Here is a 140,956-nt window from a genome sequence, read left to right on the forward strand (position 1 = left end):
TTAAGTATAAAGGTTTAAACAATCCATTACGGTAATGACTCGCGAGGGGACAAAAAATATAGGTTGTATGGCTTAACAAAATTGTATAAATCCTAAATCTTCTACCATCCTAAAAAGAAAATAATCACAAATAATCATCTTACCAAGTGTCTTTCTACAAACTTCTTAACTAAAACTAACAACTTTAGGAGTACCCCTAGTTCTATCTTTAACCCCCTCAAAGGTTTGAGCCAATTTCTTTTGTTTTTTTGTCATCGGAATTAAACCTACCAGGAAACTGTTTACACAAGTTGTTTAAGTGTGTCCACAAATTACTAGTGTCATGGATCTATGAAACCCATACATAATCTTATTAACAATACTTACATATAGCTCTCCTCAATGATGGATGAAAATCCTTTATTATATTAAAATGGTGCCAAGATTAAGATATAGTTTTAGAGGTCACATTTTTTTTCTTGTTATCTTTGTTGCAAGTAACATTTGCAAAAGTAAAATAGGTTTGGTCTCTCCTAGAACAACAACATCATTCACTAAAGGAGTAACATCATCATTCACTAGTGGAGAACTTGATAAATCAACATTAATTTCTTAAATAGAATGTCTTCTATTCTTCATCTTAAACAATCAAATTTAATTAATTTTTAGTTTAATACTTATAAAAATCTCTTTCTCCATGAAATAATAATAATAGTAGTAATAAAAAAAATCAACAAAGACATTATGTATATAATATAGATACAAAGAAAGTTATATATCATTCACACCATTCTCAAATTTACAAAGTCTAAATTAAGGTAAAAAAATATTTATTTCAAAGAAGGTTTGTCGAAATCAAGTTGGGGTTTTTGGTTATAAAGATGAGATGAAAGTATTAGTGGTTTTAGTTTGTTAAAACATTGGTCGAAGGAGGTTATCGTTATTAACAAGATATGAAGATAAGAGAATGATAGACTGGATAGTGAGGGAGGAAAAAAATTAAACAAAGAGAAAGAAAATATTTATACCAAGAACTTTTTAAAATATAGAGTTATATTATTAAGAATATAGATAAGATATACATGTTGGATTGAGTTTCTAGAATATTATAAATAAACTAATTTTTTTAGCTCATGATATTGACACTTAAGTCTCAGCATGGATTGAGTAAAGATAAAATTTGATATCTCAATTGATGTATAAAATGGTATAAAGATACTTCTTCCATGTGGGAAGGAGAAAAAAAAACAAATACTAGATTAGACATTATTATTAAGATAAAAAGAAGGTCGTGTGTATGCTTGACAGGTCGTCTGTTGTACTTAGAGTTGAGCGACATTGAGTTGGGACTTGGGATTAAACGATCATCGATAATCAATTCAGAGGGCGTTTGGGAGAGTGGTGGCTTCTGTGGCTCCCCCGAACGCAGTGATTATATTGTTTGGTAAAAGATTTATATTTAGCTACAGTTGTGGACCCCACATGAAAATAGTGGTGTGACCACAGGTTAAGAAAAAGTAAAAATTATCAGCTTTTCACGTGAAAAGCTGATAATTTTACATATCCAAACATTACAAATTAATAGCTTAATACCGTTGCATTTATTAGACAAAACTGTCCTCCTAAACAAATCAATTTTGATTTGTACCAGTTTCTCAAAGCTTCTGTTGGTTTCTTCACCATTAACCCCCTCATCTGCGAGCCTTCACCCTTCGTTATTTCAATTTCCTTCTTTACAATTGAGAAACCCAATTAATATCCGGTGTATAAAAGCTACCCCATGGCACACGAATGCGATTACCAGCCACACCCACCCCGAGCTTCGCCAGAAACGTGGTAAGTTCATTCCTTCAGTTCTTGTTTGCTTTTTCATGTAGTAAAAGTGTTGGTCTTCTCTACTGTTTAACGGTGAACTTGGATATGTCACCACCATGTGTTTAGCCTTCGCGATCTGTTTTCCTTCTTGGCTGATCTACTAACCCAACAGCTTTTTGTTGCAAAACCGTGCTCAATCTTGTTCGTCATTGCTTAATCTGAAGTTCCCCTATTATTAGCATGTACTAATTTGTTTGTTATGCTGCAGATATGCTTCAGTCCATTTGATAAAGTCGCAGCCCTGATGTCTTGGATTAGCCTGTTCTAAACTGCATAATAGACAAGTAAGTTTGCAATGTTTGAGTTACAGGCAAGCTAGTAAAATTGTGTGTCGTTTGAGGATTATCAGAACATTGTTTAAGGCTATTGCATGATTGTGTTGTCACTTTGATCTAGAGGTGAATGATGGTGTATACACGCACTGATTAATGGGATGGGGTCTGATATTCAATAATTATAAGTGAAACTGCTATATAGATGGCAACACTTTGGATTTGTGTTTGTGACATGTCAAATTGGTTTAATGAATAGTGTTTTCTAGTCTAGAAAATACATGTGCTTCTGTCCACAAACCAAACGGGGTATCCATTAGGTCTCTCTAAGACCATGACTGCAGTAAAAATTTGTTGTGTTTAATGATATGAAATATCTGCAACTATCGTTTCCTTGAATTGCCTTCAGTTTCTTATAATATGTTCTGCCTTATGTTATGAAATATATGGATCTGGTGATGTTGGGGAGTCTGAAAATGATAGGAGTTTGGTTATCATAAATGGACCTTGTTCTGCTCTATGGTCTGAAATATATGGATCTATACTGATTACTTTGTTGCCTTTGAACCGAAGATGGCATGTCCTCTTTGCATAAACAGGATATTTTATTCATTCATGTTTAAAGACTGGTCATTCAATTCATTATTATCATTAGTGTGTATGTGTGTGAGTGTTAGTGTCTATATAGCATAAATAAACACAATAGGGATATATTTTTAAATCAACTGCATTGATGACAACATTATCACATTTCTTAATATCAATTCGTAAAAGTTTGTTTACATATAATATCTTTAATATCCACTACAAAGTTTAAAGGCTCATGTATCCTTGTGTTGGTTGATGAATTATGTTAGAAACAAAAGTATCAATGGAAGGTACTGAAAGCTCGGATAAAGCATCTTGGACTAAAGAGATGGTGCATACATTCTGTGATATTTGTATTGTTGCTATTGATAGAGGAATGAGGCCAAACACTCATTTTGATAAGGTCGGATGGAAATTTGTTATGGCTGCCTTTAAAGAGAAAACTGGTTATGCTTTTAGTAAGACTCAACTTAAAAACAAATGGGATGGTGCTAAAAAAGACTGGAGGCTTTGGAAAAAATTGATTTCTGAAACAGGTGTAGGATGAAATAGTGATCTTGGAACTATTAGTGCTAGTGATGAGTGGTGGGCAAAAAAAGCTCAGGTGAGTTATTGATACCTTTTTTTATCTATATTTTTTGCTTTGTCTTGTCCTAATTCTTAAACAATGTACCATGTGTTATTTAGTTTATGCATTTGATGTTTCATACACTTGTTTTTAGGAAATCAGAGGTTCCAAAAAGTTTAGACATTCTGGGATTGAACCGTCACTTTGTAGTAAGTTTGATTTAATGTTCAGCAATGTTGTGGCGACTGGACATTACGCTTGGACGCCATCTTCTGGATATTTATTTGATGATTATGTTGCTGGTCAAAGCACTACGGAGGGTAATGTTAATGAAGAAGAAAATTTGGAAGAAGGAAGTGGAGATTCGGAGGAGGATGTTATTCCTAATTTCACAGACGATGTTCGCAATTTAGTTGCTGGCGTGAATATAGGAAATAGCAGTACCACAAATAGCAGTGGAAAGAGAAAAGCAAGAGAACAATGTGGTGTGCAAAGTACAAAGAAAAGCAAAAAACCTTCCGGAGTAGGTGATCAATTGTTGTCACGTTTTGATGAACTATTTGATCGTGTTTCCAAGAAGAATGATAGTCGGGATAATATAGGGTGTAGTGTACGTGAGGTGATGGCAGAGGTCCATTCCATACCCGGAATTGAATTCGGTGATGACTTCTACTGTTTTGCAACTGAGTATTTGTCTAACAGGACGAAAAGAGAGATGTGGGCCTCAATCGGAGATATTGATAGGAAGTATCAATGGCTTAAAAAAATGTACCAGAGACGTCAAAACCACTAAATTACGGTCAGTATTGCTTTACTGATGTATCGTAGTTTATGTATTCAATTGCTTTAACAACTAGATGAATATGGGATTTTTTTTTCTGCCAAATCATGTACAGGTGTCCAATATTGGGACAATGACGCTTAAGGCTGCTGGATTGAAGCATGAAGAGTGGTGCTGATTTTATAGAGAACAAGCAGTTTAAATTATGTTTGCGGATTGCTAACCTAACCTTTTTTTACATTGTATGGATTATTGTAAAATTGTTGTGTTGTCTTATGTTATATTGAGGGGTAATATGCTATTATGTTGAGGGATACCTATAATGACTGTTAAGACTTATGCTGGAACAATATGTGATTGTATGTCATGTGTGAATGCTTATGGCTATGCTGCTACTGTTGTGTGATGGTAAATTGTTTGTGCTTGCTTATACTGGTAGTGCTGTTATGAGGTATGCTGTTAGTGAATGTTGTTCCTGTTTTATGTTGGTACTGGTGTGTTGGTATGCTAGAAACATCAGAGCATGCTGGAAGAGTGAAGGAAACGAAACGTGTACAGATAGAGGGACCTATGGCAAATGGGGCTTTGGCAACAGGAGGTTATGGAATCAAGTTTCACATCAATTAGAAAATAGAAAAGAGTTGTTGTTATATTCCATCCATTGTTTTCTTTACAGTAATGATGTACTTATGCAGGTTTTTTACAGCTACTTTTTTTGCTTTACAGTTGTGAAATGTGAGCTGCAGGTTATTGGCTGTATATGTATGTAAGGCTGCTATATTGAAACAGTGCGTGAGTACAGGCACCTAAAAAGAGAAAGCAAAAAGATTCTCAATTTGTAAACGCTTTTCAGCACTGCAGTCAGGCATATTCTTCACTGTTGTTGAGCATGTGTATTGTTTGAAATTGTAAAAGTTTTGACAGTGAGATACATTGCTTCCTATATATAATGCATGTTGTTACTTCACATGTACTCTTAATATTCTGCCCCGTTTAATACACTACAAAAATTATACTTTTGGTCTTGGGAGTTCTTGCAACAGAAGCTTTAGTTGTAAGTTGTTTGTCTTTAATCTTATTTTTTGCATTCAAGACTGATTTGTTGTTAATTTAACGTCAACAAAGTTCATTGGTCTTTCAATACAACATGTTAACATGATGTGGTTTGTATGCAATTCTTTATTATAGTTTATCCTCGCACTATTGTTTTCATGCTTGTTTGTTCCATGCATGAATTTGAATGCTATGCAACATAACATTCTAGTACTTATGTTTTCTTTGTTTATACAAGTTATGGCTAAAAGACATGTTATTCATCTATAACATGATATTATTTATGTACATGATATTATTATTTTTTCCATATTTTCCAAAGTGATAAATAGTGTTGTCAATTTAAATATAAAAGTGATGGAATTTTTGTTTTTAATATGACTTGAAACGAACATAAATGTTTGCAATTCAATTTGTGTAGGAAGATATGGTAGATGAATGGGTGAATGCTATGCTTGGTGTTAACTATGATGACAATTATGATACCGTGATGAATCATGTAATTGATCATATTAATTGTAGTAATACCGGTGGTAGTGGAGCCGCTAGTAATGAAAATGGTTGTGGTAATGAAGGGGTGAATGATGGTGGTGGTGATGGGGATGATTCAAGTGGAACTGATGATGATAGTGATGAAAACGAGGATTCAACACCTACTGACGATGAGGATGAATCATTTTGGCAACGAGAGTTTGATGATGAAAAACTCTTGTTATGTACCGCTGGTGCTTTACACATGTACTATGTTACTTATGTGCATAAGGAACCTTGTATGGTTTCATATAACACAGGGATGCAATGGTTGACTGAAGTCGTTCGAGGACACTGGAAACGGTGTTTTAACATGTTTCGAATGGATGCAACAACGTTACAAAACCTTTGTTATGACTTAGAAACACAGTATGGCTTGAAACCATCGAGAAGGACAAGTGTTATTGAGAAGGTGGCAATGTTTTTGTACACCATTGCATTAGGTGCAACAAATAGGCAAGTCCAAGAAAGATTTCAACACTCGGGTGAAACCGTGAGTCGCTATTTTAATGAAGTGTTGAAGACAATTTGTTTGCTTGCGGTAGATATAATCAAGTCCGAGGACTCTGAATTTTTAAACACTCCACGAGAAATTGAGATGAATCCTAGATTTATGCCTCATTTTAAGGTCAGACAGTCTTTATAGCAATTATAGAGATCAACATTAATATTATATTATTAATCTTTAATTACTTATGAAATGCTGGTTATTGTTTTGTTTTGTTTTGTTTCGTAGAATTGTATTGGAGCGATCGACGGGACACATGTGCGTGCTTCTGTTTCTCATGAAGATCAAGTACCATTTATCGGGAGAAAAGGTGTGCCGACACAGAATGTAATGGCAGCATGCAATTTTGATATGCAATTCACGTTTGTTTGGGCAGGATGGGAAGGGAGCGCTCATGATACTCGTATTTTTTTGGAGGCTATTGACAATCCACGAATAAAATTTCCAAAACCTCCTGAAGGTACATATAGGACAATAATTACATTCAAACATATTTATATTTTTAATATGTTTATTTTGTATTTTTTATTACATTTGATATAATTTTCTTTATCGTTATTTCAGGTAAATATTATTTGGTTGATGCTGGGTACCCAAATGAGTATGGATATCTCGGTCCATATAAAGGTGAGAGGTATCACTTCCAAGAGTTTCGACGTCGAGGGCAACCAACAAGTCGGGAGGAGCGATTCAATCGTGCACATTCATCACTCCGCAATGTCATTGAACGTGCATTTGGGGTGTGGAAACAACGATGGAGAATTTTACAGAATATGCCGGCATATCCGTACAAATCACAGGTGCAGATTGTAGTGGCATCAATGGCACTACATAACTACATAAGAAGGAAGTCACAAGAAGATGTTGCATTTACAGAATATGATCGCAATCCTCATTTTATTCCTGATGATTTTTTAGCCGATGTTGTATCACGTTCTCAAAGTCAAGGGAACCATAGGCCTTCTCAGATGAATTATGTGCGTGATGGCATCGCGGATAGTTTAATGGGATGATTGGAGGACAACAATAATGTAACATTTGTTTTTTTTTTTTATGTATTCAAAGAATTTCCTAACAAATTTTACTCACAACTTCACAAAATTCACACATGTCCTTCTAGGTAATTTTACCAATAGAAGCACTTACAAAAACAACTTAACCAAACACATATCAAGTGCTTTTTAGACAACTTTACTTGTAACCACAATAATAACCAAACATATATTTACTTAACAAAACCACACAGAAAAATGATTTTCAAAAAAGTACTTTTTACCAACCGCGGTTACAAAAGCTACCACTCTTCCAAACAGACTCTCAATGATAACCTAGAAGCCCGGTTTTCTTGTTACTAAAAAGTAAAAATAAATAAAAGTTCCCGGTTCACTAAACCTACATTCCCCGTCACCAGTGCAGTACTCCACCCATCGAGGTCTATTTTCATCTCTCTCTATTTTTCTCCGGTGACTATTTTAGGGTTTAAGAAAGGGCTTTTCCTCATTTTTCTTCTTGAACTTCAACTCTTACATGCATAAATCATTGTGTTTCTTTCTGTAGATCCAAAATGCGAAGATCGTTATTCACATCATTGGCTCTATCTCTGGTAACAAAGCGAGGATTTTGTACCGAACCAGAGAAAATCGTAGCTTCTGTACTGTTCGAGAGATTGCCAGTTGTTATTCCCAAAATCGACCCTGTGGTCTATGCATTTACCGAGTTCTCGTGAGTTTCTCTCTTTTCATTTTTTTTCTTTTGTTTGTTGCTGCTGTTAAAATTTTAAGCTAGTTTTTGTTTTGTTTTTATTTATTTTTTATAAATTCAGTGCTTTTATTTTCTCAGTTTAGGATAGGATTTAAATCTGCCGTTTATTTTTCAATATGTTACCAGTTCATCAATATTTGTTTTGCGAATTTGCGCTGTTTAAGCAAATTATTTTTGGGGCTGGGTGTAGATTTCGTTGGAGGCAGCAGTTTCGACGCAGATATCCAGATGAGTTTTTAGACAAGTCTAATTCTAGGTTAGTGAAATTTAACCTTCTGACATTTTATGAATCCTCGGAAGCCAACAAAATCACCTTGACAAGATGCCAAATGAATTTATTAGCTGTTTCTAACTAATTGCCTTTTTGTACTGTTGTAACTAGTGGAAAAGGTGACTATCAAATTGAGTATGAACCAGCTCCCCGCATCACGGAAGCTGACAAGACAAATGATAAAAAGTATGAAATAGATAAGTTGCCGTTGTTTCTTCCAATTCTTACATGAATTTGCTCGAGTGTTTATATTGTTAGATAGGCTTCTCTTGCTATTAATTCTCAAACATTGTGTTTTATAGAGATTGCATCATGGAGTTCTTGTGTGTGTGTGTGTGTGTGTAATTGTTAGAAGTATTGGCAATCTTTTGTGGGGGTGGGTCAAAAGGAGACAATTCTTTTAGGTTATGAAGGAAATTATTTAGGAATTGGATCAGAAAAAGCTTTGGAATTGGCGGAGGAACTTTTTCCTGAAATATAGATATAAGTGGAAAACTCATGTTTTTCAATCAGGAGTTATTCCTCCAAATTTTCATTGGTATGCTATTTTTATGTTAACAAAACGTATAATCCGATGATAATTTTGTTTCTAAAATGTTTTCTTGTTCATGAGGCATGCTAGTCTTACAACAAGTACTTGTTATGTGGTAGGTGTACAAAAACGTGCATGTCCGACTCAAAGTATTGGCAATGGATTATTTTTGTCTCCAATTATATATCCTTTGCTTGAGTTGTGCCAATGTTTCTTCTGAAAGATTTTTATGTTCTTATACTCTTAACATGACCTATCAAATTTCAGCATTTAACTAGCCTTGCTACATCAGGCTTGCTCGTTTGTTCTTATACTTAAGTTGATTTAAATATCGTAAGTTGCAAAGATGGGGCATGAGTGAAGCCGCAGTAGCTTCTTATTGCTGATTGTTTGCTGAATGCCATAGTTGCATGTCCTTGCTGTAGTGTATTAGCTTGTATATTTCACATTTGTTCCAATTGTGTAAGTAGATTTCTTTTCTTTGTTGGCTAAAAGGGTTAACCCAATTGAATTTTGCCTTTCTGGGCTCTACACTGATACTCATTTCTAAGGAACAATCAGGATTCTAATGATAATGACCTCTAAATTTGTTTCACATAGGTCATTACAGAGGGCACTTGACAGAAAACTTTATCTTCTTCTTTATGGTAAAGCATATGGGTCTCCTAGTGACAGGCCTGTCTGGCATTTTCCTGAAAAAGTTTATGAATCTGAGGAAACATTGCGTAAGGTGAATATTGTTATGTGACTATCCATTTCCTCCTCTCCCTGTTTTATCCTTTTCTCAATAAATTCCAAATCTTTGCAGTGTGCAGAATCTGCATTACAGTCTGTCTTAGGTGAACTTTCTCACACATATTTTGCTGGCAATGCTCCTATGGGTCATATGGTCATACAGCCAACAGATGATGCACAAGAGTCTGGCTACAAGGTATGTTTCTGGAATTAAACCTCAGTAAGTATGGATGGAAGATATGTTGTGCCCAACATGTAGTATGCCATTATTTAATTCTTCTTTTCTTTAAGATGGTGGAAGTTCGTCTGGAAAACAGAATGGAAAAAAAAAGGCCATGGAAGATTTTTTTCACTTAACTTTTATCTTGTACTATCACTAGTTAATTGAATATAGAGCACATAAAATTAATTTTGACACTACTTATTGTTAAAAAAGGATCGACTTTCTTAATGTAGCTGAATTAAGATCCAATCATCTTAGTTACATCAAAATACACGGTTATTTGCAAATATAGAAGGAACTTTGGTTTTTAAAATATCAAACTAGGAGATATAATGCCTGATATCATCGTTAAAGATAAATTCTAAGATGTTTTGCTGTTATTTTTTTAATTATCTATATGTGCATCAATGGAATGTATTCTTGCCCTGGATAAGAGATTTCAAGAAACAAGTCAAGGTAGGATTGTTGCGATGCGAATGCAGTTGAGAGTATGTTTTTCATGTTTAATATATAATTTATACTTTTTTGAAATAAAGAATCAACATTTCTCACTATGTATATATATCAAATAGTGCGAATTTTGTGCATCAAACTGTAGCTTTTCCTTTTAATAATGAAACAAAACACACACCTAAGGATATCTCATGCCACTATGTGTGTTCTTTTGCCACTTTTAGCCAACATGTAAATATTTCTACGTGTGCCGACGGTAGGCGGAGATAATTTATATAGTGGTATGATATTTTGCCTTCATTTAAAATGCTGATTAATAATTGCCCATATTATTTGCTCGCAACTTTTTTTTTTCCAGCGATTCTTTTTCAAGTCCCAGGTGACTGCAATGGACAAATTTAAAATTGGAAAGTGTGAAGACTTTGTTTGGGTGACAAAGGATGAACTACTGGGCTATTTTCCTGAGCAAACTGAATATCTCAACAAGATGATCATCAGCTGATTTGGAAGATAGTGAGGTCCAAATGCACTTTGTTTCAGAACCCGGATGGATTGCTTATGATTCTGTTTTGCATTCAACACTTGCCATTCACTTAGCAGAAGGAATTTTGATATCCCTCAGGAATGGTCAATTGACTTGATTTTTAGCATAGGCTGCTCAATTCCGGTGAATTCCCGTCCAGTGTTCCAAATTTTGGTGTTTTTCTGGGATTTTAAATGCCATCTGTTCTAAATAAATTATCAATATCCATGTGCCCATTACTTTTATATGATGATGATGCCCTGCTCTTCTGCAATAAGAGTTCTCCACGTCATCTATATATGGTAGTTCACTTTCAACGAGTAATTATCTCTGTGGAGAACACCTTCATAAACGGTTATTATTTGCATGACTATTAGTTTTATCAGTCATTAAGTGGAATTATGCTGTTTTTCAGCTGAACTGATTAATTCTCGAAGTACCAGTAAGAAAATTGGCGAGTCCTTGCAGGTGAGCTAATCAGGCCGGACTCGTTGCAGGGGTGTGTGTGGGTGTGCTTTCTTCTTCTTCTTCTTGGATTCGGACTGATTAAGAGTGTTCCGCGTGTAAAATTGGGGCCCCCGAAGCTCCGGAATCAAATATATCTCTTTGTTTAATGGGCTGAGGCTGCAGAGCCATTATCTGTTGTCTTTTTTTCTTTTCTTTTCTTATTTAGGTCTTAGAATTTTTTATTGTTTTATACCTCTGTTTTTCAATTTAGCCCTTTAAAATTATATTAATATGATTTTATGTGTTGACATCTTTTTTGGGTTGGTTTCTTTCACTCGATGCGCTGTCACATTAAATCAACAATCAAGTTTGTAAAATATAGTTTTAGCTTATTGTTAAAAAACAAATTGAAATGTAAGGGATCAAATTTAACATAAATGAAGAAACATAGCATTTTTCATAAAAGGTGCCCAAAACTTTCATTTGGTTTCTCAAGTTTTAATTTTTTTATTTAGTCCTTGTTCTTTTATATAATTATAATTTGGCCTGAAATTTTATATCTGTCATGTTTTAGTCCTTCAATGCTAACAGAGGTGAGAAAAATCTGAGGTGATCAAATTTTAATAAATAACTCCCATTTTGGTGTCCATGAATTTTTTTTTAGAAAGAAACTCAATTAAAGTGGTTTAAAACTTTAATTATGCTGAAGAATAGAATACATCCATTATTTTCATTATCATCACTTTTTATATTATTTTCTCCGGTTAATTATTCTTTTATTTTTTATATAGTCCCATAAAAATAACTAAAAATTTATTAATTTTCTTTTTTGCTTTATAGATTATGGTAAATTTTTATTTGAATCATGCTTTTGATTAAAAAAAAAACTCCCTCTAAAATTAAAAAGAAATTAACGAGTATCAAAAATGAAGTTTTGGCTAAAGAAATACATTATGTTTCTTACTTAATTTAAATCATTTGATTTTTAATAGATATTTATTTAAATAATCACGCTGTTAATGAAAAATCATTGTTATGTCGAAATAAAAAAAACTAATAAAAAAGAATTTTTACAAGAAAAATACATTTTTTCTCTTCGAATTTAAATCATTAGAGTTCTTAAGAATATTTATTTTTAATAAACATAAAAAATAATTTGTTAATTTGAAATTTTAAATGGATAAGTTATAATTACATGATACACTTATCATATGTACTTAAAGATTACAATTCACCTCCAAGATAAATAAGTAAAAGCGAGTAAAATAAAAAAGATAATTGAGGTAAAATATTTACATATATATCTATATTTTAATGACAAGAAAAATCAACCTTTTATTTTAATTTTTAATTAGAGTGACAAATATTTTTTTTTACAATTTATTAATTCATCTAATATTAAATTTATTTTAATAATTAAATTTAAACTGTTTCTCAATTAAAATATTTCATGATACTGAAACATACATCTATAACATCAATGTCTTCTTCTTCTTTTGTGTGGAAGAAACCAGAAAACTAGAAACATAAATCTATAATATTTTATTTAACATCCCTTGCTGATTTGGTTATAGGCAACAAAACTAGTTTTGTGGATATATTCTAGTTTTGTTGCCTATAACCATATCAGCAAGGGATTCCTCTCAAAGTGGCACGTGGTGATTATGGAGTTCTGGTGTGGCTCTGATAATCACTTCTTCTTCTATTTCGATCCGTTCCTCTATCTTTTCTCTTTTCTTCTCTTATACTTCACGTTGGGATGTTTTTTTCCTCTCCTTCATGGACGAAAAGGGCTACATTCTTTCATAATTTTCAATTGTAGTCCCTTTAGTTTTAATCTTTTAAAAATCAAAAAATCCAAATAATTTTTTGTTTTTTAATAATTTTAATATTAATTAAAAAATATTATCGAGCGTGCAAGTTATGTGTCAGGGAGTGGGCGACGCTTGCACATGCTTTTTAGACAACACGTGCAATGTTGCCCAATGTCCAAACACTTCCTTTTAAGACGACATTGGAAGCAGCTCATCGTGTTCTTTCTTCCGGTGCCATGCATGTGCCTGAAGGAAAAGTGATTGAGTTTCAGCAGGTTTTTTGTCCTCTTCCTTCTTTTTTCTTATCTCTTCATCTTGCCAAAAATTAAACATGTTCTTATGGTAGTTTTTTTTATCCAATTTAATTTTTATTTTTTATTATCATTTATTTTATTTTTAATATTTTTTATTGATTTTTTCTTCAATTGCATCATGTTATTTTGTTTGATTTAATTGGTGGTAAACAGTACCATATCCATTACCCTAGAGGAAAATTTCCACGTGTTTCAATTGAGGTCTTCTTTAAAGCCTAAGAATGATGCATATATAGTAGCATGCCATGCATGCTATAGTGCATTGGAGATAACGATATGCATAAGTCGGGCACGTCTCCCTCTTCACTTAAGGGCAGGTAAACAGAAGTAGGTGAGATGTAGTTGGCTTTACCCTTGGCTGCAAGAGAGGGAAATTGAGACTGAAACAGACTCTCCTTTCAAAAAATCTAGCAAACCATCTTCATCTCTCTATTTGTAGGTCTGTCCAACCTCTCTCACCTTCCCAGTTTCCATTACCTTTTTCTTGACCTCTTCTATGTTTTCATCGATCTTAAACATTCTCAGTTCCCCTCTGATCATTCTCTTTGTGCGTAGCCCCACAATTAATTAATGGAAGGCCATGAAGCCCCACCACCACAACTGCCACAAATGGCGCCATCCCCAAACCCTTCCTATCTCCTTACACCCTTACTACTGCCATCCTCCTCGTTGCAGTACCCTTCTATAATTGAACCTCAAGTCCTTCCGGATATTGATTGGGCTGGCCTTCTCTCTGGCCAATCCCAGCTCGGTGAGAAGAGGCCTGTAATGGAAAGTGCTTCTATGTTGGCTGAAAATGGAGCAGAGGAAGAAAAGGGAAATAGAGATGAGAAGAAAGGGGGAAGAGTGAAAAAGGCGACCCGGCCAAGATTTGCTTTCCAAACTAGAAGTGCAGACGATATTCTTGATGATGGATATAGGTGGAGGAAATATGGGCAAAAAGCGGTGAAGAACAGCAAATATCCCAGGTTTGCAAGAAATTAACTTAATATTAAGCTATTCTAAACAAAAAGAAAAGAATCCTTGCATCATATAACATATATTGCATGCTATGCATTTTAGATTTTACATGTAACCCAATTACTAATTAGTCCGATTGATATTTTATGTGAGCGAACTAAAGTTTCTCATTGTTTAAGATCAAATATGTATATAACGAACCTCGCCCGAGAACAGATCAAAGATTTTTCCATAAAAATCTAGCTAGCTAGGCCTAACACATTAAAGGCTAGGGTTAGGGTTCGGAAAGAACAACAACCATGCATGACAGCAGCAGCAGCAGGAATTGTACGAAAGAATATTGTATGTATTGAGCTGTCTGAATTGTGTGGATCACAGCCCAAGATCATCCTATTAATTTCTCGCGGTCTCCATATTAAGTGTGTTTATTATACAATTTCACCCACTTTTCTAATAACCCTTAATAACTGTTTTTCATATTTACACAAAACAATATTAATTAATGAATTGCTTTTATCTATTCAAGTATATATGAATTATTTAATAATTTTGTGAAATGTTTTGCGTTGATTTTATTTTATTTTGCCAAAGGAGTTACTACCGGTGCACGCATCATACATGCAACGTGAAGAAACAAGTGCAAAGGCTATCTAAGGACACAAGCATAGTCGTCACGACTTATGAAGGAGTTCATGATCATCCATGTGAGAAACTGATGGAAACCCTAACTCCTCTTCTCAAACAGATGCAATTCCTAGCTAGGTTCTAATTAAGCTCGCTTCTGCACAAGCAGACCCTGTTGTTCTTGGCCATCTTATATCAGTCTTTGTATATAGTGAAAACTTGTAAACTTTTCCACATCTTCTTTTTCTTATTTTTTTTCTTTTAATTTTACAACTAGAAAGATCGATAGAGTTTTTATATGAATTGGAACTAAGTATATTTTTCAAATCCATCCAGAACAAGCTATCCACATCAAAACAAAACATTAACGAGAATTTAGCCTCGTCTAATTAAAATTTAAATTTAGATGATCAGAATAGAATACGAGCATCTTTTCTTGACATAAAACAGAGCTGTCCTGTGCAAGCTTCTTAGTTTTTCAAGTGCTGGCCTTGTGAAAATGGTCCGTATTTTATGGAGAAAGAGAGGCGTCGAGATTAGAGACCCGAATGTTGTATTGTGCGGCCCATTCTCTCAATTTGGGGCTTGAGGTGCCGATTAGGCCATTCATTTCGGTTTAGAGAGCAAATTCATTTATTAATTAAGGAATCCCCTCATCACATCCTGAACTGATACTCTAGGTGTGAACTAGCCGGCAAGGTCGAGGGATGCCGCAGGACTCTTTTTTTTTTTTTTCTTAAATCTATTTTTACATAAAAAAATCACAATTAAAATAAATATTTATAAGAAATCAATCAATTAAATTCTAGAACAGAATTTTTATATATATTTATTCAAAATTCGTTTTTATTATTCAAGGCCTTTTTTTATTTATAAAAGTATGTCTTTTTATCATCATATTGTTTTCAATAAAACTTAAAAAAATTAAAATAAGTATTTGTAATCATTTCAATTATTTAGATTTAAAAAAACACATTTTTTTAATCAAGGCTTTTTTCTTATTGATTGTTTTTTATATGAAAACTGGTCCTTTTTATTAGATGAATGGTTCTTAAAATAAAACCTCATAATGATCTGAAAATAAATTTTTAATAAAAAAATCATGCCTTTATAATTTTCAATTGACTGTTGAGAAAATAAATTGATAAAATTATATAAAAATAACAAAAATAGGCATTTTATTTTTATTGGATACTCATGAGAATTGTTTTTTAAAAAAAAACTATACATATTAGTTTGGTATAAATATAATTATTCATAAAGTAATGGTTAAAATTACCATAAAAGCACTAATCTTATTTGAATATATAGCATAATCAAGTGGTTTATATATATTATTTTTATAATTTTATTTAAAGAGAATTTTATATAAAATAAAATAGTTAAATAAAAAAATAAAAAAAATGTGAAGTCTACAGAATAAAGCCCAGGCGTGCCTAGGCTTGCAAAGGCAGCCCCAGGCATGCCAGGCCTTTTAAAAAAAGCCTAACGCTTCTAGGTTTGTAAGAACCAAGCCCGCTCACATGTTTTAAAAAAAGAGTCAAACACTTCATGTCCTCTGCCTGAGTTATTTAAAAAACAAAAAATAGATAGATAGATTTGTCGACATAAGTAGAACGCGACATCCACTCCAATAAATTTTGACTATCTCTGATACTTGGAAATTAAGTTATGGGCAATTCAGACCAAAACAAATCCTTAAACTGTTTATACCCAAAAATATTTTAATAACCTCAATTATTTTATTTTCAACTCCAAAATACTATTTATAAATCTAAATATTAAAATCAAATAAAATAAAAAAGCTTAACAGACCCTAATTTATTTTTTTCAGCATGGTTAAAATATAAAACATCCTTCAATTATTCTATCCAGGATAAATCCATTTAAGTCAGGGTCGATCTTTAACTTCTCACATGAAATATATCTCTTCAAATCAAGAGCTCCTCGTTATGTTTATTATTTTACCTGTTTTGATTTTTTAAAAAATATTTTTATTTTAAAATATATTAAAATAATATTTACTTTTAATTTTTTAAAATTATTTTCAATATTAACATATCAAAACCATTTAAAAATATATATAAAAAATTAATATCTTATCCCCAACTCAAACCGAAAACAAACTTATTATAAATGGTTTTCTTCCCCTTGATATTGCTGTATATTTTAATGAGATATGATTTTAATCTAATGGTAAATTCAATTTCCATTAATTTATTCTCTTAGATTTAAGATTTAGATCTCTTATTAATAAGAAAAGAAATAATCCTCAATTAAAATTTGAACTTGGAATAGAAAGTTCTCCGACAGAATAGTCATTGGTGTAGTTTTAAAATGTGGTTCGGTCTGGTGGGTCAACCCGAGATCCGATCAATTCAGGGTTAAAACTGGGTCGGGTTGAAGAAAAAATAGAGAAATAAAAAATCCAGTGTGACCCGGCAACCCGGTTGACCTGATAAGACCTGGTTAAAAACTCTATTGCAACCTGTTAATTTTTTTTACTAAAATAATATTATTTTAATTTTAAAAAAATTAATTTAGATAATTCGATGACTCGGTCCAAACTTAAAATCCACACCTTGATCCAGCCGAATCCACACCTTGCTTAAAATCCACACCTTGATCCAGCCGAATCCAGAAACTATCGTCTCGGACATAGCTTTCAATTTAACTTTTCGCGGCACCGAGTTTTACTGCGTCATCTTTGATGACATTATTAGCTGGTGTCTTTTTTATTTTTCTGAGTCGCCCGAGTACTATTACTTTATTACATTTTATTATTATTATTATTATGATTAAACCTTGAATCATCATGCACATATTAAAGATCAGTCTCCAATTTTCTCACCGCCTACCGTTCTTGAGTTATCTAGACGGTTTCCATTAAATATCTAGCTCAAGCCAGAAAATATCTTAGCTCCAGAAGTATCTAGTAGGCTGCAAGATAGAAAATAAAGTGCGTGTATATATATACACACACGTGTGTGAGTGTGTGGTGCCTGCGTTGTGTGTGCTGTGCAGTAAGGGAGAAGAAAAATAATTTGTAGCCAAGAGTTTTGTGTGCTGGCGCGCTCTGTGAAAAGTAAAGATTGGTGTGGTGGTTAGTTTTAAAGTTTTTTTTATTTTAAAATATATAAAAATTATTTTTTATAGTTACGTATTAAAATAATTTAAAAATATAAAAAATTTTATTTTAAGTAAAGAAAATATAAAATAAAATTTAAAAATTTTCAAATAGATTTTAAAAAAGCAAAAACAAACAGTGTTTAAGTGTAAGTTTTGTTTGGTATTGTGTTTCAAATAGAGGTTTAGTAAAATTTAAAACTTTTCTTGTTTAAAATTTATTTTATATTTATTTTATGTTTTGATATATTGATATTAAAAATTAAAAAAATATATTATTTTAAGTGCGAGTGTGTGTCGTGACAAATCTAAGATGTGTTTAGTATTGTGGTTGTAGTTTGAAAAAAAATTATTTTATAAAAAAGACTTTTAGTTGAGGTTAGTTTGGTAAAATATATGTTTGGTTAAAATTATAGTTGAAATTAAAGTTGAACAAAAGGTAGTTGAATGTGTTTGGTTAAAAATACTTTTCAAATTGAGGTTATAAAATAATTTAAAAAGACATGTATTAATATTGATGGTTTTTAATTGAAATATTGTAGATTTAATTACTGTTATTACATCATGAAATAAACAATACTTTATATAAGGTATTTTTTACTGTTTCATTAAACTATCTGTAATTCTATCACGAACGAAATCCATCCGACAAAGACTATAGTTTCCATGGCTTCCTGTGCGTGCAACAACATCAGGTAAAATATCATAAGAAACAAAATTGGAATTGCGATTAAATTCTGCAAATGTTACGTCATCATACGATCTCTTTCTAATATAATTATGTAGTGCCATCGAATAATGTTAAATACTAGTTTTTCAAATAAAACACAATATCTGAGAAATTTTTTTGGATTTTTTTTATTTTATTGAGTCGAACCCGGTCCAATGCATTTAGTTTTGGGCCAGACCTGATTCGGGGCATGAATAGCGGAGATGCTCTCCACTGTTCACTTTACAAAACAGTGGAGACGAGGAAATGCAGCAGCAAAAGAAGAAGAAGAAGGGGAAGGGGAAGAGCAAGCTACCATGTGCAGCGACGATATCTGGCTGGTGGTCGAAACGGCAGAGGCTGATGGTGAACTGAGGGAGCTGCTTGGCCGATGGATGGCAGGTTCTAGGAAGTTTGATATTCCTCTAACAAGTTTTTTTTTTCTCTTCAAAAATATATGTTTTGTGGGCAAACTGGTTTGTCGGTTGATAATTGAAAAATTGAGGCGAGGTGCTATTTACAAAACTCAACTTTTTTGCTTTTGTTAAACCTAGATGCAACCTCAATTTATGGTGGGGCCCACCAAAACAAAACCAAGTTTTAACTTAACCAAACACATATTTATGTGGCTCCCTTTCAATCTCACACGCAGCCATATTACCAAACATCCACTAAAACATACATGGATCATCAACTTAAAACATGTTTGTTTGTTAAATAAATAATTTTTTAATATATTTTCAATCAAAGAATATTTTAAAAAATAATCTTATAATATTAAATAAACACTTAGGCCTGTTCGGGATTGTGGTAGCAGTTGTGGTTCAAAGTGCTTTTCGCTTAGAAATGTATTAAGATGATTTAAAAAAAAAATTATTTTTGAAATTAGCGCACCAAAACAATCCAAAAACACTAAAAAAATATTAATTTAAAAAAAAAAAATTATTTTTTTTGAAAATACGGGTTGGACCGCGTTTCGAAACGTATTCTTTAATAAAAATTCAATGTGTGCTCCCTAGAGGTCACCAATTCAAATCTCACAAACCTCGAGACCACTAGAGGCTTACATAGTCGTTAACTTCAGTGCCCGTGAAATTAATTAAAGTACATATAAGCTGGCCTGGATACCTACATTACTAAAAAAAAAAAAGAAGAAGAAGAACTCTAGTGTGATTTGTTTTCTCACTGTTAAAGTTCTAAAAATTGGTATCAGAACTATTGCTCAAAATTCGTACTCCAAATAAAAAAGTTTACAACTGTGTCCCATACCGAGTCGAGGGTGTTCAGCCCATAATGAGTGCGCGTCCATACATAAGCCCATGCCGCAAACTGTCTGCTTTGAAATGGCGGTAAGAGACGTGTCAAAACATTGAAGGAAAGGTGACGATGCTGGAAAATATATCCAGTAGAAAGATTGTCATTAAATTAGATTCGAAGCACTTAATGGCACAGCGATACCTATAAAAAAAAACACGAACACTTAAATTCGTTCAGTCGTGTATAGGTGACGATAAGAATGAGTATTTTTTAAAATTAAATGTTTTTAAAATTTTGTATTAAATTTGTGTGGTGTTAGAATTAAAATTCAGAGAGGAGTTGCATTTTAGCTGATTGCTAATTTATCTTTAGATTTTGTTTTTATTTCATCAATTGAGATTTGTTCTTCTTAATTTTCTCATTGTTTCTAATCCTGATTTGAGAGTAGATAAATATCATATTTAACTTGAGTTAATTTAAATTAAATAAATTTTATATTTTATAAAAAAATAAAAATAATATCATTTAAAAAAAATTAAAAAAATAGTCATTGAAAAATAAATCCTTCTCGCGGCGAAGCTCTGTAAACCTATCTAGTATGTATCTATTATTGATTTGAGTCCCGAAACAATGCATTAAATGAATAGGTAATTTTGTCGAGGTTTAGTGACATTTATCGTCATTATAAAGCGTCATTATAAATAAATTTTGACATAAAATTAGAAAAGAAGGCACAGACGTATCGAATTAAAAACTTTTAAAAACATCTCTGGATGTAATTAATAAATCATTTTGTTTAAGTACTCAACTGACAATTAATTATACAATATGCTAGTAGCTAAGAGGAGACTTCCCTCGATCGTACCTCTGTGGTGAAAATATCTTGAGACACGGGGAGACCCACGACTTACACACGTATCTTCAGCGATGTCGACGACAAGACACGCTACCATTTCCTACAATATAAACAGGAGAGAAGCTAGAGAAGGGATAACCATCATTTCTGTGGGAAATAAAGGAACTAGCAAAGCCCCTGACTAATTAAGTTTATCTTGCAATTACAAAAATGTCGCAGTTGCTAGGCAAGGCCAAACATTTTGTGGCAGAGAAGGTGGTTAATGTCAAGACCCCAGAGGCTACCATCACCGACATGAATCTGGAAAGCGTGCACCCTGACAGCATAGACTATGGTGCCAAGGTGTCTGTCAAGAACCCATATGGAACTTCGATCCCTATTTGCGAGATCTCCTACTCTTTCAAGAGCGGTGGCAGGTAACTCAATACACTCACCGTCCCGTTTCACTTCTTTGTTATTGTTTCTTTTTATCTAAAACGTGTGCAATATTGTTCAAAGAACTCGCGAGATTTGTCGGAAACTATTGGATTGCCTGCTCTGTATGGTTTCGAATTAAGATTAATTATTGCCAAATGTTTTTTTGTCGTTGATTAACTCAAGATGGTAATGCGGAATCTGAAGGGGGCTCTTAATCCAATTTTCAAGTATTTAGGAAAGCCGAAAGCTTAAGAACTTGTGATGGATAATTTTTTTAGATTTTTATATGGGTAGTTTCCTAAGGCGTGGATTTTTCTTGACATGATTTGCATATTGGGAGCAGGATGATTGCATCAGGGACAGTGCCAGACCCTGGCTCGTTGAAAGGGGACGACACAACGATCTTAGATGTGCCGATGAAGGTGCCACACAGTGTGCTTGTGAGCTTAGTGAAGGACGTTGTTGGGGACGGTGATATAGACTATGAGTTGGTGTTGGGTCTCACAATTGACCTTCCTATCTTTGGCAAATTCACCATTCCTCTGTCCAGGAAGGGTGAACTCAAGCTGCCTACCCTCTCTGATATGTTTTAAGTCTCTCTTAGGTTGGATCTGGATCTGTTTTCTAGTATGCTAAGGGATAAATAAAATGGAAGTGTGTTTTTTGTATTTATAGTGATTTTAGCTTGAGTTTTCGCTGGTCAGTGGCACCCGCAGAAAGCGTTCTCTGTTTATCACAATCTTGTTTAAAATCGAAAGAAAAATCTAATTACAGTTTTAAGTGGGTAAATATTTTATTCTGGCTATTATATATATATATATATATTATGATGTTAAATATTAATTATGGTTGTTACTTGCAAAATAGAAATGTTAAACTAAACAATTTAAAAAAGAAGAAGATATTAATTAGAATTAAAAAAAAAACAATTAACAGCGTCCAGGCAAGAACAAAAAAAGAAGATGCCGGTTGAGTTTAAAAAAAATATATATTTTTTTTGAATTTTAGGAGTCTACAAGTTATCCATCTTCGATGTACGGTATGTCATCTCATCTACTAGATAGAATATTTTTGGTCCCATGATTCAAAAATCGAGATTTGAGTTTGTAGATAAAAAAATAATTATTTTTCAACTTATTTTTATTTAAAAACACAAAAAAACCTTCAATCCTAAAACACACTAATCAATTCAAAAATCTTAAATCAAAACAAGATTCATGGTGTCGGTCTACTTTTTCAACATGTTGAAAAAGTAAAATCATGTTTATTAAATTGTTTTTGCAGCCCAAGGAACACCTTTTGAAGCCCTTCTCGTTTCCCTTCCAGACATTGGGAGTTGCCTTCCTTCCAAAAGCTAATTTTTCTAGTTTAATGATTTATTATCCTTCTAGAGCATATGTGTTCTCTCTCCTGAGAAGTCAGTTCCGGCCTAGCTTAGCAATTTAAAGTAAAATTCCTAGTTACTTAACAAATCTAATATTTTACCAATTACAATACCAAAATATTTCAGTTGGAGACTGTCTAAGCCAGAGCTCGATGGATCACGTAGTTGAATGTTGTTGTGTGGATATCATGCCGAACCCAAATTTAAATGCGGACTTGAGATCGGGCTATTACCCATTAACAAAACTCTAAATATTAGAGGGTGTTTTCCCTGCAACAAATTGCTATTATGTTGTATTGTGAAGCTCACATTTAGTATAGTAAATCGCGGACTCATTATACACTAGTGTCCTTTTATTTTTTATTTTAATTTCATCCTTTTAGAAAAAAATTGAATGCCAATTTAGGTTAAATTGTTATTAACTAATGATAAAATTGAAAGATAGAGGATCAATGTAAAAAAGGTAAAGAAAATAGATGACAACATCTATAGTTTGCCAAAAAAGTTCAATTTAATCCTTATACTTTTTAATTTCTTTTCTCGGTCCTTTTGATTTTTAAAATTTTAATTTTGGTTAAAAAATTCATTTTTCTTATTTTGTTTGAGAGAGGAGAAAAAGTCAGAAAATCTCAGTTGATATCAATTAGACCACAAAAAAAATCGATCTTGATGTCAATAAATTTCATTCGATGAGAGAAGTCTCACTTAAGGTTATTTGGTCTTTCCATTGTCTAAAATGATAGATTTAAGCTCATAATTACTTTTTGGTTTTGAGTTAATTAACTTTTGATTTATGAACGGGTTGTTGGATTATTTGAATAGGTATATACAAGTTTATCATGATGTATATTGTGTTTTATAGTTGTTTTAGGTCAAGAATAGGTTTGTGAGTAATAAAAACTAATTTTCTAACCACCACTAAGACTAGAATCTGGGAAGAAGCAAGCAATGTATCACAAAAAAACACAGCTATTTTCAAATAAAAAATATAAGGACCCAAGCATGTTGGCCCTTCTCAAAATGTGTTCGGCATGCAGGCATGACTTGTCAAGCCTAACAACACCCAACCTCTTTATTTATTTATTTTTGTTTTTCTTCTAATTTGTTTTTTAATTTATAGCTTTTTATATGCATTTTTTTTTAATTTATATCTAAATTAATACCCTTCTCTTTAATTTTTTAGATCATTTACTTAATCTTTTATAAATAACCGTTATTTGTTAATAATTTTGTATGTATTTAATATTTTGAAAATATTATTGTAATTCATCTATAATTATTTTTATGTTTTATATAAAAAATTTATTTTCATGATGTATTTATAAAAATAATTATTATTTATTCTTTTTAAGAAAAAATAATCTTTTAAGATATAAAAACATGTTCAGTAAAGGAAAAGTTAGGCTTAAGTATTATACTTATTTATCTTTTACTTTAAAAAAATGATTATCCTTTTATTTTAAAATTTAACTGCATTAGACCTCATTCTTCATACATTCTAAGATTTAATTCCTTTGACATAAACAACATCTTTACATTTATCAATTAAAAGAATCATGATACGCTTGTAATATTATTTCATTTTTATACTATGTTAAAAATTAACTTGAGATCCTTATATGCGACATTATGTTAATAATTTTTTTTGTATTTATTAATGTATATGATCATTACTTTATTTTATTATATGTAAGTATTAACTTTTTATTTATAGTTATATTTTTTTTATTTCAAAAAACATGTTGACAACACTTATAAATTCATTCTTTTGCGTTAGAAAAATAACTTATCCAATTGCGGCGAAGTGAGTCGAATAGACGTGTGAATATTTGTTTTTGCATTTATTGACATAGATTTTTCTTGGTTTATTTAATTAAATGCATGCGTAATTCTTTTAATTTATGATTAATTATTTTTTCAAAAAAATATGCTGGAAAAGCTTTTGTATTCATTTTTTTTGTTGAAAAAACAATTATCTGAATATCTAGTAACCATCTAAAAATAAAACATAGTGCCTTAAGATTGTCTTGGTTTTATAAATATGCTTGTAAATTGGTGCATGCATGATGAATTGTTCATGATACACATTTGCACGTGAGTGTTATATTTGTATCTGATTGTTTAAAAAATCACTCATATTGCCATAATTAAAGTTTTCATTTAAATAAGGGTTTGTATATATATTTTAAGAGATTATACTCTTTACTGAAAGTGGTTTTATTTAAAAAAATATTTTTTTATGAAATATAATTTTTGATATTTGATAATATCATGAAAAATAAGTTGGAAAACACTTTCTAATATTTAGCTATATCATGAAAAATAAGTTAAAAAATAACTCATTAATGTTTTATTTTTTTTTCAAGTTTATTAAAAGAATAAGACTAAATCTAATAGATAAAAAAGTTGAAAAAGAATGAAATTGAAAAAAATAATTTAATTTCATAAATAATTTTAAATAAAATAAATAGCAATTAAAAGAACTGAGACTAAATTTGATAGATAAAAAAATACAATTAAAAAAAACAAGTAACAATCAAAATAACGAACACCAAAGTTGGTATAAAAATCTAATTAAATCAAATTCTAAGAGATGAAATTAAAAAAAAATTCAAAACAAAAAATATAAAAATCAAAAGATTAAATACCAAATTTGATATACTTAACAACATAAAATAAAGATAAATTTTTCTGACTAAAAAGTATTTTTTGTTGATATTTTTTAATAGTATATAAAATAAATACACAGTAAATTTTGAAAAATAATTTTCAGTAAATTATTTAATCAATTCCTTACATCATTAAGCAGACTCTACTCAATTTCAAATCATTATAAAAACGACCTCAAAAGGATCTTCATTTGAACAGATTATATAAATTCTGGTGAGATGGCGGGCGAAAGAAGGCTCCTCGATCTATTGATAATCTCTTCGAGGAAGGAGTTGGTTAGCAGTTAGCGTCACACTTGGCCTAATTACCACTGCCGATTTTTAGCCAAATTGACCCTCAGCAACTGTCAATGCCGCGAACTAATAATCTTTGAATTTAGTTTCAATTTTACACAGTCTAAGTTGTTTCCATTTTTTTTTTTAAAAATGAATAACTGATAACAATTTTTTCTTCTCTTCGCCTCGTGAGTTGAAGATTTAGGCTCCGTTTGAAATTGGAACTGTTTTATATAAAAAATATTTTTTATATATATTTTTAAATTATTTTCTTCTCCTGCAATTATGATGGACGTGTGCTTGATGAAACTGGCCAAGAAAAAAATGTTAAAATAAGTGTTTTTAGTGTAAGATCATATACATTTGAGGCAAGAGTCAACACCTTGAAGCTTTGATCGGGACAGAAACCAAATTTCTAATCAAATAATGTCATCGATCTGAACAAAATTCAAAGTTCAATTACTTCACCACTGACTCCTATTACAATATAAAACCACAACACAATACTTCCAAAATCCACCAGAGTTCAGACCACCTAATATCCTCCTGTAAGCATCCTTGATCTCCTATACCCTTCCAACCTCTAGCCATATGGCGAAACGCGAGCAGGTAAGACCACTGGCCCCGGCTGCGGAGCGCCGATGCAGCGACGAAGAAGGGGCTTCTAAACACCATAAGAAACGAAGCAGAAAATGCGTCAAATGCTGTGTATTCGTCACAGCCATATTTGTCATTCTAGTCACAGCGATCATAGTTTTACGTTTCACTGTCTTTCGTGTCAAAGACCCTGTCATCACAATGAACAGTGTCACGATCTCAAAGTTGGAGCTAAGCAATGGCACAACTCCCAAGCCAGGGGTGAACATAACCCTAATTGCAGATGTATCTGTTAAAAATCCCAACGTAGCATCATTCAAGTATAGCAACACCACCACAACCCTCTACTACGACAGGCAGATAGTTGGGGAGGCCAGAAACGGACCGGGCCATGCTAGGGCCAGACGGACCATGAGGATGAATGTTACAGTGGATATCATCCCAGACAGGATCATGTCAAACCCAAATCTGAATGCTGATATGAGCTCTGGGATATTGTCCATGACCTCCTACACAAGAGTTCCAGGGAGGATGAAAATAGTGATTGTCAAGAGGAATATTGTTGTGAAAATGACCTGCAGCATGACACTTAATATTACGAGTCAGCAAATTCAGACACAGAAGTGCAAGCGGAAAGTTGATTTTTAGAGCATGGCATACTATTGTTGCTTCTTGTATTTTAATACCTAGTGCAGATGTTTGGTTGTAGGAGACTGAGTGGACTGTGATCCATACATCTTTACTTTCCTAAGTGAAATATGAGCTCTATTTTTTTCCCTTTCTCCAAAAAACGATTCAGTCAAATGGATTTGAAGTGATTTTTGAGGTCTTCAATATTAAACCATAATCTACTCACGGGAAGAAACTTACAAACATAAAACTGCCGGTGTTCGTAGGCCAGGTTAGTATTGATAATTATATCTAATTTAATTTTTAATATTTTATAAATTATAGATTTGATTTAAAAAAATAGAATTGAAGAGTATAAGAAAAATAAAAAGAGAAGGAAAAAAAAACATATTAAATGAGTTATGCGGATTTAATTGGATTAGGTAATTTTTAAAAATCTCAACTCGCATTGGACACTTAATATTTATTTATTTCGTTTTTTAATATATTATTATTTGTAATATCTACATAACCAACTTTAATGGATTAAATTGGATCAAATATTACATATTAATCGGTTATTTTAAACATTGAAACTTTAAAAATTGCCGCCGTTTTACGGGGGCAATTCCATCATGATGCTAATATGTAAGAAATGCGAAAAGGCAAAGTGTTTTTCTTTCTTTCCTTTTTATTCCCCTTCGTATACACTACACAGCATGTTAATATTCTCTTGTTTGTGTTTGTTTCTCGCCTGTTTCGGGATGAGCTCTTTATTGGAAATCTGTCTTCGTCCCCGGCCCGAGCGTGGGAAGAACAAGCCAGCCCTGTGACAGCGTGACCTGTGGCAGACAACTTTTGTAGAGGTAAAAGGCACTACAAACACAGCGTTTCAATCGCTGAACTTAAGTTGGTTATGTGTTGACTCCATTGAATATGACCATGTTCGGCATATTTTGGACCACAGAGCTGCAAGAGTAGAGGTGAGACCTCTTACCCGTAACCTATATTAATTAATTACGCATTTGTTTTTGAAAGAGGGCAAAAGGCACTAAAATTGCTAATTGAACACGTTACTCGTTATATTTTTGTTTATGCATATTGGACACTGATCCAACTCGAGGGCCATAATGAAAAAGAAAAAAAGTAAGATGACCAAAAAAAATCGCTTTGGTTAGTAGAGGGAGGTTAGCATTAAGCATGCGAAGTTTGGAAATTAACGGTAAGGGCTTCAAGGAGAGTGGAAGCAAGGAATTTGCAATAGAGGACACGTGTCCATTTTCCAGTGACCAATAGAATTTGTTGCTTTGTCCAACTAATGCCCGCCACCAAATCCCAAAATTGAATGAGTGCAAATAATCCATTTCATGCCAGTTAAAGAAGGGGACCATTTTTTGGATTTTGACGATGGAAATATTTGTGCTCTTAAATAAAATCGCTTTATCTTTCTACCGCTTAACCTTTTTGGAGGGCCTTCTTCCTTTGTTACGCCAGTGCAGTTACGGCCGATTGGGGGTATTAATAGGGTTTTTATAACAACGTTTTAATTAGAGTTTTAAAAAATTAATTTGTATTTTTTATTTTTAGATTATTTTAATATTTTGATATCAGAATAAATTTTTTTTAAAAAATATATATATTATTTTAATATATTTTTAAATAAAAAAATATTATTTTAACTATATCGTATACAATTTTTCTTTGTAGGCCTCAGGCATATCAATGACGGAAAAAAAGTAAAAAAAAAAGTCGTCCATTAAATCAGATTTTTTTGTTTTAACAATTCGCAAGTAGCACTCTTATTAATAAGTTCCATGAAGATGGGTTTGGTGGTCAAAAATACTTTTTTTTTTATATATATATAATCTTGAATGCTGAGAGTTTTTTTTATATAATGCACCAGATAATACTTTCTCAACAATATTGCTAGTTAATTTTGATTGAAATATAAATTGATATTGATTTATCATTTATGAAAAAAAAAATCCTTATAAAATGCAGTAGAAGCTAGCAAATTACATGGTCAAGTGTATCTAGCTAGCGGTTGTGTATCCAGTACCTTTCTTTGGTGAAGCAGATTCCGGTGTTGAGGCCTAATGCCCTCAGTAATGGAACAATTAATGGACTGCTCAGTGCATTAAGTAGGCAAAATTCTCTAACATTATATATTTTAATATTTTTTTCCAAAGTTATTTCATATCTTAATCGGTTTAATTTAATGAGCACGTCTCGAATATATCTTAAACTTGAGATCTACAATATCCTTTTATGTCCATATATTGAAAAAGGCAGGTATTAATTTCAGCCATACAATAAATTATTCCTAAGATGTCAATATATTTTTATTTTCAGCCATAAAATCTTTCCTACCAATTTTTATTTTCACTCTGTTATACGTACTTTTCTATATCGCACGTATATTTTCTTTGTTCCATACATTCCCTCTCCCCCTCACATAATTAAAACACACACCTAAATATATTTTTAATTATTCCTAAGATGTCAATACCAAAGCTCAAGAACAGAAATTAAATCGATCTATCTAAAGCAAGCACCACACTTCTCCACAAATAGTATTCTATATATCCACACTTCTTTACCAATAACACAACAATCACCGCGCGCAACCTATATATATATGGTGATAAACCTCTCGATCCACCAAATGATACCACTTCCATGCTTACGAGATATCCACAACTCCACACATTAAGTACTATATTGTAGCACTTGAGGGTCTAGCCGCTGTGGTCAATCGTGTGACTTGTTCCGTCCCCGTTCCGGGTTCGACCCTCTATGTGCACGTCTGTCACCCCCGCGGTGCCTTACCTGCTCCTGGGCTTGCAGGATGTCCAGTGAGCCGTGGAGAATAGTCGTGATGCGCGCAAGCTGGCCCGGACACCCCACGCAAATAAAAAAAAAAAGTTCTATATATTGTACCCTGATCATCAAGTAATAAAAGAAGGTCATTTTTAGATGCTAATGCAAGCCAGTTCAAACCATTCAAGACCATATCAAATTCAAGCCACACAAGCTTATTTATTTATAGATAGAACTCATGGTTTCTCTTACACTCTCTTGTTGTTTTCTTATTTTATGTGCGTTATTTCTCCAACTTAAACATTAAAAGATCTCATGTTTCAATAGAAAACCTTTTTGTAGGAAAGTCTAGCCAGTAGCGACTCTATCAATTTCATTTTTTTTAATCTAACTATACTAGCGAGTGGGTATTGAGGAGTTTTGGTTCTTGATTGGATCCATATATATAGTTACTCCCTTCTTATATGAAAAATCCTAATTTTTTTTTTAATTATATATACGTGAGCATTTTTAAACAAAAGACAAAATCGGGAACTCATTGGCATGGTTTGTGCATGCTCTGCTTGTTGTACCACGCGCTTTACTTAGAAACCCGTGAGGATATGGCCATGGATAATTAGCTCCATTTGGGCTGAAACGCTCTTGTTGCTATTCACATGGAGAACGTGACAAAGTGCCACCATTATACTAACAACTATAAAACAATAAAAGGTCAGGTAGTAGCTCGAGTGGCTGAAGCACGTGGGGGTAACTGAGATGGCAAGTTTGATTCCTGCTAGTGACGTGGATATTTGTTGCATTGTGATCATAGTTTTTAAATTCGCTCAGGTTTTAAGTTAATTTTTTTTTAAAATCAAAATAATATTAATTTAATAAAAAATAAAAATTATCATGTTGCAATTGATTTTTTAATCGGTCACCCTCAAGTTTTGTTTTCCCCTAATTTTTTTTAAACTTGGCTTAGTTAGCTTTGGATCGACTGAGTTCTGGATTGACCCGCCGGTCAAAACTATAGTTGTGATAGACATATACCTTTCTTTTTATTGGCCCCTTGGGTTATTTGACTCTTTTTCTATATTTTTTTATTTTATTTTTTAACACAAAGTTTTTATTGAATTTTATCACTTAGTATTGAATTAAAAATAAATGAGTTTTGTGTTTTTTTATATAACAAAACAAAAAAATTTAATTCAATCCAATAAACTTCATAACCTGAATTATAAATTAGCTGATGAACTTGATATGTTTTTTATTTTCTCCTTTAAACTTGTCTAATAAATAAGGGTGACAACATCTACTTTAATTTTAAACCATGAATAAATAAGAAGTTAAAGTTCAAAGATTTCAAGGATAACATGTAAAGTTTACTAATAATACGAAATGATTTTTTATAACTTATATATATATATATATATATAATTCAAGCCCCAGTATAGTGCGACAATGCAGACTAGTTTATAAATAAATAAGATGGCATGCTGGCCGGGTCAAAGGCTGAACAATTAAATCCCTTCTTTCTCGTTTAGATAGATAGCGAGCCCAAAAGGTGGGGAGAGGAAAATTCCGAGACCATTCTAATTTTTCAAATTGCTAAAAGTTAGTCGGAGGATCCTCCTAAATTCTTCGGTAACTTCCAATATCACCTATCACAATTGGTTGGAAGTGGGAGGCTTTCGTCACCTTGAAGTTTGGTAATGGATGGCATAAGAATATAAAACAAAGGAAAAAGTTCTTTCCTAGAGAGAGAGAGAGAGCCTAGTGCTCGCTTTAAATTCAATTGTAACTGATAGTTCGATGCTAAAAAATATTGATCATTTAATTAAAAACAAAACTGATAATTATTGAAACAACATTAAATGTCCAGCTTCATGTCAGAAGAAAAAAAAAACTCTTTAATCATCTAGAGGTCAACTAGTAATAAAAATTTAGAACTAAAATATTTATTTTATTTGTGATCTCAAGTTTAAATCTAGTAACAATTATGTTTATATGATGATCACTGGAGGCTTATATAATCATTAATTTTAAAGCTCGTAGAATTAGTCGAGATGCATGTAAATTAGTCCGAACATTCATATTACTGTTTTTTTTAAAAAAAAACACCATGGCGGTGTTAGTTCGACAAGTAGAGCTGCTTGACGTCATCTCACACGAATTGAGTTAAAAGATGACTCCCACTTACAGGAGGAATCGTAAAAGAGGAAACAACTGTCCATATTTAGTCCCTTTTGGTTGCTGTGAAGTGACTTATCTGGAAAGTAAATTTTTGAAATTGAATTATTTTTATATGGTTAATAGTATTATAAAAAATAAATTGTAATACCACTAAAACCCTCAAAATTCCAAAGCACAAAGAAGGCCCAAAGCCCATGATATGATTTTCCTACTTACAAGCAAATTAAATGCCCCGCTCTGTTTCCAAACCCTGTATTAAATGCAGCAGCTGGAAAATCCACCCACCTTCCCCCCAAAAAAATCTACCCTAATCCCCAGACCCTTCTATTCTCTCACCCCCCAAATGGACTCCCAATTCCTCTTTAAACCCAAATGTCCCCCGCCACCGTCACCACCTCCACTTCCCCTCCCTCCTCTAATTATCTCACAAACCTTGGCCTTGGCTATTCTATAGCCATAGCCCTTGGCTTTCTCGTCCTTGTCTCCACTATTCTCCTTGCTTCCTACATATGTTGTCGCGCCACCCGAAATCGCTCTCGTAACTCCAACAACAACAACAATTATTCAAACTCTACAGCTGATGGAATAATACTTCCTCGCATTATTTTCGTCGCTGAAGACGATGAAGAACAAGAACGTGATTTGGAAGGTGCTGCTGTTGGACTCGACCAGGCTGTTATAAACTCGTACCCGAAATTCCAGTTTAGTAGAGATGGTGGGTTCAGTGAAAGAACCGATAATCTTAACAATACTTGCTCGATCTGTTTGTGCGAGTATAAAGATTTGGAGATGTTAAGAATGATGCCTGAGTGCAGACATTACTTTCACTCGCTCTGTCTTGATGCCTGGCTTAAGCTTAACGGGTCGTGTCCAGTCTGTCGGAACTCACCGTTGCCTACTCCGCTCTCTACACCATTGTCGGAGGTTGTGCCCTTATCGCAGTATGCAGAAGATCGGAGGAGGAGGTGATTTTGGCTTCATCTGATTTGGATGTGGAGTGGTGGGAAATGGAAATTGTAAATTCTTGGTGTGGGTATTGAGTAGGTATAGGGGGTTTTGTTGGATTTACTAATTTTGGATTGTTATAAAAAATGTCAGAATTGGTGTGATATTATTTTCTTTCTCCGTAGTGTTATGTATTCGTGTTAAATCCAACTGCTGTTTGGTTGTTCTGCTCGCATTCCACCTCCCAAGATAATCTCATCAACAAACCATTGCCTGGGCAGTTTCAGACACCATCAACCTCAATTTCTCGTTTTTGCTAATCACAGATTTGCCTTGGAGCTTTTACTTCAATTTTCTTTTTCTTGAAGATTCATGAGTCATGGACGTGCAAGAATTTGGTAACCATAAAGCATAGATAAGTCTCGAAATAATATACATACATACATACATATATGTATGTATATGTATGTATGTATATGTATGTATGTATGTATATAAAGAGGTTAACTTGTAGCATTTAGAGATGTATTAATTCCTATGTATGATCGTGTGGCCATATGAAGAAAATGTCATTCTCAAGATACACAGATAAGAAAGTGAAGTCCATCCAACGCAATTACTGACTTAAATAACGTATAATGACTCAGGCGGTTTGGGCTAAACTATTTAAAATTATTATTTTTAGATTGTTTCGACGGTTGATGCTAAATTGATTTTAAAAATAAAAAATATTTTTTTAATGTATTTTTAAATAGAAAGAATTTTAAAAAATAACTGCTTTTATAATATTAAACGGTTGCCGCTGCCACTACTATCCCGCATCCATTTTAGTTTTAGTTTTCCAAGTACAAATCGAACCTTTTCTTGCCTTACACTTCTACCTGCTTGACTTGCTGCTTCGGTTTTTTTTTTTTTTTAAATAAAAAATAAAAAATTGAGGCTAGCCAATTGTAACTAATTGTACTATTGGGCAGTGGCCCATTTCTCCTCAGAAGCTTGTTTTATCCTGCAGGCGTTACAGTGAAGACGTTATTGCAAGAAAACTGGAAGCTTTAAGGGAACGAGATTGACCAAGTAATGTGCAATTTCCATGATCAAATCCTAGGATGCAAGCTATCTCTGAATAGGATGGATATATTAAAATACACTGAGAACATATAAAGTAGACTACCTCAGGAAATATTACCAAGAGGCCCAGAACTCAATAAGATTAGAAAATACAACTTCGATCTGCCTCAGATCTCAAAATCTTCCAATCTTAATATTTTAGCAGATTTTTAACCAATTAAATTATATGGCGTCTAGTCAAACTCATCTCCCCCCCACCCTCCCCCTTGCCTCTCCAAGCCAATAGTTTTCATTCGGCTTCAAAGTTTCAGGTATCCTTGATATATCCCTCGTTCTTTTCTTTTTCTTTCCTAGTTCATAACTGCTTGGAAGTCTTTGTTTGATGAATTATTGATACTAATATCATTGCTTGAGAGCAATTTTGGTATCCTCGCATCTGATTTCTATTAGCATGTTGTTCATGATCAGACACATGTTTTGTTAGAGTAGCTTCTGCTGTTTTTCTTGGCAGTGACTAGTTTCCGATTTTGAGGTTTCCTTTAGACAGATGACCAAACCTAACATTTCAGTGAAGCTAGGAAGATGGGGTGGGGTTCGCAGGCCAATCTTTATTCTTGGTATTTTAGCTCTATTGGTCTCTATTGCTACTTTGTCCAAATTCTACTCTATTAGATCTCTTTTTATTTCTGATACGTTCTGCAGTCATGTTAATATTGAGTATCAAGGCGGATTTCAGAGTGAACCGGGCATAGCTGTCGAAACTGTAGTTAGCAAGATCCAGAAAGAAATGAATGAGATGAGAGATATGCCAATAGACTCTTCGTCAGCAGAAACAATAGTGTCAAGATACAGTGCTTTTCTTGCTGATATTTTGGGACTTATTGAGTCATTACAGACAACTGGAAATCCCCAGGAAAACAGTGAAATCAGAGCTGTCCATCCTCTAGCAGGACGAAAACAACAGTCGGATGAACCTGCAAAATTCTTTCTGATTGAAGAGATCCGCAAGTATGTAAGGATCAAACCCAACCGTTTAGGCAAACAGAACTTCATGGGAGCTAATGGAACGTTCACGAGCATTGGCCATGCTTGTTTTGCAATGAAGAAAGATATTGAAGAATATATGGATTATGATGTAGGTGAAATCTGCAAAGATGATTGGAAGCTAGCTCAAAAGCTGATGGTTCATGGATGCGATCCGTTACCGAGGAGGAGGTGCTTTGCAAGGGCCCCGCAGCTATACAGCAAGCCATTCCCCATCAACGAGTCCATGTGGAAGCTTCCTGACAATCGAAATGTCCGGTGGAGCCAGTACAGATGCAAAAACTTCACTTGCCTAGCTAGCAATACAACTCGCAAGGGATTCTTTAAGTGTGCAGATTGCTTCAATCTGTCGGACCATGAATTGCCAAGGTGGATCAAACAAGTGATTTCTGACCCCGAGATGAATCTTACAGCAGATTTTCTGATACCTGAAGTGCTAAACATCAAACTAGGAGAGATCAGAATCGGATTGGATTTCAGTGTAGGAACTGGGACTTTTGCAGCAAGAATGAGAGAGTTTAATGTCACAATAGTCTCAGCAACCATTAATCTTGGTGCCCCTTTTAACGAAATGATTGCACTTCGGGGACTTGTACCTCTATACTTGACTATAAATCAACGGCTTCCATTCTTTGATAATACCCTGGATTTGTTACACACCACAAGGTTTCTTGATGGATGGATTGATTTTGTGCTCCTGGATTTTATACTGTACGATTGGGATAGGGTCTTGAGGCCAGGAGGTTTGCTTTGGATCGACAGCTTTTTCTGTTTGAAAGAGGACTTGGATGATTATTTGGAAGCCTTTAAGATGCTGAGGTACAGGAGGCATAAATGGATTGTTGTTCCAAAGCTGGACAAGGATGATCGAGAAGTTTTCTTCTCTGCTGTGCTAGAGAAGCCGCCAAGACCATTTCGTTAATAACACGCGCAGGCGCGTGTGCATACACGACAAAGCCGAGATTTCTTTGTTTTTGGGGCTCGGTTGCTCCACTCTCCCTGGCTTCTATCTTGAATTCTTGATTCCTTGCTCAAAAATCAGTGCCTCGTCGTCGGCTTTAAATAATTGATGATATATTAGGATATTACATTTATGCTTTTCCTGTTAATTTAGTTATCTTCACATTTTATGATTGGTTATAGACAGTTGAAAACCCTGTAAACGATTTTACCATTTGAGACCTGTTTGTTTCATGAGTAAACAAATAAAAATTTAAAAATAAATAATACTTTCCAATTAAATTAAAATTTAGTTTGATTTACACTCAAGTTTTTTTTTTTTTTTTGTAAAAAATACCTTTTAAAATTATAAAAAAATAAAAATATCTTCTTATTTGCTGACTGTATCAAATTTAATATTAAATTTTTTTTATTAATATGTATTTTATTTTGTATTTTTTTCAATTTTATTCATTAGAATTTGATTTTTATATCAATTTTAGCCCTTATATTTTTTATTGTTATTTGTTTTTCTCTTATTTTTTTTTCAATTGAATTTTTTTTATCTAACGTATTTGGTTTCCATTATTTTACTTCTATTTATTTTATATGAAATAATTTATGAAATAATAATTTTTTTTATTTTCATCATCTTTCAAATTAGATTAATTTTTTTCAATCTCATCCCCCTTCAACTTTTTTATTTGTTAGATTTGATCGTTATTCTTTTAATAAAATTTAAAAAAATTAAAAAATTATTTTTGAGCTCATTTCCATAACAGTAAAATACTAAAAATATATTTTTTAATTTATTTTTGATGATACTATTAAACTTTAAAAAATAACTCATTTTTATTAATCTATTTTCTATTAAAAAAAAGTCATTAAAAATGAAAATTATTTTATAGTAAAGAGGCCACGTGACCTTGTTATTTGTGGACTTTATTTTAGCTATCTGATGTGATCCAAACATCTCAATCTAAAATACTTGCATTTCTTTTTTATATATCCAATGGGCGAAGACTACTCTGACTGCTTAACCAATAAAATCTTGAGCAAAGAAGAAGAAGAAGGGGACTGTCCACAATTCTGTTTGCACAATACTGAAAAGAAATCTCAAAAAGATACGTGGGTCTGTTGAGTTATGGTTTTTTTTTTACATGAATATTTAAATTAATTTATATATTTTTTAATTAATTTCATGAATTTTAAAATTAATAACCATATAAACTTCTAAAAACCTTAAAATTATGGTATGCTCTTGATGGCTCAGGATGCAGTGATTTTCTTTCCTTACATAATTTTTTTTTTATTTTATTTTAAACAATATTATAATATTTTTTTATCAGTTGAATATATTTAAAGATTTTCTTTGAATCTTATTTTTATAGATTAAGTAATTATTGATGAGTGTAATTGAAGTTGTTTTTAAAGTGTATTTTTATTTAAAAATATATTAAAATAATATATATATATATATTAATATATAACATTAAAACGATTTAAAAATATTAAAAAAATTAATTCAAAGAATTTTTAATTTTTTTAAATGAAATAACAGTTTAACCGCACCAGCTGACCGTAAAAATTATGAATAATTCTCCTCAGTCCTCACCACGGGATTGATTTGTTTCTCGCTTTTTCACTTTAAACAAATTTGCAAGGCTTGTTTATTGAGAAAATATCCCCACTTGTCTCCCGGACTTTCCAGTGAGGTGAGGTGAGGTGAGGTGATTGATAAGCCTCAATATTCTCTGATTTGGACCTGAGAAGTTGCTTAGCTACCGGCAGTACAAGTGCGGGGGCCGAGATCCTCGTCTTTACAATTACAATGACCCATCTTTATGCTCCTTTTTTTTCCTTTCCTTTTTTCCTCAGTACTACTTCTCCAGCCTGTGCCCTCCCCGGGGACCCTTTTTTTGCCCTAACTCTCCTTTTTTACTTTGGGCCTTCAGCTACTGTACCGAAAGAACAAGTGCGGACTAGCAGCGCTCATATATAGCTAACCTCTCTCTCTCTCTCTCTCTCTCTCTCTCTCTCTATATATATATATATATATATATATATATATATATATATATATATATAATCAATTCCCTTCCCATGCACCGGTAAACAACAATAAATGTCATCAGTTTCATGTTCACAGAAAAAGAATTTGCAGCTGTCGGCAAAAGCTAAAGCTTCACCATTTTTTTTCAAGAAAAATACTAAAATGAAGAAGAAGAAAAGCAATTTATTTTCCTTTGAAAGAGATGCTGCCCAAGTGGCATCCTCAAATCCTTTTTTTTTTACTCATTGAAAAAAAAAATCAAATCTTAAATATAATCTCTCTTTTTTTTCCTGAAATTTGTCTGACCAGCAAAACAGTAGCAGCCGTCCATTCCACCAATGCCACGTCTCGATGCCTTTACAACCATCCAATCCACCACCGTCCTTCATTGTCTCAACGTATGAAAGCAAATCTATCAGTTAACGCCGTCAACTCATCGATCTCCTCAATCTCACATCTAATAAAAGTTATGAGATCGTCAGCCCAACCTTTTCCTTTTCAAATTCAACCAAACCACAGCTTCGTAAACTCCAAACTTGAGGCTCGGACCCACACCTACGATTTAAATACACCTCACGTACTTTTTTACTCTTGCACTTTTTCATCACTCCGCTCTGTGTTCTCGCACCCACATTCACATTATTATTATTATTAAAAAAAAGAAACTTAATTTGGGAAGATCCAGATTAGAATGGCGGAGCAATCAGAGAGTCCGACTAAGTCAGTCATGGAGAAGATTATCGAGAAGGTTCACCATCACGAATCTTCGTCGTCGGATTCGGAGTTGGATTCAGATAAACCGGATCCTTTGGAGTCGGTGAAGGCCAAAATTTGGCGCTTGTTTGGTAGAGAAAAGCCTGTCCATCATGTACTCGGCGGTGGAAAACGTACGGTCATTTAAGACGTGCTTCATTCAGTAAACTTTCATTTTTGTTGTATATATATTTTTAAATCATGCTGCGATCTATTATATATATAGATAGATAGATTGTTACTTGCATATGATTTAGATTTAGTAGTCGCTGTCCTTTTCCTTTGCTGTGTGAAAATTAAAGGGGAAGAAAATGACTGTGGATTTTGTGTTAAATTTGTTGTGCAGCTGCTGATGTGTTTCTGTGGAGGAACAAGAAGGTTTCAGCAGGTGTACTTGGATTTGTCACCGCAATGTGGGTCCTTTTCGAGTTGATCGAATACCACCTGCTTACTCTAGTGTGTCACATTTTGATACTCGCTGCTGCACTCTTATTCCTCTGGTCTAATGCTTGTACTCTCATCAACAAGTAATAATATTCTCTTTCATGTGTTTTGGTGGATTGGGAGGTGTATCAACAAATTAGAGGCTGGGTGGTTGTAATTTTCTTTCCGATGTTTTGTAGGAGTCCGCCTCGCATCCCAGAAGTTCATCTTCCGGAAAAACTGGTCCTGCAGGTTGCTTCAGCACTATGTGTCGAGATCAATAGTGCATTTGCGGGCTTACGCAGTGTTGCGGCAGGAAAAGACTTTAAGAAGTTTCTCATGGTATGTTTCTTGAATATCTCTCACATACTCATTAGTTACGTTTCTAGAGGTTCAACTTGTAATTGAAGATGATCATTTAATATTTCTTATTTATTTATTTTTGCAACCTTATTCCTGCTACATATGGATCTGGAATTTACGCTGTCAAGTTCTACATTATTTGTTCATGAATGTGTTTTTGCTAGTTTTCATGTTCTACTCTACTCCGCTGATCATTTGCCATTTGTATATTCCTGAACTTGACAAATTATAAATTGAGCTGGACAATTGCTTTTGGTTCTCATTGTGGTTTACTAAAATTGCTCGTCTGTTTTAATGCCAGATTATTGCCGGATTGTGGGTCCTGTCAATTGTGGGGAGTTCGTGCCATTTCCTGACCTTGTTTTATATATGTAATGACCTTGGAAACTGATTTATGCTGTTTTTTCAATCGTGTGCTAGATATTTATGCACTGAATATTTCCTATGATTTTAACAGGCTTTGTTTTGCTGCACACTGTACCTGTTCTCTATGAGAAGTACGAGGACAAAGTTGATCCCTTGGCAGAGAAGGCAATGGTTGAGATAAAAAAGCAATATGCAGTGTTCGATGCTAAGGTTCTGAGCAAGATCCCAGTGGCTTCTTTGAAAGCCAAGAGAGTTTAGATTTGGCTCCTTGTTGTGTCTCCAGCAAACACTGGGTAAACCTGGGTTTGCAGCTTGTGATTGCTTTACCCATAATTTGCTAGGGCTTCTTTTGTTCTTCGCCCCTATTAATTGTTTTAAAGTGTTTGGGTTGCATTTTGAATGAATTGTCTTTCAGGGGTGTTACTTTTGGAGTTTTAGGTTTAATTTGTATTCCTATGACCTATGGTCAGTTTGCCAGATAGCACACCTTATAATGGTGGTTTTTGATGACTAAATGTTCATTGGTTTATAATATAAATTTTGAACCTTTGTGCTCCTGGTTTGTGTCGATGTTTTTGGCTCATGATTGCGGCAATGATCTACCTGAACTGACCAAACATAAAACAAAGAAACACATCCTCATTGGCTAACGGGGTAAGGTCGGCATGTTTATGTGCAAGGCTGTAACACTATTTCAATGTGGGAGTGTGAATGTGAAGGGATGCAATCAAACTTGGCTTTGTGTTATGGTTGCTGTTTGTGTGTGAGGATAATCCGACGTCTACGTTTTCTAGCCATCAAGTTTTTCTTGTGATGTAACGTGTAAACCTCTGTATGGGCGTACCAGCTCAAGTTGGGGAGCACCAGGTAAAGAGCAGGATATAGGTGAGCGGCCAGAGTCTGCACATTCACTCTCGTAGGCGTATTCGTAAAATTAGTTTAATCTGAATCTAACCTAAGATGCCTGGCCCCTGACTGCTCTAATCAAACCTAAGGCAACTCTGAGGTTGGATGAGGTATGCTTTTGGCAGCCATTGATCGAGCATCCGGTTCCTTTCATGGGTGGTTTTACAGGTGCTGCTCAAGTTAAACTATGACAGAGCAGACATTTTTCTCTTTTTGGTTTTGATACTGATTCGACGGCAATAATGTTTACAAATTGGTTATATAAAATGAATAATATTTCAAATTCTACGGAGAAGAAAAAACAAGAAAGTGATAGAAAAGAAGGCGGCAAAACGACAAATGAGAGGATGGAATAATAATAAATCAGAATCATTTTAAGTTCCCTGTGTAATGAGATGTGGCACGAAGAAAGTCTCGGGAATTGTGAAGGAAGGAAACTTTGAGCTCATATTAGCCGCGGGTTGAAAACAGGAATCGTCTATGAGATTTTAATTGGCGCTGACCTTCATCTCGGCCAGTGCTACCAGTTCCTCAGTGGCACAGCCGAAACTTTAAAGTTCAATTAACATGGCAATGCTTAAGATCAGCACCGCCGCACCTCCAAGATCAGAGATAGATCGGGTGGATTTTGAACATTTCAACTGGAGTTGTTTAGACGACAACGTACATTTACACTAGATGAAAACAGGGGCGGGGGTATATTGCATTCTGCCACTAAGATGGAGTGAATGAATCGTGAGTTTATTATGTAAACTGGCAGAAAGCTAACATAGTTAATTGGTAAATGAACACAAGATAGCCATCGGAGTAAAAATGAAAACTCTTCGTTACTGTGAAAGAATTGGCTGAACCGGATGGCATGTTACAACATCAATGAACAATCTATACATTTGATTTAATTACATGATTCCACGTATTTCTCAGTGTTTAGTGAATAGTCTTGAAATCCGAGAACTGTTGTCGAAGGATGTTAAAGGAACTGTTGAGAACTCGGAATCAGACTGCGCAAATGGTGGTAAATTTCCTCGAGGGGCTATAGGACCATAATTTTGTGCTGGAGAAAATTTTGGTCCAGCAATACCAGATATGCTAGTTCCATGGTCGGGCACCGGAGAACCAACCCCAGCAGCATTTGGACTCCTTCCTTGCAAATCTTCATAGGATTTGCCTGTATCTTCTTGCCCAGATCCCCTCTTTTCCCTTTCTTCAGTTTCCTTGAGTAGAAAATCAACCCACATATCTGCAAAGGACTGTAAAGACATATACTTGAGATGAAAATTTGCACTTTCATTGCACTTCTCACCAAGCAAAATATACACGTGAAAAAATGATAGTGAGAAAGCTGGTTATCTTTTAAGGACGGGAAGTACACATCCTTTCCTACCAGCTAAATTCATGCATGCACTGTCCATGCCTGACTAGAGGCTATTCTATTCAGATGCTAACAGACTCTATTCTATTCAAGTTTCACTAACATAAGCTCAATGATGAGCTCAAAAATCAATCAATAACTGCGCAGACCTCGAGTAACCCGCCACTTGTCTCAATGGTACCCCAGATTATTATGGTCTGAAGGACACACTGTGTATGAGACCCTAGAAAGAGGAGTGAAAATAAAGCTACTTGTACAAGAAGATCAAAAAGCTTATAAAATTATCACACACTTAATCACAGGTCAGTAATTAAACATCAGGAACGAGGTACAACAACCAACCTGGTTATCAGATGCCAAATTTGTCTGACCATCAGCTGCACTTCCTCCCAAGATTCCACCAACTAGGCGACCAGGTAGCCCCAAAACTCCACGAACAACACCTTTGCCACCTTGTTGAGCTGCACCTATTCTTTGCTTGTCTTCATCAGAGAACCCAAGCATTCGAACCATAAGATCCAAAACCTGGAACCCACCACAAGCATAAACCATGTCAAATTGGATATGGGTGTCTAAAGTGATGAGAATCCAAAGCAATAAGCCTTCAAGCAATTACAATAGCAATGCTATGTGAGATCAGCAATAAAATATCGATTCTTTCCAAATAAAGATTTGTTGAACTTGAGATGTCTTTTAACCAAAAGGTTCTACAGCAAACCACGAAAAAAACACACATTTACTTAGGGTAACAATTTCCTTCTTGAAGAGATGGATAGGAATGCCTAGATGTATCAGTGGTTAAGCTACTAAATGAAAATATAACAACAAACTACCTGCATGGTATAGCAGGGACTAAATATTGCTGACAAACATAACATTGAAAATTGAGTATCTTTTTTGTTTAATCTTCTATCCTGTTCAGCTGTACTCAGAAATCCATACCTCTTTGCTGTGGTTTCTCTGGAAGAAGGTCACTAGTAATTTAATCACAATGCGCCTGCAACAAAAGCCAGTCTTCCGTTATGGTTTGATATTCCCAATCCCAAAGATGGATACATGTATAAGCTATCTCAATAACTTGCAGCTGTGATGTAACCCATTTATAACTAAGTAGCAGACTGGGATACAAAAAAATAATCAAAAATCCGAATCACAAAAGAAACAGGCTAACCTGTCCACCAGAAAATCAGAATCCATGGACATCCTATTAAGTCTGGTCATGCTCTGTTCAACAGCACGACGGAGTTTTTCATTGTCTTCCTCGAGCTTATTCACTCTGCTCTTCCCTTCTGCAAACTTTCTTTCGGTATCTGAAAGCTTAGCCAAAACTACTTCTTTCTCCCTCTTTGCTTCCTCTGTCCCTCTCTCTGCTTCCTGAACGGATCAAGGCTTATTACTCTCCAGAAAATGGGTGTGTCATTGAATTAATCTGATTAATTTTGAAAAGAGAATCTAATTTAAAGTGTGTGCTTTCCCCCCTTTTGTTTTCAAGTGCTTGTAGTGTATTTTTGTTTTTGTATGCATTTTACAGCAACATTACAGGTTCCTGAGTTTTGTTAAGAATGAAGTTGCTGTTGCATTTGGCCTTTGAATATTGCTTGAAGCCAGTGCATGTTCCATTTCGTTTTGCCAACCTGGAAACTAATGTTTTACTTTATTCTGTAAATATTATTGTTTAATTTGAATGCACAGCCTATAGACATACTACAAGCTTGAAAACAAAAGGGTACCAAAGTACCTCCTTTCAAAATTAATCAGATAAATTAAATGACAATTTGAGTCCAAAAATAGTCAAAGTAAATTCCAACGGAACAAATTCAATGACAAAATTTGAATGCACAGCCTATAGATAATGCTGTGCACATGAGAGTATCTCATCCAAGACTTCAAAACCTTATCAGAACAGAAACTTAATTCATGAAGAAAAATTAGGAACTCGTAATGATACTTCGAAATGGATATGATAACAAAAATACCTTGATAAGGATTTGAACATTCAACGGGTAAAATGCTTTGACCTTTCAACAGCATAAGAAGATTTTCTTCTCAAAATAAAAGAAAAATCTTATCAAGGAAACTCAAAGACAAAATTCAATTGCACCATCAGCAGATAAGGTTGTGCATGTGGCTTATAACATTAGTCCAATGCTACAAAACCTTGCAGAAGCCAATAAACTTTGTACATTCATGTAAGAACATCCCTCTAAAAGGATAATCTGACGTTGCTCATAATACAGACATCAAATTCCAGTTACGCAAGTATGAAGACATCTAATTCATATCATAAGACATTTAGAAAACTAAAAATATCATACATAAAAAAATTAAGGATTTTCAGTAACCTTTATGAACCATACAGTCTGAAGTAACATGAGCAGTTTGACAACTTTAAAATTTAAAGCTTTAAACAACCAAATAATACTCGGAAGAAGAAGGAAGGTAAGGGCATACTTTCAAAAGTTGAAAATGCTTAGCTGATTCTTCTCTTGTGAAAGCCAACTGTCGCTCCAAATATTCCTGAGAAAGTAATAATAACAGCAATAAGAAGAATAGTTAAAAACAAAACAATTTAGAGACTACAAGACCAACAGAACATGAAGGAAATGGAAGCGAAGATTACCTTTGCTTCAACTTCAGCAAAATACTGCCCAAGAGCAGTTTGAAGATTTAGAAGTTCAACATTTTTTGATTCTATTGTGCTCATACAGTTTGCAAGTCTTTTATTCAAATCTTCAATCATTTCTTTGGACTTCTGGATTTCATTGTTGCTCATCATTCTGACTTCCTCCTGGCCTGCAATTGCCTGCTTTAGAGCTTTCTCCAAATGTAATATTTGAGCCTTCTGATATTCATTACTCTGACGAAGTTCTTCAACAATCTTTATGTCTTCATCCATTTTTTCCGATTCTTCAGACTCCTAGACAGCAGAAGAAGTTTTAAGGACAGAAAACTTGATAGCCTGAATTTAGTTTTATAATATGCAAAGGATCACAAGATCCAAAAAAAAAAAACACAAATAATACCAAGACAAATATCATACATTTCATTATCTTTATATGGAGCCGCTAATTCAACACGTTCAAGAACACAAATATGTCAACATAAGAGAATTGACACAGCAGACATGAGTACATGGTATAAGCTTCGGCGTGAATATTTGGAGAGACAATTTTGGCATAGGAAACTGAATTTACTAAAATATCAATGCATCTCCAAAAGATTCCAGATGAGAAACCATTGAATCATGTTTGCCACATATAATAGTTCAAAACTTTGACACATGGGTTTGAAATGTTCCCAGATTATGGAAATGAAGTTGAATTTATTATTGAACTAACATATCAAAATAGCTCTAGAACTCTTGAAGTGCAACAATCAATCATAACGAATGTATGCGCTAGTTAAATTCTGTGTCCAGAGATTTCCTGTAATATTAACCATAATTGTATAAGTATACCAGTGATTGCAATTATATCATCTGGCCATCATTTCTCATCATTTTTAAATAATGTAGCACAGTTGGTCATTTACATCTCTAAGGTCATGTCAGTTTTATAGAAGAGAGAGCACTTTATGATGCAGCATATCAGAACTGTAAAATGAAACTTGAAAAATAAGCAAAGGTAAATGACTGATTGGAACAATAAACTAAAGTAATGGAGACATGATATTAAAATAGGAAATGGAAATTTTAGGATAGCAACCTTTTCCAACAAATGCTGCTTGAGACGGGCCAATTCTCGCAATGCTTTGTCCTTTTCATGGCATGTTTCCTTCAAATCTCTTTCCAATTTTTGCAACAATAGCTCCACTTCCTCCTTTCTAGGAGAAGTTGTGGTTGAATCCGCTTTCTGGGAAAAAAATTAATGACAGACAGGATGAGGATGATTATGATACCAATAGTAAAGATTTGTGTAATCGAATAAACAAAAGAAGTGTGGAAGCATGGGCAGCGAGAATTGCTGATATTATAGCTTTCTCTCTCAACTAACCACCACATGTGTGCATGAGAAATAGGTAGATGCCCCCGTGTGTGGGCACTTGAGGGCGTGCACCCATACAAGTGCGTGTAGAGAGAGAGAGAGAGAGAGAGAGAGAGAGAGATAGTCCAGTAAAATCACCTCATCTGGAAAAGTTTTGTCAGGAGAAGAGTTCCTGCTCCTTTGCAAAGCAGCCTCAAGTTCATTCTTCGCCATCTACAATAGGAGATGAGAAGTTAAGGAACCCAACATGGCAAAAGCATTGTGAATTCTGTGACATACATGGCACACTGCTTGCATGGATAACATTTTGAAATGAAACTAGCCTTGAGATTAGCATTCTCCTTCTCTAGGGTCGCAATGACTCTTTTCAAATTCTTAACACTGTCATTGGGATCTGCATCTTCCCACCTACTCAACTCCATCTGCAATCGTCTTATCTCTGATGTTTTTTCATTCAATTCATCATGAATTTTGTTCACATCCATTGAGGTCTGTAAATGGAGAAAACATGCCAAATAAAGAACACACAAGTCAGAGCTCAAATCAAAAGGAAAATATAAAAAGTAATGAATATTAATGCATAGTAAGAAAAAGAAGATGTAACATAAGAAGGATTTCCAGAAGCATACAATAGTATAAAGAAAAGAAACATAAGGTCATCCTAAACTGACAGGAAGTAATGGGATATTCAAGAAACATGTACATGACTATATTCTATAAAAGTACAGAGATTTTAAATATGCAATACAGAACATCCATATTTCCAGAAACTCCTAAATTCCATGAGTGCTTAATAAAAAGGACAAAGAAAGAAGAAAGAAACCAAAGTAGAATAAGAATAAACGTGAATGTAGGCATGGCATCATATTCTGTTGAAATTATGAGCATCTAATATTGTAAGGCATTCCAACTATCCATGTCTGTTTTCCCATAAAAAAAATAGCAATAAATAGGCCGTTCCTGTAAACTAATGCACTCAGCCTTCTCAAGAGCCATAAAAAATCCCTGTACCTCCCAGTCAGGAAAATTGGAGCAATTAAACTACCTATATAAAGTACAAACACCAAGTTCAATCTCATTACCCTCAAGATGGGCAAGAAAAGATCTAAGTATCAACAATATCTCACTAACAGTGACTGGTGCAATAAGCTTGAACCTTAAGACATGGTCCATAAGCAACAGTTGAGAAAAATGTTCACTAGAGCCACAGAATCATGAAATAAAATTGCACTCACTTTGTGCCTGTCTATTTTTAGAACCCTGAGCTCCTCCTGAAAAGATTTGTTCAAACTTTGTTCCTCTGAATAAGTGTTGGAGACAGCAAACAAAAAGGCAGAAAAGAGCGTAAAATTTTAGTTAGTAATTCATGCAAAATCAAGAAGAATTCAAAAATGAAAAAGGAGAACATCACACTAGTTATTTAAAGTGATGAGTCACACCTTGCAATTTTAGCTCTATATTTGCTAATTTGTCGCGTTCCTTTTCAAGTTCAGTTCTAAGCTCTTTTATTTGCAACTCATGAGTAGCTTGCATTGCTGCCAGGGACCTATTTTTCTCCTCCAGTAAATCTACAAGCTCCTAGAAGGCATTCATATATCTGTTGTCAAGTTCATTCATTTAAAACCCAAATACAGAATGAAAAACATGATCTGGCAGTAGACAAGTACAAAATGGGTGATCTACTGCTGAGTTCGTTCATCAATCAGAACACGACAAAACAATCAGGAAAAAACATATTTGTATTGCAATACATGTAGCAAATAGAAAAAAAAATGGAAAAGAAAGGGGGAGAGGGATACGCCCACAAATTTGAAATTGGGAATAAACTTTATAAACAAAATCAGCATGTAGAGCAGGCAAGGCTATACAACTGACAATAACAATCCTCTTACAAACCTCCCAAGTGGCATATTCTTAAAGAACAGAGCAGGGTGCAATGTGTCATTACCTTGTCCTTCTTGGCTTCCATCTTACTCTGAATCACATCAGGTTGAACATCATGTAATATTCCATTGCCTGTTCCATCATATTTTGGAAAGAGCCCATTTTGTATTTGATTACAACCACGGTTCTTTGCTTGATTTGCAGATTTATGTGGTCGTTTGGGTGACTGGTCACCACTGCCCTGTAAAACAATATCAGCCTATGCTTCGTAGCTTGTTGGAAGGAAAAACAATACAGAACATATACCATGGTATTTCAATCCCATAGCAGGAGAATCATGCTCAGAAACATATATTTTTCACAAAACAATAAAGCCAAAAACTGAATAGAGAGAGAGAGAGAGGCAGGTCAAGTTCCAGATTAAAAAGATGTCATCCAAGACAGCTTATTGCATGATAGACAAAGGAAATACATGAGGTTGGCATAATTCTGAAATAGGTATTTAGTAAGATAAAATAATCAATTGCAAGCTTAACCTATGCTTCACATCTATGATTCACTTGTATCTAGATAAAAACAGTAAAGAAATCAAGTAATATGATTTTAGATATTTTATGTCAAGAGTGGTGTTGCAAGTGATGTGATTATATGTTCGCTCCTAACTAGTACTTAACAATGAAGAATGAAAAATCAGCATCATACATTGTTTCTATTCAAATGTTAAGGTGGTCAAAACTGTATTGTGTTAAATCCCACAGAAGTACTAAATTGGTTGGTCCCCGGTTTCTACAATTATTAATTGAGCAAACTTAGTGGCCAACTGGAGAACAACTCAATAAAGAGGGGTGTATTACGCTGGTCAGATAACCATGTACCAAGACTTAGTACATAAGCTATACAAACTAGCTTTTACTCAGGTCATAAGCTATGCACAATACCTGCAGCAAAAATAACATCAAACAGTATCACGCCGTCAAGTTTACTTATATATAATGGAAGCAAATTATGAGACATAATCAGCACAGACCAAATAGATCAAACTTTCAATTCAAATAATGAGTTTTAATTGAGATTTGAATAACCACCTTAATAGCATTGATGCTACTTGTTGATATTCTTACATGCTCAGTTCTCGACACATTAAGAGCCTCCTTTGTTGCATCCAAATTTTGCTTCAGTGAACCATTTTCTTGGTTCAATCTAGAAATCTGGTCCTGTGAAATTGGGATAGAAGAGAAGCAGATTTAGTTTTCAAAGGCCCTTCGAGATAGAACTAACAGAACTAGGGGATGTTAAATGAGAGCTAGTGAGCCAAAACTATATACTAGAATCCTAGAGAATGATCGTGATAAGCATTTGTTTATAATGAATGCCCAAAGAGTAAACAGAAACAGGGTCAATAACTATGAAATGAAAAGTATTGGATATTAATTCTGGACATGTCATGTCTTGCCAGAAAATAATTTTCCTTCAATAAAATGTGAAGGTACAGCATAAATAAAAAAGGACATAGCATTTCAATGTGCAGAACAGACTTGGATCTTCTCATCGTTCCTCAGTAAATAATTTTCATTTTTGGTATTTCATTAGTAATGAGAAAAGGCAACAACTAGCCAAGAAATCAATTTATTTTCTGCACCAAAAAAAAAATGAAAATCAAACAAAGGGCCATTGACCATGTACCTCCTTCTCTTTTAATATAGCTGCATAATTAATAGATAGTGCTTTAATCTCCCCCTCAGATTCCTGAAGCCTTTTGATTTGTGCTTTGTATTGTTCAATCTACAAGAAGCAAAAAACAATAGCAAACACCAAATCAACTAACCACGTATTCCTCATTACATAAAACCCCGCCCTAAGTCAAAACTAGATCGCTACTAACATCAACTTGTCAAGAAAATCAACTCATTTAACCTTTCTTCGCAAATAAACATTTTCAACCTAAATTACTTCCATTTACAGCTATCACTGATCCAAATACTTCTAAGCTAATCAACCACAAGCCTTGAGCAAAACCTAAGCTTGCCTGCTTTCTAGCAGGTTATTAACGTTGCCAATGATTTGGAGAATACGACAAGATTAATATCTCATGGTGATTCAATTAAAAGATAAACTATATTGCAGTGCACTTTTTATACCTAACTGAAGTGGGGATCGCATAATCCCTAATGAATTCGGAAACACGATAATTCTTAGATTTCCTTGTTTCTTAATCAAAATTCAAAACAATGAAAATTAATATCAAGTTCGTGTTCTTTTGGAGCCAAGCATAAACAGCTATCAAAAACCCAATCACGGAAACACATTAAACAACAAATACCTCAAAATTGTACGGTGAGCCATTCCCATTCGCACCTAGAGACCGTGAAACCGACTTCGAATGCGCGAAACGGTGCGAGTTCCTCCGTTCAGAGACCGGAGAATCGTATCCATTGCTGGAGGCATGGATCTCGAGTTCGTCGTCGTCGTCGTCATGCACATCAAGTGCAATCTTATTTAGGTTTTGCTTCAAATTCTCAATCGAGCTCCACATCATTGAGGAATTGAGGAATTGAAAAATAAAATTACAGTAGTAATGATACAAATAGAGGAGTTGTGAATTTAGAGAGAGAGAAGAATGGGGGATTTTGCAGGTAGATCTGAAATGGAAAGGTGCATGCAAAAAAGAAGAAGAAGAAGAAGATTTTTAATGAAAAAGACCAATTTATGAAAAACTGCGTTGCGTGAGAAAGGCAGTGAATCTCTTGTTAGTTAACGTGATTGTGATTTTGAGGCGCTGGTATGGTCCCTTGTCTCTTGTAATTCTTACCGGCCAGTGGAAAGGCGACGGGGTGAAGGTCTTCAAGTTAAATACAGTGTACCTGTCATCTGTTTAATTTTTTACCTCTCCAGTAATTAAAGACTTAAATTTGTTTATTTGCAAAGGAAAAACAAAATGGTTGCATTTTCTTCTTCTTTTGAGAAACACAGTTTCTTTGTATCCTCTGTAGTCTGTATTGAATTTAATTGAGATTTTATATTTGAAAATATCTTAAGTATAAAGAACTAAATTTTAATTTTTTTAAAAAAATTATTATAAAAATAAATTTCTATACTAAAAATAAAGAATTAATGTTAAAACTGCCTTCTCCAAAATATTATTTATCTTTCTCTTAAGTTCTTTAAATAAATAAGATGAAGGTGGCAAGAATAATATAAAAAAAAATTGAATTCAATTTTATTTTTAAAAAAATATAAATTTATTTATTTTATCAATTGAATTTCAATTATAAATTATAATTAAATCCAAGTATAGTAAAGATTCCAAATAAGGTATAAAATTGGTTGATTTTTTTACCATATAATGGGTGAAAGATTTCAACAACCTATAGGTTATAAAATAAAATAACATATATGTCATAGCATCTAATATTTTTTTCAGCTGCAGTTTTGATTTTGAAATTTAAATGCGTAGATTAACTACGAAAGGTCGGAAAAATTATTAATGTAATTGATTTTATTCTTAAAACTAGTTCTTAACCGATGGATCTTCTAAAAAAAAATATCGTGTATTAAAATAATCTTCAACTATATCGGCAGCACTACCCTTCGAGTCTATATATTTTTCGTAAAAAATGATATCTAAGCTATCACAAGCATAATTTTAAAATTCAGCCGTTCTGGCAGTTTAATCCAGAGCTGAAACTGGGTTAAATTTAAAAAAAAATTAAAATTTAGAGTGATTTGATTGACCCGATAAAATTTAGTTGTAAATTATTAATTTTTATTTTTTTTACTAAAATAATATCATTTTAATTTTCAAAAAACCAAAATTGATATAGATGATCCGGTCAAATCTTGAATAAGGCCAGCTATCAGGCTAGATATAAAAATTCTGATCATTCCAAATAAATTTTAAAAAACAATGCGATGTATGGAAAATGAATTATGCCTTCAGAGAAAAAATGATAGCAAATGAATTATGTTTTTGGAGCAGAAATGATAACAAATGAATTATGCTTTGGAGGTGGGAATGAATTATGTCGAAGAAACGGAGAAATACTATGAATAGAGATATACTTTTGTGATAGTAAGTTTTAATTGAAATTGAAGTTAAAAGAGTGTCAAAACACACGAGTTGCATGTAATAAGAATAATTAATTGATGAATATGAATGCTTTAAAACATGAACTAAAATTATCATAATGTAAATACATATTATAAAATTAATAATAATATTGAAAACAGATGTACTTCCTCTATTTTTTACATTCTTAATGTACAAGTATATTTTCTTCTTCACCGTAACTTTGACGTTACAATTCAGACTTTCATGTAATAAGATATACTATAGTTGTACTAAAAATAATAACGATATCACTTGTATTTTTTTTTTTCATTATACATGATTTTGATCATTCAAAGTATTTTAATTTCATAAAAAAATTCTGAGTCGTTACATCTATAGTCCATAAGACCATCATAATAGTTCAAGTTTGTTTTTGCAGCTACATAATCTTTTGGAATACGGGTGTTCAGCATATCATGGCAGATCAATGAATCTCCTGCACGGTTTGCTTCTCGTCGGGATCCTTTATGTTCAGGATCACTTGAATAAGATAATAAAGGGGGAGTCAAGGCGGTAACGAGTGCTATGGCCATGGCTAGTTGTGGCCTTATCCCTCGACTTGCATCATATCGTCATGAGAAAAATGCCTTTCTAGAAGATTTACTCCTTTGGCATGGTAGTGTCATGACAGCATTCTTGCTTGCTTTCCTATACATCGTTTTGTCCCGTTCTTTTTAGGAAGTGAAGCTGCTTGTGCACAGGTTGCACAAGTGGAACAGGTCGTACCACTGATGGTGTTGTGTGTAGTGGGATGGATCTGAGTTGCTCTTGAGTGGCCATGATAACCTCAGTAAGTGTTCTTATTTGTCGAGTAAATTGATGAAGATCAACATAAACGGATAAGAACGGTAGGAGATTAGTCACTCTTCCTTGTGAGGTTTCATGTTATCATTCATGAAGATAATCTTTTTAAGAGGTGTAGTTGGTTTTTTTAAAAGGTACAACATAGACTTTGAGTAAATTTATTGAGTAAATTGATGAAGATCAGCATAGCCACCTTGAAGAAAGTCCGTCGCTGCTCTCGGAATTGGCCAGGCTAGGTTAGAGCATATCTGTCATTCTTGTGAAAGCTAAGAGGACTCTGGATCATGGACAGAAAAAGGTTGGAGAGGAATTTTTCTCCAAAAAGAAGCTTAGATTGGAGGAAACTGTTAACATGTAATAGGATTAAAAGAAAAATTGACGCATCACGACATCCAGATGCTGATATCTTCATACGGGTTATTTTCTCATCTTACATTCTATAAGAAACGATGTATCCTGCAAAGTGTAAGAAATCAGTTGAAGAAGTAGCTGAAAATCACCTCGATAAGTGTGCACATATCATTATTCCTGCCATGATAATAGTGGTAGAATCCAATTGGTAAATTTGCTACAGAATCATATGCTTCGCCATAGATTTGACCTTTAAGTCCTCATTCTTCAGATGGAGCACGCACTGCAGCAGAGCCTAAATTCTCCTTGCTCTCATCTTCGTTACTTTCACTCGTTCCATCTTTATCATCACTTGTACTTTTGAGTGCAACCCACTACTCTGGATTGCTTTCCTAGATTCCCCAGCGGTTGCAATGGCACCCTTGGCAGCATCTATTTCAGCTGCAGCCATTGCTTGGTGCTCTTCTTCCTCAACCACAGCTCGAACTCTCCCAAGAAACTTGTCATCCTCCTCTGGGAGAAAATGTCCTGCATACAACCAACCATAATAAAAGGTACAAATAGATACTATGACATTACAAGAGTATAGAGAGAGATGGATTCAATGCCGTATAACTGTATAAGGAATTGTCTATATCTAATATATATATATATAGAGAGAGAGAGAGAGAGAGAGATGGCTAGAGTTATCAAGCAAGAAACTAATTGCGGAAAAAATTGTTTTAACCCAACTACCATTGCTACTTGCTTCCAATTTCACAACTTGATACAAAGAGAGGATTGACGAGTTAAAGATTTCATGGAAAAAGAAATTGCTATCATATTCTTTACTCCTTCAATTCAACAAGCACTGTGATCACGAGTGCCACAGAGGTATTGTATCAAGCAAGCGATTCAGAATCAATTGTTTGGCCACTGGGTCACATACAAACATAACAGTTATCTTTAATGTTTTAGCAAGAACAAGAACATTATGAATTATGTATTTTTGATAGGCAAATAAAATTGAAAGAGAACAAGTAATCTGTACGTGCCTCTTTTTCAAATTCCACAAATCTGAGGTCACTCCCAAGTCCCAAATTGTGAAATGAATTCCACATTTCTGGTTAAATACGAAAACAAAATCATGCAATTGAATTACAATCCTTTGGAGAAGAAGAGGAAAAGGTAATAATAACATCTATATAATACAAAAGTGTACATGGACACAATAAGGTCAGGATGGCCGAGTGGTCTAAGGCGCCAGACTCAAGCTCTGGTCCTCGTGAGAGGGCGTGGGTTCAAATCCCACTTCTGACAATCTTTTCGAACATTTTGATATTTCTTCAGTTTTGTTGGGCTGCGCTTTCATAGCTGGGACAATGATTTTCCCATAGCCCAAGTTTCGATATTAACAAGGTTTCTAGCATTGTTTCTAATTTACTGGGGTCAGAATGGAAACGACGGCACCTTAGCGCATACTTACATCACCTGAAAGTACTAGTGATTATTATTTTTGATTTGATTCTGTTTTTATTAAAAAAATAATTAAATTAAAATTTTTTTTAAAAAAATAAAATTGTTCAAATTAGCCGGTTTCAATTTAGTTTGGTTTTTTAGAACAAAAACAGGTTCAAATCGATTTAACTCGGTTTTTGGTTTTTGCTCGGTTTTTTCGGTTTGACTGAGTTTTTTTCTAGTTTTTTTAGTTTGGATTCGGTTCGGTTTTCGGTTTTAGGCTTATAAAACTAAATTTTTTAAAAAAATTTTAATTGGTTTAATTAGTTTTTTTTACTGTTTAATTTTTCTAATTACTTTTTTCTAATTTTTTTAATTTTTTTGCTCAAATCTACCAAAAACCAGGAGCACTTAATCCTAGCATTCCCGACTACTTTTGGAAATGGTCAGACTCCCATGATTAACCTCTTGGTGCAAACATAAACATGTCTATAAACATATTAGGATTTCAACATCATCATTTTAATTAGGTATACACTACTTATCTATATCCACGAACTGAAGGAAAAAAACTCCAAAACTCTACGAAAATTGAACCTGAACTCTAGAATGAGTGAACAAAACAAAGCAGAAAAAACTGGAAAGAAGTTAGATTAGGAACTATTTAGTGTGTATAACATCTCCTCTTTAATCTCTGTTTATATTGATTTTTAGAACAAAAAAAATTAATTTTTATTTTTTGTCTTAATTACTCGCCATAGAAAAAATAAAAAATTGATGATTTCTTACCTTAAAAACTAGAGATTGTTTTTTGAAAACAAATTGTCCAAGAAATAGAAGGTTAGTATTTATACTGTTCATTTATAGAAACTAGTAAAAAATCATTCTTTATAAATTAAATAATTAATTTTTAATAAATTCAAGTTCAAGTTCAAAATAAACTGAAAAAAAGAAGAAGAAGAAGTAAACTCAAACATGAGGCTTGGGCCCGTGCCAGAACTAAGTCAAATGCTCCCATGTGGCTTAATCTCAAACCCATTTTAATTAGACTTCTTTATGACTTTTTAATTTTTCGTACAATTATTAGATTTTATAAAAACACGTTAATCAAGAATTTTTTAAATTAATTTTTTTATTCACCATTTATTTTAATTATATTAATATTTTATTTTAAAGAATTTTTATTGAAAAATAATTTCCCATAAGTTTTAACGTGTATATCATGATTTTTAAAATAAATTTCTAACAATCTATGCCAGCAGTTCTGCAAAGATTGGTCAGTTTGGCAGAGTCAGCCTTGCGCGCGCGCGTGTGTGAGGGGAGGGGTGGGGGGGGGGGGGTGTGGGGGAGTCACTCTCCTTCATTTGAGGTCTTCCTCTTAACATGTTCTACTCTTTTTGTTTCGGAAAGTTTATAGGTGACGTTGTACTTGGAGAATTTCAACTTTCAATGAACATATCAATTATAAATGATGATTGTGGAGTGAGTTTGTCAAGAGATCTGATACGAACAGGAGCACAGAACCACTCATGATGAACAAGATGTGATATGTTGTTCACTACAGTTTAAAAATTCATTCCAGAAGAGATTAACAATGTAAGACAAATTAGAGGCAGTGGGCTAAAGGTTAACACACATGCCAACTTTTGGAATGGATGATTTCTATTTAACTTCAAAAATTTAGTCTGCGTGATATTAAGAGGTAAGGGATTGGGAAGAAGTAACTGTTAAGGCAAGGCATCATTAGAATACAACCTGTTGTTGTTAGAGTAATCACATCCCTATACTATAAAAGCCATGCTCCTCAAATACAATGCAGTGCAGTTTGTTTATCCCTCATTACTACTTGAAAGTGACTAGTGAATCTAGCTTAAGATGGCATTACATTCAGCAATCAAGTTTTCAGTTTTTGCCTTGGTATTGCTAATACTGGCAACAGATTCTGATGCTGGAGGAATAGCAATTTACTGGGGTCAGAATGGAAATGAGGGCACCCTAGCAGAGACTTGTGCAACCGGAAATTATGAATATGTAAATCTAGCTTTCCTGTCAACTTTCGGAAATGGTCAGACTCCCATGATTAATCTTGCTGGCCATTGTGATCCATACAGCAATGGTTGTACCGGCTTAAGTTCTGAAATAAAATCATGTCAAGCAAAAGGTGTCAAGGTCATGCTTTCTATTGGAGGAGCTGCTGGTAGCTACTACCTTGCCTCCTCAGAGGATGCGAGGCAAGTCGCAGTTTATCTGTGGAACAATTTCTTGGGGGGCAACACTTCATCCCGCCCCCTGGGGCCTGCTGTTCTAGATGGAGTTGACTTTGACATTGAAGGAGGAACAAACCTCTACTGGGATGATCTTGCAAGGTACCTGTCGGCATATAGCAAGAAAGGTAAAAGGGTGCACCTAACAGCAGCTCCGCAGTGCCCATTCCCTGATGCTTGGGTGGGAAATGCCCTCAAAACCGGTCTTTTCGATTATGTTTGGGTCCAATTCTACAACAACCCTCCCTGTCAATATGCTTCTGGTGAGGTCACCAATCTTGAGGACGCATGGAAACAATGGACTTCAGCCATTCCAGCCAGCAAGATTTTCTTGGGCTTGCCTGCATCTCCCGAGGCAGCAGGCAGTGGCTTCATTCCTGTCCCTGATCTCACATCAAACGTGCTTCCATCCATTAAGGACTCTTCCAGGTATGGAGGCGTGATGCTGTGGTCCAAGTACTACGATGATCAAAGTGGATACAGTTCTTCGATTAAAAATGATGTCTGATCTCAAATTTCTGTCAATTCTGCGTGGCCGTTTTGTGTGATGGGTGTAAGTTGTATTTCCATATATGCTGATCTATCTTCTACATATGTATCTAGTTTCTTTGAAGCGTCTCTCTTCATGGTTTCATAATTCTTAACAATTCCTTTGATAACGTTCAAACTGAAGCAGAATATAGGTCCAAGGCCAATCTAATCAAAATCAACATTTCATCTGATATACAAGAAGGCATTATGCTCTGGATCCAAATATTGATACCATTGCAGAAAAAACTGAAATTGTAAACGAAGATCAAGATCACAAAAAAGGACGACCCTTGTCGCTCAAATTAGATATCTGACAGTACTATTTCTCTATGTTACTGATTTTTCTTTTAACTTCTCGAGTTTTCCTTATTTGTTCACTTAACCTTCCGGTTATTAACTGATTTATCACAAGATGCTCAAATTAAATATTGATACCGATGTGGGAGGAACAAGCTTCAATCCCAATTTCTTAAGGAGCTGACAAACATCTTTTGAAAAATAAGAACCCACTAGTTATTTTTACTTGTCGGCAGATGTGAAAATAAGTCTCTGAAGTTTGCTGGTTTATCCATCACATATTCTGTCAAAGACCATAGTATTGGTAGCCACTGAAATTCATTAAAGTTGATTCAGCTACCAAACTCATTCGTACAAATGGGGCCTGGCTAGTCATTATTTTATGGCCACAATGTGCAAAAAGAGAAGAAGATAAATATATACGACCACAAAACAGCAGACAACGCATAAGGATAGTTCATCGGCCATTACGATTGATATTTGAACATGAGAAAACCTGTCGTCTTCAAATAAGCTACATGCCTCCATCCAGCTCCGTTCAACAGCGTACCGGAAGCAACAAAGTGACTGCTAAGCCACGCGCTCTTCCACAATAGAACAAGTTTGTGGCCATCGTGTTGGATTCGGTTACCACTATAAACGATAAGCTTTTGAGAACAGTTTAAGCACCAACACGCAAATCTTGAAAAGGTACTGTAGTGAATAGTGATCAGTGACTCGTCAAACACTTGCATATCTTGAGTAGATGGCATCAAGGTCAGCAATCTCATTAACATTCCTCTTATCGTTTAATTATGACAATACTGGTTGGCTCAGAAGCTGGTGGATAGCAATCTAATGGGGTCAGAAAGGAAACGAGGTCACCTTGGCGGAGACTGTGCCACAGGAATCAACGACTATGTGAACCTATCTTTCCTGTTGACTTTTAGAACTGGTCAGACTCCCATGATCAACCTTGCTAGCCATTGCGATCCATACAACAATGAATGCACAAAATTAAGCTCCAACATAAAATCATGTCAAGCAAAAGGCATCAAGGTAGTGCTTTTCGTAGGAGGAGGATGTTAAATAGTAATATAAAATTTTTATTGGGTATAATTTAAAAATTTAAATATTTAAATTGAAATAATTTTTTAATATGATATCAGAACATTATTGATAAGTGGCCACGAGTAATATAAAATTATGAGGTGCATTCAAGTTTCAAATTAAAACTATCTTACCTCAAAAGAGGAAGCAAAGCAAGTAGCAACTTACCTTTAGAACAACTTCTTAGGGGGACATTCTTCAAAAATGTTTGGCATTGCGGCTGCCGATGAGGTTATGTTAAAACATGAATTTTTAGTATTTGGTTAGATATAAACCATATTTTTTATATATATGGGTTCCACCAGAAACTGAGGTTGAACCTCAGTTTCTGAAAAGCAATTTTTATTTGTTTTTGAAAGCATTCTCTCTCACCTTCACCAATAAAAATCAAGAAGAAAAAAACTACTGGAAAAAAAAAAACCAAAACAACCCGCTGATCTAAAAATCTTGCCTGCCATTACTAACCATTTATGAGTTCTATCATTATCATCTCATTCCTAAATTTTTTCAGCCTTGTTATTCCTTTTCGTTCTTTTCTATCATCTTGATATTCTTCTAACTTGCCTCCTTCTATTTCTTTGAGTTTAGGTTATCAGATTCATTTAACAAAAGGTAATTTTCAGTGATTATATAAGCTCATTCATCAAAGAATAAGCTCTGCATTGTTTTTTTTTCTATAAATTGAAATCTTATATCTTTGCACCCTCTTCTTCATTCGTTTTTAAGTTAGATCAAATTCAACGTAGATTTTCATATGATGTTTCTAACAATGCTTTAATTTTTTGGTTCGCAAAAATAAACAGAAGATTCGTGTTTGGAAAACTCAAACGAGAGAAGAGTAAAGATGTCGGGAAACCTATTCTTGTAAAAAACATCAACCGTGAGTTTCTTTCTTATCTCCATATGAAAATTTATTTTAATTAACTATAAATTTTAATTTGTGTGATGCTTCATTTATTTATTTTGATTGTGATTAATTGTCAGTGTTGTTAACTAACTACAAACTATTACACTCGTATGCATCATGTTCTTGAAAGTAGGTGATTTTTCTTAATAAATATTTTTATCTATTGCAATTATTCATGTTTTATAGAGTTTTGTATGTTTGATTAATTTATTAACATGGTTTTTTTCTGCTTTAAAATGGGTTTCCTTTTATTTCGGCTAATAATTACATTTAACTGCTGCTTTTTTATTTTCTTTTTGCATATAGCTGCAAGGAAGTGTAATATTTTTTTTGTAAGGATTGAATTAGGATGTTCTATGATTGATGAAGTTTTGAGGTTTTTTTTTCACATGGAGAAGTAAATAATCATTTTTTTATAACAAACAAAGTCTTGAATTGCATATTGAGTTTGATTTGTAGAAAACAGTATTTCCTATAACTGGGTAAAGTAGTTGTGGTTGAAACAAAGGAGGGAAAGTTGCATTAATCATTTTAAGCATTTCTGTTCAATAAAGAAAGCCTAATACCCCCATTCTCTTTGAACAAAATCATTTGATCTGTACTATATGACTTTGATGCTAGATCTGTTATATGTCCCTCATGCTTTTAGTTTGATATTAAGGGAAACAAGGCACTGTGAAAGGCATCTAATGCTTAAATAGAACTAAAATTCACTTTTAAAAAATTAACAGGAACAATTACTCCTCCAATAATAAACCCAACAAATAGATAAGGTAGTTAGTTTCAAAACTTAAAATTCAATTACTAGAAAGCCGAGGAAAGAACAGAGAAAGGACACTATTGATTTGAGTGTCCTTGCATTTCAAGAATGAGTAGTTGTGGTGAAGTGTCTTGTTATGCAAAAGCCAATTGTCCTAATATATATTTTTATAGTAAACAAGCATGTGTCAAGCCTATAGTCATCTTTATAATTACTCCTCATAGCCTATTGTTTTTTTGTTTTGTTTTGTCTTATAAATTATTAAAACTATATTGTATCAACACCTCATGCTTTCAGTTTTCCTCAAAGAAGGGTTATTAAAGTGTGCTTTGTCAAATACTCAATAAACTAAAGTGTTCTATAACATGCATTTTATACTTTTTATTTTTTCTTATTATTTATAATAAGTATTTTGTGTTTATGTTAATGCTGATTTTTGCATATATAAACATGATATCATTACTTGTTTTCTTTGTTAAATGTTTTAAAAGATACAATAAAAGGTCTTGAATCTATGGATAAGACTGATTGGACAAAGAAAATGTTGCATATATTTTATGACTTGTGCATTAAGGCCATTGACGTGGGAATAAGACCTAATACTTATTTCGATAAAACAGGATGAAAATTTCTTATAACATCATTCAAAGAATAAATTGGTCATGCATTCATTAAAACACAACTAAAAATTAAATGGGATGGATGCAAAAAGGATTGGAGGATAAGGAAAAAGCTAATTTCTAAAATTGGTATGAGCTAGAGTAGTGAATTAGAAACAATTTCAGCTAGCGATGAGTGGTGAAAAGCAAAAATTCAGGTTAGTTCCTCGTGATCCCAACAATTTCATTTGTTGTTGTCATATTTCATAATTCTTTTTAATACATGATGTTGCATTAATTATTTTTATTTCTTTTATGTAGAAAATTAGAGGAGCCAAAAAAATTTAAACATATTGGTATTGACGTCTGGAATTGGCGTTCAACTGTTGTCAAGGTAGGATCAACTACTTAAAAGTGTGTCGACTAGGAATGATTCCAGTTCTTTGCATGTGAATCAATAAGGTTGTAGTATTCTCGAGGTGATTACTGAGCTCCACGTAATTCCTGGAGTTTTAATTGATGATGATTCTTATGACTTCGTTACAAAGTATATGAGTTTAAGAAGGAAAAGAAAAATGTAGTTTAGCATGGGTGGTCTTGAAAAGAAGTTGAAATGGTTGAAGTGCACGAAGTAAACATGCTTAGTTGACATGGTATGATTTTCTTTTCTAAAGCTTTAATTTATTAACTATGTTAAAGTGCTAACTAAATTTAATGTGTTATGTTATTTGACATGCTTGATAATTTATTTATACACATTTATATTTTCAGAATAATTAGGTGACAGTTGTGAAAATAATATTTTCTATTTACAAAAGTTGGTTTCATTCATTGTATAATTCAACATTTAAAGTCATGAGATGTGAGCATATTCATTTTGGTTATTTTTAATTGTTTTGTATCTTTATTTAAATGTTATTGTAGTTATGAACTTTTTAAATGAGTTATTGGACTGTTGGGTTACCTGTATTTGTTTTTATTTGGATTGTAATTTAAGAGATTAGTTATTGTTCCAAAATAAATTTTTCTTTTACGGATGTTGTGTTATTGCATTGTTTACCTGGATTTTGTTTAATTTTACGTAAACATGTAATATTTTAATGAGTATAACTATTTATCATAAATATGTAATATTTTTATTTTTATGAATGTTTGTTTCAATAACTCAATATGTATTTCTGTTGTGAATATTAGTGGAAATAAATATTTTAAAGTGCAAAGTTTTAGATGGGAAATTTTTAAAGTATTCATGTTATGGTGTGTGACGTTAATATAATATCATACTTTAAAAAATAGAGAAGGTAGCCTTGTATAATAGTAGCTTTATTACCCCCACTAAATTGTATGAAAGAAAAAAATGTACAAAAGTGAAGCATGACCAAAGGCTGCAAATGAATGTCTATTTAACAAAAGTTGCCACTGAAAATGATGTATGTGATAGTTTTAGAGTTCAAATTTTGGCAAGTAACCAGCCATATAAGCAAAAATTCCAAAAATATAGGAACAAAGAATCTTGAATAATAGAGATAGGATAATAATTTGCTAAAAATCACGTGAAAGTAACAACATATTTGATATAAAAGTACATCCATATTTAAATTTTCCAACTCATACATGTTAGAATTTGTGCAGACAATTATATTAAAAACAAAATATGTACAAATGATATGTAGATAAGCTTATTTTAGCAATGTCGACAAACAAATTCAAATTCTTTATGCAAGGCATCATTTACTTTTTATATATATAATGGGGGATGCTTCTATCATGTATTCCAATAAAATAACTATCTCCAGAACAAACATCTCAATTGTATTTGTTATAAGCAAGTAAAATACCTTTGTGGTCTTAATAGGTTTGTGATAAAGTTATTCTTCCCAAGTTTTTTATTGTTTTTTTATTGAATGATATTTAATTGGATTTATGGTATTTTATTAACAATCTATCAATTTTTTTATTTACATGTAATTAAAGATATGGATGATCCATGGTTTAATGTCATATTTAACAAAGATTTTGATGATGATTATGATAATGTAATGAACTGCATTGTAGACCACATTAATTATCCTAGTTGTGAAGGTAATGGTGTCTCAGTTACTATTGCTGGAGATGATGATGATGTAAACGACAACGACGACGACGATGTTGATAGTAATGATGATGGTGACGATGAAAGTGATGATGATGGTGAATTTTTTTAAAAGAGACAATTTGATATGAATAAATTAATTATATGCATGACATGTATTATATTAATTATATGCATAAAGAACCATGTATGGTTTCATACAATACAAGGATGCGTTAGTTGAATGAAGTTTTAAGAGGTCATTGAAAACAATGTGTTAACATGTTTAGGATGGACACAACCATTCTGTTCAGTTTGTGTAATGATTTAGAAACACATTATGACTTAAAACCTTCAAGAAGAATGAGCGTTATTGAAAATGTGATCATGTTTCTATATATAATAGTACTAGGGGCATCAAATAGGGAAATGCAGGAGAGATTTCAACATTTAGATGAAACTGTTAGTAGATGTATAAAAAAAGTCATTAAATCATTATTTTGTTTGTTGTAAAAGTCATAAAACAAGTAGATCGATAATTTACCAACACCCCAAGAGAAATTGCAATGAATCCAAGATATATGTCATATTTCAAGGTAAGACCTAATTTTTTTTATGTTGTTTAAATGAATATCAATTATTTTATTAATTTTTCTAATTACTTCAATTCTTTTTTCCTATAAAATTATGTTGGTGCAATTGATGACACACATATTCATGCATGTATATCATTTGATAATCAAATTTTATTTATTGGAAGAAAAGGTGTACCGACACAAAACATCATGAATGCTTATAGTTTTGACATACAGTTCATGCTTGTGTGGCCAGGATGGGAAGGCAGCGCACACGATACACGTATTTTTCTTAAAGCTATTGACAATAGTAGTATAAATTTTCAAAACCACTAGAAAGTTGTGATTTGATATAAATTAAAGAGCTGGTAATTGAAGTTAGATAATATTCTTTTATAGTTATTGAAAAAAATTAACATGTTGTTCTTTTTTGCAGGCAAATATTATTTGGTTGATGATGGATATCCCAATGAGTATGAGTATTTAGATTCCTATAAAGACGAGAGGTATCACTTAGAAGATTTTAGGCTTTGTAGACAACTAAGTGGTCAGGAAAAAGTGTTTAATCGTGCACACTCATCACTACGTGATATGATAGGGTGTTTTTTTGGAGTATGGAAGCAGAGATGGAGAATTTTGCAAAATATATATGTTTATCCATATAAAACGCAAGTTGAGATTATAGTTGCATCAATGGCTTTACATAACTATATTAGAAGGAGATCGCAAGATAATGTGGTTTTTTTTAATATGATCGCAATCTCAATTTTATTCCGAAGAATTTTTTACCAGATATTGTAATTTGCTCAGATAGTCAAAGATCGTAGAGGCATTCACGTATGGATTTTATACACGATGAAATTACAAATAGTTTAATGGGATAATAAAAAAAACATAATGCACAAAAATTATTCATTTCGTTATGTAATTATAATTATAAATCTACAATATTTTGCAATTATATATATATATATATATATATATATATATATATATATATATCCTTCTAAGTAATTTCACAATCAAACCTCAATATAAAAGTATATTAATAAAATATATAAAATTATGTTTTATTCAATCACAATTTTAATTAAATATTTAAATTTATTAAACAAACTTCAACTAAAAATAATTTTTATTAAACTATCTTTTTAAATTACAACCATAAAAATAACAAGAATACCAAATACACTCAAAGATCTCGCCCACTTGGCCCTACCGTTCTGGATGGGATTGACTCTGACATCGAAGGAGGAACAAACCTGCCATGGGATGATCTTGTAAGGTTCCTTTCAGTATACAGCATGCAAGGTAAGAAGGTGTACTCAAGTGCAGCTCCTCGATGTCCATACCCTGCTTCGTCCCATGTTCCGCACTCCGCTTTTGCTTTCTTTTCACTGTGACACGGTGATAATGTGATAAGCCTCAACCAAACATCGGAACATCGTAAATGCCAAAGAAGGAACGCTATGGTGTTTGTGTAACGTGATGATTTGACAAAGATTTGGATGTGAATTTGGTGGGAAAAAAAAATTCTTTGTGCGGAAACTTCTTGGAGCAAACCTCATCTTCTGTGTGGTCATTAGTAATCTAGCATTGAAATGAAGTCATCTCAAGTTTGAAACCATTGTCAAAGCTCACCAATCATTCTGTACTGTAAAGCCAGATTCAAAACAGTATAATTTATTGAGACAAGACACTGTCATATGCCTGTTGAGTTTTCTTCAGGCGGAATATGTAAAAACAAAGAAATCAAATCAAATTAAATATACAGGAGATGAGAATTTGTGACCACCATATTTTGGTTTTGACAGAATCTGGAGAAGCATTGCACAAGATGCAAGTAAATAATATCAGATTGAAAGGAAATTATGTTTCTTCTATATCCCTCTCTTGTTCTGCTATGTTAAATTATGAACCTAGCCGATCTGCCTCTCAAAATTAATCTGGATGAATGATTTGCACGTTCCTCTGGAAAAAATTTGGAACAGTTACTTGTAAATTCTTTTGAAGCAGAAGCTCTCATTTTTATTTCAGAGAAATTCTATGAGCAATTTAACAGTCATTTTTTTTCGGAGACAAGATTGCAGTAGTATAAATAGACCTAAGGGCACGTTTAATTTAATTTAATTTTTGCATTAAGCAGTTGAATTTAGAGGAAAAAAATATTGAATCTCAACAATATATATATCGTTTGCATCAGTTTGAACGAGTTAAGCTTGTAAAATATTCATCATATTGAGAATTTCAATTTTGTTATATTCTTTCACTTCATCATAGAATCATGGCAAAGAAAGAAGAGAAGAGAAAGCATTTCCCTCCAATTAAAGAATATGTAAAATTTATACAGCAGCTAAACAAGAAAAATAATTCCCATTGCAATGACTTTTATAATAAGCGTGATCAAATACGCCGATACCAAATACAACCTCTGTTAATGGAGGTCAAAATTCAGGAGAAAAAAAAGAAAAGAAAATTCCAAATTAAACGACGAAGCAAAATAAGTAAGACCAGAGAAATCAAAATTAAATAAGAAAATAAAATGATTACTGATGATAAGCCTTCAAGAAAGGTAGACTTTCATCATTATTGAATCTTGACAAGCCTTCAAGAAATGTAGACTTTCATCCATGAGTATTAACAGCTTCCCACAACAAATTTTTAGGGACGGGGTTGGACAGATCCCTAGCCTGCTGGGCAACGTTCCTGAGTCTCCTGATTGTCCACACATTGGCTTCCCAGAAGGACAAACTCCTGTAAGACAAATTGTGCTTCTTGCATAGATCCTGTACCAACGGTGAAACCCTTCTCAATTGGCATCTTGGCATCCTTGGAAACAAGTGATGCTCAAGCTGAAACTGCAAACCACCGTAAAACCAATCCATCCAAGATGAGCACGAAATATCCAAAGTCCCACCTGTCTGTTTCTCAAACCAATCATTCCCTTTTGGAGGTCCAGTGTAAACATCGGCCGCAAAATGATTCAAACAAAATTGAACGTGTTGAATTGCGGTAACAGCAAAGCTTGCAAGCACAAACATCACCCTCTCAGGCCAATTAGGGAGACAAGACACAAGTAGAGGGAACCAAGTCCAAAAGATGAGAATTCCCAAGATGTTCAAAGCTCTATCTGGGAATTTTCTCTTTGAAAACAATAGCAAGAATGTTTGTAAATACAAATTGACCCTGGCAACACACATTACTGGATAAAAAGTCCAATGCTGGTAACTCACAAAAAACCTTGCCACAGGATCAAAATCCAAGTACCTTCCATAAAAGCAAGACTTTATCGAATTAAAAAAAGTCGAATTTACCGCAAAGACTGGTATGTGTTGAAGATCAGGATCATAATCAAGACTGTTGCAGGCAAGATGGTGTGCATTGTGGGTCCATTTCCACCAAGCAATGCTAATGCCTGTGAGGGAATTCCCAGCAACAAATTGAGCAAATTTGTTATAACCACGACTCTTCATTACTTGGTAATGCCCCGAATCATGACCAATATAGGCACTTTGAATCCAAAGAAAACCCAACACCAAAGCAGATCCTAAATGAGCCCAAACACTCTGGCAACACAAAACACCATAAAGAACAACGCAAAACATCAATGCAATAGATGCGAGGGCATACATGGTAATATGTCCTTTCTTTTCAAACAAACCCAGTTTCGCAAACTCTGAAGCAAGCCTCCTGTAATCCTTGGACGTCTCTGACACCTTGAAATCTTTGAGATAATACCCTGTAAAGAACTTGTCAAGATATTGCCATGCTGTTCCAGGATGGTAGGCAATAAATGCATCAGTAACATCTTGGCCTGCCAGATTCAGGAGAGCAACATCTCCGCCTGGATGCTCATAAGCCCAATCAGAGACATTATAAACCTTTCCCTGGATAGAGATCCACAAGTCTCCTTCCTTGTTGTGTTGCTTAAGCTCTTCGCCTGTAATGTACTTTTTGTCGCCCTCCATTGAACTCAGGAAACAAGAAGCTTAAAGGGAGTTTGATATGGATGCCTAAAAAGAAACCAAAACAAATCAAAGAATGCCTGTTTCCGTTTTAGGGAAACAATCCCATTAACAGGGATTTCGATCTGTATTTGGTCTCTCTCTCTCACTCTCTCTCAGTTTTAGCTCTTTTTTGGGCTGCCTCTCTCTTCTTTACTTCTTAGCTTTCTGGCCTCCAGGGGTGGTTTTATTTTTAGTTTCTGCGCAAAAAGAGGAGAGGTTTAGATTTTCTTTTCTTTTCTTTTCTTACAACGAAACTAGCGGTGAAACGGTAACTTTAATTAGCTCAGCAGGTAAAAATCTGTTAAACACGAATAATCAATTATCTAGGAACCGTTAGTTTTGAAGAATTCGGGTTTGGCAATCGCAATCGACGGCTGAGAGAATGTTACGTGGACGCCCTTACAGGGTAGATTTAATTGTTTTCTTTTTTATTATTATCTCCACGATATTTTGGGGAGCGGTGACTGCGTCAAATCGTCAATCGTGGGTTATGGGAATTGAGAGGGGCAGAGACAGTGAGTGATACAAGCGCTGTTAGGTGAAGGCCAGTCAGAAGGATGATCTTTTTCTTGTAACCAAAAAATAATAATAATAAATGCGCTATAATAATCTAATATAATCAAATTGGTAAACCGAGCCTGGACAATTAAATAGTATTACTCATTTTCAAATCTATTTTTATAATTTCCGAGATTTTGAAGGGTCTAATGACAAAGAATCTTAAATTTGCTAGTTGTATAAATAATTGGATTTTGTGATAGTATTTAGCTATGACCGGTAGAACTTGTGAAATTTAAGTTATTATATTTAGAGTATGTTTAACAGTGTGGTAGCGGTTATTATTTTTTAAATAATTTTTAAAAAATTATCAATGATGTTTTTTCAATGATATTTTTTTTATTTTAAAAAATTATTTTTAACATTAACACATCAAAATGATCCAAAACATATAAACCATATTAAATTTTAACAAAAAACAATTTTAAATTTTTTTAGAATACGATTTGCATCGCGTTCCCAACCGATTTTGAATGGTTAAAGAAGGCTTTAAGAAATCCCAAAGTAGTTCTTTGTGAAAAAATAATAATAATTTTATCCCATGATTTTAACCCTTTGTTTGTTGTAGGGGTGTTTGGTTTAAAAATTATATAAAAAAATTACTTTAAATTATTTTTATGTATTTTTAAATTATTTTGATATAATCATGTTAAAAATAAATTTTAAAAAATAAAAAATATATATTATTTTAAAATATTTTTATATAAAAAATATTTTTAAAAACAGGAACCCAAATTTTGAGGTTCTGTAAATGAGAGGCAGTTTCACTTGCACAGTGAATAGTGGTTTTCCAGCTCATCATAACATAATATTAAATATTTATTTAATTTTATCCGTATTATTGATATATATTGACTAAATCTTTAAAGATTTAATATCCAATTTGGTGTATAAATCAAATAAAAGAGGATAATCATTGATGACATTCGTGTCATCATGATGTTTATAAGGTTGATCGTGATTAAATGGCTAATGTAAGAGAATTTAAAATATAAATCGAAAAGGCTAAAAAATGTGTAATATCCTTTTACTTGTTTCTTCCAAAAAAAATCCAAGGAGGGATGTCCTTTGAAAAGCGATATGAGCTAGTCTCGCCAGATACAAGCCACCAGTATTATTTTCCCATTGAAGCCGAGTCAAATACTAAATTAAGATATTTATTTGACTATTTCACCTAGTTGAGTCCTCAAACTAAGATCTTTTTATATGTTTCTTCCAAAAATATCTAAGGAGGGTTGCCCTTTGAAATCGATATAGGCCAGATATGAACCACCCTCGTGTTCCAGTTCAAACCTGTTTAGGGCTGTGTGGTTTCGGTTTAAATTTGAATATTTTTGATATATTGTTGTTAAAATAAAAGGTATTATTTTAATAAAAAAATTTAAAAAAAAAACAACTTGAAATATAATTACAAACAGGCCCACGTCAATTTCACCTAGCTGTCTAGTTGAGTCCTCCAATATAGGGGTGAGTAGGCTTCGGGAATGTCGGGAGAGGGCTCCCTCCTTACTGATTACCCCCGAACCTACTGCGCAGGGGGGGAAACCATGATGGTTTGGAATCATCACAAGGGCTGGCCTTGATTTCTAGTAATTCCTGAGTTGTTAACATCCGAACATCACAGGTAAATCTTAACACCACAATTATTATTTTATTATTATTATTATTTTAGAAAACACTGATTCGTGTGGTGTTTTCCCCGTAGCACCTCCATTATAAACACACTCACTGCTTTATGAACTCATTATGTTTTTTTATTTTCATCCCTTTTTTTTTAATTTCTTCATTTAAATAAAAAATTTAAAGCTAATTTAAATTAAATTATTCAGGAATAACATTAAAAAATAAAAAATCAAAGGGAAAAATACAAGTAAAATAGATATTGATTTCAAGGTTTAAGTAAAAATATTCATTTTCATCCTTCTACTTTGACAATTTATCTTTTCAGTCTTTTAAATTTTTAAAATCTAATTTTGGAACAAAACTTCATTTTCCTAGTTTTTCAATTCCCAACTAAAAAGAGGTAAAATAAAGGTTGGTTGAATTTCGGTAATAAAAAGATAAAATTTTCACTGATATTAATTTTAGTCATGGAAAAAAATTAACTTTTATATCAGTGGATTCCATTTAAAGAAAAGAGTTTAATGTTAATGTTTTTTCACCTTGAGATTTTCTGGAAAAAGAAATTTGACCTTGGAAGTAATTTTTTTTTGTTTTTAGATTGATATTTTAGTTGTTTTGAGGCATCAAGAGCATCCCATTAGAAGGGAAAAAAAACTATTTAGAAGAGCTAAATTATTGACATGACTTTTAAAATAATGTAAATGTAGTTTTTTTTTCTTTTTATATGCACTAACAACTAATTTGTATTTTAATATATTTAATATTAATAATTTTGGTTTTTTTTAGAAAAGTTTAATTGATAGATATGTATGTACGAATATTTTCTTTGACAAAAAATTCATTTTGGCTCTTTATCTGGCTCTCTCATTTAAGTTGCAACATCAAAAAAGAAAAGCAAAAAAAATAAGTGTTTTTTTTCCTTAGCTCTTCTTTTGGCACTCCCATTTAAGATGTCATCGGAGGTTTATGTGGATTTTTATATAATTTTGTATGTGTTTTTTAGTGTAAAAAAAAAAACAGTTAAGAAATATATTTTTGGGGCTGAAAACCCCTAACCTTGATTAGGTTGTCGAAAATAAAAATATAGAGGATGCATCATTTATGTCTTTTATATTAAAAAAAAACAATTAATAGACATCCCTGTCATAGCAGGTCAAAGCATGTGTTGCCATTGCTTTAGGCCCAAACTCCGAGCTCTTTTTTAAAAGTCTTTTAATTTTTGTTTAACTTTATTTAAATAAACTTAAAATTAAAAAAAAATAAAAAATTTTAAATTATGGAAGGGTAAATATTTTCTTCTCGATTCTTTTTTTATAAGAAGTTATTCCAGTTTCATAATTTATATTATAAATTTAACAACTTAACTCAAATTAGCTCGAGTTTTTTCATTATTTTTTTAAAATTGAATTTTTTAATTTCATATTATGACAATGAGTTATTTAATAACTAAACTTTGAAATTTTTTTTTATAATGGTCTAGTTTTCATGATTTAAGTTACGAGTTTGATTTTTTTGTTAGGTATATTGAAATTATCTTTTTTATTTTTTTTAAATTGAATATTTAATTATTTTTATTATTTAATATTTGATTGATTGAAATCGAGCTTTCTAGTTTTTTTAGTTATATTTTATAGGGTTACTACAATTTCTTAACTCAAGTTATAAATTGATTCAGGTCAATTTAATATGTCACACTCTTAGTTTATTTTTAAATAAGTTATATATTACGTCATAATTTTAATATTTTAAAAATGGGATAGAAGTTGTTTTTTACAGTATTTTTTGTTTAAAATATATTAAAATAATATTTTTTAAAATTTATTTTTTATATTACAACATCAAAATAATAATAAAAAGTCATTTAAATCTTAAAAAAATAAAAGTTTTTAAAATTAGACCGAAAAATCACACGGTGCCTTAAAAAAAGTGAAAACAGCTCAGCTAGCCGGCAATGTCAGCGAATATAATCATAACAAAAATGCTTTGACTGTACGTAAAGTTGTTCCTTACAGGCACTGTTTTCCATTTCCTTTTTTTTCTGCCTTTTTAATCAACTTCCAATTAAATAAACGGGTAACTAATTTCAATAAATTTTGCTTCGCATGCTTTTTCTATATTTATTCTAACATCCTATTTCTTTAGCTTCCAAACCTTCCACCCTCTGATGTTCATGTGAGAAATCATGCACGTAGTCACGGCTCATGACCCCTCGACTATAGGCAAGAGGGGCACAGCATCATAGCATCGAATACGAACCCTTGACAGGATGACCGTTAAAGCCAAACATACACTCACACAACATGTTAAATATTTATTATTGTTATTACTGTATTGCGGCTCTTGACTGACTTAAAACTTTTTTAATATAAAAAAAATATTAAGGTAATGCAAGTATTTTTTTTTTGTAAGAAAATAAGATTTCGGTTATTGACCTGAATAAGTTTAATAAAATCAACTAATTTAAATAATGTAAACAAAAAAAATACAATGATAATAAATATAGTAACAAAAAAAATTGACAATATAAAAAAAACCACGAAGTTTTTCAAAAACAAACTGAATAAAATCAAAAAGTTAAATTATTAAACATGTTGAATAATAAAATTATATATATATATATATATATATATATATATATATATATATATATATTTGAGTCCACTCGAGTTAACCTGTTAACCCCGTGACACTGGGCTCAGGATTGGGATAACTCCGTAAAAAAAACACGAAGATCAATCTCCGATAAATCAAATGTTAAAGAGAAAAATTAAAAAAAATAAAAAGAAACTAAAAAATATTAAAATCATCTCGTGTTAACTTTCGAAGCCAATGGCCTTAGTCATGAGCCTGAAACCATCCTCATAAAAGACTAACTCTAAAAAATAGCATAGCAAAATTCCAAGTCAATAAAATGTTGAGTAATGGAATTAAAAAAATACAAAAAAAGATATATTTATATATATATATATATAATGACAATAAAAAAAGAGACTAAATTTGATATAAAAATAATTTGAAATAAAATATTGAGAAATAAAATAAAAAGTAAAATTCAATTAGGAAAAAAAAAACCTAACAACAATGAAAAAAATAAAGATCAAATTTGATGTAAAAAATTAAATGAAACCAAATGATGAGTGATGAAATTAAAGAAAAAAACAAAACAAATAAAAGTAAAAAAAATGAGAACCAAATTGAATAAAACAAAGACTAAATTTGATATAAAAATAATTTGAAATAAAATATTCAGAAATAAAATAAAAATAAAATTCAATTAGGAAAAGGAAAAAACCAAACAACAATAAAAAAAATTAAGGTCCAAGTTTGATATAAAAAAAATTAAATGAAATCAAATGATGAGTGATAAAATTAAAGAAAAAAAAACAAATAATAGTCAAAAGAATAAGAACCAAATTGAATACAACAAATAAATGAAAGGACACCTTTATATTTTGGTAAATATATAAAAGAGAGAAAAAAAAGAGAAAAACAAAACTCATTGGAAATCAACCATACTCCACTATATACATGAGCAGAACTGACAAAAAAATCACGACGACATGTATCCAATATTGCCTTGAAAAGCAACATTTGGACGTGGAACGACATCGCATGCATCATTTAAAGGGACATGACATCACCAACTCGCCCCTCAGTTAATTTACTAATATCTAAAAAACCAGTTTTTAAAATATTATAAAAGCCCTTGAATGCAAGCTTTATAGATTTTTTTAAGGATAATATAGTTTTTACACTATGCTTTTAAAATGTAAGAAAATTGAATGGTCCCATGTCAACCTTTTAACAATTTTTGTTTTAAAAAATAATATAATCCTTACATTGTGCATGTAAAAGATAAAAATATTGAATTGTCCCTAATCAACCTTTTAAAAATTTTCGCTTTTCATAACTTTTTTAAAAAAACATTTTCCTTGAAAATGTTCTATTTAATCCTTTTGTTGTATAATTCTATGAGATAAAGTTTTAAATTATACAAGGGAGACAAAATTAAAGACAAAGGTTTGCAATTTAAAACATAGAAAATATATGGTTAGCTTCAAAGTTTTGGCTCAAAAGTTTATTTCGTTCATTTCTTATTCCATGAATTTAAGAAAGAATAGAGAAATTCATTGAAAAATAATGAATAAGAGAGAAAATACTTAGTTGGCCAAATTCCAGCCATCAAATGAAGGATCTTTGTATCAATGAATTTCTTGTCTTGAAAGGAGTTCAATGGAGATGGTTTCATCTCTAAACATTGTGGAAAAAATAGATCGGTCTTGTTTGAGTTATTTTGATTAAGTTGATTTCTATTTTTTTTAGAGTGGTTTTAGGGTGTTTTGAGATTGTCAAGTGATTTTTGAGGTTTATAAGATATTTTGGGATAAAAATGAGCTAAATTTTGGATTTTTAGGTCTAGAAAACAAACTTCAATTTTGGTGACCAAGATGCGAGCCTCGGTTTCTAGGCTTGGGTGTACCTAGGTTTTTCATTAAGGTTGGGTACGTGGGCTTGATCCATTAGCACCTGATCTTTTTATTATTATTTTGAGTCTTTTTCGTTAATTATTTCTATTTAAATATTGATCTTTTTACATTTTGTTAGTTGCGAGATACTTTAAAAGTATAGTATGATTTGTATTGAATATTTTTCTTTTTATATTTTATATGAATTAATTGTATTTGTATGAAGTTCTTTTTTATAAAAATAGAAATTACTTGTTATTAGCAATAACATTTAGCCGCTAAGATAAAATAAATAAAAATATTGAAAATAAAAAAGGATAAGCAATATATGTGCATCTATTTTTTATTTCTAATATGAAAATTAAATTTTTTATTTAGTATTTAACTAATGTTAACAACTTTTCATTATTATTATTTATGAGATCATATATTTCTTAGTGATTATGCTTGCAATGTAAATATTTTTGTTTATAAATTAGAAAAAAATCATGATATTTTAAAATACATCTATAATATTAACATATTTATTTTTATATTAAAAATTAACTTAAAACTATATATTCAGCATTAAGTGGGTGATAAAAGTAGGTAGGGGATATTTTTAATGACCCTTCTAGAGGCCTTAGGGGCTACAATTGTTTTCTCTTGAATGAGATAGCTGGGTGACGGTGCCATCATTGATACATGTTCTGACTGGTTTGTTTGTCGAGTTTCCATTTTCTTATATAGTGAAAAGATAGCCCAGTAATGAACAGTTACAATCTTATTATATTAAGTTATTAACGATTTCGTGGCTGATGGTTCACTTCATTAGGCCTCCTACTCCTTGTCATTTTATCTGAATTATTATATATTCCCTTAATTTAAACGTACACGGGATGCTATTAATTAGACAACTATCTTGTTCTGTTCTGGCATCGGCTTATGTTGCCTCCTCTCTTATCGTAATCTCGGTAATGTTTTCCTACTAACTTGAATGAATTTCACAACTTTCTACTCTAATGAAAAACTATAGGTTTGACACCAGCCCGGCGGTTCGACCTAAAACTCAGCTTATTCAGGACTGGAACCAGGCTATATTTAAAAAAAAAATAAGGAAAGGAAAAACTCGGGGTGACCCAGTTGACCCAACAAGATTCGATCAAAACCCGATTGCAACCCATTAACTTTTATTTTTTTTACTAAAATGGCGTCGTTTTCATTAAAAAAATTAACTCAATGACCCGGTAAAAACCCCGAACCCGGGTTTTGGGCCGGGCTAAGTTTAAAAACTATGGGGAAAATAAGGAGAGACAAAATGAAGTTGATTTTCCTCTGCAGTTTTTTCTCTTAAAGATGATATAAATGCATTCAATTAGTTTATTTATTAATATTATAAGTATAGTTTTGAAACCCGGCCCGGTCTGGCGGGTCGACCCAGGACTCGACCGACTTGGGGCTGGAACCGGGCCGGGTTGAAGAAAAAAACAGGGTAATAAAAAACATGGTGTGACCCGATTGACCTGGTAAGACTCGATCAAAAACCCGGTTGTAACCTGTTGATTTTTTTTTACTAAAACGATGTCGTTTTAATTTAAAAAAAAAAAGAATTGACCCGGCCGACCCGGTCAAAAACCGGTAACTCGGTTAAAACCCGGAACCCGGGACTTAGACCGGGTTGGATATGAAAACTATGATTCTAAGTTCTATCTCCAACATAAATGCATGAAAATTCTTCAAATATATTTGGATGTGAAAGTCCTATTTACTAAAACATCTTAAATTTTGATTCTAACATGGTAAGATTTCTTCAAATAAGCGAGTGTAAAAGATATAATATTTATTATTACTATGTAATTATGTCAAATTTTTATACTTTTATTATTATAAAAATTCAATTAAAATATTTTTAGAGTAATTTATGTATTAATTAAGATTAAGTGCATATCATTTAATTCAATTAAAAATAAAAAGCCTACTCTTAAAAAAAAATTACCATGGGGCCGTCGTTTTATTAGTCGAGGTGTCTGGTTTTTAGTCTCACTTGTAGTAAAACCGTAGCTGAGAAATTACTCAGGATGATTGGAGCAAATTATAAAGCTCGGCCTCGGAGGAAGAAGCAATAAATCTCTCTTCCAATCACATGCATAAGTGAATAAACAATCTACTGGGTAGAAAATAAACATGATTAACCAATGAGTACCGAACTCCCTGTGGAACTCGACCTTGACCTTTTCCCTGATTCTCATCTCACCTCCAATTCCAACGCCGCTACGAAGAGGTAATTATTTTTTATTTGATTTGATTTTTATTAAAAAAATAATAAAATTAGTTTTTTTTCTAAAAACAATAAAATTTAACTGAAATCAGTTTTAGAACAAAAACCGATTTTTTTTATTTTGGCTCGGTTTTTTTCTGGTTTGGGTTCAGTTTGTTTTCTTTCGGTTTTAGGTTTATAAAACCGAACCAAACCGGTTGGTTTTTTTAAATTCTAATTAGTTTTTTTTACGGTTAGGTTTTTTCTATTATTTTTTTTTTCAGTTTAATCATTTTTTTTTCATCCCTATCCTACACAAATTTTCTTATCAAAGTTTAGGTGTCGACTTAGTATTTTAACTTTCTGTTATTAATAATCCCTGAAAATCAGGGCACTGACATGTTTATATGGAATTGCATTGTATTCATTTTTCTGTTACCTTCTGCATGGTTATAAATAAAGTAAGTTTTTCTCCTAAAAAGAACTAGCTTCATCCGGACCTGTGCCGAAGTTTTTCAAATCTTGTAGTCACAGCTAAAGATGACGACTAAAGGAAGTTTTGTTCAACCAGAAATTTAACGATTTGTTAGGCACCATGATTATTGGAGCATGCTGATAAAGAATTTTCTTCGCTTCAAAGAATATTGGCATGTAGTCGAGAGGGGAATTTCTACTACAATAAAGGATGCTGATCTCGCGGGTGAAAAAAAAAAAAGTTGCAGATCAGAGATTGAAAGACCTACGAGCAAATAATTATCTCTTTTAAGTCATCAATCGTTCAATCCTTGAAACTATCTTGGATAAGATAAGGAGACTTTGAAGAGAATCTGGGATTCTATAAAGAAAAAGTTTCAAGGAAATGCAAGGGTAAAACATGTGTACAACTGCAGGTCTTTCGCAAGGATTATAAGATTCTTTATAACTCCCGGGTAAATTTATATATTTTTGGTTTAAATTTAAAAAAAGATAAAAAAGAAGAAATATAAAGTCGACTAAAATAATAATAATAATAATAATAATAATAATAATAATAATAGTAATTGATGGTGTATAAAATGGGCTTTGAAGAGAATCTGACTACTTTGCTCGTATTCTCACTGTTGCTCTAATAAAATGCGCTTTCATGGTGAAACGATTATTGATGTTACTGTTATTAAAAAGATGTTGCGCTCTATGACAACCTTCCTTTTGGGCTTCCGATGATCAAAGGAAAGCATATGTAAAATAATATCATCCCTCTAACCTTAAATTTACAAAGCACTTGTATGCATAACTGGGAGGGAAATGGGACATTAATTTTGCATCCATGAGATTAGATTAATTTTTGTTGCTATCTCATTTATTTTATTTTATTTTAGTTTAATGTGGGTGTCCAGGCCAGCTTGCGCGTACCTCGACTAATCCCACGGGTCCTGAAGTTAACGACCATGTAAGTTTCCAGTGGTCATCATATGAATAACCACATGGCTCGAACCTGATGGCTCGAACCTGAAATCATAGAGAGAATAAACCTCATTTAAATTTAAATTTAAATTTAAAAGATTACTACATTGGAGTCTTTGATGGTAAAGGAGAGATAAGAAGTATGGTAAAGCCAAACTATTATCTCACCAGGATAAATTGATGAATTATTACTAATACCTGTATAAAACAGCCTAAGATACAACTAAAAGGAACACCCAATTTAAGGTGGTGTCACGGTTTAATCTCAATTTTAAAAGTTTTTAATTTTTTTTAGTTTTAGCTTTAAAATATTTATTTTTATTTTTAAATTGTTTTGATAGGTTGGTATTAAAAATAAATTTTAAAAAATAAAAAATATATTTTTTAATACATAACAAAATAAAAAACACTTTAAAAAATAATATCTACCCCATTTTTAATACCAAACAGTCACTTATTCTAGTTTTTGTTTTGTTTTTATTTCCTAAACTTTTTATTATTGTCCTTTATTAACAAGTGACACGACCAAAAGATTGATATCTTCTCCCAAGTGCAGAAGTGTCGAAGTAATAAATAACCCGACAAGACCGGGGTCGAACCACAGGGAGGTTAATTGTATAAATTATAGATAATAACAACAATAACAACAAAAGCAATAATAATAAGTTTAAAGAGAGCTTTGAGATGTGCTATTGATATAAGGATTAAACAAGGATAAAATAATTGTCAAGGTTAGAGGATCCACTAATGGTATTTCAAACAAGTATAGTATAAACTCTTTTTATTACTCAACTGGAAACCACACACAAAGAAGGTTCCAATTGGATTATAAATTGTTAACATGATTACATTAGTTATCTTAATCGAATAATGCTAATACTTGTAAATGTTGTCAGGCATTTATGATTATAACTTATGTTAACAACAAATCAAGTTCCTTTCATAGCTCAGGTGTCGGTTATACCATATAGTATGGGCTATGAAAGTGCCAAGTATTTGTTGTACCAAGTGTTATACAACATAAATCTAGATTAACCAATTAACAAGCAAAATATTAAAAGTGAACAAGATAACAAATATAAAGCATGTTAGTATCCAACATTAAGGTCCATGTTAAGTTTATATTATACTTATTCTTACACAATCAGTGTACCCTTTTCACCTTGACATAATTAACTTAGTTAAACATAATGAAAGAGAGAAACATAAATAAACAAGGAAAGGAAATGAAAAGCATAAGCAAGAAATTAATATAAGCAAAACTTAAGCATTACAAAATATAAAGAGAGAGCAAGAGCATGATCTTGATCTGAACACCAAGATACCTCAATGCATGGCAAATGCCTCCTTTTATAGGCCAAAATTCGGAACTATTGATTTGTTGACTAATTGATGAGTGGGTGGCCACATCTTGACTTGGTGACAATTTTTATCTTCTTGTCTGCCAAAAACGTCATTGATAACATCATAATTTGAACAAACTTAAATCATGAAAGTTCTAGGAAATTGTCTCATATTTCCAGGGTAAAAATTTGAGATCATTTGGACTTCTACAACTTGAGATATGGGCAGAACACTGAACAATGTATGGGCTGCAGGACAGATTCAGACTTCTTCTTTGTTGCTACAATTTGGACTTGAAAATGGCCTTGTTAAATCTTGGGCTCCACATGAAAGTTGTAGGCCTATGTCTTATCTTTCCATCCATATAAAATGGACCTAAATTCAAGATCTACAGCTCCAGATATGACCCAATTACCAAACAGTGTTCCAGTTTGGACTGCACTAGCATCTCTTTTCTAAGTTTGGCCATCTCTTTGTCCTTTCAATTTCAGTACTTCAACTCATCAATCAATTCATTCATTTATGTGATAGGCCTGCATTTAAGATGAACATTTACCATAAATTAAAGGTATCTTGAATAATTAGATATGTTATTATAAAACATGCTTTAATTAAGGAGTTATTGATACTTCAAGTGCAAAATGATGATATAAAACCTTGATAAAAATACACTTTTAAGTACTAATCAACAAGCCGGCACATTTCCATTTTTTTAGATAAAGCCCCACGACTTCCAGCTTTTACAATCATGGACAAAGCTACAAAGCTACAAAGCAGGGTTTCCCTTTCTGGTGCGGTTTTAGACCATGTTTGTTTTCTAAAAAATTATTTTAGAAAAATTATTTTTTAAATTTTTCTGTGTTTATTTGCTTATTAGAAAAGATAGTCAACAAAAAACACTTTCCGGTCAACAAAAAACACTTTACAGTAAAAGAAAAACACTTTCCGATCAACGAAAAACATTTTCCAGTCAAAGGAAAATTTAACTTGGTTTCCAGAAAAATGTTTTCCTGAAAAATTTGGGTGGAAAACACTTTTTGAAAGTTGTGAAAAATTTAGAAATATCATTATTTGCTGATTATATCAAATTTGATTCTCAAACTTTTGATTGCTATATATATATTTTGTTTTGAATATTTATTTTTTAATTTCATCTCTTAAAATTTAATTTTTATATTAACTTTGGTTCTTATTTTTATAATTGCTATTTGCTTTTTTCTTATCATTTTTTTATTAAAATTTTTTATCTATCAAATTTGGTCCCCATTCTTTTGATTGTTACTTATTTTATTTGAAATAATTTGTGAAATGTTAATTATTATTATTTTAATTTCTTCATCTTTTATTTTTTTTATTTTTTATTTAATTTCTATTATTTTGATTATTATTTATTTTATCTGAGATAATTTATGAAATTATATTTTTTTCAATTTCATTCTCATTCAATTTTTTAATTTGTAAGATTTGTTCCTTATTATTTTAATAAACTTGAAAAAAATAAAACATTAATAATTTATTTTCCAGCTCATTTTTCATAACATAACCAAATACTGGAAAGTGTTTTTCCACTTATTTTTTATTATACTACCAAATATCAAAAAATATTTTTTAAAATTTACTTTTCAAATAATAACTACTTTTCAGTAAATAAACTATACCTAATTATTTTTTAACCACCACACCATGAACATGATTAGCAATGGGCCTGATCACGTGAGAGTGAACCAGATTCACTTGTCCCTCCAGCTTACCAGACAAGACCAGGTCAACAGGATCGAACGACAACGCCCTTTAATGCAGAGCCAATACAGTCTTTTCAAGCATTGCCGTTAATTTTAAAAAATATTTTGCTGGAACTGAGCACTAGTCCCCCTCCCCCCCTCCCTCAAGGGAAAGCCTGTCAATTCTAAAAAATAAACACAGCAGTTCTAAAAAACTCTCAAGTCATTTTAGCTGGCCATGAACTCCAAATATTACAAATTCCCACTGCTCGGAATCGCTTCTGCTTCACTCACTCTCTTAATAATCTCTCTCTCTGTCTCATTCTTTCTACTAACCTTCTTCTTTTCGCCCACCATAACCTAACCCCAAATCTAACCATTTACAAGCATAAACTAATATACAATCTTATAATAATAATTATAATAATAAAGTAGTCATTCAACATTTATTTTCTTATAGTCCAGGGTTTGCGCGTCAAGTAGTCATTTATTTTCTTATAGTCATTCAATACTTAAAGGAAACTTATAGCTGAAATTTTTTGAAAGAGGAGAGAGAGAGATGATGGAACTGGACCAAACGAGGCCGGAGAACCCGGCCATGACTTTCGATGAGGTGTCCATGGAGCGTAGCAAGAGCTTCATCAAAGCCTTGCAGGTACTAACTACTTTCTTGTATCAGAATAAGAGCCACAAGTGAGGAATCTTTGCTACCAGATCTGTTACCAATTGTTTAATATTGTTTCATTGATTTGTGTTCTCCGGTGATGCGTTTCTCTTCTGTAGAACTTTTTTTAAGTCCGCTATTGCTTTTGGTGGATTGAGTGTTTTTGAAGTGCGCAAGATTATACGATGGGTGATTTTTGCAGGAGCTGAAGAACTTAAGGCCTCAATTGTATTCTGCTGCCGAATACTGTGAGAAGTCTTATCTTCATAGCGAGCAGAAACAGACGTAAGGATTTATGTATTTCGTGCTTTCTTGATTTAATTGATGTTCTCGCTACTCGTTGCATGACTTAGCTCCTTCTGCAAGGTATTATGAAACCTAATTTTTCCGACTTGAGATTTATTTGGAGAGACGACAGTCGATATCTATTCTTTACTAGATTTATATTGAGTTCTGCGTGGACTATTGAGTATGAAAGCTTGATCTGATTGTGTTGTGTATGTTGCAGAGTTTATGAAATTGTAGAATTTGATGCATAAATTATTTTAGATCAGAATGTTTTGAAGACTACGTTTGCTGTTGAATGTGAGGTGAAGAATTTATGTAGCCAGTCACGAATCACATTTTAGGGTACAGAACGTAAGGATTTATTGAACCTTATATTTTGAAGGAATATGGGATTGTTTCTTCAGAATTAACAACCAGAAAGTAACATAGGTCTGCATTTCTGGAGCAATTAACCATTGATTGCTTCTGACAGTGCATGGTCAAGGCATTGACATTTAATGCTGTGTGAATTAGGTCAAAGTTAAAAAAAATCAAATGCATCCATTCTCTGCTCATGTTCACATATACTCTTATTGCCATGGAATAGGGTACTGGACAACCTGAAAGATTATGCCGTGCGAGCTCTTGTTAATGCTGTCGATCACCTTGGTACTGTGGCTTACAAGTTAACTGACCTTCTTGAGCAACAAACATTTGATGTCTCAACCATGGAGGTTAAGGTTTCTTGTCTGAATCAGGTAATTCTCAACATTCGTCTGACTGGATGTCTTAGCATTTGAAATCATATGAAATGGATGGACTTTAACTCATTTAGTTTTTTGATATCAGCAATTTCTTACATGCCAAACATATACAGTTAAGGGAGGTCTTCGACAACAGCAGCTGTTGGCATTCATCCCAAGACATCACAAGCACTACATTTTGCCAAGTAATACTAATTTCTTTAGAAGTGCTAGTCTATGTAGGGCGATGTTATCAATTTCTCACTCCATTACTTTCTGTTTCCCCCTGTTTGTGCTAGACTCTGTCAGTAAGAAAGTACATTTTAGCCCACAAATACAGACTGATGCAAGACAAAATCATTTTCAAGCTAGATCTCGTCTTCAGCTTTCAGGTATTAAGTTTTCTTAATGAGACATTTACTCTTGGTGGATTTGATACTGTTTTTGCCTTTGTTTCTCTCAATGTTGATGGGAAGGATCAAATTTCTTGTCAAAACATTGCGTCAGGTTCCCCAGCATCAAAAACTCTTTCCTGGCACTTAGTTTCTGAGACCAAGTCTACACTGAAAGGGACTCTGCATGCTATGACAAGGTTACCCTATTAAAACTCTTTCTTGGGTTTTCAACCATGTCTGCCAAGAACTTTTCTATTTGCATCTCTCTTGCTGAATATGACATTGAGGCGTTTTACATGTGCTTATCATCCAGTAATGAAGATGCAAAAGCTTCTGGAAAATCTTCTGCAGTTTTTCAACTCTTGGGTATGTATAAAAAGCAGAATGTTGCAACTCCAAATCAGTCTAGAAATATTAACATGTTATGCTTTGGATTCTATGCATGCAGATGAAGAAGAGAGTAGAAAAACAAGATCCTCAGGAGGTCTTGCTCAACTATCAAGCAGAGGTCCTGCAGCTGGTGCAATCATGCCAACATTTGATGTCCCACACAGGGTAATGCCAAAATCAGCTAGAACACAGATACACCCAATATTCTTCCAAGTGCATACTTGATTATCTAACAAAGAGTATATTAAATTTTGTCAGCATCTCCTTGCATGAGATTCATATAATGTTGGCATGTTTGCATGAAATTCTTATAGTGTTTTTCTTAAACATTCATGCCAAATTCGGTTGGAAAGCTTTTCTATCATATTTTCATTTCATGTTCTCATGATCTCTTCTGAAAAACCATACCTCAGGAGCTCATGCTCAGCTATTAAGTCCCTTAATTTTTCTGTATTATATTTTTCTCATCACCTCTTTTTGGCTGCTTCTGAAAGTGCGTGTCTTCTTGGCTTTGATGGGGGGAAGTACTGCAATTTAAAGTGGTTTGTGATATAATGCTCCGAAAAATCTTTCAAATTAATCATAAACATAAATGGTATGAGTCTTAATCTAGTGCCAGGTAAGTTGCCTGAGGAACATTGTTGTGCCACTCTCTGAGGTCTAGAGGTTCCAATTGCTATTATTGGGAAATCATGACAAGCTGCTGCATTATTTAAATAGTGCTGCAAAATACTTCAAGCTTTTAAGCTGTTTGGATCCATAGGCATTATTGTGGATGGTTTCTTGTCCTTGCTCTAGTGCTGTCCTTTTGATATTCAATGATAGTGCAGGAAAAGGCTATGCTTTGCTTGGGTTTGCATAATAGTTTAATGACTTGTATTGAAAGTTCTTAGGTGCAATCTAGAAATGGTCATGATTGTGGTTATGAGACTGAACATGCCTTGTGGTGTTCACCTTATGTACCTTGATGGGCTGTCAACGCGCAAATTTTCTCTTTGTAGAAAGAATCTACTGATTTTGAGTGGAAGTAGTGTCTATTGCAACCTTGTTATGCTTGCTTTAATGAAGAAACAAAGAAAGCAGTTGCTTCTCTCAAGTCTGGAAATTCTGGTTAACACCACATGCCTTGAAAAGAATGTGCAGGGATAAAATTTTGCACAGTAGAGCTGTTCACCATATGAACTCTCCTTTTGCCTTTCATAGAAGTGGGAATATGTAACAGTACAGACTTTTGAACTTTTGAGTACAGATCAAAATTCACCTAAAATGGCCTAGCAGCTGGGAACTAGTTGTTCTTATAATTCACTTTAAGAATTCATTTATATCAAGCAAACCAAAACATCATCACCCAGTTATTGATTGGATATTTCATATATGCTAGTTTGATTTTATTTTTTTTCTTGGATAGATTGGGTTTTACAAGTTGTCAAATGCCATTACAGATGTACATGTAGTAGACAAATAAATGTTTTGGGACCATCCGGTTTAGGGGTCCATTTGTGGGTGAGTGAACTATGGTTAAATATTAGATGAAGGGGTTCTTGTTAGCTTATTATTGACTACTTATTTTCTAATCATCACCGAAGACACTTCTGGGCTATATCATTGATTGAAAACTGCCTATCTTTCTGGCCAGTCATAGAACTTTCTTTGGTTGACAAATTTTGGTGAGGATTATTGTCATCAGTTTATTTTCTGCATGTCCTCTCCAAATGGATGTGATTTCAAATCTCGAGGTTTGGTTGGCTCATCCGAGCATTCTGTTGTGTTTGCTTACAGTATGCTTTACTGCTAAGCATATGCTTATTCCAGTTTTGAAACCTGCCCTGATAATTGAGACATTGCTGACATAAGAATTTCAATTTGCAGGAATTGTTGGATACTTCTAAGCCTTTGACAGCATTCAGGTCATTTGACAACCCAAGGCATGAGATTGTGCGTGCTCCTGTTCGCAGTAAAAGCATGCTATCAGCTTTCTTTGTAAAGCAGAAAACCCCAAAGTTGAAGGCTGGCTCTGCTTCGTGAATCCTAGGTGGAGCAAATTGAGTATTACCAGTAAATGTCTCCAATTGTTGTTGATAATGAGTTCTTTTCAGCTCACTAGTTAGTCAATTTGTCAAAATTATATTTTCTTCCACTCCAATAATTCCCCTAGCTTGACTCTGATAATGGGTATGCTGTGCATAAAGATCCAGTGATGAATATAATCGAGATTGTCTACTGCTGAATTTTTTGCCCCTGGCCTATGTTAATAAAGTTGGGTTCTGATGATGGTCGATGTCACAGTGCATTGTGTTACGTTGCTGAGATAGATAACACAAATTTACATGATGTCAGATTGGTGTTGTTTGTGAATACGTTCCGTTTAGGATGTACTAACACTGATTTTTGGAAAATCATGTCATTTGAAATTGCGAGTTAGTTTGTATGCATTTTGGCCATAGGATTAGGTTATTTACTGCTGTCTTTTCGATCATGTCACTTGAGCAAGTTATGCCGATATGCCATTTTCGTTTATCGAGGTCGTGGAAATTTGGGCCTTTGCATAGATACGTGCTCAGTACTAGTTTGTTTTGTCTGTCAATTTATATTTGATTAGACCCTGCTATTAGTGTTTCTAACCAGAGCGTGCAAAGCATAAATCTGAACGTGATTTTTTATTGAATTGTTCCATTTACTTCATTTCTCTATATTTTGATGAGGCTTTGCAAAGTATGGAAGAAGAAGTTGATTGTATTTACAAGGATGAACGTGGAATGCTCCTTGATGATGAAGCAACATCGACTAGAGATGCAATGTGAGAACTCGGTCTTTGCTTTCCTTTTGCATTCACATGGTTTGCCTTTTGCAGGCTTGATCTACCCTTCATATTTTGCCATTCTCCTCTGCTTCGAAGTTTAGTCTCCCAAAGTAATTTTTCTTGCTCCTCCTCCCTTAACTATTTCTCATCTCCATTCCATCACTGTCTTTTAACATATCCTCCTCACCTCCATAAGAATGATACCCATCATCATCATCATCATCCAAAAAAAGTAGACCCAGAAATAGAATAATGAGGGATGGGTCGGAAATGAGAGAGAAGGCAAATTTAAAGTCGAGGATTTGTACAGGAAAGGAAACTGAAAGAGATATTGCAGGGGACGAAGACAAAGTTGAGAATTTATATGAGAAAGCAAAGATACTGCATCAAAAAAATTCAAAGCAAAAATATAATTGTGAACTGTAATATCAATTAAAATTTTAAAATATTTGTTTAATTATAATATCAATTAAAATGTTATAGATATAAAACATGATATTATTGAAATATTATATTTTTCGACCGCAAGTATTTCCGAAACTTTTTCAAAATGTATTATTCTCCTAAAATTTTTAAATTACTGTGGGTCATCTGTTAGCTTAGTGACGTGAGGCTGTGAAGGCATTTGTTGGCCACAAGTAGTGGATGCTAGCGAAGATAAATATACTGCCACGATATGCGTGTATGCCAGCCATTGTGAATCTGCTGATAATTCCGCAGTGCAGTGAGAAGTCATAAAGCATATCTATAACTTATGTGGGACTTTTATTGTGCGTTTGTTGTTCAAAGAAAGACGGGGGCACCTTCAGATTCTCAGAATCCTATCCTCCGGGGCTGAGGCTCGTCATGGCACGAGGAACTCGGACTGCAAAGCCAGGAAGGACCTCATGTACTTGCAATTCGCAGTCCATAGAGACTTGTGAGGCCCAAGAAGGCTAGGCCCTAGTGAATTTCGCGACTGTCTAGTGTCAACAGCCTACAGCTTTGCCTAATATATTTTGATTTTCAAGAGAAAAGTCCATATTGCCATTTATAATTTTGTGTTTTAAATTATATTTTTTTAATTTTATTCTTTAAATTAATATTTTTTTTATGTTTTCATATTATTTTAATATATTAATATTAAAAATAATTTTAAAAAATAAAAAATATTTTAATATATTTATAAATTTTAAAAAACAACCCTTAAACAAACTTCACATTAAACATCAGACTTCTCGATTTTTGCAAATTCTTCAACATGGCAGGCGACTAGCTGTGTATCACCAACTGGAACTTGGAGTATTGCGAAAAAGTTGACAAGAGACATTAATTAAGAGAAAAAAGGTCTCATTGATTGATTTGTGGATGCTGAAAAGAAACAATTTGGCTCCACTCGGTTCAAGACTATAATCATGAATTATAAGTTTACTAGAATCAGTTTCTTTTTTTTTTATCATGATAAGAAACATGAAATAATATTATTTTAATAAAATAAATTTTTTTTATTAACTCCACCTAAATCATACCCTACTTTAATCAACCAGATGAACCCGGTCTTCTAACGTCTTATCACTAGAACGAGATATATTTCCGCGTGCTGGTATAGGTTTATAAAATAAATATATTTAATAATATTATAACTGTGAATCAATATTAAATAAGTAATAAAAATTAAAAATATGATAGAGTTAATATTTCATGATAAAAAAATTGTATTGGTGATCAAAACTTAGAGACTGAACAAAATAATTTGTAACAATCCACAGTGTTTTGAAAGGAAAGATACAGTGCTTTCGCCACATGATCTAGCTTTTCTATTAATAAAAAGCAAAAAAAATTACAAAGCTAAATTTTCTACCAATTTAATATTAAAAAAAACCAACAAAGATAATTTTGAAAAAAAAACCCATGAGGAAAAACGTTATAGCAATTGATAATGTTTTGTGAGGAAAACTACAGTGCTTTCCCCAATAAAATAAAATCAAAAACCATTTAGAGAAATACTGTAACAATCCATAGTGTTTTGTGAGAAAAACCACAACGCTTTCCCAGTATGATTTAGCTTTATTATAATTATAATTCTTAATCAATTTAATATTAAAAAAAATAGACAAAGATAATTTAAAAAAATAATAAAAAAATAATATAGAAAAACACTGTAATAATTCATAGTGTTTTAAAGAAAAAAATTATAAAACTAAATTCTTAATCAGCTCAATATTAAAAAAATCAAATTGACAGAGATAATTTTAGGGGAAAAAATATTAAAAAACACAATTTCATTTTATTTTAGGGATAATTTTATTTTTATATTTTAAAATTTAATTTTTATATTAGCATAGTAAAATAATACAAAGATATATTTTTAAATATATCTTTTAATTTTCATAAAATATTCTTTAAAACAACAATTTCAAACATACTTTTTATCGTGTTCAATACCGTCAAACCCGAACCTGTTTCTTTCACCCCTGTGCTCGAAAATAACCCGACCCTTTTAACAAAAAGAGTTAAAAAAAAAAACCCATCATCCTCTGCTTCTCACATGTCACCGCCAAAATCACAGATCCAATCTAAAAAAACCCAGCAAAACCAGACTCCCAAGCTCGTCTCCTCGGTTTTTCTTCCCCATCAACTCCCAATCCCATTAATTTATCACAATTATATGACACAGAAGCTAAGAAAATGTCAACATTTTTGCACCAAAGACCTCTCTACAGCCCACTCTCAGATCCCGACCCACTATCACCACGGCAATCTTCCTCCTCCCAAAGACAAATATCCCTCTTCAGCCGCACAGGCCTAATAGCCTTACTGTCCCTCCTCCTGATTCTTGGCGTAATTTTACCCTGGACAGGCACGCCCTCAATTTTCTCAGCAACAAAACCTGCCTCACTAAGAAAATGGCAACAGTACACACTATCCCAAGCGGTGTCGTTTGTTGCGAAAAACAAGACAGTGATTGTTTGTGCAGTTAGCCAACCTTACTTGCCATTTTTAAGTAACTGGTTGATTAGTATTTCGAGACAAAAGCATCAAGATAAGGTTCTTGTTATTGCTGAGGATTATGCTACTCTTTATAAGGTTAATGAGAAATGGCCTGGTCATGCTGTTCTCGTACCTCCTGCTCCTGATTCACAGACTGCACATAAGTTTGGTTCTCAGGTACTTGCTATGTTTAATTCTTTAATGCATTTATCTTCAATTAATTCTTATTTGCTTTGTCGCCGTTGTTGAATTGGCAATCATCGTTTGTGGCAAACGAAACTGCTATTTTAAGGATTCTGATTGATTTTGCTTGCTAATAGTTTACTTTATTTTGATAATCTGAAAAGACGATTTTGATTGGTTTCGTTGGATAGGGGTTTTTCAATTTCACATCTCGGAGGCCTAGGCACTTGCTGCACATTTTGGAGCTTGGATATAATGTGATGTACAATGATGTGGATATGGTTTGGTTGCAAGATCCTTTCCCGTATTTGGAGGGAAACCACGATGTCTACTTCACCGATGACATGGCTGCGGTATGTATACTAACCTGATTGTACCTTTGATGTGTGGTATGAATGAACTCCTACCCTATTCTGGGACATGATTGCTGCATCTCACTCTTTGAAACATTGTTGATTAACTTGTGTTTTGTTTCAAATGTCTTGATTTTCATATCAAATTCTAGTTTTTGTTTTGAGTGAGTGTGGCGTGTCGTGGCTGAAAATCACACCATGCAGTAACCTTATTTTACCTTGCCTTAGAACTCTCGAATCCTGATATCTTGATCTCTTGCATTTTGACTCGTCTAGAGCTTGTTAATACTTGGTATTTAAGGTAAAACTTCACCAGTCGATATCTTTTTCTGGCCATGAACTGGCTGTCTATGGATCATTTCCCTACTAAGTTTAACTCCATTTCTAGTGATATTGGTGGCGGATATGTCATTTTTCTTTTTACTATTTTGGTATCAGCTTTATGCAACCCTTTGCACCATTCCACTTGATCATAAGTAATTCGATATTTATATGGTTAGTGAAAACCTAAAATCAAGTAAATGAAACCTGTCCTTAGACTGTAAGCTTGTTTTTACGCGGTGGGGTGGTTTCAGCAATCTTTGGAATAAATACTATATGTGATGCCCTTTTCGTTTGCATTACCAGGTGAAGCCGCTGGGCCATTCCCATGATTTACCACCCCCGGGAAAAAAGGGGCGCACTTATATATGTAGCTGCATGATTTTCATGCACCCCACTGATGGAGCAAAACTAGTTTTGAAGAAATGGATTGAGGAACTTCAAGCTCAGCCTTGGTCCAAAACAAAGAAATCCAATGATCAGCCTGCTTTTAATTGGGCATTGAACAAAACAGCTGGACAGGTTTGTGCTGACCTTTTTAGTGCATCCACATTCCACAAATTGGATTATTGGATTTCACTTTTCCTTTTTCCTGATATAATTAATCCTGCTTAAGGTATTGAAAACATGTGGACAGTGCTTTAGCTATTGAGGCTCGAGTCTGAAGGAGAACATTTTAAATTTATGAAGAACTAAAAATGTAAAATGAGTTCAAATTTGTACCCAGAAGACAAATAGTAGATTTATTCTCCCTAGGTTTTCCATACGTTTCATGGTGCATCAATTGTGTTGTGATGTCTGTATATTCATGACATGTCCACAGGTGGATCTGTATCTTCTGCCCCAGGCAGCATTCCCAACAGGAGGGTTATACTTCAAGAATCAGACATGGGTGCAAGAAACTAAGGGAAAGCATGTTATCATTCACAACAATTACATCACAGGTTTTGAGAAGAAGATAAAGCGTTTCCATGATTATGGTCTCTGGTTGGTGGATGGTCATGCTAGTGAATCCCCACTTGGTAAATTATAAGGAATCAAAAGACCATGTTAGTTTTGTCTGCGTGGCTAATCACATTCTTTCAGAACCCTGGATGAAATGTCAGCTATTGTTCATGAATCACATATAGAGTATGGATGATTAGAAACTCTAGTTTTTTTCCTTCTCTTTTCCTCGTGCTTTATTTCCTGATAATAGCAGTGCATTAACTCAAGGGTGGATTGCTTTGGAAATGGCTTGGTTGATTTCCTTTCTAACAGATTGAATTCAATTCACATAGACAGTGCAAAAGCAAAGGAAATGGCTTTGTTCATATTTTTTCTCCCATGGATGGAATTCCTTTCACGCAGGAAGTGCAGAAGCCCACAAGTAGTCTGTTGAATCAATTGGATTTCTGTTTCATATTTGACCCACCTTTTTGTGGTCAAGCCAAGGAACTATTTGCTTAAAATTTTATGCAAACACAATTTTCCCCTGCATTACAAAATCAATCATGTCTTCAGAAATCTTCACCAATGAAATTATTGTTATCATCTGTGAAGTTCGCAGTCTCATGTGCTCCCTCCCATTTCTGTGAATGAAAGCATTGGTGATGCTCCAACTAATAGAGTAGATGCCATATTATTGTTAACTGTCTTGCGCAACAAGGTAATGCCAAATGAAGTCGAGCTCATAACTTGCATTAATAGAGTAGATGAGGCATTACTTACCAACTTCATCGGGTATTAAGTGGTGAGAGCTGCCACATGTCAAGGAGTTACACAAGTGGTAGTAAAATGTTTCCTCCCTCGAGAGCGTGCTGCAAATAATTGATTTCTTTCCGCTTTCTTTGCATAAAAATTTGGAGTCAGACTAGCTACAGCTTAGAGGAGGAGGCAGTAGCAAAGAAGTGTCGGCGAGGAATCCACTGCGTAAAATAAACGTTCAATTATTGAAACATGGGTGTGGCCCCTCGTTGGATTGACATCAGGCAGGCATGGTGAACAAATTTCTGAATTCGATTCGGGCAAGCAAGTGGATCTTCGGCATTAAAATAAAAATAAAAATTGTGAAGTGGTAGCGAGGAAAACTATTTAATAAAAATAAAAATAAACACAAGTAGATGCTAGTTAGATATATTAATTTTATGTATATTAATTATTGATTAGCATCTAAAGAATTTGCTTCTGATTTAGAGGTTTCTAGTGTGAGCTTCTTCAGTAGTAATTTAAAATTATTAGTACTTTTTTTCGACAAGAAGAATCAAATGAAATTAAAATCGGACAAAATCGGTTTATATGTACACATCAATCAATACACTGAAACGGAAAGCAGCCAAAAATGAGAGAGATAAGACTGAATATACAGCAAAATCACCGTAACTTGAAGCAAATATATATTACCTTGCTTTTTTTGTGCTTGTGCACATCAGTGAGATCTTCATCTCCACCATGCTCCCTTTTCTGAAATCATACAACAACAAAGTCCATATTGGCAATCACATTGAGCATAAAACATTTAATGTCAAAATCACCTATCACTGCAGTTCGATTTTGTTTGTTTTTGTGGTCAAAATTGAGGTTTGTGTACGAAGCTCGTAAAAATATAAAAAAAATCAGTATTTTATAATTAAATTTTGTGTATAATTGAAAATCTTAACCTCAACCACGTGAATAAACACAATTTTATTGCAGTGATGAGTGATTTTGACATTAAATGTTTTATGCTCAATGTCATCGCCAATACTTTTCATTCATGGCCACCAACAAATTTACTAGTTTTTAATTGTCAACGGTGAATATGACATTAATTTGAATAGAGATTTGTATTATTGTGCACATAAGAAGTTGAATTGTTTACTATAGATGTCAAACACCATACAAAAGCAACTAAGTCTATAAATTCAACTACAATTTTATTGGCAACATCATGCTCGGAGTATTTAAAAATATGATAATGATTATTTTTAATATATATATGGTTTTAAATTTATTTTTTATATCAGTAAATTAAAATAATTAAACAAAATTAAACAAAAAAAAATTGAATTTCAGTCGAGCTATGTCTAGGCAACACTTCAAAACAAGTGTTTTTTTGGAATGATCAGCACCAGAATCATGATGTATTTTTTTAATCATTAAAAGTAGTATTTTTATTATTCATGCATTTTTTGATATTTTTTTTATTAGTAGTATTTTTTAATTAAAAGTAAAGAAATTAAAATATTTTTATTAAAAATTTACATGATTGCATTATTTTCCATTTAATAACAAAATAACCATTACAGTATTAATATTACAACTTTATCATCAAATTAATATTATAACTTTGCCAGAATAGAATAGAAAAGAACTAGAACTTGGTATTTCATCAAATATTTTATCTACAATATAAAGTCAACCTCAATTTCATCGAGACCTCTAAGTTCACACTTTCACTTTTGCTGTAATTTCCTTGATTTTTTCAACAAACCATCTAATCCCAATTACAATAGCTATAAAACTCGAATGAGAGGGATTACAATAGCTACAAAACTCGAATGAGAGATTGATTATGATAAAAAAAAAAAACAAGTTTTTTTAACCAATTATTGATTTAAAGGATGTTAGGGAGTATGTAAAAGTTACTTTTCAAATTATCTTTTATTTAGAAATATATTAAAATAATATTTTTTTTATTTTTTAAAATTATTTTTAATATTAATACATCAAAATAATTTAAAATATAATCCCAACCATCATTTAAAACACAATACTAAACAGGGCTTAATTAAACCCATCAACATAACAAACCAAACCGTGTCCTCTTAACAATTCACGAAAATAAAAAGAAGGATTAAAAGTAAACAAGAAATTGAAATAACCCATAAAAACTTGCTGATGAAGGAGTTTGAAGGCATAAAAAATGTCTTGAAAGATAAGAGAATGAAGATTATTGGGTTGCTTGTTATAGATTCTCTCACAAAATAAAGTTAAGCTCTTTACGAGTTACAGGGTAATGGTGAGGCCTCTTTGTAACCAAGATTTTGGTATCTTTCCATTAGGTTTGACATTTTTTGGGATTATGATGCAAAAAGATGAGAGCAAAGACATAATTTTGGGAGGGAAAAGTTTAAGCAGTTGGTAATAATAAGAGTTGAAGGTAACTAACGTTCAAACTCTCACTTTTGATGCAATTTGTTCATTGTGAATGCATCGAGCAAGTCATCATCTGTTACTGCATTTGCCATTGCAAGTTCAAGGCCATTAACGCAATATTCCAGTGACGTAACCGGGAGATCAAATTTGGAAGGGAACTTGAAAGGGTTTGGTGAAGTTCTCGATAGCACAGAGAATTCTCCACGTCGGTTCCCTAATTGAATCTAGAGGAATCTCAAAATCATGAACCCTAATTCCATATATAAAGCTAGGTCTTAACACAGCACATGAGGAAATTATTTGAAACAAACCCTCACCTGCTTAAAAGCTTGTAACCTCATTCATTGCCCCTTGACACAATAGCCTTGCATATTATACTAAAACCCACAAAACCACTGTCGCAATCTCAAGAGAGTACTCAGATTTGAGACAAAGATTGAAAAATCAGGGTTCTCTCTAAACTTCAATGTGTGTTTTCAAAAAGAAGAAGAAGAAGATAGAAAATATAATCTGAAGAGAGAGATATTATGCATTGAAGAAGGATGATTTAATATCCGTTTGAGTTTATAATATATAATATATATATGATAGTAATTTGGTTTTAAACAATAACCAAATGTAATTCTCCAAAAACAAAAAAAAACCATCATCTTTATTTATTGTTTATATAGACAATGAAAGAGCTCAGTTGACATCTAATTATTTTAAATGTATCGAGTTATATCAATATTTATATTAAAAATACTAATAAGTTGAATTAATATTTCTATTATTACTAATAATTATTTTTTCTTATGATTTCAAGTTCGAGTTTTATAATTGTTAATATTAATGTCCTTAAAAGTTTATCTAACTATTAACTTTAAAATCTGTAAAAATTAATTAAAATATACATAAATTTACTTAAATTAAAAAAAATATTAATAAATTGAAGCAGTAAGAAGTTGTTGAGGATGCCCGTTCCTATTTCAAATCTTATTTGTTGTCTTTTTAATTCACATACAAAGTTTGTAATTACTAGGGGACCTTGAGTTAGCCTTTTCCGTGGTTTAGCTTTGGGAGTGGCTGCTCGTATTGTTATATAAATAAAATAAAATAATTTAATATGCGTGTGTGTATATATATTAATAAGTTTCTTACCGATTTCTTAGCTGTGTGAATCACTGTAAGAACAGGACACGAAAATACCCTTCAAAATCCAATAAAAGAAAGAAACTCCCCGAATTGACCTCTCTCTCTCTCCCCCTCCTCTCTTCACTAATTACTCAACTCACAAGCATCTTGCAATCACTCCACTTTGCCTTGGCTTTGCTCCCCCCCCCCCCCCCCCCCCCTTTCAACCTCACAACGATTAGCTTATATGCATGTCTGTCCTGAGAGGCAAAGGATTGATTTTTTTTATGGAACTCTAAATGGGTTCATTAGAGAGTGGAGGAATCTCCTTCAAAAGAGACAGCAACAATCTTATTCGTTCTCATTCAGCTGGTAGAACTGAAAGAAACCCTTTTTTGTATAGACCCAGATCGAGACTTTCTCGTTTCTTGCTTTTCAAGAAGTTAGATTACATTCAATGGATTTGTACTGTTGCTGTATTTCTCTTCTTTGTAGTTCTATTTCAGATGTTTTTGCCTGGTTCTGTTGTGGAGAAATCTGAACTAGGCTCTTCTCCATGGAGAGGAATGGAGTTGGTTAATAAGGATTTGTTGTATTTGAAGGAGATTGGTGGGTTAGATTTTGGTGAAGATATCAAGTTCGAACCTTCGAAGATATTACAAAAGTTTCAAAAAGAGAACAGAGAGATGAATATGCCATTTACTAACGGGACATTAAGTCGTTTTCCTTATAGGAAACCGCAGCTTGCATTGGTTAGTTTCCGCTACTATTTGCTAATCCATTGCCGTTCCTTTTTGTTATTTTTTCTGCAGGGTTGACTTGCGGTCTAAATTATGTTTTCTAATTCAGGTGTTTGCGGATCTGTTGGTTGATCCACAGCAACTGTTAATGGTGACTGTTGCTACTGCATTGCAAGAGATTGGCTACACAATTCATGTATGTATTTTGGTGCTTCAATTTTTAATGCCGATGGTTTAGTGAAAAGAAAAAAGCGAACTGTTTGAGCAACAATTGTGCATATTTCTTTTTTTTTTTTAGTTTTTTAAGTGCTTGTGGTTCTCCATTAAGTTGTATAAGAATTTGTTAGATTAATGATATTTCTTTCTTCTTGGCATCAAATTCTTGCAATTTGTTTGGCAGGTTTATACACTACGAGATGGTCCTGTGCAAAACATTTGGAAGAGCATGGGATTTCCGGTTACCATCATTCAAATTAGCCACAAACTTGAAATTGCTGTTGATTGGCTAAAGTATGCATGACATTCTACTAGATTTTTGAAACATGATGAGCTTTTAAATATCATCTTTTTTTGAAAAAAAATAATAATATTGAGCATGGTTTGTGTCATTGGATTTGAAGGCTTTTGGTTGCATTGAATTTTGACGTATCTTTTTGCAGCTATGAAGGCATACTTGTGAATTCTCTTGAAACAAGGAGTGTCATCTCTTGGTAAGATATTTTACCATCTTTTCTCTCAAATAATAGATGTATCTCCAAAATTATGCTTTGACTCAAACTCTTTCTTTTATCCATTTCTCTGTTTCAATCATTCTATTTTTTTGGGTAATCCTATGTGATTAGTCTTTCATTAGCAGTCAATTAGGATAAACCTATTTAGTATTGTAATGAATTGAGGATGCTATCTTTACCCAGGAATCTTAAATCGCCCCTATGCCCAAGACTTGACAGCCTGTGCAAATTAAAATGCCCAGCGTGCTGAATATGATGGAGCACAATTTTGTTACTATGTTCTAGTTGAAATGTATATACGAGGATAAAACCTTTCAGTAACTTAGTTAATTTATGTGAGACGCCACTTCTCTGAGTCAATTAACATGAATGATTTCACTTTACCAGTTTTATGCAGGAACCTTTTAAGTCCGTGCCTCTTATATGGACCATCCATGAAAGGGCACTTGCTATTCGTTCAAGACAGTACACTTCAAGTTGGCAAATTGAGCTTCTGAATGATTGGAGAAAAGCTTTCAACCGGGCTACTGTAGTAGTCTTCCCAAATCACGTCCTTCCGGTAATTGACTGTGACAAGTCTTCCACCTTGTGGACACTATCTGAAAATTCCATGGGGTTAATCTGGACTTGCAGATATAATGCAACTCCCCAATAAATCTCATCTATATTTTAAAAAAATTCCTATAAATAGCAATAAGCAACTTAATGTTTTGTAACATTATTGTGTTGTGATGTTGTCCTCAATGTTCATGCTATTAACACTGAAGCTGAAGTTGGCATTTATCTCCATTTCTGCATATCAAACAGATGATGTACTCTGCATTTGACGCTGGAAACTATTATGTTATTCCTGGTTCCCCTGCTGAAGTATGGGAAGCAGATACTACAATGGCATTGTACAATGATGATATACGCGTGAAGATGGGCTATGAGCCCACTGACATTGTCATTGCAGTTGTGGGAAGTCAATTTTTGTACAGGGGTTTGTGGCTGGAGCATGCGCTTGTTTTGAAGGCCCTGTTACCACTTTTGCAAGACTTTCCATTGGATAGTAATTCAATTTCTCGTCTCAAAATCATTGTTTTAAGCGGGAATTCTACTGGTAACTACAGTGCAGCTGTTGAGGTATGATTTAGATGCATGCCTGGAGTTCATTATATCTATAAATAGATGCCAACTTCTGTGATCTCTTTATTTTCTCAGGCTATTGCTGTTAACTTGAGTTATCCAAGAGGTACTGTAAAACACTTTGCTGTTGATGGTGATGTGAGTAGTGCCCTTAGTGCAGTCGATCTTGTGATATATGGATCCTTTCTTGAGGAGCAGTCTTTTCCTGAAATTTTGGTGAGAGCCATGTCCATAGGAAAACCCATCATAGCCCCAGATCTCTCCATGATCGGGAAATATGTAAGCCTCAATGATTTTTTTATCTTTAGTCTTCATGCACAAACAGATTGAATTCACGAAGTACATTGATTTAAGTGGATGATTTGAAAGATGATCTCACATTCCTGATGGTGTCAGCTCAACTAGCCTATCTCCATCACTTACAGTGGATCACTAGTCTTTCTGTTTTTTCCTACCTTTTCAGCTCCATCAAGACTCAATTTTCTTGATGAATAAGAACTCTTATTCCATTGGGGCTTATTCATGGCCTAAACCTGAGTTCTTATAAGGCTTATTTTGATCCTTGTACTTGTATGAATTAGATTGCCTAACCTATTCTGATCCTCGTGCTTGTATGAATTAGATTGCCTCTCTTTACCAGGGCAATAACTTCTTATTTATTTGCCCAATTTGTTTATCTTTATCTATTCTTACTAGCCATTCATCTCAATATCCCCATATAGGGTTTGCTCATTTCTTGTCGTCACATCAGGAACATTCTTTTATAGTTCATGTTGTTGCCTCATTAAGACTACTCTTCTGTTTTGTGAATGGCTTCTTCAAATCAATTTACACTGAGACATAATTTTTGTCCAATTCGATATATAGTCACTGCCCTTCTTTAAAGTCAGTGGCCCTGGAAACTAGCAGTTAATTTTTTTTTGGCAATGTCAAATTTTTTATCAGCTTTTTGAAATACCAAATAGACAATGATTAATAAAACGTTATTGGTATCAGATTTTTATTTTACATTATAATGAATCATCTTCTTGTTACACACCTATGTCTATTAAGCAAACTACTGACTTTTTCAGCAATAACAATTAGGTTGATGACAGGGTGAATGGCTATCTTTTTCCCAAGGAAAACCTCAAGGCTTTGACACAGATTGTATTGCAAGCGATCTCCAAAGGGACATTATCACCTTTAGCTCGTAACATTGCTTCAACAGGAAAAAGTACAGCTAAAAACCTGATGGTTCTAGAAACCATTGAGGGCTATGCTACACTACTTGAAAATGTTCTCAAGCTTCCATCAGAAGTTGCACTTCCTAAGGCTGTTCCAGAAATTCCTCCAAAACTAAAAAAAGAGTGGTGCTGGAATCTATTTAAAGCATTTCTAAATTCAACACATGAAGACATAACTTTGAAAAGTTCTAGATATTTAAACAAGGTTGAGGAACAGTGGAACCATGAGCAAGGAGAGAGCACTGGTTCAATTGCTGCTACCGATGATTCATTCTCATATGACATTTGGGAGGAAGAGAAAAATATTCTGATGCTCAATACTAGAAAGAGAAGAGAGGAAGAAGAGGTAAGAGTTTGTGCAGTGATAAATATTAAGAGTAAATTTTGATGGAACAGGTCTTCCTGTTTTACATTATTGAAGCGCATCCTTTGTAAAATCTGACCTTTTTGATATTTGGCAGCTAAAAGACAGAACTGATCAACCTCGTGGAACATGGGAGGAAGTATATAGAAGTGCCAAAAGGGCTGATAGGTCCAGGAATGATTTACATGAAAGGGATGAAGGAGAACTTTTGAGGACAGGGCAACCGTTATGCATATATGAACCATATTTTGGGGAAGGAACCTGGTCTTTTCTTCATCTAAGTTCACTTTATCGAGGAATAGGATTGGTGAGTTTGCATCTGTATTTTATACTGCAAATCTGTGTGCACAACATCTCTATTTTTCTCGAAGTTACTTGACTTTTGTGTCCTGTCAGATGATTGTTCCCAACATGATTGACATCACCCTCTCTTAACATGTAGCTTATGGTTAAAAATCTTCTGTGCTGATTATAAAGATTCTACTTTCCAAAGGTGTTTATTGCTTGAACTTTGAATCTTAATCTTCCACATTTAGCAAATTGAGGAAAAGGTAAATGATCAGGAATATCTTTATTCATTTATCTGAAAACTCTAAATTTGCATATTCCTCAGCACTATGGTGTGTTTTACCTGCAAAATGATTTTGGTTGATAAACACTTGCACGAAATCTTTTGCTCATCTCACATTGAAGGAATTTGAAGGCCCTCAGTCGCATATGCCTTTGCAATTGTAACCAAACCATGTGGCACCTTTTATTTTATGGAGCTTGCTTTATACTTCTGCTTGTAGTTGAAATTTATAAATTCGGTTTCCTTCCCGATTTTGTATACTGACTATGGTTGCAGTCCACAAAAGGTCGAAGACCCAGGACAGATGACATTGATGCACCCTCCCGTCTGTCACTTCTCAGCAACTCATACTATCGAGATGCCCTAGGTGATTATGGAGCTTTTTTTGCAATTGCAAATCGAATTGACCGTATTCACAAGAATTCTTGGATAGGGTTTCAATCTTGGAGAGCAACGGCAAGGAAGGTATATAATGATTCCCTATTTTCTGTCTACCCTGTATTCTTATTGTGATGTTGTTTGCTCTGCCTTACATGCCAATTTTAGGATCTGATATTGGTCTTTAAACCTGCATTTTTGGTCATTCAGACTGATATGGCCAGAACATGGTCAGATTTGGCTCTACTGTAAAATGTGGAAAAGACAAGGTTACTCGCAACCACTTGGGCTTTCTGAGCGCATGTGGCAGTTGCACAGGTCAATTGATGCATCCTATGCAACTATAGTTACCAATGTGATTTGCCTTACTTCAAAATGAGCTAAATTGATGAAATTTTTTTCGTACTAAATTTCCTCTGGTCATTACCTTTACTATGAGTAGTTACCATTTCGGTTCTCTGTAATCTATTCAAGTAATGAGTATATTGTTAGACAAATGCAATCTCATAATTTATTTCATACATTTAATGAACTATTTCTTATTCTGGGGTATAAACAGGCATCTTTGTCTAGGATTGCTGAAAAGGCATTGATAGATGCTATTGAAACACAAAAGCATCGGGACACGGTTTACTTTTGGGTTCCCATGGACATGGATCCAAGAAGTCACTTAAGGAGGGACTTTTGGTCTTTCTGTGATGCTATAAATGCTGGAAATTGCAAGTAAGAGCTATGCTGTTTATATCAAGATTTATCATGTGAATCTTGACAATTGCGCTCCTTTCTCATTTGCATTCTTCTAGCTGATTTCCACCATTTAATTGTTGGTGATTGAAGGTTAGCTTTTTCCGAGGCTTTTAAGAGGATGTACGGCATCAAGCATGATTTGGATTCTTTACCATCCATGCCTGAAGATGGGGATACATGGTCTGTCATGTTGAGTTTTGCTTTGCCAACAAGGTCCTTCCTAGAGTTTGTAATGTTTTCAAGGTGTGATAAGTTGCTTTTGTTGGCTTTAGGAATTCAAAAATTCAAATTGTAAGCTGGTTCAGATGCTGATTTGAACTGTTGAGTGCAGAATGTTTGTGGACGCATTGGATGCACAGATGTATGATGAGCACCATCAAAGTGGGCGATGTTATCTGAGTCCAGCTAAGGTAACTTCGAGTTTATATGATGAGTTTTCTGTGCTGCAAGGATATAACTTGTCTGTTCTTGGAATTTAGTTTGGGTACTATTATGAGTTGAAGTCTAGGTTTTCAATGAGTTCACCTGAAGAAACTCTGCAACCCAAAGTGCTAGACAACAGTTTCAACTGAAGCTCAGTTTACCCTTCAAGTTTATGATGAATAACTACAACCATACCATTCACCTCACTTGGTGCTCAAAATAATCGGCTGGCAAATTCTGTTTTTGGGATATGCTGCTTGAACAGTCAACTAGGCATTTTAAATTCACTCAAAATGGACAGATAGATCTGCAGTCCTTTTGATAACCGCAAGGCCCTTTTTTTTTTTTCCTTTTATGTATTGCAGGATAAGCATTGCTACTCCCGGGTTCTTGAGCTGCTCATAAATGTCTGGGCATACCACAGTGCACGACAGATGGTGTACGTGAATCCTGAGACTGGCCTGATGAAGGAGCAACACACGGTCAAGAGCCGCAGAGGCAAGATGTGGGTTAGATGGTTCTCATACAGCGTTCTTAAGAGCATGGATGAGGACTTGGCTGAAGAGGCAGATTCTGATCGGCCCAAGAGAAGGTGGTTATGGCCTTCAACGGGTGAGGTTGTATGGGAAGGTGTATATGAGAAAGAGAGGAATCTACGGAATCATCAGAAAGAGAAGAGGAGACAACAAAGCAAGGACAAACAACAAAGAATGAGGAAAAAACACCGTCAAAAAGTGTTGGGAAAATACGTGAAGCCCCTACCAGAAGACATAGAAAATTCAAACTCTACAATGTCTACGTCAGAAACTTTATAGCATTAAGTTCAACCGTCCGACTATGGGCAGCATTTGGAGGTGGAGTCTAGCTCGATAATTCTTTTATATTTGATTTTTCCTCTTCAGTTCTTATTTGGCAAAAGGGATGCATGTGTTTGTATCTTTTACATGAAGGGGCTTGTATGTAACTAACTGCATCCCTACGTCATTAGTGTTTGTGAGTGTATCAAGTGTATACTAATTTGCCTTTTCTTTTCATTTTTTTCACCCCATTGTAGAAGCTATTACATTCATAACCACAATGAAAGAAGAATTGTGTGAGTATTTGTAATTTCAATAACTCATTATACTCCCATCCATGTTCCGCTGTCTTGAGAGCTTTCAGATCATATTAGCTATAATTATAAGCTCATTAGCCTTGTCTTCCACATCGACCTACAGTCATGAAGTTCCGATGAAGTTTCAATTGTTTTCAGTCGCGGGGAATCCAATTGTGGGGAATCCGGAATCCACGGCGACATTTGACCCGACCTTCAGATAGAAAATATAATCACGCGGTATCACCAAATTCAGGAACACGGCAGAGCTTCAGAAGGGTAGATACCAATACAGGATTCAGACTGTAAGCATGATATAGCCATATAGCTTCAGAAGGGTTAAATACCAATACAGGATTCAGCCTGTAAGCATGATATAGCCATATAGGGCAATAAAACAGAGTGAAAAAGCTAAAAACAGTTGCATAGCGGGGAGTATTTCCTCTCATCACAGAAAAGAAACAAAATTGCAACCCTCATTTGGAGGGAGGAAACAACTACACTCAAGAGTGTCACCGCATGGTAAACGACATCAATTATATCTCTAGAAGATGGGATAAATAACATTCAAGAGCCCCAGGCAAAATCCTCTATTCTCCCATTCTGGAAACTTATCAATACCTTGGAGCTGCAGCAGAAGACACAAGTCAGTCATGAAATCAGTCCAATCTATTCACCAGAGAATATTTACCAAATTGATGTTTCTACTAAACATGAGTCAGGGGGGCCTACCTCCACCTACTGTTGCTTCAGGCAACCGCTCAATCGAGTATTTGTGTTGAGTAATGTACATGATTGGCACACCAGGGATCTGCCAGCAAGCAAGCAACTTCATATCAGAACCAATTTCATTTCAAATGCACAGCAAGAGAGTATTCACTTGAAGGTACCTTGCGGATCCTTCGCTTTAAATCTCGATCACATGTAGCAACAACATAGCATTTATGCTGTTCCCAAACAAATGATCTGGTTAGTTACATTAAAAAAACATGTAGAATAAACTACAAATTACTTATCATGAAAGGCAGTATCCATAACAAACAAAGTAAAATACTTTGAAATACAGTCACATAAAGGATTATTCCTTGCAAATGGCCACTATTTTGTACTCTTTTTTTTCAAATAAAGATTATTGTTTTTCATAGAACAGAAAAAAAAGATGGACATGAATATTTAAAAGAATAATTTTCTCTAACTTCTGTAATTGTGCACACACTGCAAGGATTCACTACCTTTTGCATTGTTGTCAGATAAATGGCAAAACCTATAAATCTGGTTTGATCCTTATGCTCCTAGCAACATGAGGTACTATGTTTGCTAAATCCAAGCCGTAGGGTTTAAAACAAGTTTGATCCTTATGCTCCTAGCAACATGAGGTACCATGTTTGCTAAATCCAGGCTGTAGGGTTTAAAACAGGTTTGACCCTTATGCTCCTAGCAACATGAGGTACCATGTTTGCCAAATCCAACCCGTAGGGTTTAAAACAGGTTTGACCCTTATGCTCCTTGCAACATGAGGTACCATGTTTGACAAATCCAACCCGTAGGGTTTAAAATAAATGGTCAGATTCTATTTCTATTAGTTAGCAAGTGGTTAGGGTGTTTTCCAGACTATTGGGAAGTGGTGGACATTTGTTGAGTCATGTAATCCAAACCATTCATTTGAAGTTAACAGTCCATATTTAATGAAAATGATAGATCATCTTCCTGGCAAATTCAACTTAGCAAATAACTGGCTAATGGCTTCTAGCTTTGTATGAGGAGGGGGAGATATCTCCAAGGTGGTTACTATTTTGAGAAAATAACACTCAACATGGAGAGTAGGCCAAAGATATTAGCGTCAGATTTGTACCTTGGTAACCCTTTCAACAATACAATCATCAGCATAAGTTCCCTTGTGAACACAGGGTAGTCTCTCAAAACGTGGATCCTTAGCAATCCTGTTCGGACACAAACATCCATCATCAAAATTCTTGTAAATAAATGAAATTTGAACAGTAGTGAAGGTTGTTGGCCTCCAAATTACAAAGAAATAACATTGTGGATGTACACTATTAAGTGACAAAATTTACAAGCAGATTAGAACCACTTCCATGGACACATTCAACAACCTAGACTCTTGATGCAAAAAATAGCAGGTAAAAAAATATCAATTGCAAAACTCAGCAACATGAAATCATACCTTAAAGCCACACGGTACTTCTGACCTAACTTCTCAAGTTCTGCCATCACACAGTCCGTGATACAAGGTGTGCCTTCATATCCAAAAAGTGGAAGTTATCGATAAACAAGCAGTACAAATCCAAAAACTGAAAGATATCAACAAACAAGCAGTAAAAAGAAGTTCCGGACTTCATCTCAATCCCTAGCCAGTCTTATTACTCAGACAATTGAGATATTATTAAAATCAAAAGCATATAATTTAGAGCTACTAAAAAAAATAAAAAACAGAGGCTAGCGAACACACATTTCGCATACAAGCAGTCCAGCATCGCCTTCTCTAAATCCAACTACAAATGGAAAACCAGAAAATCGTAAGGGCCAAAATTTCAATTCCGTAGGCTGAGCCTACAGCAAGTTTGGTTTGACCTTTGCAATTTTTGAATCAAAACCAGATGGAAGTAAAAATTGGCAATTGCATTAAACACTAACTTTATTCTGAATAGAGAAATTGATGAAGTTGGTATCCACCAAAACCCTGTATGGCGGCCCCAAAGCTGTGTTATATGAGAAGAAGAGAGCTGAAGAAACCTGTGGCCTGTACAAATAAACAAAAGAGAAGAGGGGGGGGGGGGGGGGGGCGGGGGTGTTACTTGAGCTCCAATTTTTTTTTTTTTTTAATTTACTTGCTAGAAGAAAAAAACAACAATCATAGCAAAAGTTATAGACATAAAAGCTTACACATTTCTCGGGAGCTTTTCGAGGGACAAATCTTTTTTCTTTGGATTCAAGACTTCTTCTTTATGTCTAGTAAGGGATTAAGCAACAAAACTAATTAAGCAGAGAGCTAAAATTAGAGAGGGAACTAAAATAATAAGAGAAAGAAACAAGTGCTTACTGTTTAATTGCTCTAGAGGTAATCATCTTCTTCATTTTTGCAAATTTCGGGCCTTTTTTGGCTCTCCCCATCGCGTCGTTTGAAGAGTATAAATCCTAATATAGAGGGAGAGGTAAGAAGAGACTGTTTTTGCAAATTGCAACCGACTACCCCTTCCAAAAAAGATATTTATGCTGTTTGGCTCGCTAAAGTACTTTCAGTTTGGTCGATAATATACGCAGAGAGTGATGGCCTGAGATTGGAACGTCTGACAGCAGCTTTTGTTTGGGACGAGGACGGTGACGGTGAGGGAAAAAAGGCCAGGAGACGCCCGCCGCAGGGTATTTGTTTAACCTGAATGAGGTATATGAGCCGGAACCGAGTCCAGCCCATATTCCTTATCTTATATTGGGCTTGGGAGGATATTGAATCCAGCCCATATTCCTTATATTATATTGGGCTTGGGAGGATATTGAATCCAGCCCAGATAAAAAAGAACCCCTTTTTTGGCCTTTTGCTTTTAGAATGAAAAACCTTTCTTCTTTTTGTTTATTTTGATTGGTGCCTTTTCGTTTGGTGCGTGCGTGTGTTGATTAATTAATCGAGGTACAATATTTGAGTTCGTGACATTGTCTTTAGATTTTTATGATATTAATCAGAACTTCCATATGATATTTTTAATAAAGAAATCCAACGGTTCAAAACGTGCAAGGATTCGCTCTAAGAAATTAAACACTATCCATTTCGATCATCATGGTGCTGATTCCAAGGCATGACACCTCACACCTCACCCCTGACAAAAGGCAGCACTTACGATCTGAGTATATCGTTTCCCACATAACCACTGCCTGCAGCCCGTTGAGAAGCTGGAAGCCCAACCCAATATCTTTTAAACACCAAAGGGCCCACGCAGAATTCTAGTTAAATCGAACTGCATTTGAAATCGCGAAACGTGGCCGTCGATAAAAAGGTCTTACGTGGCAAGAAAACTCCAGAGAGTTCACCGTTAGTTGGCGTGGGCGCGCGAAACATCTGGAAGGGAGGAGAAGATGATTTTGTCATGTCTTACAGTTGAAAATTCCTCTTCGTAAGTTGGCATATAAAAGGCAATATCTAACACAAGATTAATATCAGGAAAATCAGAAATCAGTTGATAAAAGAAACACACACGCGGTCTCGAGAATTTGAAGCTTTTGGTTTTGGGTTGGTGGGGTGGATCGATTAGCGCTGCTGTGTCAATTGGATTTGTGGAAACGTTAGGCTGGACATTTCGTTTTCTCCCTGTTACTTTATATTAAAGTTAAAAGAAAATGTAAGTTACTCCTCCTTCTTTGTAGATGATTGCTTGGCTTTGATTTCATAGTATTGTTATCTGTTGATCTGTGGGAGATTTATTGAAATGTAAAGGGATATTCTTGTTCATTGAATGAATGGATAATGCCAGTAATTTAATACTTTCTAGGAATTATTTCTTTCTAAAATTTGTGGATTTACAATGCACCAAGTTGTTGTTAGAGAGGTTTTAGAGGATTTCTTAAGGGTATACTTGTGCATAGTTTCTTCTCTGGAACAACATAAGATTTATTCCATTTTTAAGCTATCGGTTAATAAGATAATCGAAGACTAAGCATTCAGCATGACGTTTTGAATGTATAAAAGCTGATATATCAATGAATTACTGCAAATTGTTTATCATTATTACTATGTTTTTCGTTTTTCTTTCTATTGCTCTTTTCGTGTCTGTTGTTGCCTATGTCTAGATGTTGGCCTTTGTTCTTTTATCGCTCTCCTTGATAAAAAAATAAAAATAAAATGTTGGCTCTGTGTCGATGTTCAAGATGATCGTTCATGCTGATCTGCGTTTTAACTTTTTCAGTTACATCGTACATCGACCTCTGGTGGTCTTTGAGCCAGGAATTTCAACCTGCTAAAGAGCTACCAAGGCTTCTTGGTTTGAATAAGCTTTACCGAAAATGATGCCTGTGTATAGATACATGGACTCACACCCGATGCGCGGAGACCATGTACCTCCCATGCAGCATTATCATCCAAGCATTGGGGCTGTTCCACCTCATATGCATGTTGATCCATCCAAATCTGCTGCTCTCTATGGACTTTGTCCTTATGGAAACAACTTCGGGTACTCGGTTCCATGTCATGCCTGCTGTGGCCATGGTAACTTCACCGGTTACTATGGTCCCAGACCTTCTTGTTCTCATTTTCCACCACCTCAATATCAGTGCTATGGATATCCTCCGTATCATGAAACTATGCCTGTACAGTATGTCCCTTCTCCACATTATTCGATGGAACAGCCAAGATATGAATATGACAAGGTCGTCTCTAGCAACAATCATTGCTGTGGTTGTCGGAGTCACACCCATGACCAGAAGAGAGATGAAAGTGTGAAGGTGGAGGAGCTGGATCCTGACTCTCAGAAGAAAGAAGGCGACTCTTTGGTTCCATTTGAGGTGAAAAATTACCCATACCCAGTTGTGTGGATCCCACCAGACAAAATAAAGAATGAAGAAGATAGAAAACTTGTGGACTCAGAAATGGCAAGCGGGGAGAAGGCTTCACGAGTTATGAAGCCTCCTGAGAGTGTAAAGCCACCCGAAGAAAAACCAAGAGTGTGGAATGGCTGGGTTCCTCTTGACTTGAAAAGCTTTGGACCCTTCATGCAAACTGAAGATCAGAAAAGAACTCAAAATCATCAAAATGAGGACGAATTGCAACAATTTCCATTTCCTATATTCTGGCTGCCACCATACAACAGACAGAATGACACTTCCAACAAAGATGGTGCACAGACAATTGCATCTTCAAAACCTGTAGACGAGCCACCTTCTGCGGTCAAGTTCTTCCCAGTGAAACTACCTGGCAGCAGCGATGGCTCTAACAAACTTCTAGAAGGCCAATACAATTCTAGAGACCAAGGAAGTTCAGAGACAGAAAGCACTCCTGTTAAACAAATGGAAATGCATGGGGAGAAGGAAGGGGTTAATCAGAAAAGCATACCTGTGCAGCAAATAGAAGCATTTAGGGAGAAGGAAGATTCTGAAGGCATTGGTAATAGAGGTAGAACTGTCTCTTCGAAAAATGCAGAAGGTAACCCAACTGGTAACTCTTCTGGGACCTGTGCAAAAAGACAATCCTTAGCCCCCCCAAAGGCATCAAAGTTACCTCCTGTTTGTTTAAGAGTTGACCCATTGCCTAAGAAGAAGAGTGGAAGTTCGGGCTCAAGGTCTCCTAGTCCTCCCGGGTCAAAAGGTCAGCTGCAGGAGGCATCAAAGGACACTTCTAAACCTTCTGCTTCATCAGATTTAAAAGCAAATATCCATCATGACGCACAAGTTCAGAATGTCGCTCTAAGTAGCGGCAAGGAGGTAGAAGCAAATAAAAATGACGGGAAAATCATAGAGGTCGTGCAGAGGAAACGTATTGAAAACAAGGATGGTGAAGCAAGGAATGAATCTCAATCTCAGACTCCAATTGCCTTAACAGATCTTCAAAAGGAGGTCTTCAGAAACCCAAAAGCAGAGGAAGCTGAAACTTATGATGACAAATACGTAAAAAAAGAGGATCAAGGAGCAAGAGATGCTAAAGATTTGGCAGCTGGTGAAGCAACCAAGTCAAAGGAAGTAACAGATGCAACCAGATCAGCAATTGATGAAAATAAAGAACTGAGAAAGAACTTGTCAGATGAAGCAGCCGCCTTGCTTATACAATCAGCTTATCGTGGGTTTGAAGTGAGGAGATGGGAACCTTTGAAGAAATTAAAGCAAATTGCTAAGGTCCAGGAGCAGGTAGTTGTGGTTAAAGATAAGATTTATGCTCTCGAGTCCTCTTCTGACCTCCAGAAAGATGATCAGCAAAGGCTAGTTATTGGAGAAATGATAATGAGCCTTCTGCTGAAATTGGACGCTATCCAGGTACGCATGCACGGTGCAGCTATCAATGACACACACTTCTTGCTCTTGCAGCGTTTGCACAAGAAAAGGAAAAATTGAATTTTCTGTACATAATACAAGTTATGCATGAGGATTGACTGTGCAGATTCCATTTGTTTGCTTAGCAGCAGTTCTGTGTCCAATTATTACTAGGCATAGCAATGAGTAGTACAATGAACAACTTTTTGTGTGGCATTTTGTCTTATAGAACTTTGGAATTGTTTTCTGGAATTAAGGGTCTTGATTCAATTCTTGGTTATTTTTGCTCCCCAGGGCTTGCATCCAACTATCAGGGATATCAGGAAATCCTTAGCAAGGGAACTTGTAGCTCTACAAGAGAAGCTTGATTCACTCACCATGAAGAAGTGCGAGGAAACTTCTGGGCCCAAAAATTCTGAGGACCATCTCATCACTTCCAGTGTTATTACAGCAAACCAAGATGCACAAAAAATGGAGGTAGGAGAACAGCCGGGTTACTGTCTTTCTCAAATGGTGGACTCAGTAGGTGACTCGGAGGATAAGGAAACTTCAAAGTCTCCTATTATTATCAAAGAGGAGCACAGGGAATCTGAAAATGAAGGTAGGGAGGTCGAAATTGATGGAGGGGCTTATGTGGCAGAGCAAGAAAACAAGGTTGGCAGTGGAGAGTTCCAATCTAGTGAAGTTGTTACGACAGAGAATGGGCAGGGAACGTCAGCAATTGAACAATCTGTCCTATCCCAGTCACAGGAGAGTGATAAAGGGGAGATCAGGGGAATTCTACCGGAGAATATGTGCTGCAGTCCACATAACAAGCAACAAGCTAGATTGATGAAACTGACCAATGTGGAAAATAGTCCTGAAGTGAAAGGAACTGAAGCACCGGCACATGAAATAAGTGGTAAGGTGGCTGCCATTTCTGATAAAGAGGAAGAATGTGGAACAGAAATGGTGGCAGACATAGATGGTGAGGAGATGGAATCAAATGCATTATGGTCATCTTCAACTGCTGTCTCTCCTGATTCAACTGCTGCAAAAACTATAGATGTAAATTTGCTACAAGAATTCCCATTAGGGCTAATTGATGACGAGGCAGCAGAGAAATTGGACAACTCGAATATTCAGGAGAATGAAGTTCGATATGGTGGAGACAATAAAGAAGATAGAGAACCGTCTTCATTAAATGAGGTAATAATCCCAATTGAGCTAGAGCACCAGTGCATGGAAGTGCTTGGTAAAGGGGCTTTTCTTGCTGGATCAGAGGATTCAGTGAAGGTTGGCCCTGAAAAGGATGGCAGCCATGAAGATGCAATGGTTGGGGTGTGTGCGCAACAATCTCAAGCATTAGATGTCAAAAATGATGAGGAACAAGTGGAAGTACTTGGACAGGAAAAGGTGCTAGACTTTTCCCGGGAACAAGAGGAAAGCAATGAAGAAAAGCAGAAAGATGAAAATGGCCAAACTGAACACAGCAGCTCTTCTGAATTAGCAAACAAGATCTTTTCTCAAGAGGAGGAAGTGCAAGCTGAGGAAGAAAACGACAACGATAGCCAGCCAGTAACAGATTGTGGAAATGAAGAAATGAAGTTGGAAGTAAAGCAATGCCATGATCTAGGGGTCTTGAGTGACAATAACACCATGGAAGATCGGCTGGATGGATCAGAAACCACCAAGAGTTTATCCGTGATTGGACCGAAACTTTCTCCAATGGGTGCAGAGCATGATGAAGAGAAAGGAGAGGAACTGCCTGCATCATCCACTGCCATTTCCAGCCAGGTACCTGCTGATGAACAGGGGATGGGAATGGAAAGTCAGAGAAAGCTGGTTGATGAGAATGAGAAACTGAGAGAGATGATGGAGCGATTAATTGAGACAGGAAAGGATCAGTTGACTGTTATATCCAATCTGACCGAGAGAGTGAAAGATTTGGAGAAAAAACTGTCCAAGAAGAAGAAAGTATGGGCAAAACGGCTTAGGACAGCAAGTCCACCTTCCAGTGCAAGGCCATCAGTCAAGCCCCCAAGTAGAAAAGCTGGTGTTGCAGCTTAACCATATTGGATTTTGTGATGTTCAGTATGTGAGTGATAAGTCCGCACGCCCTTTGTAGATATGTTCACATGCCATAATAAACACTCTTATGGAAAAGCAGGTTTTGTTAGTAGAACGCAATGTTTGATTTTCTGTCAAGTTTCATCTTTCTTAATGTAGCCTGGCTGGCTGTTTTTGTAGAAAGTGGTTTCAACAGGCCACCATCGTCATCGCCATTTGGGTTTAGATTGCGATCTTTCACTCATTATTGAACATTCTAGTGGTTTCTCAGTTTGAATACTTGTCTGTGATTGTTCTCTCTTAGGCCCTCAGCCTCCGGCCCAGTTTATAGCTACAAGTGCATTTCATTTTGGTAAATTTCCTCACAGTTTTATATTTTTTATTTAAAAGTATATTAAAGTAATATTTTTATTTTAAAAAAATTATTTTTAATATAATCATGTCAAAACAATAAAAAAAATCAAGATTCAGGGAAACGTTAGAACAAACGTGTTTCCAAATAACTTTGTCATAGTATTGTAATTACAAAAAATAATGTTTATAGTCCTAACTAGATATAATAAGATGATTTTATTTTAATTTAATTATTAAAAAATAGTAAATAAATGAATTTTTTTTAAAAAAAAATTATGAAAACTTGAAAAAAAAATCATTTGAAAGTACAAAATTAATTTTAAAAAGAATAAAAAAAACTTGAGTCAATTAGAGGTAATGTAATAGACATGTAACCTGATATTAATGGGAGAGCCAACTTGAATTAACTAACAAAGCTCATGGCCCATGTCATGAAATCAAGATAATCTAATAGAAAAGAAATTGAAGAAAATCACAACGCAATTTTTTTTTTAAAATATCAAACGATAAAATAAAAAAAACAAAAAAAAAAGATGTCAACCATATTAACTTTTTAAACTTGTGATCTAAATCATTAGACTAGAAGTACTATAAATGAAAAAAATCATAAAATTCAATTTCTAGCAAATCAAACGTTAAAGAATAAAATTGAAAAAAAAATCAATTATACAAAAGGATAAAAAAAAATAGCAACTAGAAGAACGAGGATAAAAATAGAAATACAAAATAAATTAGAGGTCAACTAAAAATCTTTGATTGAAGGATGAAATTAAAAAAAAAAATTTAACAAAATAAAAAAATAAAAAGAATTAGGACCAATTAAAATACACACACACACCATAAATCTGGATTAAGAAGTGAAATTGAAAACCAATAAAAATTGCACAAAAGTGTTAAGAAAAAAAGTTAGAAATCAAAAAAATAAGGACCAAAACCGAAGACATTACAAATTGGGATTAAATGATGAAATTAAAAAAAATCAAAACTCCACAAAAAGGTCAAGAAAAAAATTATAAAATATAAAAATAAAAACTAAATCAGAAGATAAAACAAATTGAGAGGCAGCTTTGAAAATGGGGATGGTTAGTCGCAAAGATTAAGGAAGGAAAAAAAGGGTTGTTGATGTTAAAACAAAAGCCCGTTCAGGATACACTTGTTAGGGATGGAGAAGCAACCAAGAAAATTCAGACATCACCCCAAAAGCTACCATTTGGCCTCTAGATGATGTCGCATGCGTCATTTTAAAATCGTGACCATCTTTCACGCGCTAATACAAGCATTGCACATATCAATTATTTTTTAATATTTATTAAATATTAAAATACAATCCTGCCTCTAATCTTACCTAACAATAACAAATAAAAAAACAAGGTTAAAATGATGAAAATGACCATTGACTAGAGTTAAGGTGTCTTTGATCCCAAAGACATTTTAGTAATGGCATTGTTTAGTTAAGAGTGAAAATACCCTAGATAAGAGGCCTAAAGTTTTTTTTTGGCATCAATGAGTATTGTCATACTTTTACTCTTCAAAAACCATAAAAAAAAACCCCACCAGCGAAGTCATTTTTTTATGGCATAAAGGGCAAAACCGAACTTTCATGGTTACAATCCACAATGCACGTGGATGTAGAGCTATGGTAATGTACCTTTTAGTATATTTTGTTATTGTTATTCCTCTTTCTTCCCGCAAGAAATTGTGTTTATGCAGCTCAACCTAGTAAATCAATTGACAGAAGTGCATTTAATCATATCTTGGAACTTCTGTATGCATCACTTCTGTAGAGGAACCATCTAATCGTGTTATTAATGGTCGCTCCTGAACTCAGCACTACATTTCCAAGGAGATGTGCTTCTATATATCTCACACGTCCGGGCTTGATAATTTTTTTCTCAGCCACATTTTTTTTCCTTGTCGTCTTATATGCACACTCGCTTCCTGAGAAATCCAGGATTCTAGAGAAACAAGTTGCAACTTGAAGGGTAAAAAACCTGCTAAGCTGAAGCAGCCGATGGCTCAGGGCCAGCACAAGTGTTTTCCCCGACTAATTGGTAGGCATTTTATGAGGCAAGCCAGGCATTTGAGCATGCAGGAAGCGCTCGATGAGACCTCGCATCGCCGTTCTAGGACAGTGAAGTCAAGAAGCAGAGCTTTCTTGCCAGGGACCGTCATATATACAATACCTGAGAACGAGTGCTTGATTTAATTTATGGGAAATTAAGCTGAATTTCTGCCAATCCCACTTCTTCTCGACAGCAGTCCTAATCATTTTGGCAGGTAATTCACTCCACAACCTTGGGATCCACTAGTGGGGCTACTCCTTCAACGGGTGGGATTTTTCAGAAACATCTCTGTGTTTTTACGCCCAGTCAACTTCCATTTCCGGGAGCTCACATGGGAAACAGCGAAAGTTGTTATTTTTGCTCGCATAAAGATTAAAAACTCGACTAGTTTATCGAGCTAAATTAATCTATGTATCAAACGAAATTAATCAATCAGCTACCATAAGCGTTAAACCATGTTACTACCATCAAAAATTCAAAAAAAAAAAATTCTCTCTTTTTCATAATGTAACGAGAAACCCTAAAAGAAGAGTTGGTCTTCATGAATAATGAACAATTTTAGCCTACCCATTACTTGGATTGCATCTATGGGTTATCATGTAACTTTATCACAGTGCATGTTTTAATATGCGTGGTTCAGTTTTCCTGTTCTTTTACCTTTCCTTTTTCAAATCTTGATGGACCTTTCAAATCCCTTTTTGTGCGTGGTAAATGTAATTGAGAAGCGCGGTGTCGTCTACTAGGGAGCAAAGGTAGGCGACAGCTCGTTTACTTGGGGGGAAACTTAATCTTTTTTCTCATGCCCAGGGAATCGGGCCCACAAAAATCCCAGCCCATGTTATTGCACCAAATAAAAGCCCAGAATATCAAAATTAAGTTCTCTCTAATCATTTCCCCTCGTTGTAGTGTGTCTCCCACACGCCTATCTCCGCTGCAAATCCTTTGCAGCGACCTCCATGTCTCACCCTTGCTTTCTCTTTCTTGTTTCTAACCTCCACTGATAATCCCTTTTTCTACTTTCCTGATCAAATACTGACCTTCCATTTCTCAGAAAATCTAGAAACTAAGAAAACTATGATTTTCACTTTCTTGATCAAATCACAACCGCTCAATCCTTAGGGAAAAAAATCAAGAAAGAGACCAAAACAGAAACAAGAAAGTTAAAGAGAGACTCACATGGAGATGAAGGTTCTAGAAATCAACTTGATTTCTGCACAAGGTCTAAAACCGCCATCTGCTAATTTACGCCGGATGCAAACATACGCCATCGTTTGGATTGACCCTTCAACCAAGCTCCGAACCCGAACAGATCGAGTGGGGTCCGAAAACCCTACCTGGAATGATAAATTCCTCTTCAAAGTCACGCCCGAATACCTATCCAGTGAAACCTCAGGTGTCTCCATCGAAATATATGCCATCGGTTGCATCCGTGACGCTCTGATTGGAACCGTCCGTTTTCTTGTCAGTAATCTCCCGCTTTCTACCCCAAGTGCCGCGATTACCATGCCTTCTTGTATCGCTCTCCAAATTCGGCGTCCTTCTGGAAGATTCCACGGCGTGATTAATATTGGAGCGAGCGTGATCGACGGCTCTGATTTCTGGGCATTGCATGGAGCATCGGCGATTGGATTTCGTGATCTTATGGGAGAGAGTATCCGTCGGCGGGGGAAGGAGCGACAGCGTGACACGAAGAGCTCAGTCGGCGAGGATGTTAATTACTCTTGTGGTGAATCGGGAGATTTATCAGACGGTACTGATTCAACGACTTCATCATCGTCAACAGCATCAACCGTGTTGAAGGATTGGAATAGGGTTGGGGATTTTGCAGGGACCAATCTTGTTAGGTCTTCATCAGACGGTGGAGGTTTGTTGTGTGGGTTGTTGATGCAGAGGAGGCTCCTTCCTTGTTTGTCTGAACAGAACCTTCAGTCCTTTGGTGAGCCACAGAAGGAGAACTAATCATGATATTTGATTAGCGGTCGAGATTGTTTTCGAGAGAGGTTTGGAGATTTTGAGTTTCTGAACAAGAGGGTCTAGCTGAAACTGAAGTAGAGCTGTTGCGTGGCAGACATCCTCCAAGATGAATCAAGGCAAAACCGATCAACGGTGGAGGTCATCTCTCTCTGGTGCTTTGTTTCTTGATGCTGTACATGATTTTGAATTTTGTAGCCGTTGCGTAGCGGTTATATTTCAAATATTTCTGTCTATTGCTGCTGGTGCTGGTATTTTGACCTTTTTAAAAATGAACAGAGGTGGTGTTGGAATTTGATTTGTGAGAAACAATCAGCAATTGCTAATTAGTGATAATTAGAGACGTTTTTTCACAGCTTTTGATCTCTCCACTGCACCCTTTCAACTGAAGTACATTAAAATCTCTATTCTGAAAGATTTTGAAATTTTTTATTTTGTTTTATTTTATTATTAGTTTTTTAGATGTGGTAATTTTAAAAAAATATTTTAATATATTTTCTAATAAAAAATATTTTAAAAAATAATATAATCTCTTCTGTATTTCTAAACAGACCTGTAGTCTCCGTAGCAGTGGACTCTGAAATCAGGTTGGACTCTCAGCCAACCGAATGAGAGTCCAATTTGGTAAGTGATGAAACGTCATAATTTGGTCATGTAGTTAACCCGATGGGCTGGCTCATGTTAAGGTGGTCTGATTTCGAGTATGTGTGGTATTGATTGTGATAGCTATTACGGTTGTGATTTGAAAAAAAATTATTTTATAAAAAATACTTTTAGTTGAGGTTGGTTTGAAAAAAATAGGTGTTTGGTTAAAACTATGGTTGAAATTAAGATTGAAAAAAAAATAATTTAATGTGTTTGGTTAAAAATGCTTTTGAAATTAAGGTTATAAAATAATTTAAAAAAATATATATTAATATTGATGGTTTTAAATTTAAATATTGTAGAATTAATTACTCCTATTACATTATGAAATAAAAAATACTTTATAAAAAATACTTTTTATTATTCCATTAAACTATTTATAATTTCACTATGTACAAAATTCATCCGATAAAAATTACAGTTTTCATAATTTTTTTAGCGTAGATAAAATATTATCAGGTATAAAATTGATATTACAGTGCGAGTGAATTTAATTAATTTATTTTATACTAGTGTTTTTTTTTAAAAAACAAATATTAAAAAAATTAACATACTAAAAAAAGAAATTTCATATGAACAGTGCAATTCACACTGTTCACATGCTTCACTACTCAATGAACAGTAAAGACATGCTATACTGAACAGTGTAGCATGGTTAAATTAAGAGCTGCGCAAAAAAACAATATTTTTCTACTTTCAAATTGTCCGCATTTCACACGCAATTTATTGTAGGATCCATACATAATGAACAGTTTTTTTTTTTAACCAAACATTTACTCACTATGTTTTTAAAAAACACAACCTCTATCTCGTAGCCAAACAGGCTCTTCGTGTCTTGGAAAGTTATGGTTGGCTTCAAGTCAAGGAGCTGACAGTTCTTTATTCGGTTGATTTTGCTGCCATGATTAAATGAAAAAGAAGACTCAACAGTGATGAGCCATTTGGAAAATGGCCTAGATGATGCCAATGGACACCTCTATCCTTTGATTTATGGATTGACAAGGTTTTCAACTCTTTCATCCTGATTGCTGCTGGGTATTTGAAAATAAGTATTTTTTATTTAAAAATATATTTAAATAATATTTTTATAGTTTTTAAAAAGTATTTTTGAAATTAGTATATCAAAATAATTTAAAAATATTAAAAAAATTAATTTTAAATTAAAAAATTCATATTTTTATAAAACTCTTTAGAAACACACATTTCCAAACAGGGTAAATTTTGAATTTTTTTTATTTAAAATTAATTTTTTTATATTTTTAAATTATTTTGATATACTATTTTTAAATAAAAAACATATTAAAAAAACTTATTATACCCTCTCAAAATCCTCCCTCTTTTTTGCTGGTTTCAGTAAATTATTAACCCAAGAGAAAACAAAGCAAACATGTGGTCCATTCACGGGGAAAAATTTAGGGAGAGGGGAGGAAAAAGCACAGGTGACAAAGTAGAAGAAAATCAGACGTGCTGAGGGGAGCAGAGAAGGCAGCATAGCATGCTGGTGCATACAGGTTGCCCCAGTGGCAGTTGTATTGCACAGAACACGATGTGATTGATTTGATAAGTAAATGTAATTACCATTTAGCACCGCTACAAAAGCCAGCCAGCCACTCACCCACGACCAAGTATTTTTTTTTTTTTGGAGGTTATCGTAAATCAGTGTTTGGTAAATCGAGATTTGTATAGTAGTAGGAATAGAAACTAGGAAGTAGGGGCAGTATTTCATTTTCATCGGATGGAGGGATGGATTTGATATCTGACGCAACGGCTCTGGGTCTCCTTGTCTCTTTCGTGACCTCTCTGGCTATTTCTCCAAATTTTGCGCCCATTTACTGCAATCCTCTCGACGTCTGTGTTTCTCTCATTTTGACCTCCTCCCTCTGTGACAACTTAACACTTGATGTCAAAAACCTTTTAACTCCCCTGTTCTTGATCCCAGTGAAAAGAGAATTAACCATTGTAGCTGATAGTGCCTTGGGTTTGAGATGAACTACAAGGAAAAAGGTAATAACTGGGTGGCGATTTGAGGTCAATGGGCTTATGATGTGATTGTCTTTTTTTTTTGTTTTGTTTCTTAGCTCCTATCCTAAGTAACTTGGTCTCCAAATAATTATCCCGCAGCGATAATTGGTGTCTGGAAAAAGGATGTTTATACTGTCCCATGTGATTTTTTTGCGATATTCGTTTTGTTCCCCCTTGTATATATACACTTGTTTCCATTCATGCGTATACCAGTAGTTTGTATGCATATAAGTGCTTTCACGAGAAAAGAAAAAAAACCCAGCGAATTGCAAACAAGTTTCTGAATTTAACGAAGTTTTGCTTATGTTGCCAATCTCACCTGCTAAAATTGAAGGGAAACTCCTTCAGTTGTTTAATATGATCGAGAAATTCTTTCAGGTTTTTGGGAGGTTTTACACAGTGCCAGAACATCAAAGATGTTTTTATTTATTTTATGTGTTGATTTTTAAAATATTTTTTATTTGAAAATAAATTAAAATAATATTTTTTATTTTTTAAAATTTATTTTTGATATTAAAATATAAAAAAAATTAATTTAAAGGAAAAACATTAAAAAAATCAGATTTTTTTAATAACTAATTACCACGTAATCAATGAATCCAGGAGTGGAACCCCAGACAACATTCCTCTATATATATATATATATATATATCTGTGTGTGAGAGAGAGAAGTTGCATGACTTTTCATATACGGGCTGGTCAAAGTTTTGCCCAGACAAGTCAGCACGCCACATCACTATTCAGTCAACGTTCAGTTTCTTTTGACACATCATCAAGTAGGACCCACCAGCCACGTCATCTAACCAAGCCAAGTGATGTTTAGTCAAGTCGAGCGGAGTGGAGTGGAGTGCAAGTCAAAAGATCTATGTGCAATTGGATTTGTCATGAAATTTGATCCATTCATCAAGCCAGATTTTTTTTTATCATATCATAGCTGTGCGATCAGGATGATTCTGGGATTGTTTTCTAGCAATTTGATCATTTTGGAAGCATCGATACAGTTTAATTGTTAATATTTGGATTAAAAATTGGTGGTGGTGTTGTAACCAGAGAGATTGCCCAATAAAACAAGCATCTAGAGATCATCTTGGTAGGTGATGATGATGAAAAAATAAAAGGTGCACATGTTAGCCCAATACATGTGTTGAATTGATGAGTAGTAATTAAGCTAGCTTTATTGAGGGAGATTTGGCACAGCTTGATGCCGTGAAGGAAGACAGAATTGGGCACTCTAAACACCCGGTCACATGGGATATGAAAGACCATGATGTCGTCTGAAAAGACAAAAAAAAAAAAAAAACAATCATGATGAAGTGAAGAGCCAATAGACAAAATTATGAATTCACGCATGAATTTATTTAAAAAAAATGAGTGTCCTGTATAATTGTATAAGAATATACTCCGAACAAACCTTGTGGGCGGCTAGAGACATGTTTTTATAAACTAGCGAGGTAAGTATGAGATTATGAGAAGGTTTAGTTGTGATAGATTAGGATGGTGATTTAAAATAATGATAACAATAAATTTAATCATTAAATCAGGTTCAAATTCTTACAAAATACTCTGCAAGATGTTTTTATAAAAGGAGCCACTTTATTGTTTAAAGACCTGGAAGTTGCTGCTCGGATGAATTTTGTTGTTTTAACTAAATAGTTTTTTGAATTTATTGTTTTATTTTGGATTTTGTGTTAATTTTCTTTGTGTGTTGAGATTTTAATTTTGTTTTACAGTTTATGTTGTTTTTTCTAGCCAGTAAAAGATATTGTACGAAGTAGACTTGACCGATTTAATATTTTAGAAATAAAATAAAGTTTTGGTGCTATTTGTGTTTTAACTTATTTCCAGTTAATTTTTTTTCTTTATGATCTTATTGCTGTCTTTTTGTGTTTTCACCGCAATTATTTACTAGTTAGGAATATTTATTTTTTAAAAAAATATCAAATTGATGTGAAGACATATCTAAAAAAAACCAATTCTCAGCGTGCACAACAAACTGACATCAAAAGACATGCTTAGAAATTATTTATTTTTAATATTTCGAACAAAAAGACATGCTTGGAGACGAATATAATAACCTCTTCCTTTTTCCTTAATCCGTGAGCGGCCAGCCTGACCATGACCTGTCCTCCGTTTCCCATCATCCTCGTGTTAGAAGACCACCGGAAGCTTTTTCCAGGCGAACTGCCTGTCTAAAACGTGATGGGCTACGAAATGTTCTGTGGGTTTTTGGTCATTAAACAAATGGTAATCTCATGCATGCCTGTTGTTTGGTGTTGTGTTTTTCTACAAAGGAAGCTGAAATTTAATACCAACGGACTCTCAGTCTCCAAATAATAACCAATTTTTTTTTATCGAGTCCCTCATCCATAATCAATTATAAATGGAACCATCAAGCTGTAACCAATTTTTAATTGAAATCCCCTTCCTAACAATTCTATACCTATTTTATCTAAAACTTTTCAACTAGGTCCCTCCATCTAAATTCTATTAATGTTTTATAATATGAATGCCTATTTTTGCAATAAAACAACGGTTTTTGAAGATAAATTAACCTTCTTTGTCCAGAAATCCTTTTTAATGTCAGACAGAAAGAATGGTATACCTACGAACAAATATATGAAAGATGAGCAATGTTTTGCTAAGTTTAAAAGGTCTCCCTTTAGAATATCTAAGCATAAAATATGGGTTGTAAATGTGTGTTCTCTGGTTTAATCTGGCATGAATACCTAAAGAGTCGTCATTTCTGTCATGATTTTCTGGTAAGGTTTTGACATTCATGCCATCCTCTAGTTGACATGTCATTCAAGTTTAAACTTCACAGATCATACTCTTTTTAACTCATGAACATCTCAATTGATGAAGATAAGAGTTAAGCTTAATATACTGTGAAATCTGTGATTGGAATTAAGCTTCGTTTTATTAAATTATATTTTGATATGATGTAAAATAATTCAAAAATATAAAGAAAAATATAAAAATAAAAGAGAAGAGGGTTAGGGTTTTATTAATATTGTATAATCACAATAATCTAAATAAATAAATTTAATTTAAATAGAAAAAAAAATATATAAGTTGCACAAGGGATCCGATAGACCGTGCTCTTGTTGAGAGAGGGACTCAATTGATAAAAATAAAAAGTTAAGACGTCCAGCTACAAAAGTTAAAAAAGTTAGAACATTTATGTATAATTATCTCGATTTGCTTAAGATAGGGATCTGATTATTTGATTGGCATGCATGCAAGTGACGGAAATCCCGACTCCCACACATGTCCAATTCACTCTGTACAGGCCCACAGTAATGCAATGCACAAGACTGCTACTAGCACTTCAGCACTGCAGTGTAACTTTGGTTGACATATTTTTTTTTTATTATATGATTTTCAGGTTAATTTATATGAATTTTAATTAATTTTAAAGAGCTTGAAATTAATAATTATATAAGTTTCTAGTAATTTTTAAATTTACGAGACTTTAAATAATGATATCTAGAAAACAAACTAAAACCTAACTAATTAAACTACATCTCTCAATATTTGATTGATATATTTCTCCAAACCATGCTCGTGATTACTCGTCCCATGAGTTTGTAATGATTCTCTTCTATATTAAATTAAAAAAAAAACTATGATTTCTCGGCTCAAACACATGGAACAAGAGTAAATTTACCATGGATTAAACATTATCCAGGTGTAGTAATTATTTTTAAAGTATTTTTTATTTAAAAATATATTAAATTAATATATTTTTTATTTTTAAAAAAATATTTTTGACATCAGCACATCAAAACGATTGAAAAATATATAAAAAAATTAATTTATTTTTTTTAAAAAATTAAAATTTAATAAAACATAATTTATATCGCATTTCTAAACAGGACATGAAATGATGATTTTGCTCAATAAAAATAATGAAAAAATATATTGGAAGAGGTAATAAAATCTTTATATATTTATTCAGGATATTAAAATTATTCACTCGTTTTTAAAAACAAAATCTCATAGATCTCAATCAAGTAGCTTTATTGTATGTTTAATTATTTTAAAATAGTAAAAAGATGTATTTTTCTTTAAAATCAAAATTTTTATAGCAATGGTTCAAGGGTTTTTATGTCTTTTTATATTGGAATTTTTTTATAATAATATAGTTGTTAGAGAAATTGTTTAATAATTAATTTAATATAGATATTATTTTAAATAAACGTGGCACACTCGTCCACGTATGAAAGGTCCCCAGGCCCTATTGAAGCGATGATTTTGCGTTTTGTGTTAGATATTTGCTAACGACAGTAATGGATTACACACACTATTGAAGTAATGATTTTGCCTAGTCCTTTTCAAATGATGAAAAAACGTATTGGACAGGGTACTAAGGTCTCCATACATTTATTCAGCGGAACAAATTTATTTAATCGCTATTAAAAGTAAAATCTCGAATCTAGAAGCTTTATCATCTTTTTAATTATTTTAAAACACTAAAAAGATGTATTTGCTTTTAATATATATATATATATATATATATATATATATATATTTTAGCTATGGCTAGGGGTTTTTGTGATTTTTCATATTAGTTTTTTTTTAATAATATGACTGTTACAGAAATTATTCAAGCATAGATATTAATTAAAAAAAACATTGTTTGTGTGTGGAATGTTCTCACGCCCTACAGACAGAGCATGGAATGCCGATGGGTTGTTTTTTAAGGATTGTTTGGAGGTATGGTAATAATTGTGGTTTAAAATTTTATTTATTTATAAATGTATTAAAATAATAATTTTTTATTTTTTAAAAATTATTTTTAATATTAATACATTAAAAAATACAAATATATAAAAAAATTAACACCCTGGGCGGCGCGGATGGTATCCCCAGCCAGTCCATGCTATTGTAACAAAAAGAATTAAGTATATATTTGCTTCTTGTTTTTTTTTGGCCTTCTGTGTTAGATATTTGCTAACGGCAGTAACGGATCTAACAATGCATGCGAATACACAGGCGTGATTTATGGTAGCCATCTTACAATGGTTTCCATAGACGGCTCAAACCCGGCGCTTGACAGAGCCGAGATTGTCCTTAACACATCGGGACAGAAAGAAATTCTAAAGGATCGTTACAGATTGGTCTTTAACTATATATTTATCAACAAATCAGTCCTCGAACTTTAAAATCTTGCCACTTTCTCCCCAATCTCTCCTGGTTTAACATGTTCATCTCCACCAGTTTCTGTAATCATAAAAAACACAGAAATTGGTAAAAAAAAAAAAAAAAAATCGAACAAAGACATCTGTATTTTAATCAGTTCTATAACTGACGTTATGGTTTTGTAATTCAAGTGGAGGAATAAAAACTTTTGCTTAGTTAATCGCATGTGCCTCTATCAGTTTAATGATTTAATCTTAGATTGGGGTCTAATTTGTAGTAACCTAATTCAGAAATTAGATAAACATCTCAATCAAGTTTAAATGCATGCTCGTTTTTGCTGCTGTTTTTGTTTTTAATGGCGAGGCCCACCACTGAAAGCAAGATCAGCAACATAAAAGCATGAATTTGATATTTTTATTCTTGATTTTTTGCTAACACAAAAGCAGAAGTGAAAATAAACCCACCCTAATAATTCAATCTTGTGCTGTGTGCTGTGGCAAAGGTAGCCACAGACAGACCCAAAAAAGATGAAGAGTTCTAACCCAATGGGTTTTCATGGATAAAAGCTACTCATAACATGAACAGTTAATCCCACTTGCGTGAGTTGTGAGAAGAACATCCTTTTCAACGCTGGGTTACCACCACAATCATGTCCTCCATGACTTCATGCTTCAGATGAAACATTTGGTGAGTTTTCCTCAACAAAATCTAGACATAAACGGACAAAGAAGACACATTAAAACTCGTTAAAGGGGAAAAAGCAAGGAATTATAAAATCATGCGAGGTGACACGACTTAACGTGACCATGGTGGGCTGGCTGAACTAGGTGCTATGGTGGTCTTGCCACTAACCTTTTAATTTTCAGCTCTCTTAAGTACAATATAGAAAGGTCCATGCCAGACGTTAAAGAGTCAACGCCCACATGCTTTTCATCCTTTGGTTTCTCTGGCGAGCCATTTTCCCCAGTCCCTACTTTTGTCCATGTTCTCTCTCTCTCTCTCTCTCTCTCTCAATATATATATATATATATATATATATATATATATATATATATATATATATATATTAACTTGGCTCCACGCACCACGCATTAGTGGCATCATAAAGTGATCAGCAATCCATTTTTGTTAGTATTATGTTTCAGAGAAGGCAATATTATTAGCATTCCAGTATGTTTGCAGCATTAATTGTGCTGCTTGTACCCATAGAAATTCGTTAAGGAACAGCATATTCTAATTTGATATGTTCTATTCCCTCCCCTTGTTTTGTCTTTCGAAGTCTTCTTATGATCACCGCTCGATAAAAAAGAAGAAGAAAAGCTGCTGGGCAAACATGAAGGAGCCAGGGGGAGAAAAAAGAAGAAAAAGAAGGCAAAAACTGCAATGTTAATATCGCCAGCACTACCCCACTGGCATGCACTATCTTATAAATAATCCTGTTGTATAACCTCTTCTGAACGGGCACACTCAAGCAAGAGATGCTCGTGTCCCCATAAATGATTATTGTATGATTCAACAAGCTGGTTTAGCTACTAATTAAATTCAAAACCTGGTCAAGCAATCTTTTAGCAATTCCCAACCTTGATTAAGTCAAAGAATCCGACTAACAGCACCAGAAACTCCAATCCCAGCTGATCAAACGTAGCGCAGTGTAATTTTTAAATGCAGACATGCATGAATAATTGAAGCAGTGCTATGATTTGAGCGTCGTCGATGACGAGACCAAAAGATTCTGCTCGCTGATTTGCAAATTGCAAACTGGCAATGGTGGTTGAGAATAAGATGTGACATGGGACATGATCGGATTTTAGTGAGGTAAACAAGGCCCAGAAGGAAGGTCATCGTGCTTCCAACGAGACGAGAGAAGAAAAGGAACCCCGTATAATTTATTTTTTATGTTTACCTACAGTCGGAAGTGATCAAATATGGCTCCGTCGTGAATTTTAACAGTACAAGCTAAACAACTTCAACCATATGAAATATAATTTTTTTTCAATCGTAGATATCCGTATGATTTCACCAGCATTTTAATTATTTTTTTATGATCTTGAAATTAATGGTTATATAAATTTTCAATGTTCTAAGATTTATATCATTTTAATGGATAATTTTTAAATAATAAATTTAAAATCTAATGAATTAAACTAAACTTCAAAAATTTATATGAAATATAAATCTTGCCAATTCGTGTATTAACCAGCTACAGCCAAATGGTAGTTGGGCATCACAAACCACTATAAAATCCATATCCAATAGGTCTTTTAATAATGAAAAAGAGAGAGAGAGATCCTAAATAAAGAGTCCAACCAAAGTCTTAAAATGTACCTGTAGAAAAAAAAAATGAAAAAAAAAAGTAAAAAAAAAATCGCGGAGGTTGATGAGCGAGTCAAAATCCAAATGTTTTCTTCTTTCTACTACTCATTAAAAATCGATAGTTGCTTGAATAATGCCTCAAATACACACCACGCCCCTTCCCCTTCTCTCCCTTTGCCACAAAAAACACACCCACACTCTGAAAAAAAAAGCCTTCTCACGCACTGAGGGTCTCGGCATGGTGGTGGGAGGGCTTGTCTCTTCCATTGCTTTTGGGTTCCAGTTTTAATATGCATGTTTGTTATTTTTATAGTGTTTTATATATTCACTGAATTTACAGGGTATTCAGTAGACCGTGAGATTAATCATAATACGTACAAGCTGGTCCGAACACCCGCATAAATAAAAAAAAAGCCTTCTCACTTCAAAAGTCGCACTGGTTTTTTTTTAAAATAAAATTTTGATTTTTTTATGTTTTGATAGGATAATTTTAAAAAATAAAAATATTATTTTAATAAATTTTTAAATAAAAAATATTTTTTAAAACAATTTTTATTTCCGAACGTACCTTTTAATCTCCGCCTATCGTTTTTCTTATTATAATATATATACACGTATAAAAGAATATAAGATAAAATAAAATAAAACCACACTAAAAAAATAAAAAAACCCCCTCTCTTTTCTCTCTAAAATGGGTTTCTTTGGCACGGGTTGCCAGCCAAATCTGGAGTGACCCATGTCATTGTTTCTCTACCATTAGAGGAAAAGACCTTCACATACCCTCATTTCAGTTCTCTCTTTATCTGCTTTTAATGCTCTCTTTTACTGCTTCCTCTATCAAGGTGTCACTCCTTTTTTTTCCTTTCTCTCTTTGAAGTTTCTTCTTTCTTTTTATGCCATCCCCCCCTGTTAAATCTGGCAAGACCTGGCTGGGAAGATAGAGTGTTGGTGGCCTTAAACGAGGTAAGGGGCTTAATTTCTTGAAAGTTGTCTTTTCTTTTGTCTGTTCCTGGAAATCCTTAATGGGTTTATAGTGATCTATTAGTGTGCTTTAATTTTAGTTTCGAAGTGGGGTTTTGATGTTTTGATTGATAGATAAGCATGGCCTAATCTTACCTAACATCATTTTTGTTTTTTATTGGTTCACCACAGCAGTTTTATTAGGGTTTGATAACCATGAAAAAAAGGCTGTTTTTGTGTTGAAAGAAACACAAGTTGGTGTCTTTTTTTAGATCAATGGATTCATTTACATGTTATCCTCTTTAAATGCTGTTGTCCTTTTGAAGCAACAATTTTTTTTTATTAATGTGGGATACATCAATCCATGGATGTCGTTTCAAATCCAGAGGATTAAAATTTGCTCTGCATTTGATTTGGTAACCGGTCTGTCAGGTTTAATTTCACTTTATTTCCTTCCGGGTATAAAGTAACGTGTAAAGTAATATATATGGGCCTGCTTGGTTCTCCGCAAGCTGAGTACCATATTGATCATGCTAAATATGTATGCTTTCATGTTCACTTGTTCCTTGTATGACAAAATCTAGGTTTTTTTTATCATATTTGTTGGGCCGGTGATGCTGGGAGTTTTGCATTTTGTTTTTCGTGAGATTTTTGATAGGAGTTGGACTTTACTCTGGGTCTGTGGTTGGATATTTTAAAGATGAATTTATATAACCTGAAATATGTGGAAGGATGACAGCATATGATCCTGTTCCTACTAACTTTGCAGGCGCCCTTAAGACCATCACTATAGGGTCTTGTTTTTTCACAATTCTGCATCTGGATGTGGAGCGACAGTGAGCTTGAAGGTTGATTCTTGTCTTCCTGTAAGTTAGTTGAATTATGTTTTGATTTCTGTTCTTTGATGTCTTATGTTTGAGGTTTCAGAATCATTATTCTCTCAAGTCTCAACAGTAGGGGAAACATTGGGGTTTTGTATCTCTGAATCTGGAAGTGGTGTTAGTTTTAGATACTGTTAGCTTTCTGCAGCACATCAAGACTTGTTCTTTTGTTTTTTCACTTGTGAATTCTAGTATTGTTCACCGTTCATAACTTTCAGATTGATTGCCATGTATTTCAATCTCTAGGTTTTATTCTTTATCATGTTTGGTGGTTTAACTCAATGAGCTATAATTGGGATCTCCCAAGGTTTAGTGCATTTTTAGGTTATATTAACTCATATTTGGCAACAAGGAGGTTTATCTTTTATTCCCATTAATCTTCATTTCAAAATTATTTTGTCTCTTCTCATTTTCATCTCTCGCCATCTTTGTTGTCCCAGATCTTTTTTGATCGTGTCTTCTATTTTCATCATGGAGGGAGAAACATCTTGGGTAATTAATTGTTTCGAGGACTCAACAAGGGGCATTGGTGAGTTTGATTCATTCTCTGAACTTAGCGATGAAGGCAGTAAAGAAGTTAATGCTGTTTCAGTTGATTTAATCTTGCCCGATGATCTGCTAGAACGAATCCTAGCTTGTCTCCCCGTTGCTAGCATCTTCAGAGCTGGCTGTGTGTGTAAAAGATGGCATGAGATTGTTAGTTCAAGGAGGTTTTTATGGAACTTCTCGCATGTCCTGCCACAAAAACCTTGGTATTTTATGTTCACAAGCTCAGATGAACCTGTTGGCTATGCCTTTGATCCAATCCTTCAAAAATGGTATGGCATTGATCTTCCCCGCATCAAGACATCCAATTGGTTCATTGCTTCATCATGTGGCTTGGTTTCCTTCATGGACAATGACAGCAGAAGCGAGTTGTATGTCTGCAACCCTATCACCAAACACTGCAGGAAGCTTCAGGAGTCCCCAGGTTTAAAATTTCCTGATTACAGTGCACTTGCCATTTCTGTGAACCGGATATCACATGGTTATACTATCTCAATTGTGAAGTCTAAGCAAGTCCCTGGGAATTTTTTCCAATGGGATCTCTCTATCCACATTTATGATTCTGATACAAGGATGTGGGTAACTTCTTGCACAGAGGTTTTGACAGGATGGAGAGGTGGTGATGAGAGTGTAATCTGTGGTGGGGTTTTATACGTTTTGATATATTCTGCAGGAGGTGGCTCCCCGGAAACCCGTCATGGTCTGATTACATACAATCTATCCAGCAGATCTTCTCATGGCTTGTTGATAAGTTTTATCAAAGTACCTTGTCCTCTTACTTGTGGCCGTTTGATGAATTTGAATGAGAAGCTTGTAATGGTGGGAGGAATTGGTAAACAAGACCGGCCTGACATAATAAAGGGGATTGGCATCTGGGTTCTAAATGGCAAGGACTGGCAAGAGATTGCCCGAATGCCCCATAAGTTTTTCCAAGGATTTGGGGAGTTGGATGATGTTTTTGCAAGTAGCGGTATGGATAATCTTATATACATCCAGAGCTATGGGGCTCCAGCTCTTCTTGTTTTTTATTTTAACCAGAAACGATGGAAGTGGTCACAAAAGTGCCCAGTGACAAAGAGGTTCCCTCTTCAGCTCTTTACTGGTTTTTGCTTTGAACCTAGGATTGAGATGGCACCATAATTTGTTATTGAATTAATGAATTTAGTGTGTTGGTGTTGAAAAATGTCTGAATTTTTCCCATTTTTTTTCTTTTTGCCTGTTTACCCATCAATTTCAATCATTATGAAATCAGTTCCAGAAAAGTTTACACATTGTACCTGCAAACAAATTCTGCTAATTCATGAAAATGGGAATATTGTTCTTTACGCGAGAATACCTTTTGTATAAATACTTTGTGACCTTTTGTGACTCAACAAGGGTTCATCCAGGCACTGGCCTCATCACGGACGTTCCTCTACTGTTTCTTGTCGATTTACGCATCGAATGCATATTTACAACCTGGATTTGTCGCATTTTGGCTTTTATTTATGTCCTTAACATTGAGTTGTTTCAACGTGACATTTTTCCAACTCCAATTTTTACTGGTTATATCTAGCATGCCCTTTAGAAGAAGTTACTAAGAATATTTTATGTTCAATAGCTTTGATGATCTCATTAAAATTTCAAGCCCAGAGAAAATTTTGGGGCATGGTGCTTCTGTTCCTTTTCTGGATTTGGCAATTCTGCCATCCCTGGATCAAATCTAGAGCAATGCTACCAGTTCCTATCCTGCAGTGCCATGCTCGTGACTTCACTAGCTGCTCCTTATTGTGGCAAGAACTCGATGTTGACATGCCAATTTCTCCCACAAATGGAAGGAGTTGAAAATTGTACGATTTTTCCTTAAAAAAAAGTGCAGAATTACACTATTTCAAAAAAAAATTTGACGAAATAATACTTTTTTCTTGTCTGTGTTTCTGAAATTTGATATTTATTAAATGTTATTATTTATGTGTAATAATATAACTATTCCAATTCATAATGATATTTAAATATGTTGTGCGCAACAACTCAACATGTAGTCTTATTGATAATTTTTTTACTCAACCGGTCGATTGATTAATCCAATTATATGAATTAATTGATTATTTCACATAAAAATTATAATTTTATGATTTTTTTTTCAAAATATGTTTTATGAATGTTAATGATGTGATCAAATTTACGATAACAAATGATTCTAAACAGTTAGGTGTAAACATATCACAACTAAATAAGAATATGTCCTAAACAAATAACATAAATGACTTAACAAATATATTTATAGACAAGTGGGATAGGTTTAAGTCTAAAAAAATGTTTAACCATACCAAAACAGAATTATAATTTAAAATGACAATAACTTTTTATCCATTGCGTTTAAATTTTTACTTGAATTTTTAAATATTTTTTTTTAATATAGCTATAAAATCACTACTCTTATCATCAAATCTTTAAATTTTAAAAACATCTTCTCAGAGCCTCAATCTTGGCAGTTAAAAAATCCAGTTAGAAAATGGTTGGTCATGCGTTGTCTGATTAATTCATGCACCGTCATGTAGTTTGCAGGAGCGATGTGTACACCGTTTTATCTCATTTAATTTTTTTTTGTCTCATCCACGGATGCAAAACACTAATTTCATGTTTGTGGATATAGAAAAAATGCTTTTTTTTTGTTCATCACTAAACAAAACAGCCTTCTCCGGTAACTTTCACAAAACATGTCACTGTTTACGATAATGCGTCCTCTAAACGTAACTTTAGGTCACCCAACAAAGAATTTCTTGTTTTTGTTAGCAGTTTCATGTCCATAGATTTAGATTACTTAAAGTGAAGGTGATGCTGTTGCTTCGATGTCGATCTCACTTGAAGTTACAATGAGCACTGTAGTTTGCACAGTGATTACTCATGATTATTGCCTTGGTGAAATAACAAAGCTAGTGAAAGAGTCAAACCTGATAAAAAAAATTCCAGTCTTCCCTTGTGTTTTGGAACTAACATTTTTGAGTTGCACCTAATTATGACTTTTTGTGAGCAGGTTTACTTTGCTGTCCATTCCAGAGTTATTCCACCACATGCTAGCATATTCAGGGTTTATGACCTGAAAGGCTCATGGAAAGGACGAAGAAAAGTAAACAAATCAAAAGTCGTAGAGAACATCATATTAAAGGATATGGACTCAGGTTTTCGTTTTTTCCTAGATCCATTGATCCGAGAAAAACTCTTAGGGCATGTCAATTACTCTGGCTCTTCTTTCTTGTCACAATAGTTTGAAATAAAAACAAATATTATAGGCAAATCAAGCATGATTGTGAGTTTCTGGAAGCTGAAGGTATAATGGATTACAGTCTCTGTTTATGAGTGTTCTTCATACTCATTGGATATTTCTTTGGCGTATAGATGTAGAGCATTCTAGCCAAGTCAAGTATTTTCTTACTGTACGTAGTGCTCTCTTGCCTCTTATCTCTTTATACGGAAGTTAACACCTAGCAACTCTTGAATTTTCAACATTTTGCCGCTCGCTTGCAAGAGAATGAGTAGGTAATGGAAGACCATTTGCTGACTGCTGTCCCAACCAAACCTGAGAAAGGGTTTTCACATACATATTAATTTCATTCTTTTCTTTTTCTCTTATACAGTATAACTTGGTTTTTCTAGAAATGCGTACATAAATTGAATTTTAAAAATATTAAATTAAGAATAATCCCAGATTTCCAGCTGCCTATCCTATTTCTTTTTAGTTGTTCTGTTCACATTCCATTTCACCTAGCTTGATCAAGGCCTCCTCCTACCATGGATCATATTGTTAATAGTAGTGAGTTGTGATCCATGGAAAACATGCCTTGCAGTTTTCCTTCCCTGGTTATGGCGTAATGAATTTTCCACTCTTTCTGACAGGGGTCTGAGCCATGCAAGTTTGCTACCATCTGTATAGCATGGAGTAGAGGAACTATCATACGTTATGGCAATGTGACGACTTGATAACATAGGGACGGCTGTCCTCATTACCTAGCAATAGGGCTCTGTCAATTTGCACTATCTGGATGATTGTTGATTTACATCCTTTTTTCTTATTTAAAACAGTATTCGAGATAAAAGGAAGGACTGCCATTTCCCCTCGATTAAGCAGTTGAGTTTTTCTCTAAAAACTGGTATTGTGGGTTCGAGTTTTAAGGTCCCTTTCTAAATATTCAACCCCTCCTCCATGGCACCTGAAGAGCTTAACAGAAACAAAAATGAAAGGGAACATTTAGCCTAGGCCCAACCTGGGCCAGACATGCCAGGAAGGACACAGCAAAAACACAGGCCTTTAAATTAAATACACACCAGCCCACTTAGACATCCGGTGGCCTACACAGGTCGAGCCTAACACAGATCCATCCTCAACTTGAGAGAGGGAAACTGGTCGAGCAGCAGCATCAGCATACGATGATTGGCTGGGGAAGAAACAGAAGGTCAAAAGGAACTGCAGGGACCTTAAATGCTTTCATTACTAGCTGTGTGTGTAATGTTTGTTTAATATCATCATTGCCTTTGTTGGGAGATATATTTGGGATGTTGTGACTGTTTATCATCATTCCCTTGGACCACTCTATATTTGGTGAACACAACCCTCTTGAAGTGGTCCTTTTTGGCATCTTGTGGTCCTCTGGTTGCCAAAATAGACCATTCCACTTACTCCCTGTATTCTTTCCATACAAATTTAGAAGATTTAAGCTCGCCAGATGCAAAAAATAGTTGAGGATACTGTTAACTGCAGTTGTCATGTTAAATCTAGAGGGATAAGACTGTTGATTCTATAGGTAGTGATCCATGGAATAAATCTCTTCATAAACCAACTACCCTGTTTCTTGTCAGGGGAACCTGCATTTTATTTCTTTTCCATTTCGAGATTCATCATGTTTAAGGTTTACAAAATATAATAAGAGCATGTAATCATTATGAAGGCCAGCATGCTTACCAAGCAAATATATATAAACCTGTATAAAAATTAAAACACAATTCTAGTACACATACTAAAATAAGCATAGAAATAAGTACAGAGTTTACACTCAAACAAAACTAATTTAGGCCACTTAGTTCTAAAGCTCTTGAAATACAACTAGGTTGAGATTTTATTGTTGTCAAAAATTAATTCTTTGTTTTTTAAGGTTTTATTATTTTTTACCTGGTGTAAAATAACTGATTTCAATCAACTTTTGAGGATCTCAAAATCATCACCTTATTTAGGTGTATTTGTAAACAAGGTCCAACAAAATAAGAAAATCATACTCAATAATCTCTTTACAATGACGAAACATAAGCTTTAGATTAAGAGGAAAATTATATAAAAAATAAAGCTTAAAAGACAAAGGAACTTGAATGAAAATTTAGGCGTGGAATAATGTTTAAAATTATGAAATAAATAGTCTTATATATGCAAAAATAACCAACCACCAACACTTTTTTATAGATAAATTATGGAATTAAAACTGGTACAATTAATTCTAATAATAATTATAATGAATTCACTCCATCATCAGCTTTAATTAACCTCTATAAAATCAGAATTAAACTTGAATTTTTTATCTTTAAATATAATGTTTTTAGCTGAAAAAAATATTAATGTTCTAAAGAAATTGTTCTAAAAATATCAACTGGATTCTTAAATTCTTGGGCTAGTCAAAACAATAAGGTGGAAGAAACAATTCTTTGTAAACTAGACACATGCCAAAATTAAATTGGCAAAAAATAAACTTTTGAGCCCAAAAATTATTTTACAACAAGCCTAAACCCAAATCTAAACATAGACTTAAAGCTCAAGGTAAGAGTACAAGCTAATTTAGGTTATGCGGCAGTGTGGATTTAAACCTAAAGTCCACTTTGCTTAGATCATCTTTCCACTAAAAACTTGGGTGTCATTTGGTCTCAATATTAACTCTTCACATGCCCACTAAATAAGCCATTTGAACTTGTTTCTTTTTTATATGGGATAAAGTTTTTGAGGGTTTTGGATTTCTCTAAAAACATAACCAAGGGTTCATTGAGATTAATTTTTCATTCAACCATATTTTGTTTAAATCATGTCGATTTTTCATATTAAAAAGCTTATGTTAGAAATTAAATTATAATAAAGTTTTAACCATAAAAGTGAGAGGACTTCATTTTTAATTTAACCTCAAATGTGCCAATCAACCATTTCTAACAAAATTTTCCAACAATCCCCCACATGAATGAAAATTATACGAGTAGTAAAAATAACTCGAAGATTCATGGATAAATACTAACTTGATGAATCACTATAATAAGATAGGTTGCTTTTAGTGTTAAGCCTTCCTAAATAAAATACTAACAGATTTACTCGGCTAATTAGTGAACTTAAAATTTTGAACTATTTAGCCTGTCGTGTAAACCAAGATAATAATATTTACATAGATTTTCACTTAGAGGTTTCTTTTTTGTTCTCACAGTTATATTTATTTTAGCATTGAATAACTCATGGTTTCATGAATGCTTTAGATAATTCAATATTTTTGTTTAAATTCTAAAAGAAATGATCATATTTCTCACTTATATAGGTGATCTTTCATTAAGAGTGTTTTTCTATACTCTATTTGGTATACAAAGATATAAAAATCATTAAGAGCATAACTCACCTTTTATCATGCTGCAACCATCAGAGCTTTTATCATATGAATAAGTAGCAAATAATAATATCCATGGCAGACTAATTGTCATAATGGACGCAAATTGTTGGGACTGATTTTGAACAATATGGAATATCCTCAAACAAGCACACGACTTTCTCTTTAACTTTATCAAAAGCAATAAACTCTAATTCTATCATGAATCTTCTAATATATGTTTTTTTATAGGGTTTTCATGATATAGCTTATTTATTGAGTGTGAAGACATATCCACTAGTTAATTTTGAATTATTAGTATCGGATATCCAATTGACATCACTATACATTTCTAGCATCGTTAGGTAACTAGTATAATGTAACTTATACTCCAAGGCGTATCTCAAGTATTTAAGTGCCCTATTTATTATTTTCCAATGATCTATACTTAGATTACTAGTAAATCTACTCAGTTTGCTAACCGAGTATGCAATATTAGGCCTCATGTAGTTCATAACATACATCAAGTTCTTAATTATTTGATAATATTCTAATTGGTCTAGTCTCATATATTTGTTTCTAGACAGATATACACTTATATCCATTTATGTTTTCATAATGTTATTACCACTCTTAGAAAATTTATCAAGGATTTTCTCAGTATAATGAGATTTAGACAATACCAAACCATTAGATGGCCCTTGGTTTTTATTTCTCATATGATATCTATAACACCCAAGTCTTTCAAGTCAAATTTATTAGTTAATGTTTTCTCGGTAGACTTGATCGTGTAATCAATTGCTCAAAATAAGCATATTGTTGACATAAATACATAAATTAGCATACCATTTATTTACATTTCTTATATAAACATAGTTATCAACTTTATTGATTTTGAATTCATTTGAAAACATAACATTGTCAAACATTTTATTCATTTGTCTAGGTGTTTGTTTTAAACAATTTAATGATTTAACAAACTTTCTTTTCTTGGTCATTAAAAACGAACCCCTCAGGTTATTCTATGTAAATCTCTTCATCAAGATTACCATTTAAGAAAAGTTATGTATTGTTTACGTAATAACATTGTATGGAATTTATTCTTAACACATATGAATATGTACCAAAATAACCCATACCTTTCTATTGTTTAAACTTTTTAACAACAAGTCTACTTTTATATTTATCAATAGTCTCATTAACTTTCATATTACTTTTAAGGGTCTACTTATGTACTAATGGTTTACTTCTGGGAGGAAAATCCTTTAGTTTTCACGTATGATTATTCATAATGAATTATATTTAACTATTGATTGTCTACTTTCATTAAGAAGTTTTAAGATAAGACATTTATCTTGGAATACATACGAGACTTATTTTCTAACAAGCATGTTAGGAAATCAAGACCAATTTTTTTCTTGTTATTCTTACCTTTTTACTCCTTTCAGGTTCACCTTCATTATTTTTTGATTGATGATGACCACTTGAGCTATCCTCAATCGTTCTTTTAAATAAATGATTTTCTTGTACTTTATTAAATTGAACTATACCTTCAAATAATATGTCATTCATTGATTTGATTATAGCATTAGGATGAATATTCTTAATATTTGATATGTAATACTTCATTCTTATAAATTGATATGCATTACTTCGTTAAATGGAACTATGCCTTCAAATAATATGTTATTTATTAATTTCATTATAGTATTAAGATGAATATCCTCAAAATTTGACTTGAGTACAAGAAATTGATATGCATTACTAATGTAAGCATATTTGATAAATACACAATCCATTGTTTTAGGTCTCATATTGACCTTTTAAGGATAAAAAATTATACTATTTACAAAACACCCCCACACTTTGAGGTATTCATAGAAAGATCTTTTACCTTTTTATAATTTATATGGTGTCTTTTCTAACTCCTCGCATGACACTTTATTAAGTATATAATTAGAAGTTAGAGTTGTCTTTCCTTAAAAGAAAAGTTAGCTTTTTTTTTAGACAATTCATTGTTCTATTTTAGTCTTAGCCTTAAAATGAGGTCCTAGACTCCAATTTTCTTACTCTTATGCTTAAGGTAATTCTAAAAAACTTTCCAAGATAATGAAAACTTTTAAATAATTGCAGCCACTTGAAAATATTCACCTATAACCATTATTTAGTATAAATATCATGCAAGGTGATTTGAAACTATTAAACTTGGTTCATAACGACCATTGAGTCAACCATATCGATTATGAACTTTTACACACCATCAATTTCAGTCGTTAACTCTTTGTTCAAAACATTCTATAGTTCTTTTGCACTTTTAATTAAACTATAAATATCATATTGAATATTGTCTAATCTATTCAAGATAAATTTCTTACACACAAAATGATTCTATATGTCCAAAGCTATCATAATAATAGAATCAAATTTATTATTTGATAGCCTTAACACTTTTTTCGACAAGAATTATCTAAGTTTAAAGTGGTCAAATAGAATAATATTTTTTTGTTGTCTCCTTTTAAAGTTCAATCCATTAACTTTTTTAGATTTCTCACCATACACCACAAAAAGTGATGGTGGAATCCTCTCTATCAAAGCAGTGGTTGCCGAAATGTTTCCAAAATAACATTGGTTGAGAAAACCAACCTTCTAGTTAAAGTCATGATATATTTTTGTAAAACAATAACCAAAATTTATATAAATAATTTTTTCTTCTCAAAGCAAGTATAAGATATAATATATGGAACAAACACAAAATTATAACAAACTAAAGTTTGATAAGTTTTTTTTTATAACAAATAGAAAAAGCTAAACTTTTAAATTATTATCCTATTAACATACAGCATACCATTATAAGCTTGTTTAAATAAAAAGCATACGAATATAAGTTTGTATAAACAAATTAAACAATTAGCATGATCAAAACAAAGATTAAAAGATATATTCAAACATAGTTTTTAAATGTTCAATTAAAAGGATATATTACATGCATGAATATAACAAACTAGATGAAAGTTAAACTTAACTAAAAAAATAAAGTTGTTAATATACTCTTTAACAATTAATCTAGTTTTCACAAAGATTTATAAACTAAATAAAAACTATTCACTAAAAGCTTAAGATTGTAGTTCAAAATATACTTGTTGATTAGATAAATGGACATATTTGTTTTGTTTATAATCATGCAATATAATAAACACAATAATAAACTTGCAAACATAACAAAGACTAACATGTTTACTAAGAAAAATATATAAACTTGCATAGAAGATTGAAACACAATCATGATATGCATACTAAACATATATGAAGTTTATACTTAAATAAAAACAATCTAGGGCATTTACTTGTTGAAGTTCTTAGAGTATAATCAAATTGAATTCTTTTTTTTGTCAAGGATTAATCATTTGTCCTAACATCTTTATTGCTCATCACCTAATTTAAAATGAATAGCTTTAATAAACCTTTCAAGATTTCAATACCACCACTTTGTTTAAGTGCACTCCTAAACAAGGTCCAACAATTTGAAACAAAATTCTAAATTTACTTAGGTCCTCTCCCCTCTAAACATTAACTCTTTACCTTCCCACTAAATAAACAAAAAAAAAAATTCTTGTTTCTTTTTTATACAGGATTGAGTTTTAGAGGGTTCATGGTTTTTTCAAAAACATATGAACTAAGTGTTTTTTTTAGAATAATTTCTTATTCATCGACAATTTGTTTAAATTATGTTAATATTTATATTAAAGGGCTTATAATGAAGATTAAATTCTAATAAAATTTTAACCTTAAAAGTAAAAGGATCACAGTTTTAATATGTCAAATGCATCCATCAATTACGTTGTAACAAAAATTTCCAACAAAGATCCAAACTAATATTTTAGATCTAATTAATACGATAAATCATGTTACCAATTTTACAAGTCATAAAAAAATACAAATTTAACTTTGGACTATCTCTTGAAAGAATTATGTCATAGTGTTTGGTATTGTAGCAGTGGTTGTTTTTAAAAATATTTTTCGTTTAGAAATGTATTAAAATAATATATATTTTTTATTTTTTAAAATTTATTTTTGATATTAGTATATTAAAATGATAAAAAAAAAATTTAAACAATTTATTTTTTAATTTTCACGAAACAATATTTGCACTACGTTCTCCAATAATATCTTAAGGCGACACGAATTCATTTCCACAGTTGATCTAGTAAAGCTCCAATAAGATAATGGTGAGCACGCATTTGTGTCGTCAAATTTGCATGACAATCATCGTTTCCTTTATGAAATCTATGAATTTTCCTCCTCTACCTTTTACAAAACATATAAAACTCAACGTCCTGAGTTTCAAATTTGACCATAAACTGTTTCTTGAAATATGCAAACGTGGCAGCTTAGTTAAGAGCATAATTGAGCAAAGTACATCCTTAAAAGAAACAACGAAACAAAAGGTTCGTAACACCAGCACGAGAGGGCAATGGACCACAGGTTGGTCATGTCTCTGACAGGCTCTTTGATGGACAATTTGCACAAATTTTTCTTCACCCGTGGGCCTGTGGCTCAGTCCTAAATGGGTCTATATCGGTGAGATATGCCGAGGCACCAAAAAGCAGCCACCCGTGTTGATTTTCCTCGTCCTAGGGTCCTAACTAGGCTCGGCACCAAAGGTGTCTTGTGTGTCACACTGTCCCATGAACCGCATGGTTAAAAGCTTTAGCTGAATGCTCCTCCAACCTTGCTCCGAGAGAAGGATTTAGGCATCATTACCCTACTGATTTTATTCCTACGTTTCTGTCATAGCATCTCTAGGTTTAAAACCAACTTACTTCATTCACTTCGCCTATAACTAAAATAATATATATTTTTATAAAACTTGGAAAGTTAATTTTGAGAATTAAAAATAAAAAAAAAATTATTTTATTTCAAAATAAAACTTGTATCTTCATATAAATTTTTATCTTCTTTTATATAAATAAAAGAATAATTATTTATTTTAATAACTTTTTTAAGAGCTTATTTGACAATATGACTGCGGTTGCTTTTCAAATAACTTTTTCATTCTGAAATGCATGTCAATAATATTTTTTTATTTTTTAAAAATTATTTTTGATATAAACACATCAAAACGATCCAAAACATACAAAACATATTAAATTTTAACAAAAAAATTGAATTTTTTAGGAACGCGGTTTGCACCGCGTTTCCCAACAGTGTCTAAATATTTAGATCAGACTTATTTTTAAAAAAACATATTAGATTTAATCTAATAACCAATAACATTTCTAATGATTTAGCTTCTTTTTTTTAATACAAAACGAGGTTAGAATTCGAAAATTCTCGAGGAAGAGATACATAGATGCAATTAAGATGAACTGTAAGTTTATTGGCTCCGGCGAGTTGGGTAAAAGAAAGGTAATGCCTTTCAATTCTAGTCATAGAGCCTTTGCAAAAATTAAACTGCTGGCCTGGCAGAGCACACATCTACGTCCAGGATATGCAGCATGGCGAGACAAATCGCAAAAAATAGGGAAGTAAAGGTGGCCTTGACACCAGAAATGCCGACAACGAGCAAATAGTCGATGTAGAATCAGTACTCTTTCACACTAATTAGCAGAGGACCCAACAAAAATCTTGGCAAGAAAAAGAGAGAAGCTGTCAAAATGGTTTGATAATTTGGATCATGTCAATAGTGTTCTAACGTGATAAGTTTTACTTTGGAGGCCTAAGTGTGCAAAAATGCCTCTAGCTTCTCATTA

The 140,956-nt window shown here is 33.5% G+C and overlaps 17 protein-coding genes, 1 non-coding gene and 1 pseudogene across 27 annotated transcripts; 16 read left to right on the forward strand and 3 right to left on the reverse strand.

Annotated features, from left to right (window-relative positions):
• The first annotated feature begins 7,478 nt into the window (after window positions 1–7,478).
• On the forward strand, window positions 7,479–10,977 carry LOC133691186 (uncharacterized). 2 transcript variants are annotated; one of them, XM_062111581.1, is made up of 7 exons: window positions 7,479–7,587; window positions 7,713–7,877; window positions 8,107–8,172; window positions 8,299–8,373; window positions 9,320–9,449; window positions 9,528–9,650; window positions 10,489–10,977. In XM_062111581.1, exons 2-7 carry the CDS (start codon window positions 7,720–7,722, stop codon window positions 10,630–10,632), a joined length of 696 nt encoding a protein of 231 aa, XP_061967565.1. In that variant the 5' UTR covers window positions 7,479–7,587; window positions 7,713–7,719; the 3' UTR covers window positions 10,633–10,977. The 2 variants fall into 2 exon arrangements, with proteins under 2 accessions (XP_061967565.1, XP_061967566.1); XM_062111582.1 differs by having other exon boundaries at window positions 7,548–7,618.
• A 2,625-nt stretch (window positions 10,978–13,602) lies between these two features.
• Window positions 13,603–15,139, forward strand: LOC133690877 (probable WRKY transcription factor 43). The gene is made up of 2 exons (XM_062111144.1): window positions 13,603–14,196; window positions 14,780–15,139. The coding sequence occupies exons 1-2, from the start codon at window positions 13,799–13,801 to the stop codon at window positions 14,955–14,957; spliced, it is 576 nt and encodes a 191-aa protein (XP_061967128.1). The 5' UTR covers window positions 13,603–13,798; the 3' UTR covers window positions 14,958–15,139.
• Window positions 15,140–20,886: 5,747 nt separating this feature from the next.
• LOC133691461 (late embryogenesis abundant protein Lea14-A-like) lies at window positions 20,887–21,966 on the forward strand. Its single transcript, XM_062111974.1, has 2 exons — window positions 20,887–21,176; window positions 21,521–21,966. The coding sequence occupies exons 1-2, from the start codon at window positions 20,971–20,973 to the stop codon at window positions 21,768–21,770; spliced, it is 456 nt and encodes a 151-aa protein (XP_061967958.1). The 5' UTR covers window positions 20,887–20,970; the 3' UTR covers window positions 21,771–21,966.
• Window positions 21,967–26,047: 4,081 nt separating this feature from the next.
• Window positions 26,048–26,803, forward strand: LOC133691240 (late embryogenesis abundant protein At1g64065-like). Its single transcript, XM_062111664.1, has one exon. It carries the CDS (start codon window positions 26,098–26,100, stop codon window positions 26,749–26,751), a length of 654 nt encoding a protein of 217 aa, XP_061967648.1. The 5' UTR covers window positions 26,048–26,097; the 3' UTR covers window positions 26,752–26,803.
• A 5,167-nt stretch (window positions 26,804–31,970) lies between these two features.
• LOC133691048 (RING-H2 finger protein ATL67-like) lies at window positions 31,971–32,887 on the forward strand. The gene has a single exon (XM_062111366.1). The coding sequence runs from the start codon at window positions 32,080–32,082 to the stop codon at window positions 32,674–32,676; it is 597 nt and encodes a 198-aa protein (XP_061967350.1). The 5' UTR covers window positions 31,971–32,079; the 3' UTR covers window positions 32,677–32,887.
• An 889-nt stretch (window positions 32,888–33,776) lies between these two features.
• On the forward strand, window positions 33,777–36,016 carry LOC133691047 (probable methyltransferase At1g29790). Of its 4 annotated transcripts, XM_062111365.1 has the most exons (3): window positions 33,777–34,031; window positions 34,264–34,337; window positions 34,423–36,016. In XM_062111365.1, exons 2-3 carry the CDS (start codon window positions 34,303–34,305, stop codon window positions 35,684–35,686), a joined length of 1,299 nt encoding a protein of 432 aa, XP_061967349.1. In that variant the 5' UTR covers window positions 33,777–34,031; window positions 34,264–34,302; the 3' UTR covers window positions 35,687–36,016. The 4 variants fall into 4 exon arrangements, with proteins under 4 accessions (XP_061967349.1, XP_061967348.1, XP_061967346.1 ...); XM_062111364.1 differs by having other exon boundaries at window positions 33,778–34,337; XM_062111362.1 differs by having other exon boundaries at window positions 33,778–34,031; window positions 34,232–36,016.
• A 2,317-nt stretch (window positions 36,017–38,333) lies between these two features.
• LOC133691202 (reticulon-like protein B5) lies at window positions 38,334–40,216 on the forward strand. Its single transcript, XM_062111606.1, has 5 exons — window positions 38,334–38,643; window positions 38,856–39,036; window positions 39,133–39,274; window positions 39,597–39,666; window positions 39,753–40,216. The coding sequence occupies exons 1-5, from the start codon at window positions 38,448–38,450 to the stop codon at window positions 39,917–39,919; spliced, it is 756 nt and encodes a 251-aa protein (XP_061967590.1). The 5' UTR covers window positions 38,334–38,447; the 3' UTR covers window positions 39,920–40,216.
• Window positions 40,217–41,371: 1,155 nt separating this feature from the next.
• On the reverse strand, window positions 41,372–50,630 carry LOC133692524 (golgin candidate 4-like). Of its 4 annotated transcripts, none has more exons than XM_062113542.1 (15): window positions 50,127–50,630; window positions 49,490–49,588; window positions 48,928–49,020; window positions 47,871–48,047; window positions 47,362–47,500; window positions 47,158–47,222; window positions 46,246–46,413; window positions 46,061–46,135; window positions 45,644–45,790; window positions 44,560–44,856; window positions 44,391–44,456; window positions 43,111–43,313; window positions 42,882–42,936; window positions 42,282–42,464; window positions 41,372–41,817 (listed from the first exon to the last, which is right to left on the reverse strand). In XM_062113542.1, the coding sequence occupies exons 1-15, from the start codon at window positions 50,340–50,342 to the stop codon at window positions 41,488–41,490; spliced, it is 2,313 nt and encodes a 770-aa protein (XP_061969526.1). In that variant the 5' UTR covers window positions 50,343–50,630; the 3' UTR covers window positions 41,372–41,487. The 4 variants fall into 4 exon arrangements, with proteins under 4 accessions (XP_061969526.1, XP_061969525.1, XP_061969528.1 ...); XM_062113541.1 differs by having other exon boundaries at window positions 48,892–49,020; XM_062113544.1 differs by lacking the exon at window positions 50,127–50,630 and having other exon boundaries at window positions 47,871–48,042; window positions 48,892–49,020; window positions 49,490–49,510.
• A 3,654-nt stretch (window positions 50,631–54,284) lies between these two features.
• On the forward strand, window positions 54,285–54,368 carry TRNAL-CAA (transfer RNA leucine (anticodon CAA)). The gene has a single exon. It is a non-coding gene; the product is annotated as a tRNA-Leu (tRNA).
• A 1,844-nt stretch (window positions 54,369–56,212) lies between these two features.
• Window positions 56,213–57,383, forward strand: LOC133692840 (hevamine-A-like). Its single transcript, XM_062113992.1, has one exon. The coding sequence runs from the start codon at window positions 56,382–56,384 to the stop codon at window positions 57,276–57,278; it is 897 nt and encodes a 298-aa protein (XP_061969976.1). The 5' UTR covers window positions 56,213–56,381; the 3' UTR covers window positions 57,279–57,383.
• A 960-nt stretch (window positions 57,384–58,343) lies between these two features.
• On the forward strand, window positions 58,344–65,002 carry LOC133690816 (hevamine-A-like; annotated as a pseudogene).
• Window positions 65,003–65,953: 951 nt separating this feature from the next.
• Window positions 65,954–67,812, reverse strand: LOC133692626 (delta(8)-fatty-acid desaturase 2-like). Its single transcript, XM_062113703.1, has one exon. It carries the CDS (start codon window positions 67,565–67,567, stop codon window positions 66,224–66,226), a length of 1,344 nt encoding a protein of 447 aa, XP_061969687.1. The 5' UTR covers window positions 67,568–67,812; the 3' UTR covers window positions 65,954–66,223.
• A 13,339-nt stretch (window positions 67,813–81,151) lies between these two features.
• LOC133691276 (protein ABIL1-like) lies at window positions 81,152–85,727 on the forward strand. The gene is made up of 9 exons (XM_062111705.1): window positions 81,152–81,652; window positions 81,864–81,946; window positions 82,536–82,686; window positions 82,778–82,877; window positions 82,971–83,063; window positions 83,179–83,263; window positions 83,380–83,432; window positions 83,515–83,621; window positions 85,326–85,727. Exons 1-9 carry the CDS (start codon window positions 81,557–81,559, stop codon window positions 85,479–85,481), a joined length of 924 nt encoding a protein of 307 aa, XP_061967689.1. The 5' UTR covers window positions 81,152–81,556; the 3' UTR covers window positions 85,482–85,727.
• A 2,985-nt stretch (window positions 85,728–88,712) lies between these two features.
• On the forward strand, window positions 88,713–91,316 carry LOC133690544 (UDP-D-xylose:L-fucose alpha-1,3-D-xylosyltransferase MGP4-like). Its single transcript, XM_062110770.1, has 4 exons — window positions 88,713–89,403; window positions 89,601–89,762; window positions 90,390–90,605; window positions 90,907–91,316. The coding sequence occupies exons 1-4, from the start codon at window positions 88,924–88,926 to the stop codon at window positions 91,114–91,116; spliced, it is 1,068 nt and encodes a 355-aa protein (XP_061966754.1). The 5' UTR covers window positions 88,713–88,923; the 3' UTR covers window positions 91,117–91,316.
• Window positions 91,317–95,361: 4,045 nt separating this feature from the next.
• Window positions 95,362–102,736, forward strand: LOC133690735 (uncharacterized). The gene is made up of 14 exons (XM_062111000.1): window positions 95,362–96,064; window positions 96,162–96,248; window positions 96,453–96,562; window positions 96,712–96,762; window positions 97,171–97,342; window positions 97,591–97,908; window positions 97,987–98,190; window positions 98,998–99,483; window positions 99,599–99,808; window positions 100,349–100,537; window positions 101,010–101,173; window positions 101,288–101,440; window positions 101,529–101,607; window positions 101,986–102,736. The coding sequence occupies exons 1-14, from the start codon at window positions 95,612–95,614 to the stop codon at window positions 102,433–102,435; spliced, it is 3,126 nt and encodes a 1,041-aa protein (XP_061966984.1). The 5' UTR covers window positions 95,362–95,611; the 3' UTR covers window positions 102,436–102,736.
• Window positions 102,737–103,052: 316 nt separating this feature from the next.
• Window positions 103,053–106,092, reverse strand: LOC133690737 (uncharacterized). Its single transcript, XM_062111001.1, has 9 exons — window positions 105,772–106,092; window positions 105,615–105,680; window positions 105,366–105,471; window positions 105,181–105,223; window positions 104,896–104,968; window positions 104,566–104,653; window positions 103,604–103,660; window positions 103,446–103,524; window positions 103,053–103,341 (listed from the first exon to the last, which is right to left on the reverse strand). Exons 1-9 carry the CDS (start codon window positions 105,840–105,842, stop codon window positions 103,328–103,330), a joined length of 597 nt encoding a protein of 198 aa, XP_061966985.1. The 5' UTR covers window positions 105,843–106,092; the 3' UTR covers window positions 103,053–103,327.
• Window positions 106,093–106,799: 707 nt separating this feature from the next.
• On the forward strand, window positions 106,800–112,005 carry LOC133692428 (BAG family molecular chaperone regulator 6). The gene is made up of 3 exons (XM_062113362.1): window positions 106,800–107,062; window positions 107,627–109,682; window positions 109,974–112,005. The coding sequence occupies exons 2-3, from the start codon at window positions 107,724–107,726 to the stop codon at window positions 111,726–111,728; spliced, it is 3,714 nt and encodes a 1,237-aa protein (XP_061969346.1). The 5' UTR covers window positions 106,800–107,062; window positions 107,627–107,723; the 3' UTR covers window positions 111,729–112,005.
• A 3,014-nt stretch (window positions 112,006–115,019) lies between these two features.
• Window positions 115,020–116,471, forward strand: LOC133691543 (uncharacterized). Its single transcript, XM_062112087.1, has one exon. It carries the CDS (start codon window positions 115,322–115,324, stop codon window positions 116,102–116,104), a length of 783 nt encoding a protein of 260 aa, XP_061968071.1. The 5' UTR covers window positions 115,020–115,321; the 3' UTR covers window positions 116,105–116,471.
• A 10,405-nt stretch (window positions 116,472–126,876) lies between these two features.
• On the forward strand, window positions 126,877–129,958 carry LOC133692509 (F-box/kelch-repeat protein At3g61590-like). Of its 3 annotated transcripts, none has more exons than XM_062113516.1 (3): window positions 126,877–127,201; window positions 127,968–128,046; window positions 128,520–129,958. In XM_062113516.1, exon 3 carries the CDS (start codon window positions 128,551–128,553, stop codon window positions 129,763–129,765), a length of 1,215 nt encoding a protein of 404 aa, XP_061969500.1. In that variant the 5' UTR covers window positions 126,877–127,201; window positions 127,968–128,046; window positions 128,520–128,550; the 3' UTR covers window positions 129,766–129,958. The 3 variants fall into 3 exon arrangements, with proteins under 3 accessions (XP_061969500.1, XP_061969498.1, XP_061969499.1); XM_062113514.1 differs by having other exon boundaries at window positions 126,878–127,201; window positions 127,968–128,064; XM_062113515.1 differs by lacking the exon at window positions 126,877–127,201 and having other exon boundaries at window positions 127,221–128,064.
• Window positions 129,959–140,956: the final 10,998 nt, after the last annotated feature.

The sequence above is a fragment of the Populus nigra genome, chromosome 4, assembly GCF_951802175.1.
Source record: "Populus nigra chromosome 4, ddPopNigr1.1, whole genome shotgun sequence".
NCBI classification, from domain to species: Eukaryota; Viridiplantae; Streptophyta; class Magnoliopsida; order Malpighiales; family Salicaceae; genus Populus; species Populus nigra.

What these genes read in the sequence shown, in the direction of transcription:
- LOC133691186 (XM_062111581.1), top strand. Translation starts at nt 7,720, where the DNA reads ATGCGAAGATCGTTATTCACATCATTGGCTCTATCTCTGGTAACAAAG. An exon ending in TATGCATTTACCGAGTTCTC is followed by an intron (nt 7,878 to 8,106) that starts GTGAGTTTCTCT and finishes GGCTGGGTGTAG; the next exon opens with ATTTCGTTGGAGGCAGCAGT. An exon ending in TTAGACAAGTCTAATTCTAG is followed by an intron (nt 8,173 to 8,298) that starts GTTAGTGAAATT and finishes TGTTGTAACTAG; the next exon opens with TGGAAAAGGTGACTATCAAA.
- LOC133690877 (XM_062111144.1), top strand. Translation starts at nt 13,799, where the DNA reads ATGGAAGGCCATGAAGCCCCACCACCACAACTGCCACAAATGGCGCCA. An exon ending in AAGAACAGCAAATATCCCAG is followed by an intron (nt 14,197 to 14,779) that starts GTTTGCAAGAAA and finishes ATTTTGCCAAAG; the next exon opens with GAGTTACTACCGGTGCACGC.
- LOC133691461 (XM_062111974.1), top strand. Translation starts at nt 20,971, where the DNA reads ATGTCGCAGTTGCTAGGCAAGGCCAAACATTTTGTGGCAGAGAAGGTG. An exon ending in TCTTTCAAGAGCGGTGGCAG is followed by an intron (nt 21,177 to 21,520) that starts GTAACTCAATAC and finishes TATTGGGAGCAG; the next exon opens with GATGATTGCATCAGGGACAG.
- LOC133691240 (XM_062111664.1), top strand. Translation starts at nt 26,098, where the DNA reads ATGGCGAAACGCGAGCAGGTAAGACCACTGGCCCCGGCTGCGGAGCGC.
- LOC133691048 (XM_062111366.1), top strand. Translation starts at nt 32,080, where the DNA reads ATGTCCCCCGCCACCGTCACCACCTCCACTTCCCCTCCCTCCTCTAAT.
- LOC133691047 (XM_062111362.1), top strand. Translation starts at nt 34,268, where the DNA reads ATGACCAAACCTAACATTTCAGTGAAGCTAGGAAGATGGGGTGGGGTT.
- LOC133691202 (XM_062111606.1), top strand. Translation starts at nt 38,448, where the DNA reads ATGGCGGAGCAATCAGAGAGTCCGACTAAGTCAGTCATGGAGAAGATT. An exon ending in GCTTGTACTCTCATCAACAA is followed by an intron (nt 39,037 to 39,132) that starts GTAATAATATTC and finishes GATGTTTTGTAG; the next exon opens with GAGTCCGCCTCGCATCCCAG. An exon ending in ACTTTAAGAAGTTTCTCATG is followed by an intron (nt 39,275 to 39,596) that starts GTATGTTTCTTG and finishes TTTTAATGCCAG; the next exon opens with ATTATTGCCGGATTGTGGGT.
- LOC133692524 (XM_062113541.1), bottom strand. Translation starts at nt 50,342, where the DNA reads ATGATGTGGAGCTCGATTGAGAATTTGAAGCAAAACCTAAATAAGATT. An exon ending in TTGCTGAAGTTGAAGCAAAG is followed by an intron (nt 44,457 to 44,559) that starts GTAATCTTCGCT and finishes TTACTTTCTCAG; the next exon opens with GAATATTTGGAGCGACAGTT. An exon ending in AGAGAAACCACAGCAAAGAG is followed by an intron (nt 42,465 to 42,881) that starts GTATGGATTTCT and finishes GGTGGGTTCCAG; the next exon opens with GTTTTGGATCTTATGGTTCG.
- LOC133692840 (XM_062113992.1), top strand. Translation starts at nt 56,382, where the DNA reads ATGGCATTACATTCAGCAATCAAGTTTTCAGTTTTTGCCTTGGTATTG.
- LOC133692626 (XM_062113703.1), bottom strand. Translation starts at nt 67,567, where the DNA reads ATGGAGGGCGACAAAAAGTACATTACAGGCGAAGAGCTTAAGCAACAC.
- LOC133691276 (XM_062111705.1), top strand. Translation starts at nt 81,557, where the DNA reads ATGATGGAACTGGACCAAACGAGGCCGGAGAACCCGGCCATGACTTTC. An exon ending in GCTTCATCAAAGCCTTGCAG is followed by an intron (nt 81,653 to 81,863) that starts GTACTAACTACT and finishes TGATTTTTGCAG; the next exon opens with GAGCTGAAGAACTTAAGGCC. An exon ending in CAAGCACTACATTTTGCCAA is followed by an intron (nt 82,878 to 82,970) that starts GTAATACTAATT and finishes TGTTTGTGCTAG; the next exon opens with ACTCTGTCAGTAAGAAAGTA.
- LOC133690544 (XM_062110770.1), top strand. Translation starts at nt 88,924, where the DNA reads ATGTCAACATTTTTGCACCAAAGACCTCTCTACAGCCCACTCTCAGAT. An exon ending in CACATAAGTTTGGTTCTCAG is followed by an intron (nt 89,404 to 89,600) that starts GTACTTGCTATG and finishes TTCGTTGGATAG; the next exon opens with GGGTTTTTCAATTTCACATC. An exon ending in TGAACAAAACAGCTGGACAG is followed by an intron (nt 90,606 to 90,906) that starts GTTTGTGCTGAC and finishes ACATGTCCACAG; the next exon opens with GTGGATCTGTATCTTCTGCC.
- LOC133690735 (XM_062111000.1), top strand. Translation starts at nt 95,612, where the DNA reads ATGGGTTCATTAGAGAGTGGAGGAATCTCCTTCAAAAGAGACAGCAAC. An exon ending in TCCCAAATCACGTCCTTCCG is followed by an intron (nt 97,343 to 97,590) that starts GTAATTGACTGT and finishes CATATCAAACAG; the next exon opens with ATGATGTACTCTGCATTTGA. An exon ending in AGAGAAGAGAGGAAGAAGAG is followed by an intron (nt 99,484 to 99,598) that starts GTAAGAGTTTGT and finishes GATATTTGGCAG; the next exon opens with CTAAAAGACAGAACTGATCA.
- LOC133690737 (XM_062111001.1), bottom strand. Translation starts at nt 105,842, where the DNA reads ATGGGGAGAGCCAAAAAAGGCCCGAAATTTGCAAAAATGAAGAAGATG. An exon ending in GAAAAGCTCCCGAGAAATGT is followed by an intron (nt 105,472 to 105,614) that starts GTAAGCTTTTAT and finishes TTATTTGTACAG; the next exon opens with GCCACAGGTTTCTTCAGCTC. An exon ending in TAAAGCGAAGGATCCGCAAG is followed by an intron (nt 103,525 to 103,603) that starts GTACCTTCAAGT and finishes GCTTGCTGGCAG; the next exon opens with ATCCCTGGTGTGCCAATCAT.
- LOC133692428 (XM_062113362.1), top strand. Translation starts at nt 107,724, where the DNA reads ATGATGCCTGTGTATAGATACATGGACTCACACCCGATGCGCGGAGAC. An exon ending in TGAAATTGGACGCTATCCAG is followed by an intron (nt 109,683 to 109,973) that starts GTACGCATGCAC and finishes TTTGCTCCCCAG; the next exon opens with GGCTTGCATCCAACTATCAG.
- LOC133691543 (XM_062112087.1), top strand. Translation starts at nt 115,322, where the DNA reads ATGGAGATGAAGGTTCTAGAAATCAACTTGATTTCTGCACAAGGTCTA.
- LOC133692509 (XM_062113516.1), top strand. Translation starts at nt 128,551, where the DNA reads ATGGAGGGAGAAACATCTTGGGTAATTAATTGTTTCGAGGACTCAACA.